Source organism: Grampus griseus, assembly GCF_964374135.1.
Source record: "Grampus griseus genome assembly, chromosome: 7".
NCBI lineage: Eukaryota > Metazoa > Chordata > Mammalia > Artiodactyla > Delphinidae > Grampus > Grampus griseus.
In genome coordinates, this window is record NC_139001.1 from 52,045,006 (window position 1) to 52,189,184 (window position 144,179).

General features: G+C 37.5%; 1 protein-coding gene across 3 annotated transcripts; it reads right to left on the minus strand.

Moving 5' to 3' along the window:
• Positions 1 to 26,533: 26,533 nt before the first annotated feature.
• On the minus strand, positions 26,534 to 115,365 carry UBE2E3 (ubiquitin conjugating enzyme E2 E3). 3 transcript variants are annotated; one of them, XM_082658144.1, is made up of 6 exons: positions 115,193 to 115,365; positions 112,784 to 113,002; positions 110,965 to 111,015; positions 32,851 to 32,983; positions 28,809 to 28,956; positions 26,534 to 27,172 (listed from the first exon to the last, which is right to left on the minus strand). In XM_082658144.1, exons 2-6 carry the CDS (start codon positions 112,975 to 112,977, stop codon positions 27,075 to 27,077), a joined length of 624 nt encoding a protein of 207 aa, XP_082514270.1. In that variant the 5' UTR covers positions 112,978 to 113,002; positions 115,193 to 115,365; the 3' UTR covers positions 26,534 to 27,074. The 3 variants fall into 3 exon arrangements, with proteins under 3 accessions (XP_082514270.1, XP_082514268.1, XP_082514269.1); XM_082658142.1 differs by lacking the exon at positions 115,193 to 115,365 and adding an exon at positions 114,043 to 114,386; XM_082658143.1 differs by lacking the exon at positions 115,193 to 115,365 and adding an exon at positions 113,634 to 113,834.
• Positions 115,366 to 144,179: the final 28,814 nt, after the last annotated feature.

The following is a 144,179-nucleotide window of genomic DNA, read 5'->3' on the forward strand; positions in this document are numbered from 1 at the left end:
AGGTTGGAACTGCTTGGGTCCACTTATATGCCGATTTTTTTCAAAAAATGCTCCAATACCTCATGATTCATTGTTGGTTGAATCCATGAATGCGGAACCATGGATATGGAGGGCTAACTACTGGACTTGAGCATCTGTGGATTTTGGTATCCATGACAGTCTTGGAACCAATCCCTCAGGGATACCAAGGGACGACTGTATACGTAACAGTGATCACAATGCACTCTGAAAAAAATTTAAGCAATATAGAGTGGTCCGACCAAAAAAGTAAATTTCTCCCCCTTTCCCACTGCCCAAGGTGATGTATCCTCTCTAGTTGTAAAGTGTGTATACTTCAGGGCATTTTTTTCTGCACATGCAAATGTGCACCTAGGTAAAAGAAATGGCTTGGGGGTAAGTAGTTTTTATGCTTAATTTTGTGTCAACTTGGTTAGGTCATGGTACCCAGATATTTGGTTAAACAGTATTATAGATGTTTCAGTGGACAAATTTTTTCGATGGGATTAATATTAAATCATTAGACTTTGAGTTAAGCAGATAATGCTCCATAAGGTGGGTGGGCCACATCTAATCAGTTGAAGACATTAAGAGAAAACAGACTGAAAGCCCCAAGGGAAGAAGAAATTTTGCCTCTGAGCCCATCTTTGAACACAAATTGCAATTCTTTCCAGGGTATCCAGCCTGCCAGCCTACTTTGCAAATTTTGCCTTTGCTTCCATAGTCATTTGGACCTGTTCCTTAAAATAAGTCTCTCGTTTGATCAATCTTTCTAATTGTGTGTGTATATGCACACGTCCTATTGGTTCTGTTTCTCTGGAGAACCTGACTAGTATAGGAGTGTTTTTAACGATATATTGAGAATAGACTTGAAAGCTGAGAGGAATGAGTCTGAACTAAGTAATACAGGATATGAGCTAAAGAAATCTTCAGACAGAAAACAGAAAAGCAGAGATAAACTGATTAGGTGTTTTGTGTGATTGCAGTACCGAGAAATGCAGAAAGAGGATCGTTAATATGAAGCACATTTGTAATTTTGATAGTAATTTAAGAGATGACATGCTGGTGGTTATGTTCACATTAATACAGCTGCAATTCTTCTTTCAGTCAAGACAAAAACGGAAGAAAACTTTGGAAGAGAAGCTGAAATAGTAGAAAGTAGTAAGGAGTCAAACTAACTTACTCTCAAATCCCAAGACAGAGCTGGTTTCAAATCCTATTCTGTCTTGAATTTTCTGTATTGTCTTGGACAGGTTATTTCATTTCTCAAATATTGTGCTCCCACACGTATAAAAATGGGCATAATTATACTTCTCTCACAAAGTTATGGAGATAATTAAATAGGAGAAGGTATGTGAATGTAAAACCCACATTATGTTGGGCAAGACGTCAGTAACGAGTAATGAATATTAGTTGCTTCCAGGGAGCATTGTAAAGCACACCAGGTCTGAAGTGACTTCTCCTGGCAGGAGGAGTTTTATTCCTCTCTCATCACCACAGGGGAGAGAGGGGAGAAAAGCAGGGAGGGGAGGAGAGGGGAGGTGAGAGGGAGGATCCTGATCACCAGGAAATAAACCAGCTGCCATTTACAAAGCGAATGTAGGTGGAGTGTCCAAGTTAGTGAGACAGAGAGTTTGAGCTATAGGGGCAAGCTAAGAGGACCTGGAGAGAATTCTTTTTGTTCTAGTCCTTGTTCGTCATTGTACGTTCAGTGAAGTTAATTTTTTCTTAGGACTTTCACAGCTGGCACCAGAATTTCTCTTAGGGAAGGAACTGCCTTTGTTCAGGAAGATGTCATGTTTGTGTGCTCTTTCTTTCCCCCTTAGTGCAGAGTATCGTGGAAAGCAAGATGTCAGAGGACCGGGAAGCCGCTCAGCATGGGATGAAGAAAGGGATTTCTCATTTGTCTTTTCCCCTGTAAATAAAAGGAGCAAAGATGGGTAAAGGTCAGAGAGAAGAAGGGAGGAGAGCCAGCAAGATGGAAAGAAACTGGGAAGAGGTGAGAGGAATCAATGAAACCTTCGGTGGTAGAGGGGCCGAGGAAGGACTATCTGATGTGACTGGGCTTTTTAAGGTATTTGCTTTGCAGTGATGCAAATTTGTATCTCCATTGTCTCCCCATTGGACTTTTGTGTGAGGTGATTGCTAAGAGGGGCTTTCATCTGTATGTTGGTACTTTTGCTCTCAGGAGCATATATTTTGAAGACCCCAGGGCAGAGATTTTGCATGTGCCCCATCATCCTCAAGGAAACTGTTTTCAGTGAATTCACTTTTTCAACCTTATTTTTCACTCCTTTTCAAAGCAAGTATTCTCCTACACCTATTTCTCAGCAAACCATCTACCAAACGTACTTTTTTCATTATCATCAGAGGTATTTCCACACTCTTCTGCCACCTTCTGCTCCCTATTTAATTCCTATCAAAGTTCAGCCCAATAGCCCTTCTTCCAGGAAGTCTTCCTGATTAGTCCATCCCAGATTCAGTCTCCTCTCCACCACTGCCCCCAACATTAATGGCCCCCAACATTAGGATATATGTATGTGTCATTAATGTGATGATTAATCCCTATCTTTTCATATTTATATACCTTAGTCTCTAGACCAGTTCAGGGAAGGGGCCAGTAAACTCAGTAAAAGTAACCAGGAACATCAGAGCGTGTCACTGTTTAATGTTGTAGAGACAGATGACAAGGAAGTTGTCTGAGTCTCTCAAATTTTCAGCTCTACGTTTTAAGCAGAATTATTCATGATAACAAAATCTGGTTAATTATCATTTCTTTGGGATTTTATACTAACTCTGTGTCACAATGCTTTGGCTGAAACTCCCAAATTAATCTTCATCATCATCACAAGCTACAAAACATGTCACTTGGGGAGGGTAGGACTCGGGCTCCACCAGTGAGCAGAACGGATCTAGTGTGCTTATTTATCAAATGCTCGTCGAGGTACCTCTCAAAAAGCACCTCCCTTTTAGCCCTAAGTGTAGTTTTCTGGGCACAACACATTTTTGGCTGCGGGTCTTCAATCAATACCTCTCACACTTAACAACACGGACGCGTGCATCCATCAAATTATTTTATCGATCGCTCTATCAATATAAAAATAATGGCATTTTGGAGCCAAAAAGCTGTGCACAGAAACACTCTGCTTTTTCTTGGTCACTTTTGGTTTCATATGATACTGTTAAAAAAAATCAGTGATGATATGCTGTGCTCCCTATGGGAAACAGTTTTGCTTCCAGTTTCACTGAGCATTGTTTTGGGGTACCCCTGCACAGCAGTTTACTAGTGCATTACTTGGGAGAAAAATATTCTTGGCCAACTCCAACAAAAATTGCAGACAACTACAGAAATTCAAAAAGGACGCCATGAAAATCAAACACTAGTGTTTTGTAGCATGTGAAATACCTCTCTTAACAAAGCACATATACTTTTAACCAGCAAGAGGAGAGGCAACTTTTTAGAAAGCCATTGCTATCATCTGTGTATCTTGACTGTAGCAATATCACAGGTAAGTAAAAATGACTTCCTTTGTGCTCTTATGAAACCGAGCAGGACCCTATGGGGCTCCTAGGCATGGAAGCCTTTCAAACATTTGGTAATCAGGGAAGGGAGAGGATGCAGAGACAAGGGAGAAGCAGTCAAGAAACAATTGTGCAGCCTTGGGGGAGGGTCCTGGTTCTGCCTCGAGGGATACACATAACAATCTTCTACAGAACTAAACCCCCCAACAAATGGAAGATGTTAGCATTCTTCATTCCAGAGAAGATCACAGTTTGATAGCATCCAGAAGCTCATCAGGGGACCACCTGAGGTCAGATTAAAGGACTGCAGGCTCTGCACACACCTTGATCCTTATCGACAACCCCGCCCTTGAACCATTGCTGTAAAACTCCTCACCAAATCCTCCTGGGTTGGGACACACAGCTTTTCAGGGCACAAGCCTGCTGTGTCCCCCTATGCCTGGCAAACCAATAAAGCAATTCTTTTCTACTTCACCCAAAACTGTCTCTCACAGATGTAGAGAACATATGGACACCAAGGGGGAAAAGCGGTGGCGGGTGGTGGTGGTGGTGTGATGAACTGGGAGATTGGGATTGACATATACACACTAATATGTAATATGTATAAAATAGATAATAAGAACCTGCTGTATAAAATAATTAAATTAAAAAAAACCCAAATCTGATATTCGATTCAGCACTGGTACACAGAGGCTGAGTTTTCAGCATCACTTATAGAAGGCAAAAGACCAATAGACGGTTGTAGAAAAAACATTTCTAAGGAGTCTGTTCTTGCCTGTTCCCCTGGGAGGAATCCCTCTGCCGTCACCAACACAATTGTAACAGTGGCCTGTCTACACACATCTTGACCAGCTGTTTCAAACAGCATACGTGAAAATCATATGGGACGTTTATTAAAATGCAGATTCTTGGATCACTCTGCAATAATTTCTGTGAATACATCTGGAGTGGGGCCCAAGCACTTGTATATTAGCTTCAGTCCAAACGCAGAGCTGTGGAACCACACTTTAAGAAACACTGCTTTGGATCTTGGACAACATGGGGCCTATGTTCTCAATAGTGAGAAATAGAAATAATGTTGATGGGTCTCCCGCCAATATTGCTCAAAACCTGAGCCAATCTGGGCTCCGAGGTCGTGAATCGTGTCTGCAACAGCATGCTGCGCTAGGGAAGGATGGGCTCTAATTATGAAGACTTCCAGTAAGGGAGGTTTGCTATAACAAGGTCATAGAACTGGCAGTCGATTTGGTACAGAACGTTTGATGCTCAGTGTCAAGGCTCCCGTGCAAACTTGTAATTATCAAAACAGCAAAACACTTCAGTGCTGCATTTTTGGTGGTTCAACTGTGTGGATAACTTTCTCTTTAATTAAATAAATAGCATTTGATGTAAATTGAGAAAGTCTGACTGGGCAGGTCGTTGCAGACATTCAGTCCTCACAATAATGATTAATTTGGGGGGCATTTCAATACATAGGATCATCTTTAGAATTGGGGCACAGTGCTAGCAGCATAAGAAGCATCCTAAGATAGTGTGCCTTATGGTCTATTCTCCTTGGTGTAACGAAAGGTCATTGGCTTTGTAGTTGCAGGGTCCTGAGTTTGAATCTTGGTTCTGTCACTTTAGCTTTGCAACCTTCGGCAAGTACTTAGTCTCAATAAAATCTCCTATATTGAGGTTTTTTAAAAAGGAATCAAAGAAATCCCATATGGAGATGACAAGGCATAGCTGTAGTGAGTTCTCACCCTCTCTTACTCTTACTCTCTTCTTTAGTAATACATTTCCTTTCCTGACTGACTGCATGACTATGTAGCAAGTCATCCAAACTAGAAGGTTCAGGGTCATTTTAGAACATTCACCCACTTCTTCCAGTTTTTTTATCCAATTAGTCAGCAAGTTGATCAACTCTGCCCCTAGAAACCTCACCCACACCATCCGCTCCATCAGGCCTTTATACTCGACGCCTCCTTCATCTAGATTGTTCTTCCCCTTCTATTCCTCTATAGGAGAGAGGGTGATGTCTCTTGCTTTTAGAATGTCACAAAGCCTTTGATCATTCAGTGCTGCACAGGCTTCCTGCGGGTGACAAGGCAGCTGGATGCCACACAGTGCTGTCAAAACCACAACACTGCACACCTGCATTGCGCCCTATGGCTCAGCTCCTTCTTCAGCTGGACCCAGGCTCTAGGAGTTAGAGTGACCTTCTAACACAAGCTCTAGGTGGAGTCCTGAAGATGGATACTATCCTTAAAGCATATAGTCCATACCTATCCCTGCCCTCTCTCGAGGCTCCTAAGGCCAGTGCAAAACAATGCCCACTGCCAGCTTACCCCCAGGGCTTACCCCTGAGGAAAGGGAATCACCCATTTCACAGGTATCTTAGGTCAGATAAAGTGAAGGCACTGTAAAATAAGTGATTCTCAGAAATCGATATATCTGTGATAAATGATGGGCCTAGATATTAAAGAGTACAATTATACAAAATAGAAAGTGATGACTGAAAGGAAAAAGAATTTCATTGCCTTATTCTTGTTGCTGCCAATTCCTAGAGCCAAGTTCTAAAGGTCTGAATGCCAATTATTTAGAGCACAATTATATACCTGGTGGTGGCACACTTAGAACTGGCAGGAAAAGAAAAGCAGCAGGCACGGACCCCAGGGACTGGTCCATTGTACCTAGTCAGGAAATCTGTCCTCAACTGGGTTAAACACATTTAGGACCTGACAATGGTTAAGAGATTTATTCAGACATTTGCCAAATACAAGACAGCCTCATGAAGTTACTACAAGAAAGTGTTCTGGGATTTGGGTGGAGGCGTGGATCCTTTTGCAACATCATGACAAGGAAGACTTCCACAACACAAGCTGCCTACGGATTTATCGTTCCATCTTCTTTAAGTTCATCTATGGTCAGAAATGCTGACGCTAAGTAAAGAAATAAGACCCCTATGAGAGGCTGGAGTAGGTGCAGTTAATCATGCAATTAGAGCTAGAAAAAGAACTAGATTGTCTAGGAAATAGAGTTCCTTTTCTGAAAATAAAGGTTATGAGGAGCTGTTTGCTGTTGTACATTCGAAAAACACAGCAACTGACACTGATGGAGCACCTAACTGTGCCAGGCTCGTGTAGAGTTACACTACACTCCTGATGAAACCAAGCGGGACCCTGTGGGATTCCTGGGCATGAAAGCCTTTTTGTACCCTGTTCCTTGTTTGTAGGGAACAGACTCTAGCCTTCATGACCTTCCCTGAGTCCCAAAGGGCAGATTCAAACAGTTGCTGATCAGGGAAGGGAGGGGATGCAGAGACAAGGGAGGGGCAGTCAAGAAACAATAGTGCAGCCTTGGGGCAGGGTCCTGGTTCCACCTCAAGGGAGACACACAACAATATCTTTGACCTCTTTATGATCGTGAAACCCCCAACAAATGGAGTTAGCATTCTTCATTCCAGAGACCACCTGAGGCCAGATTAAAGAAACCAGAGAAGCTCATCGAGAGATTGCCTGAGACCAGATGAAAGGAGTGCAGGCCCTGCACATACCCTAATCCTATCAGCAACCCCACCATTGAACCATTGCTATAAAACTCCTTACCAAATTCCCCTGGGTTGGGACACACAGTTTTCAAGGGAAGGAGCTCGCTGTGTCCCCCTTTGCCTGGCAAAGCAATAAAGCGATTCTTTTCTACTTCACCGAAAAATCTGTCTCTGAGATTCGATTCGGCACTGGTGCACAGAGGCTGAGTTTTCAGCAGCACTGACAACCTGTATCTCATTATAGCAACCCTAAAAAATACATACTATTGTGATGTACATCTTACAGATGAAAAATGTAAACCACAGAGAGGTTAAGTAATTTACCCAAGGTTAAACAGCTAACATGGGGTAAAGAGACCATGTGGTTAACTGCCACACTATATGCACCATCTTACTGTGTGATACTGACAAATTTAACTAATCAAATTTTGTCTGCTTCTCATAAACTGGAAAAACAAACTCTTGTTAAAAGCTTTAAGGTAATGATCAAATCATACTTCCTCTCTACTGAGCATAAAACTGTAACTGAGTAGGACACTATGGGGCCTTCCAGGGACAGACCTCTCCCCAATATCCTGTGCTTTAGCTTCTCTCTGAAGTACCTAGATAATAGTATCTGATACACAGATGCTAAAACCCACACCATGTAGCCCTCCAGACTACTGGAGCCTAAGGATTGATAATGTTAATCCGTTACCTCACTATCAACTGATCAGAGAATTGCCCAGAAGCTGATCACGAACCCTGGGATGTCCCTCTGTCACCCTGTCTTTAAAAGTGCTTTGCTGAAACCCTTCAGGGAGTTCGGGGGTTTTGAGCACTAGCTGTCCTGGACTCCTTGCTTGGCGCCCTGCAGTAAATGCTACACTTTGCTTCACCACAACCCGGTTTCAGTATATTGGTTTTACTGCACGCAGGCGAGTGGACCAAAGTTTGGTTCCGTAACAAAACTAAAGATTTAATTAATCCAGATAACAAGATTATACTGTAAAAACATATACCATAAGAAAAGAGGAAAGGGAGGTACTATCTTGATGAAAACCAGGGTGGGGAAAAGCCAAAGTTTTCCTATTAAAAACAGAAATTGAAATGGTACAGATGGCCCAAGGTTTTTTAATTTTAAACTCATAAAACTTGTAAAACGTTTTATATCTACAACCCCCTCCCCCAAGTAGCAATAATGCTAAACGTAGAAATAAACTTGATGCAAAACATTTGTTTCTGTATATTTCCTTCATGTCACATTTTAAGATAGGAATGTACATTTTCCTAGTCAAAATCCCCCTTGCCCTCTCTCACAGGAAATTGTGCCAGGGAGTGGGAGAAGTGCTTGGCGGGGCAAAGAGGATCTGGAACGTAGGTAGGTAGGACCCAGCCTGGTTGATGAGCACACATCTCCCTGCCAGAGCTAGGAGAGAATGCTCAGGCTGGGTTGGGTTGAGAATGTAAGAGACAACTCAAAACAATTTCAGAAGCATTAGAAAGAGTGTGCCTGGCTGGCTAACTCCTTTGATGATGGGCTCCAGTGGAGGGGTTGTGGGCAGGGGTTGGGATGGTGGTTCACCTTTACCAGGAGAAGGAACACAATGGAAGCTTCAAGTCCCTAACACAGTAGTAGAAAACTAACCTCTCAACTATGAAAAATCTTTCGTAGCAGATAACTGCTAATCAAAAGTAGTTTGAGCTGCTACCCCAATGCTGGCCCGGGGCTTGCAATGAAGCGTAAGGCATGGTCCTTGTGCACGTGCGCTCAGAAGTCCAGGTGAGGACGATGTATAGTCAAATAGACACACAAATAAGAAAATACCTTAGTTACAGACTAAAGTGATTTCTGCTAAGAAAAAAGCCTGCTTATGGAGAGCATATAACAAAGGAAAGTGGCCTGTGTTGGTGGGATATTGAAGTTTTCCCATTTGAAAATCTTTTATAGTGATAGAACAGTTGGTAATGTAACTGAACTACTAACACTGAAAGCTACCTAAGAAATCCATCCATTATAGTAGATGACATAGAGGTTTCTGTAAATATGAAAGGAAAAGAAATGAGCTCTTGATAGATTTATTGAGATTAGCACTGCTAAGTAGACCAGACTCTAACAAGCAACATTTGACAAATCTTATTCTTGTCGTTTCATTGAGTCCATGTTCTCATGTTGTTATGAAACCAAAGTTTCTTAGCTGTTTCCAATTGTAATACCCAGCCGTGGCATGGGGTACTTTATTATTTATCAGTTCTCACAAGTCTCCAACGAGGTAAGCTAATGTTCTTAAATGCATGCCCGCTGAGAGAAATTTTACAAATCACAACACTCTATAGCTCACAGAGAGCTGCATATTAATAAAAGTAAAACTGATTTAAAAATGAAAGAAAACTCTATATTTAATGTATTTTAAAAATATATTTTAAAATAATATTTAGCATAGTTAATCTTTGAGACAAATTTTGATAACCCTTAATTATTAAATACTGCTATATGAAGGTCGAGGAACTGTAACCATATTTTCTCATAATAAAGATAACACTCAAAGATACCGAAGAAAGGAACTGATTAAAATGGAAAGGGAACTGCTAGTTGCAAATAATAATCTGTTCTGTACTTTAAGCTGTTTCAGTAATAGTTAAGACTGAAATTTCTTTCAAGTTAACTTAAAATACTTTTGTACTTAGCCCCATCTTTATCCTTCAGCTTAACCAGAATATAATAAGCATCATTCTAAGGAGACAAGAACGTGAAGAAATTTTTTCCAGTACTCTACGGATGTTTTTTTTCATTTTCAATGTGTTGAATTCTTAAATTCCAAAAACAAAAAACAAACCAAGAAAAACCCCTAAGAATTTCCAAGTTCTTAAAATATTTCTATTTTTTTAAGAGATTTTGCCAGGAAATGTCTGCCATATTTAAAACAGTATCAGGGCTTCCCTGGTGACGCAGTGGTTAAGAGTCCGCCTGACGATGCAGGGGACGTGGGTTCGTGCTCCGGTCCGAGAAGATCCCACATGCCGCGGAGCGTCTGGTCCCGTGAGCCATGGCCGCTGAGCCTGCGCGTCCGGAGCCTGTGCTCCGCAACGGGAGAGGCCACAACGGTGAGAGGCCCGCGTACCGCAAAACAAACAAACAAAAAAAACAGTATCATTTCTAACTCCTGCTGTGCATCCATAAGCAGGTTGTGGGTTTCAACCAATTCAACCCACCAAGGCCAGGAAACTGATCAAAATGACTTTGAAGTCCCATGCCTACTGAATTTTATTCTTTATCCTCCTGATATATTAGTATGCAAGACATAATACAAAATCTTGATCCACCTGCGTGTGACTAAGTTTGCAAAGACAAGAAACACAACATCACGAGAGCCTGAATGCGAGAGCTCCTAGATGATACGTTTTGGCAAATATGAGGATGCTGGGCTCACCTTTGCAGCACGTCAGGAAGCGCCCACGACTTAGAACTTCGGCATATGTTGGGGTATCGGGTGCTCTGCCAGGGTTGCAGACGCGGCTCGGAGATGTGCTGTCTAAAGCATTGCTACTCAGTCCCAGGCATCAGCAACTGGAAAGGCAAACTCGCGGCCCTCACCAACTGAATCAGACTCTCTGACGAAGGGCCCAGGACTTTGCTTTAACAAGCTCTCCAGGTGATTCTCAGTGTCACAGAAGAGCAATAACAAGAACTTCTGGGCCCCTGCGTGCTGGGTGTAGGACTTGCTAGAGACAATAGGTGAAGGAGATGAAGCTCCTCCACACGAGCAGCAGGGGCCTCACTTAGGAGCTTGCAATGCAGACTCTCCTGCCCACAACTCCAATCAGAGCCTGCATTTTAGTTAATTGATTTCCTCTGTGAGCCCGGAGGGTACTCCCTTGGGCAATCAGCCCCTGCCCCCTTCTGCCTGTCCTCTCAAGTAGTAGCTAGAATGCTCTAGGCTTCTTTTCCCTCTTTCCCTTATCAAAATCCCCATTTACCCAACAATTTGCTTCAGCCAGGTGTCAGGGGTGAGAAGTGATTTTTCTGAGCTAATGAGCTTTAGTGTAGAGTTCCTGATAAAACTAATAAAACTCAATGTGTTACTGATTCCTGTAATGTTAGCGTTAAAAAGTTAAGATTTCTGGAGATGCCTATATTTTAAGCCCAAGAATGAATCTAATGGTGGGATTCTAAGCACAGTGAGAAACTGGTAGAGAAAATAAAGGTTCTGTGGGAGCTGGAGTATTTGATATGCTACAAATCAGGCATGAGGGAGGCTGAGCTGGTCCTGGTCTTCCCCCTGGATTCCTTACCTTCCTATTTAACAGGAACTGATTGAACAAAGAATTCACCTCCAAATGGGAGCCTATCAACTCCATTCAGCTATCCCCTAGGTTTGTTACAACTACTGAATCACTCTAGCCAACTGTGAGTCCAGTATTCAAGGCGTTTTAGCGGCTCCAGGAGCCCAGGAATTAACTCAAACTGAGGGCACACCTGGGGTGGGAGTGACTTTGAAGGCCCCATCGGCACCAGTACTTTGCAGCACCTTGTAAAGTCCTGGAACCGCACACTCTTGCGTTCTCCACCCACCCACCCCAGCGCCAAATCTGGAAATCTGTGATCACAGGATGGGAAGGTGGCAGGGAAACATGGGTTTAAAAAAGTTTTCTAGGCAATTCCGATACACATGCCTGACTTCTCCAACGGATAATCACTGATCAGTTGTATAAGTTTTATTATTGCCCATGAAGCTTTTATACACAATTCAAGGGTGGCTACACTGTTATTACTGAAATGAGACATATCATAAAAGTACAAGTTTTCTTTCACATATGTGAAATGTTATTTTATACCTCAATTTGATCCATGCATGATTTGAGAAATACAAGTTCTCAACCAAAACATAGGTCCAAGCATGCAAAATCAACAGCTATTCTAATTTTTAATTTTGAAAATCTCTTGAACTTTACTGGCGACTCTTTTAACCCTGCACCGTTTCAAAGGAAAACACAAATTGAAGACAGCTACATTTATTAAACATTTCTTCATCAGTATGAACATCGACAATGCACTGAACATTGCCAGCAAACAGCCTGCTGGGATTGGGGCAATCATTTATTATCGCTCAAAATTCCCAGTAGGGTTTGAAAATATGTACTTCTGCCAGTTTAACCTTGGTTTCTGTGAGTAAACTAGAACAACTGAAGTAAATAAACCAAACCAAATCTTTTGAATTTCAGTTGTTTACAAGGTACCTCATTGACAGGAAACAAGCCTTTCTGAAGTGGAGATTGTGGCAAATTTTTACAAGACAATAAAAACCATTTTCCCCTTTATATTATAAAAACAATGTTACCACATAGAGAGGGGAAGATTAAATTCACCCATAATCTCATCACCCTAATGTGTCATCTTTTAATCTCTATCCACAAACATGATTTCTACATAGTTGTAACTTGTGTATTTACACAATTTTGATAAAATCACTATTTAAATTCTCATATACAGGACTGTATGTATACTCCTCTTTAAGAAAATTATACAGTGTAAAACCTACAAAATGCAATATGTCCATCAATCCCAAAATACCCAAGAGCTTCAACCTTCCAGACCAAACTACAACTGCATTTCTTTCCTTCTGCACTGGAGCATATGAACTATGACAAGGCTAACATTGGTCTGAGTTCACCATCTGTAAAATAGCATAGGTAAAACACTGCTACAAATTTTTAAAGTTATCTACATCGTTTAGCACATTTTCTTTGTGCAATCTTTATAAAACCTTAAAATTACATCTTAATTATCTCCATACTAATTGAATCAATAATCTTCAATCATTCTTAATTATCATTCCACTTTTCTTGACCTTGTTTTTTAGGCAAAGTGGTTAATACACATGAGAAATAAAGGGCATCTGCACCCAAGTACACTTTCCATGCCAAAGGAGCAAGCAGCACTATTTAGGTAGAGTAGGTTCTGTGATGGCAGAAATACCAGCCTGGGTTTAGCAGATGTCGTCTGTGTGATCTTGAGCCAATCATTTTGTCCCCTTGCACTTCAGGTACTTTACTGTAAAATGTAAAATGAATACTTGCATTCTATCTCTTTGGGGATATCATTGCAAAAACTAGAATATAAGTAAAGCATTTTAAAATCCTCAGATGAAAGGTACAACATGTTTTAAAGATTTCATTTTTATTAGGATTGATTGACAAATATAACTTATTATTAACCTGTATACTAAAAGTTCTCTGTATCATTCTGGTTAAAAAGTAGCAGATGAGTTCCCATTTTCAATGTTTCAAGAACAGGTCTGGAGAGCGCGCTGAACTGGTTTCATTTGGTGACACACTGACATCTAGTGGAGATCTATGGTGTGCTATGGAATACCATACATCCCACAATAACTCCACAGTTCTGGTGGGGGCAAAGAGAAGCAAAAGCACCTTTTGGTCTTTATGCGAAGCATCAAGAAAATATACAAATGAATTAAAAAACAAAGGTACACTTCCTGTATATTTACGTTTTCCCGTGTTCAATTAAAAATACCGGCCAATTCTCAAGACATTTAATCAGAAGTTGTGGGATGATGTGCGGTGGGTAGCAACAAGCTCCTCAGCACTGTAGCTTTGGGAGATGCCAGAAAACCTCCCTCTGATTCAGAGTTTAAAGGAACAACGTAACTATGTGCTCAGCTGCTCTGCTTTTCCTACAACCATGGCGAGCAAAGCTGGAGGGGGGGGGGCGATGGGGGAGAAGACAAGGCAGGGGAAGGGAGGGAAGGGAAGGAGAATGTGTGGGAAATAAGTTTTCTAAGTTTTTCATTACATCCCGTGAGTTAAATTTTGTACCTCTTTGTGGCTAGAATTTTATTAAATCCAGAGGGAGAGTTTCTTTAAGCAAATATATGTGTAACCTTTCTGGCATATCACGAAACATTTATCTAAACCTGCTCCCGTAGTACACTGCATTTACTCTGGAATAAAAATATAAAATAAAATGTTTCTACGATTACACTTAGCTTTCACAAACGTCTAGCACCATCGTTAAAGTGTGGCTCTGTGTTTCCTCTTCATCCCTTCCAAAGACTACGAGAAGCATAGCTGAGTGGCCTTGGGAGGAAGTAAATCTGACACTCATATTTTTAACACGTGACTATTTAAATTAAGATAAACAAATATTCACTGGAAGATTGTCACAGTCACATCAGATCTGCTTCAGTACCGATTTAATTTAAATTCTGCCTCCCCACTTCCCCACCCCCTTTAGTGAAAGTGGGCAGGTCTGAGTGCAGCTGGTCTACTGGATCCACACCTGCCTGCTTCCTTGTTTTCTACCGAGCTTCAACCACTGGATGAGGCTTCTTGACACCACTGTTTAATGGCTTCGTTATTCCAGTGAACAGGAAAGTTTGAAGAGGATGAATTCTGGAGGCTGGAATAAAGAATTTGTTTTATACTGCTGTGTGCTTTTAGCCTCTGGTTCTGGCAGACCCTTCCACCACACCTCTTCTGGAGGAAAAAAAAAAAAAGAAAAAGAAAGAAGAAAAAAAAGAAAGAAAGTGAAAACATCTTACTGTTGGTCTGGAGGAAACATGGGATTAAAAGAAACCTCAAGGATTAGGAAAGTGTGATTTTTCTCTAGAGAAGAACGTGCATGAGTTTGTTCCCACCACACCCAGAATGAGTCTAAATTCTTTAATTCCTTCAGTCTTTCATTTTTGTCTGGGAATCAGAAGAATCATCTAGAAATGATTAGACCAGACCAGCTCTCAAGTGTAAAATCTAGAAGAATCTTACAGCATCTACATTGCTTAATTATAATCAAACACTCTGAAATAGATATGTATCCATTATTGGTCTGTTAAATTTAAAAAAACGAAATATACTCACTTATGTCCTTCTTGGCAATTAAGAGTAAACTCCAATCTTCAGAGCCCAGAGACAAAAACAAACAAACAAAAAACAACAAAAAAAGATGCGACACAACCTATTAGCACAAGCAAAAACAATGTTCTAACAGTGAAGCTTCATGCTGTACTCAAAAATATAATTATCCATACAATTTGCAATTGTATTGTTTTACTGCTTAAAACAAGTCTCTCCAGACACTTTACACTGCTCAGTGTTTTACTACTAAACAAAATTCTCCCATCATTTTCCCAACATTTCTGCAGTGTTCTTCATTGTTTTTTGTTCAGTTATATAATTGAGGAAAGTCAGGCCCAAGAGAAGTTAAAAAAAAAAAATCCACTGACAGAATAAGACAGTACATAAGAAATTTGAAAGCTTAGTTACTCTACCACAGGCTGGTGTTTAATTAAACTATTTTGACCCTAGAGTTCAGAATCTGAAGACCCAGGAGTTAGAATTGAAATAACTACTATTGCAGTGTTTCACTCATGAAGTAACTATTGTGGATACATCAATGACCTTTAATTACTCTAAGCGCTAATACAACTAAAATTTAAAACTTGTGATCTCTCTATTCATTTCTTTCAAGACAAAGTGTCAAAATATGTCAGGTGGCAACTCTTGGTAATTAGTTTTCATATATGTGTAATAAATACTTTATTTGAAGGTAACGTTTTATTTTGGAAATGATGATTTTAAAGATTCCTGGGCAGGACCCGGACTTAAGAGCTAAGGTTACTATCCCTACTGTGTTAAATAAGCAGATTGCAGTGATTTTCAGAGAAGCCGTGAGTCCTTTGGGTGTAAATGTGTCCTCCTAAGTCACTCTTCTAGTTCCGTTGTCCCAGGTATGCCACTACACAGTAGACAGGAACTGAGTCTTCCAGACATGTTCCAGACAAGTTGTAGATGCTAAAGAAGCGGTGACTCTGAAGTTCAGTCCTTGGGTGTGTTATATGAAATGAATCTAGAGAAGTGGCCAGAGTACCTGTGCACAATATATCACTGTCAGAAAAAGAATTTACAGTAACATTATAGAATCAATAGTAATACAGAATGCCCCAGTCTTTGTGATCTTGGCTTCTCTGGAAATGTAGAAAAAATAGAAACAGGTCTGACTTACAGAATCCGAGGAAACTTTTTATTGATCTCTTTATCCTTCCAGAATTAGGAGAGCAGGCAATACAGTATCTTTAACCCCAGCTCAAAGGAGTAAACCTTTTCCCAAAGCTTAAATGGGATGGACGTTTTCTCCACATCACAGTGCCCTGTCCTAAATCAACCATCAACATCCTCCGTCAACAAACAGAACCCACAACCAAGTGCAGAAGGACGGCGCTTTTGCTGTTTCTCTTCAGATGTCCCCACTGGAGTGTTCTCATGTTGTGGGCTTTTGGCATCCTAACACCCAGTCTTCCCCTAATGATAACCACAGAATTACATAAATCCTACTTTGAAAATACACGGAGAGAAAATACATTTCCAGCAAATCACTAGGAAAGCTCTAACAAGCTGCAAATAAGGAAGAATACAAAACGATTTCTAATTTAAGTAACAAAATACAGGGCTTTAGAGATGCTATTTATTGCAATCTTCCAGCCAGGCCTTAAATAACGAAATGGCTGTCTTAGCAAGGTGCCTGAGGAGAGGTATTAACCAGGGGAATCAAATGAAACTGAGGAGAGACAATCAACGTGAGACCTAAAAACCTCTGCTCCTTTAGACTCACTTCAACAACATTTGCAAACCCTCCCCCCCTTTGATGTCAACTCTCGTTAGCCTAACAGTTAACTTTAAACCTGGAAAGTTTTGTGCCCATGTTTAAATGTGGCCGAATACTCGTTAATCTTTCTAGAAACATATCACTATCATGAAAATAAAAACAAGTGGTACCATACGCCAAACTGATACACAGTGCTCATCCACTGATTATGTACTTGCCTACACTTGGAATGTCATTTTATGAAGGCGCTTACGTATAGTTAGTAAGTAAGCTAAAACACTTCCAAATATTCAAATCCAGCAAAAAAAAAAAAAAAAAAAGGCACAAAGTTGCCCACTCATCACTGAATTATTCTGGATTGAACAGAAGGCTAAATTTCAGCACTGCCAAATGCTATTAGGCACAGAAGCAATGCACCATCTGTCTTGAAGTAACAAGTATATCAATTCAGATATAAAATACTGGTGTGCCAAGCAAAGTATCTCAAGCAATCTATTTTCTGATGCTTGAAACTTAACACAGCCAGCAGCAAGGTTATATGCATCAATACTTGAACCGCTAGTAGTAAAAGAAATTATAAAAGTGTCAGAACATCAAAGAGTTGTAGTCAGTCCTATGAGCAGGAAGGCCTTGAAGAAGAGTCAGAAGATTAAGGAAGTTTTCTCAATGAGTCACTATTGCTATTTCTCTGAGAAAATATTTTTAAGTGATAGATAGAACGGCTGCCATTGGCCAGAATGACTTTGGTATTTTACTGAAAACCAGTGCATCTGAACCTACTACTGAAATAGATGCTGCTTCATCATATGGGGGCGTACTGATGTCATGACAGAAAGCTGGACTTCTAAGGAGTTTGGACTGGACTCTGAAAACAGTGGGCAGCCACTGAAGTCTGTGAGCGAGGAGTGTGCTTACTCTGGGAAGATTAATGTGACCTCAGCATGAAGAAAAGATTGGAGTCCTTTGTATAGACAAGAGGGTGACTTAAAAGACTCCTGCAGATAAGGGCCTGAATTAGACCTAGGACTGAAAAATCTGAGAACAGAATCCAAACATGCTATCCTTCAGAAATAAGGTGAAAAGCCAGCAACTATTAGCCTGTATAAGCGTGAGAGATAGTCTAAAGAATATTATGATGATTAATTTAGGTTAAGAAAGAAGAGTCATACCCTATTTAAGTTCAGATAATTAGTTGGGTATAAATGCAATAATCACACAGCAAAAGTACTGTTCAGCAAGACTCAATCAGGAAAAGAGCTGACTAAGTATTTCTTAATTCCTGACTCTCTAGGCAAAATTAAGTGGTTGAGCCAACTGTGATGTTTTGGGTCTGTCACTGACCAGGTTTTCACAGAAAATAAGCTAAGAAGTGCCCCATTTCTTACGTATGAACCTTGGAAGCAGGAAGTCAGGACAGGAGCAGGGAAAGAGAAACACAATAGAAGGTATGAGTCCTGGTCCTTAGCTCACTGCCCCATGGGTTCTCTGGAAATGAAACTTGCCCTTCAAATTCCCTACTTCCTGAGTAAGATAAAGGGACAGAAGGCCTGGAACTGGAAGTGTCTTCCCATGGAACCAGGGGTAGAAGTCAGGGTAATAGGAGTTGGCATCTCTGCATCCTTCTCTCACTACTACGTTACAAAGTAGACCTGGGGTAAACACTGCTCTATTTTCTAGAATCATCTGAATGGGCAAGAAAGGATTTTTGATAAGCCATTTTCCTGAGAGCTCTCTGTGCTTACCTAGCCCATCTCTTTTCCTGACTAGACTTTGATGAGCTCTTTGGGAAATGTAAGTTTCTCCCACTTCCAGCATGTAAAGCAGCATTAGTTATAAATACTTAAATCTGTTGATTTAAAAATTTAAATCTAGTTAAGTTTGGTGTCAAGGTAGATTCCTCAATGACAAGGAAAATCACTTCAAGGAAAGAAAATATTAAGGTACTCAAGATTCAAGTCAGCTAATATTTGCTAACCATACTTGATGAAGAACAGTCATTCCAGACACTAGGGGAATTTTAATTACTTGTTCATGATTAACATGTAACTATAAAATCAAAGGCCCATCTAGCTAAACAATTCACTTAACCATTCATTTATTCTCTCGACAATAAATGACCACTCTCCTGGGCACAGAGGAGTCACACAGACACATGAGGTCTGGTCCCCCCATCCTCCCTTTCGGCCAATAACCACTTCCTACTTCGTGGAGGAGTAGAAGCCACAAGAAAGCTTCCCACTACCACATCTACCCTCCAGCCTGGACCTATCCCCTTGCCCGCTGCTTGTTCTATTAACTAGGGATGGGATGAGATGTTGCATTCCCAGAAAAGGACAATCACTTCACTTGTGTCCTACATCCCATCTTCTCCTGCCTAACTAGTAGAGCTCAAGTTTCGTGAAGGTCAGTACTGCTTTAAGTGGGGATACTGTGCTTCCAAAGAACTCCTAGTCTATTCAGGAAGAGAAAGAAATGTCCAAAGGAAGTGCAGGGAGTTTTGGAAACACCCCCAGTAAAGCACAAATGATTTTCTCGAGGACATTGCTTCTCTGCCCTACTCATCCGTTTCTCCCTCTCTGTTTATCTTTCCCATCAACATACGGTATAATTCTCCCCCATCTTAAAAAAAGAAAACTACTCTCTATTGCAAAACTGTCAGAAGTCTACAGTTTCTATTACCTTTGGCACCTACTCCAACAGAGCTTTTGATCTCGCCACTCCAACAAAACGATGCTTGCCATCAGTCAGTTGCTAAATAAAATGGCCATTCCGGTCCACATCTGCACCTTACGTGGCTCATCAGTCGCATCTGAAGCTGTAGATCATTCCCACCTCCGTGAAACTTTTCACCTCCTTTTCAGGTCCCCACGCTCTCCAAGGCTTCTCCTTTTTACTTCCTGATTGCTCCTTCCTGGGTTCCTTTGCTGATTCCTCGTGTCTGTTCTCAGCTTCTTAATGTTGGAGTGCCCAGACTTCTTTCTTCTCTAGCAGCACTCATTTCCTTGATGATCTCATCCAGTCCCACAGCTGTAAATATCACCTATCCACTCATGAATCCCAAATGTTGTGCCTGGCCCAGAACTCACTCCTGAATTCCAGGTCCAGATGTCCACTGCTCTGACGCCTCCATCTGGATGCTTAACAGGCACTTCCAACTTAACCTGTCAAAAGCGAGGCTCTTCATCTGTCTCCAGTCCTGCTGAACGCCACCACCCCCCACCCGCCGCCCCCAGGTTCCTCACCTTAATTAACTACAACTCCAGGCTTCTAGTTTGCTCAGGCGCCAAACTTTGACTCCTTTTTACACCACATAGTTAGATCTATGAGCAAATCTTATTGGCTACCTTGAACCAGAATCTGATCGTTTCTTACCATCTACACTAATGCCATCCAGGTTGGAGTCATCAGTATCTCTAGCCTGGCTCCCTCTCCCCTCCCCCCCAAGTCTTTTTCCTAATGGTAATCAGAAATTCTCAAACAGGTCATAAACCTATCATTCTTTGGCTAAAAAACCCTCCGGTGGCTTCCATCTTACTTAGAGTACTACCCAAACTCCTCACAAGGCACTCCACACACTACGCGGCCCTACGTGACCTGTTCAGCTGTCATCTTCTTGACTTTGCCTCTTGCTGTTCTAGTTGCTGCTTTCTCTGCCCCACCTTCTCCGGGCCCTTGCTGGTTTCGGCAAACACTGAGCATGCCCCTGCCCCAGGTCTTTTCATTTGCTATTTCCTTTGCCTGCAATTCTCTTATCCCTCACCATCTTCAGCTCTTGACTCATCTTTTTGGTGAGGTCTTCTCTGATTACCCTTTCACAACTGCACTGCAACCTCCCCCTTCTCCCTCTCAGCACACTCCCTATTTCTCTTCCCCGTTTTGTTTCTGACATAGCACTTATCGTCATACATATACACTTTTCCCCCCTTTTTAAACTTTGTCTGTCGCCTTGAACTGGAAAGTAAACGCCCTAAGGATAGGGATTTTTGTGTGGTTTGTTCACTGCTAATCCTAAGTATCTAAACCAATGTTAGTGAAATGAATTGGATCCCTGATTTCTAGGGGCTCGTGATCAAGGGAGGTGACAATACAAATAAAATGTGTCATTAAAAAAATTACAAGGGGTAAGACAGGAATAAAGACACAGACCTACTGGAGAACGGACTTGAGGATATGCGGAGGGGGAAGGGTGAGCTGTGACAGGGCGAGAGAGAGTCATGGACATATACACACTACCAAACGTAAGGTAGATAGCTAGTGGGAAGCAGCCGCATGGAACAGGGATATCGGCTGGGTGCTTTGTGACTGCCTGGAGGGGTGGGATAGGGAGGGTGGGAGGGAGGGAGACGCAAGAGGGAAGAGATATGGGAACATATGTATAACTGATTCACTTTGTTATAAAGCAGAAACTAACACACCCTTGTAAAGCAATTATACCCCAATAAAGATGTTAAAAAAAAATTACAGAAGAAAAAACTGTCCCACATGAATACTTAAAATGACCTTTACTATTTGGGAATTGTGTGGCCAGGGAAAGAGTTCAGCAGAGGGCTAATGTGCTCCTAAAAAACGATAAAGGAATCAGGCAAGGGGTGCCAGCAATATCCCTGCAATACAGCTTTACTCCCTCACCTTGTGTTTCTTATAATTACTCTTCTTCATCACTAGGGAGATGAAGGAATGACATGCTCATATAAAGACTTGTCATAAAGCACTCCGGTCTCAGTCCTAGAGAATCTTTAACATTACTTACACACTTGCCCCGGAGTATCAGGACCTCTCTTGGTGACCAACAACGCTCAGTAACCTGTTCTCCATGGGTTTATCTCTCTCCCCTCTCAGTGTGAGATGGGCCTGGAGCAGTAAGCAGCCAACATACCTGAATTTGCTTAGCCAACTTACAAAATACTCATGTTACAATGAGAAGGCGGAATTACACTTCTGGAATTAGGGAGCTTCTACCTTGTCACCTTTCAATTACACCTATTGGCTCAGGAATAACGGGGCAATAAAGAAAAAAAGTGACCTGTTTGGTTCTTTGTCCTATTCTATCTCCCTTTCTCACAGAAGATAGAAGTGGGAAAGAAAAACCAAATGAAGAGATTTGGATAATATTTCAATGACTAACTTTCAACACTCCAGGACTGCCCCCCCGCTTTGTACTACTATACAGTACAGTATACTTGTTCCTCTTCCCTAAAATATTTCTCTTAAAAGAAATTTTTTCAAAAGCTACCACTTTTCATTTTTCCTATCAGATACCCCTAAAAGAATACTGTAAGCAGACACATATATTCCATTGTCTTCTTCCTTTTTACCAGTAAAAAGGAATAGGAGAAATATATCAATTAAGACAGTAATGATAATGGGAAATGATGTACATTTTGTAGGACAGAAAGCATTTTGGTATATTTAAGGACTTTTAAAATTACAAGATTCATTCTCCATTTAAAACAAGTAGGCATTAAGTAGGTTATGAAAATAACCCATTGCTACTTCTCACATTTCAAGTTTACAGGAATATCACCTACCAAGTATAAAGCACTGAATCAGTATGATGGGGGATTAAAGAAGACATGACTTATATGCTTTACATGGTCCCTGGATAACCTTATGGAGAAGATTACACCCATGATATAATATTCATTCTTTCAGCAAACGTATATCATGTTATATACTGGGCTAAGATACAGAGACAAGGACTATAGATATTATCCTCCAAAAGCTCACTATCCAAAAGTATGCATAAAGTGTTAAACTGAATATAATAAAGTATCAAAATGCACGCTAGAGATATTGGATATTCAGAGTAGTTTGAAAGACAGTAATTATTTTCAAAGCATCAAATAGTATTAAGAATGTTTAACATCATATAGATTAGATAAAACTTACCTAATTATTATACTAATATTTTCATAGCTAAATCAGCAGGGACATCTGTTTGATTTCTCATTCAGTAGAAAATGGATACACATTAGCAAAGATGTGTTCTCCTCTGCTAACAAGAGGGAAAAATCTATTTGGACAGGAAAAAAACTATTTAAGAATGTATTCATCTCTGCATGCATCACAGTGCCTGAAATGACCTTCAATTAGCAAACTCTTAAAATTTGTAGAATAAACTCACCATGGAGGTCAGTTAAGGTGGTATATAGTATAACCACCCTCCCCCCTCCACCCCTTCCATCCAAAAGAAAAAAGGAAAGAAAAAAGAATTCTTGCCCAGAAGGGCACCTGGCTTGTTTGATCACACTTGGAAATATGTACATGCTTGAATTGCTTCTATTATTTCCGATGTTTGTACAGATGGTGTCTCAAGAGAAACAGAGAGACTGACAGACTGAAGGTACATGATAGTAAAATGGAAAGGTTTCATTAAAAGAGCTGGACTTGAGATAAACTTTAGGAATTGGAAGATTTTGGGGAAAAACTGCTTTTAATGTTCTATGTTAAAAAGACCTGCATAATTGGCTTTAGCCTCACTGGATTTCAGCAAGGTAACCTACAGATACAAAAGATTTAAAGTCAATTTATAGTTCTCTAAATGCACTCATTGGTAATATCTAGGTTGATTCTGTCTGACAAGGTTTTAACACCACTTATCCACACCAGTCCTAGAAATTCAATTCATAACCACTTTGAAAGGACTATCATTCCACTGTGTAGAAACATCCCATTACGCACTGGAGCGGTTCACTTAAATCACTGAAGAACTTTACCAAAAAAAAGGTTAACAAACTAGTTACAAATAATTGTTATTTCAAATAATGCCTATCTACTAAAATGTAATTATGAATTATTTTTTATTATTTCGGTATTACTCGAAAAAAACTTATTAATTGAAACATGAAACAAGGGATTTATTTACATATTCTATTCATCTAATATAAGAAACACTAACTGAAATATAAGTGGATAATTATTGTAGAATCATTAGCTCAACCCCTTCAAATCATTTGCAATGGTTTTATGAAAATTATTAATGCTTCAAATCATGCCATGATTCTGTCCAAAGACCACAGTATGTCAGCTGAAGACGTGCAAATGTACTGCATTAACATGACTAGGACACAGGTTACTATGTGATGCCACAGGACTGAAACTGACTTGAGTTTTACAATGCAGTCATTCTTGTATTGCTGTAAGAACACACATGGGCAAGTAGAGGACTGACTCCAAGTACACAGCACCTCCACGTCCTTATTAGAAAGACTTAACATACACACGGGCCAAATCAAACCTACGAATTTTATCCCTGTGACACGTTAGGATATCCTAGTTTAGGAAAAAAAAAAAAAGGCAATGTCTAGATAACTAATGTATCTTATTTTGAAAAAGGTCATCATTAAATGATTGATAAATTTATCAATATATATCTTCTGATGTGGTCATGTGATGCACGGTTAAATAAATTTAAAATAACATCGTTTATCTCATTTTCCAAATTAAAAAAGGGAAGCCAGTGATATTAAAAGTATTATGATCAATGTCTGAGACAGAATATAAATAAACATACCTCGTATTCATTGGAATCAATTAGTAAAGGCTTATTTTGTAAGGTTCCATTTGAGACTAAAATAGAAGATTAAAATAAGGATTGACTAAAATGCAAAATTGTACTTTATCTTATAGATTACCTTTCAGAAGGTTTCTAATTTATGTATACCCGCTTTTACATATAAACATATATATATTAAATACTAACCGTAATGCTATAAACAAAAACTCTTAGCCTAGTGGTAAAGAATGGGGGCTGTACTTCCGCATCATACTGGTTGTGTAATCTGCATCCAGCTCTTTAACCTGTCCGTGAATCAGTTCTATTCTGTCAACTGAGGATCATCAGAGTGTCTCTCTCCTGAAGCTTTCTGAGGGATATTAAACAAGATGAGGCACCTCAGTAACTAAGTGGGGCCTGGCATGCAGTGGTTTGTGCACTGCATGGCCCCTCTGAGGGCACACGATCATAATTAGAACACTCCAGGCTCAACAGGGTACATGGTGCTATGGCCATTCTTGAGTACTTACAACATTACATTTGGACTTGTAAAATTTGCTCTTAATGAATAAGAAAAGGTCTAGGTTTTAAAATATCACAATTTACATCTAGAACAAAGTTCCATGGGGAAAAAAAAACCTATTTGTAGTACACATGGATGGACATCTACGTAAATGGGAAGTGGATCAAAAAGAGAAAAGATTTTTTAAAATTCAGAATTTTAAAAGAACCTAATAGTAGGAACCGAAATGATGACTTATTACTCAGTCCATTTGAAACTGTGGCCTGATCCCGGCAAGAGAAAGTGGAACAAGCATAACAAATTTTGTAAGATTTAGGATGACTGAGTTTGAGGACTAAGGACTAGTAGAGAACAGGGAAATAATGAAATTAACTTCTTTGAGTTTTACATAAGAGATGAAAGTGTCTTATTTAAGGCCACAAAGGTAGTTTGTGGAAGAGCCACAAATATTTTTATGTCACCAGTTCTCTCCACTCTGTCCCAGGTGAGTATGGGACACAGCCTACAAGTAAACAGTTTGGTGGTAGTAATTAGGCTGATAGCAAGTGAAGGAAGTCAAAGGATAGCATCTCCAAATATCCTGATATTCAGTATGATGAATGCTTTTCTAGGACTAAGAAGTTTATTAACCTAGGATGCAGAATGTACAATATTGGAAGTGGATAAAAACTACTTTCTACAGCTCATCTACATAGAAATCCTTAGAGCTTACATAAAAGATGCCCATTCTCATCACATTAACTTGAACTCAAAATAGTAAAGGCTCAGAGGTTTTCATAAGCCTAAGCCTGTTTGGTGTACCTCTGTAACGTGGAGAGATTCTTTTTGGGTTTTTTTTTGGCGGGGGGGCGGAGAGGCGGGTGTGCGTTAAGTGAAAGACAGATATAGAAGTGTTTATTTTTACCCTGATTTAAGACTTCTACTAACAAATACTCAAGTAGGAATCCATTATTCTTTGTGAGGGTATATACAACTAGAAATGTTTTACTTTATTATCCTGGAGCAATGTATTTTTATGCTAATAATTCCAGCCTATAAATTTTAGGGTGGTATTTTATTTCCATATTTAGGACTGGAGAAGACATTTGCCCATATTCCACAACCTTGGTTACATGACCAGAGAATTACCTCAATAACTATCTCAGTCATAAAAAAACCATTTATACTCTGTTGACCAATCTGAATATTGAAAAATAAACTCCTATAAGAAATCTAATATTTAATAATTGTAACTAGAAAGAAGGAATTCATATAACCTATTAAACCCTTAAAATTCCCTATTCTTTCAACTGAGAAATAATGCCACAACTGCACAGTAATCCAGAGTTCTAGTCTACCTTCAGGGCAGACAAGGGTTTCTATGTTCATCTCTGTCTCTGCCTATATCTGTTGGACAAGTGCATAGTAAGAATGGTAACGCACACCAAAAATACCATGAAAATTCAAGAACAGGATTAGAAGTCAAAAATGCATGAAAGACACAGAAGGGCTACCAGATTAAAGTTATTTGACAATGCTGCCCAATGGTGGACAGAAGTCATCATTCTGGAAACAAAATCTTGTAAGCCAGGATTTCATGTTATTTTTGGCTCAAATATCATATTATCAAAGTAGAGCTTTATGTTTTTTTGAGACCAATGGTTAAAAAATGCAGTTTTGTATATTTAAACTCATGTATTCTCTCATTAGGACTTAAAGGAAAAAAATTCTACACATTTATACGATTTCAAATGTTTTCAATTTAATAAATGATTTATTTATACTAGTCCTCTGTAGTTAATCTTCATATTCACATTTTTATCTCATCAACAATCATCTCAGACACACCTTCTAACAAGACTGACTTAAAATATTACGACAGGAAACTATGCCTTCAGGAGCATGTTTATTGTGTTTGAGATGATACATCAGGTGCTCTCTGAGCTACAAAGGGTAAAAGGAAATCCTCTCGATACAAACTGACAAAGGTAAAAGGTAAAACATTTTTCACAACAGCATGAACCACATACTCAGAGATAGATCTGGGTTTAATACAAATGACGTAATTCCTAGTCATCTACGGCTACTATTATAACTTCATACAGATAATGAATTAGGCTAAAATGCACTATAATATTTGGTAGACTTCAGGACCAGTATCCTTAGTACATCACAAAATACACTTTGATATCCCAAAGAAGCAAGACTTGCAAGTAGGCGTTTTAAACGTAACTAATCTACAGCTACAAAGTTCTACTCTTGATAGCATTTACCTTTTTGGGGAGTCTCCCAGTCTCCAAAGGATAAAAGCAGAGAGTAGAATCAGTATAACATATACACAGAAGTCCGTATTGTAAAGGCTATAAAGATTTGCAGCACAGTGAGAAGATGCCTTCTGCTCCTTCACACTGCATACAAATTATGTGAATTATGTTGCATATCGCTTGGTCCACTGTCTGGCTATCCTGTCATGTTCTGCTCTGTTGGTCAAATACTGAGTGGCTATGCTTCCAACCAGAGGATCCGCTGGAAAAGTGGAAAGAACATTAAAAGATATTATATGGTGTCTTAAAGGTTCAGTTCTAATAGTCTACTGAACTGAAATGCTGATATTTCAGCAGCAACTTGATATATAATGGCTAATTTCTCAGAAGAAAAATGTTTAAAGTAACATAATCATCTTTATATTTTAATATTAAATTAGAAAAACCTCTTTAAAAAATAAATGTTGAGTTAATAAATCTGATTTTTAAAAATGTGTATGCCTTTAATATACAAAAACTATTTTTCACTCAGCATTTTATTGAACAATAAAAGTGTGCTAGATGATTGTATTTGTTTTTCTACAGATATTTAAAAATTAATTTTTCCAAACTCAGATTCAGAATGAAATATTTCCTTCATTCTGTACAATAACACGACTTAAATCATTACCCTTACCTCCATTTGAAAGCTTACTTGCCATTTTGCTTTAAACAGTACTGAGTGAGAAATTGAATCTGAGATGTAAATTTTATTTTGAATTTATTTTTCAAAAAAGGTGTACTATGTACTATGTACAACATTTGAAGTACACCAAACAACAGCCAGTAAAACGTAAAGCTTTCTTCCCTCCTGACTCCAACTACTCAGAAGTTTCTCTTCCTGGCAAATAATTTATACCTGTTCACAGCATTTCTACCCAGAGACATTATACACATTTATAAGCATTTAGAATATTGTTACGCATGTGTGTTTTTTTTTCAGTGCCTTGCTTTTTTACTTAATATATCTTAGAGAGTTTTCTCTATCCATTCACATAGAGCTACCTCGTTAAGCTACATCCTCTATTAATGGATATGTAGGTTATTTACAATCTTTTGCTTTAATAAAAGATGCCACAATGAATATCCTTCTATATATCATTCTATCTATCTACCTACCTATCTATCTATCTATCAATCTGTATTTTGGGTATATGTATAACTGCTAGGCCTAATATAACAGTAATAACCTTTGGTGATTGATTAAATATTTAGGAAAAATAAGCCAACTTCTTTAAAAAAATGACCACTTAGTAAGAGAGCATATGTGAAATCCCAGGTGTAAACATTATTTTTTCAAGTCAGCTACCCACATTAAAGATCATGTGTGGCTGTTAGGCATTTCTTACAGATTATGCACTAATGACTTTACCTCTGAGTTCTTATAATCATAATCTAGTCTAACTCTCTCATCGGCTGTCATTTTAATATCGACTATTACCACATTTAATACAACCAACCATAATCCGAAAAGGAAGGGAGAACAAGAAGCCCTTCATTACTGAGAGGCTGCGTTAAAGCACATGGCAGCATGGAGGAGCAAGAGAAGGTGGCAGTGGTGTAAGAAACATTACTTTACTCGCGTCAAAAGTGGTTTGTACAACTCCATTAATTTAGAAAACAGAGAGTCACCAATGACAGGCAGAAAATAATTATAGGGTAGTATGCCATTAACAAATTAAAGGAAGTTATGGTGAAACTTCTGGTCTATTCTAATTGAAATGGCATTGATAATTTCCTCAAAAAGTGTTTTATGCTGATCTTTCTACCAACAGCATTTACTTCTCAAATTCACTTTAAACTGAAAAAAAATGCAGTTTTTGTAGCCTCACTGTATGTGTTAATAAAAATCTGCTTACCAGGGTTGCAGTCTGTCAAAAGAGAACAAATTGACAGCAAAACCTTTGAAATAGTCAAAGCAGGACTCCAGTTGTCTTTAAGGATGTCCAGGCAGATGACTCCCTGACTATTGATGTTGCAGTGATAGATTCTGGTGCGGAAAGTAACCTAAGGGCAGTGACATTAAAGACAGAAAGAAAATAAAAAGCTTTATTACCAACTAAAACTCTCACTAGCAAAAATGAAGTGGAACATATCACAGATCATAGCAAACAGCATATAATTTCATCGAAGAGCTAACAAACACTAGGTTTAAGTAATAGCAAAATTAAATGGTTTTATTTAATTCAGTTCAAAGAAATTGTTTTTACCCAGTATAGCTGGAACTATATTGCTTTTAAACCAAATGAGTCGCTGAATTGTTTAAACAAATGATACGGTAATTCTATGAATGTATGTGTGGGCATGCACTCATACACCACTATTTAAAGACAGGAAGTGAGGGAGAACAGAAACGTTTTGGTGCCAAAGGTAAGAGAAACTAGTGAAGAATTTTTTTAAACATAAAACTAAAGTTACGTTAGTTTCTTAGTAGAAAAAGGTCACCAACTTAGCTAATCTCTTGCCATGTGTCAGAAAATACTGGAGAAGGTTGGTGAAATCACCAGCCTTTCTATTTCTCAGACTTTCATTTCCACAAATGGCTCACTGTCTTGTTAGACTGAGACAGTAAAATGAAACAAGTAAGGTCTTAAGCTACTGAATAAAGGAAACTATTAGATCCTTGAGATATGTGAAAAAAGAGAATAAACCATAGAAACAAACACCAGTTTCAAACAAACACAAACACAAATTGGGTGGTTAATTCTTAATTTGGAGTTGCAAAGAAAAAAGACAGTTCCTGATCCCTTGGAACTAGCAATGTACTGTGACCTCCCAAGTGGAGTCTGGGAAGAAAATGTTTAAAGCACTCAAAAGTGTATTTCTGATAAGGACGCATAATTAAAAACAAGAAAGAAACCACTGGTGTAGTGGGGAAGGAGGAGAAAGAGACCACAGTAGTACTCATTTTATCCAACTTTTGCTTTCCATGGTTTCAGTTTTGGACCCCTGAGGTCAACTGGGGTCCAAAAATATTAAATGGAAAATTCCAGAAATAAACAATTCATAAGTTTAAAATTTTGTGCTATTTTGAGTAGCATGATGAAATCTTGCACTGTCCTGATCTACCCTGCCTGGGTGTCCAGCATAATCCTGCCCAGTCAGTCTACTAAGTAGCATCTTGGCTATCAGTTCAACTGCTGCAGTATCGCAGGGCTTGTGTTCAAGTCACCCTACTTTATTTGATAATGGCCCCAAAGCTCAAGAGTAGTGATGCTGGCAACTGAGATCTGCCAAAGAGAAGCTCTAAAATTCTTGCTTTAAGTGAAAAGGTGAAAGTTTTTGACTTAATAAGGGAAGGAAAAAAAATTCTACACTGAGGTTGCTAAGATCTGTGGTAAGAATGAGTCTTCTATCCATGAAATTGTAAAAGGATAAAAACACTTGTGCTAGTTTTGCTGTTGTACCTCAAGCTGAAAACGCTACAGGCATAAGTGCTTAGTTACGATGGAAGAGGCATTAAGTTTGTACAAGATATTTTGAGACAGAGAGAGACCACAATCACATAACTTTTATTACAGTATATTGTTATAACCGCTCTAACTTTATTATTAGTTATTGTTAATTTCTTACTGTGCCTAATTTATAAATTAAACTTTATCATAGGCATTTATGCATCGGAAAAATAGCATCATATAGGGTTCAGTACTATCTGTGGTTTCAAGAATCCACTGAGGGTCCTGGAACATACCTCCTGAGGATAAGGAGGGACTACTGTATATAACTCTAGAACTGTTCTAACACAGTACATACTAGTTACACAGAGCTCTTAAAGTGTGGTTATAAGAATTAAGATGGGCTAAAAGTGTAAAATACATACCAGATTTCAAAGACAATATCAAACAGAATGTAAAATATGGCGTTAATGATGCTTCTATTGATTACATGTTGAAACAACGATATTTTTGGATACACTGGATTAAGTACAATATTATTAAAATTAATTTCACTGTTTCTATAAAAAATTACACATGTAGCTTGCATTATATTTCTATTAGGCAGCCCTGCTCCAGAATATGGGAATAACGTATGTTCATATCATTGACAGCTGACTACTCAATAGATACGCATGGCTTACAAACACAATTAATACTCTGATTCCTTTCAGCTTCTAACAATCAATGAACAGAAGAGAATTAAATTTCTATTATTCTTCAAGAAGTTCAACACCTTATCTGAACTTCAAAAATAAGCAGAACTGTAGAGAAATAATTATACCTAAACCAAGATAACAGCAGAAGTCTTATTTCTTTTTCACTTGTCCAACTATAGATCTGAAGAATGCTTCATAATACTGCATAAGATATCTTAGGGAAGAGGAAGGAATCAACATTAAAGGGTTAGAAAATAAAAATATTGAGACTTTAGCAAAAAAATTAACATGCTAAATTAATAGCCATATTAACCAAAATAATTATGACAAATCATATACAGAAGTATGCTAGTCAATCTCTATTTTCCATTAAAAGATTCTAAGAAAAATGTCTCTTCCTTTAACAAAGTTTCCCTCATGTATAAAAATTTCATAAAAACTAAAATCTTGCAAACTTTTTTCTAATTTTGCTACCACGTTAAAACCAATTTCCAATATGAAAAATGATGTAAGTAGAAATAAGCCTCACTATAAATACAGTCATGTGCTATTTTGCTAAGGTTTTGTTTGCTGTAATACAGAAAACTTAAGCACTGAAGGCAAACTGAATAGTTAATGATATATTGGCTTTTAACATGTGTCATTTTGAATGTGAATACAATCTGCAGTATTGTTAACATGAGGGTTTTGTCCCTTTCTTTGATTGATCTAGCAAGAGATACTCGACATACCCGAGAACATTAAATAAGACAATCATTTAAAGATCTTAGGTTCTGATGGGACCACAAAGTAAAGCACTCAAAAACTGACAGCTGTAGTTGAGAGCCAATACCTCTAGGTGATAGGGAAACTTGGTATCTGCAATTTGAGGTAAATACCACTAGGTGGAACTGTTGTTACCTCGTTAGATAAGGGAGAACCGATCTGCCTTCTTTAAAAAAAAAAATCCTTTATTTTTACACACACACACATAACAACACACGTGCACGTGAGGCAGGCATTAAATCGCTACATATATTTTAAATAGTGAAGGGAACATAAGGAACTAGGTTGACAGTTAAGGGCTTGATAACACTTCTCCCTGACATGTCAGAAGTCTTCCTAACTACAGCATAATTATTCTCAGGCTTAATACTGATGGTAAAAACTGCTGGCTTGACTATTTTATTGGGAGAAGTCAGAGGTGGAAGCTAATCAAATAACTGTTATGTTTAAGACTTGAAAAATAATTGCCAGTGATCACAAGACACAACTCAACCCTTCTCGCTGTTATCCACCTAATTCACATTCAGAGACAACAGGAGGCCTACGTCACCCAGCCGCCCTCACTCCCATTAATGCATCATACTTACAGAGAGCACAAAATAAGTCTATTAAATAGTACTAGTTCTCTCTTCTTTGCTATAGGTTTCTAGTCTTTGCTCATCTATAAAGATAGGGTATTTAACACAAGATTCAAGTTACTTAACTCTTCTTTCCGGAAGCTGTCAGACAAATTTACTTTTTATCCCAACAGGTTTCTTAAGCAAGGTTCATAAGATACTTTTTCTCATATCATAAATCTAAAATTTATGTGCTTACTGATGGGCAAAGTGGCATACTTTTATTTACAATTAACAAACTCTCTGCTGATTACAAAGTTATTTGTAAAAGACACAAATCAATTACTTCTAGTTTTAAAATCCTTGGTTACATGAGAGTTTGTGTATAATCCATGAAAAACAAATAAAAATAACTGCATCCATCCCCTAGAATAAACTGACTGTGGAAAAGGATAAGTATTAAAGAATGCAATTCTAGGTTCTTACCTTTGGTGGCTTAAATGGATAATCAGATGAAAATGTGATATCCAGAAAAAACACACCACCTTCATATACAGAACCTGGTGGACCAAGTATAGTCGATCTCCATTCATAAATGTTATCTCCTTTAGGCCCAGCACTATTTAAAAGAAATTAAAAATCAATGTGTATATCTGTGATCAATGAACTTAACATCTTAAACCAATTAAGTATCAAAGGTAAATTAGCAACCTAGAACAATAAGAGATAAGTATAAAAGAAATAAGTCTCAACCAACTTGTGCATGCATGTGTGTATAAACATATTTGGAAATATTTCTAACTTACAGAAAAATCACAAAAACAAAGAACACCTGTATAACTTTATCCAGAATCTCATTTTGCTCATTTGCTTTATCAACTCCCTCTCTCTCCCTCTGCATCTCCTCCTCCTAAAAAAAAAAACCACACACACATACACAACACACACACACAAAGTGCTTTTTTTCTGAACCATTTGAGAGTAAGTTGAATGTATCATGGCCCTTTCCCCATAAATATTTCAGTGTGCATTTTCTAATACAACTGCAATATAGCTACAATTTCAGTAAAAGTAAAATCTATACAATACCTACAATCTGCAAAATAATGTTGTCAACTGAACCAATTACGCCTTAGAAAAGAATCTTAATTTTCCTCCAGATACAAGATCCCAGTCTTGGGATCAACCATCTATATATCCTGTGCCTTTAGTTTCCTTTAATATAGAGCCTTTTAGCCTTCCTTTGCCTTCTATAATATTAATATTTTTGAAGAATACAGTTTTTCTTTTAATAGAATGCTCATCATTTGGAACTCGTCTGATGTTTCCTTGTGATTAGATGCAGGTATTTCAGTCCTGGCTAGAAGAGAATGTAAGTGATGCCGTGTTCTCCTCAGGGTGTCACATCCAGAGGCACACTGGTGATGTTAATTTTCACTATCCAGATCAAGTGCTGTCCAATTTTCCTACTGCAACCAATAAGCAACCTTTGCAAATACCCACACTCTTCATCAGAATTTCTCCCCTAGATTTAACATCGACTTGTGATTCTTGGCTAAACTACACCTTACTATGATAGTGATAAAATCATAATTTTCCAACGTCAGCATTTCCTCCACATTTACCAGCTGGCCCCTGAGCCCTCTCTTCTCCTGATTCTATGAATATGTATGTGTATTATTGGTGAGGTCTCATGGATTCCTATCTTTTTTCCTAATGATTTAGAATTCTTACTGAATTTAATTATTTTGACACTCAAATCACCCCAGATTTGGCCACTGGGAACACCTTCAAAATGACCCTGTATCCTTGTGATAGGCCACCATCATTTTTTTGAACACTTCCTTACTTTCTGGCCTAACGATATGTTCCAGGCTCCCATCCTTGGAATCTGCCATTTCTTCAAGGAGTCCTGGTTCCTTTTAGTGGGAATGTTGTTCAAGGTCTGTCTGAGTGCTTGGTGCTACTAAACCCCAAGTACATTACATTGTGTTCAACACCATCATTTCATTTATAAACTACAATGAGAGATAATTCAAATAAAGTCTAAACTCACAGTTATTTGTTAGGAAGACACTCCAATACCCCTTAAACCCTTTTCAAATTTACCTTACAGACTTCCATTTTTCTCTAACCTTTACACTATAGACTAACTTGACTTTCTGCACTGTTATGTATAAAGCTTTTCTTCTTTTAAAATGACCATCAGTTTATAAATGATCTGCATGTTTGATTTAAAATAAGTGCAAACCAGCACTGATAAAGCAACCACACTAACTACAATAGGACATTCAGGTATACATTAAATGATTTAACTATAGCTTATTAATTCTGTAAAACATACACTGCAGACTGTAAACATTAAGTAGGCGATGCTATCAATAATCACTCTGACAACAGTTCATACAGAAAGGGTGGAGAAAACTTGACGATATAATCAAAATGTTTACAGGATGTTTCAAAAACCTGTTTTTAAGGCAGATATATATGAACTATAAAATCTTACTTTTATGGCCTATTTAGGGAAAATACACTTTTGAAAAATACTATTTTCTAAGTTTTAAGTATACACAGCAACTGGAACTAATTACAGTAATGGCTCATTGTTCTGTCATCATCTGAGAATCAGGTATATTCCTCAAGGGAATTTTCACTGTAACTAAAAGCATACAAAATGAAGTATGAATTTTGTTTAAAAAAAGAAGTTTAAACTGATTCAATGGCATTTCCTTTTCTAAGTTAATTTTTCCCTTGATGACTCAACGTAATCGTTATAAAACTAAATTATAGTATGAGACTTTTATAGTACAGCTGCTATACTAAAATGTTTTAAACTACACATGTCACACACTGATGATAATAAAGATGATGACGATGGTAACAGCAGCAGCTAAGGTTTACTCCATAATAAGCCAAGCATTTGTCAAAGCACCACAGTGTATATCTCATTTAATTCTCCTTACAAATCTATGGAGTAGGTACTATTATTACATTCCTATTTTTAGATGAGGAAACTAAAGTTGAGAGTTAAATAACTTTCTGTATGTCCCACAGCTACAAAATACTCAGAGAATTTGGACAAAGTCTGAATAAATCTCTATTGACTTCAATAGTTTTGCTATATTTGTATTTCCTCTTATAATTTCAGTGCTACTATGTGTAATTTAATCTCCAGTCAAGTTTTGCAAACACTTACTTGGGTAGGAACCCAAGGAGAGCAATTCTCCAAAGAAACCAAATTTCCTCGGTGATATTCTTTGGTTCTTGGCAGAAGAACTATGTTATGCTTCAGATGGCTGGGGATTACTATATTTTAATGAATCACGGAATTTCAGCATGAAAAGGATCTGGTTGAAGCCAAACCCCTCCTTTTACACTTGAAGAAACCAATTCACAGAAAGTAAGCGATCCATTTTAACTCTGCTCTGCCAGTTGGTAGAAGAGCTGGAATTCCCACACCAAGTTCTTGGTTCTTAAATTTGCTGTCTTCTCAGTTATGCTATTCTGCTACAAGACACTAAGGATATGGTTATTGCAGCAGGATACGAAATGTGACTTTCCCTACTGTTTTGGAGTAGACCTAGTAGGGTTGCAGCTTCTGGCTGTGTTCTAAGGAACCCAGCCTAAGGTGAGTTAGGGCTAAAAATCCAGCTCTTGCTGGCTGCCTTGTCTGGAATAAGAGCCCCCATTTTCCTTCTCACAAATCAAGATGGGGGGCTGGGGGCAGTAAGGAGGGGGTGTGTGGGTGTGCTGGAGGCACGACTGACTCCACCCTAATTCAAACGTAACATTTTATAGGCTAGTAATTGACCTGCCACTGAGGCTTCACAGCTGAGTAGAAAATGGGTGCTAAATGCTGACAATCTCAAGATAGGTGCTAGCCACACCTTTTCACTAGTTCTCAATCTTCTCTCTTTTTCTTTTCCAAAAGGACAACACTCCAGCAATTCTACACTCCATCCTGGATCATCTATTTTTCCCTCTCTGGTGAATCATGCCCACAAGAATGCTACAAGCGCCACTTCCCCAATCTTTATTTAAAAACTAACCACGATTCCTTTACCCCTTCCAGCTCTCATTTCAATTACCTCTAACAGGCTCTTAACTCCCGCCGCCACTCCACTGAAACAGCCCTCATCCAAGGTCACCAGTGACCTCATCACTAGACTCGACGCTCATTTCTCAATCTTCATCTTATTTGACTGGCCCAGCAACATTTGACACAGTTGGTCACTTCTTCCTCCTTGATACACTTTCTCTGCTTTGTTGCTAGAATAACATACTTACTGGTTTTCCTCCTAACTTTCTTGGCTTCTCCTTCTCAATCACTATTGCCGTTCCTTATCTCCCTAACCTCTAAATATTGCCAATCCTCCAGAGCTCAGTCCTTAAACCTCTTCTCCTTTCTAACTACATCTACTCTTTCGTTGATCTCCTGCAGTTTTACGGCTTCCAATAGCATCAGTAAGCTCTGAAACTACAAACCTGTATCTCTAGCCTACATTTCTATACTAAATTCCAGAGCTATACATCTAAATGCCTACTAAACACTCTTTATTTTGAAATCTAATATTTTGTATCCAGTAATTTTGAAAAGTTTAACATGCCCCAAACTGAATCCCAGATATTACAATTCCTCTTACAAGCTTCCCTAATTCAGCTAATGGCAACTCTTTATTATTTTAGTTCCTCCGGGCAAACACCTAGACCTCACCCTTGACAACACTCTTTCTATCCCACCTCCTGTAAATTCCACTGGTTTTATCTTCAAAACATACCTCAAATTCTACTACTTCTCCCTACTCCTACCACCTCAACCATAATTGAAAACACCAGCATTCTCTGTCTGGTTAATTATAACAGCCTCCTTGCTTCCACTTGAGACCCTAAGCCCCACCACAGTATTCTATTCTCAATGACAACCAGGCAGAGCGATAAGTAAATCAGATCACGGGACTCTGGTCAAAACCCTCCAACGGCTTACCTCCTTATTCTGTGTTAAAGTCAAAGTCTTCTGACCTATAAGGCCCATCACCACCACCATCCTTCTTATCTGCTCCTCCTTTCCTCGCTCAACTGGCTACAGCAACCTGTTTCTCCAACTAAAATGTACATTTCCACCTCAGGGTCTCCGCACCAGTGTCTCTGCCTGGAATGCTCTTCCTCAAGATACCCACATGGTTTGCGCCACTACCTTCTACAGGTCTTTCTTGGCTCAAAAGCCACCTTCTCAGTGAGGCCTTTCTTGGCCACTCTGTCTAAAATGTCACAGTCTCCACACATTTCACCCGCCTTTCTATTTTTTCTCCATAGCATCTATCACTCTCTAACATATATTTTATCTATTTATCTTGCTTATTACTGTCCGTCTCCCACTAGAAATGGAAGCTCCATGAGGCTGCAAGATGTGGACCAGGCTCTTCAACTTACGGTGAAATGGGCTTTTTATGCCCTGAAAATCAGATGTATTTTAATAACTCAAAGTGACTAAAGAGTTGTGGGATCTGCCCAAGGGGAGAGGAAAGAGAGATCTCATGGAGCAGTGGGCCCCAACCTTTTTGGCACCAGGGACCGTTTGCGTGGAAGACGATTTTTCCAAGGACCAGGGGTAGGGGGGATGGTTTCAGGATGATTCAAGCACATTACATTTATTGTGCACTTTACATCTACTATTATTACATTAGTTCCACCTCAGTTCATCAGGCATTAGATCCCGGGGGTTGGGGACCCCTGTCATAGAGCATGTTTAATGGCAGAGGAAAGGGGGAAGCAGAAAGGGAACTTTTCCTTAAATGGGTATCCCCTGCTTTTAAAAAATTCCCTTTATGCTCTTTGCTCTTACGAAAGACTTACATTAGTACCTGTTTTCACCAACCAAAAGAGATCCAAAGAAGATTTTCGCTTTTACAAAAACAGGTGAAAAGCAAAAACAGCGTTCAGTCTGTTCTGCAGTGAACATTTTAGAGACAGGGAGAGCGGCACCACCAAGCTCCTTCCCCTGGAACTACACTCAGCATCTCAGCATCAAGCCTCCATAGCTTTGAACTGTGTCTGTAAGCATCTGTGCTTTATCTCGATTTATTTTGTGCAGCCATTAGCAAGATGTGTCCTAAGGTAACTGCTTCTTCCTTTACATCATTTAGGCTTACAAAAGGTTTTATAGGGACACTCTACTTTCAGATAGTGGGGTAAACATGTACTAATTTCATAAGAAAGGGTTCATTTACTTAGTAATTTACTTCACTGATACAGCAGAAGTAACATTCATTCCAGTTCTGAGTCAAATTAGAAAAAAGCAGAGACAAAGTTAACAGGGACTTTGTTTACTGCAACCTCAATATTTTGCTAATGCCAAATAGAAAGATCAATTGTTAAATTTCAGAATTGAGGACGTAAATTTTTGTTTAAATACCACTAAGAAAAAGAGTAGTATTTTATTTTACTGTTTTTCCCCTGCAAACATTACTTTCCTCCCTTTAAATACCATGTTTCCCATAAGCTATTATATCTTCTGCACAAAACAAACAAAAGTAAAAGGCAGGCAGAAAGTTTAGATAGAGTGACAAACTTGCACCTGGGAATTTTCTGTTACTAGCTGCTCTTATTGTTAATGAGTAACAATATTTTAAACATTAGCAGCAAGAGGACTGATCTTAGCAAAATCCATTTTCTCATCACTTGAATATTCGTTCAGCAATTACTGTTACTGCAAGGGTCATAAACACTAGCCTTTTACAGCACTGGAGTGATTCCCCACAAGAACTCTCAAATGCTTATTTAATTTAATAACAGATTCCCTTTTACAAATATCCTTTTCTTAACACAATGCTTTTTTATACAATTTTTAAATCTCATACTAAGCCAAATGCAAAGATTTACACTAAAATCTGTATGGTTTTTATCCCTATGGCGATCTTAAGAAGAGCTGAATTAAATTCAAGGAGAAAAGAATATAACAGATGTCTGACTTAAGACGGACATAACTATGAAAAGTGGTGTACTGGTGAGTGTTCCGTCCTAAACCATTAAATTGTTAAAATAAATATACCCGTGTGTGTAGTGTGCATTTAAAAAAAAAGTACTAATACAAAGTTCTTATTTAAGCGTGGGTTTAATTTTACAGCTACAGAAATGAAAGAGCTTGAACTAAGATGCCATATTGGTATAACTTCAACAGACCTTATCCACCATGACTAAATTTTAAAATACTATATATTAGTATAGAATCTGTTAAAATACAAATAAAATCAAAGAAGAACTAAATAAATGGAGAATACTATATGTTCATGGGTAAGAAAACTCAATACTGTCAAGATGTCAGTTCTTCCCATCTACAGATTCAATGCAAACGCATCAAAATCCCAGCCAATTATTTTGTGGATATCAACAAACTGATTAGAAAGTTTATATGGAGAGAAAAAGATCCAGAATAGCCAACTCAATATTGAAGGAGAACAAAGTCAGAGGACTGCCAGTATCCAACTCAAGACTTACTATACAGCAACAGTAATCAAGACAGTGTGGTACTGGCAAAAGAATAGACGAATAGATCAATGGGACAAAACAGAGAGGCCAGAAATAGACCCACATAAATAAAGTCAAGTGATCTTTGACAAAGGAGCAAAGGCAATACAATAGAGCAAAGACAGTCTTTTCAAAAAATGGTGCTACAACAACTGGACACCCATATGTTAAAAAAATGAAATTTAGACACAGACTTTACACCCTTCACGAACATAAACTGAAGCTGGATCACAGGCCTAATATAAAATGTAAAACTACAAAACTCCTAGAAGATAATATAGGAGAAAACTTAGTTGCCCTTGGGTATGGTGACGCCTTTCAGATACAGTACCAAAGACACAATACAGGAAAGAAATAATCGATAAGCTGGACTTCACTAAAATTAAAATATTCTGCTCTGCAAAAGACAACATCAACAGAATGAGAAGACAAGTCACAGACTAGGAGAAAATATCTGCAAACAACACATCTGATTAGGACTGTTATCCAAGATACACAAAGAACCCTTAGAACGCAAAGAAAAAATGAATGACCTAATTAAAAAATGGACAAAAGACATGAACAAAGATACTGCACCAAAGAAGATACACAGATGGCAAAAGAACATATTAATAGATGTCCAACATCACATTTTGGTGCGGACTGAGTGTTTGTGAGTTGTCTCCCATCCACCCCCAAAGTTCATGTTGAAATTCCAACCTCCGACGTGGTGGTATGTGTGTGGGGGGGGGGGCGGTGGCTATGCGAGGGAATTAGGTCCTGAGAATGCAGCCCCCAGGAACGGCGTTAGTGAGTGCCCTTATAAAAGGGACCCCCAGAGTTCCCTTGCTCCTCCTGCTATGGAAGGACACAGTGAGAAGACAGCCATCCACGAGTCATGAAGCAGATCCTCATCAGGCACCAAATCTGGAACTTCCCAGCTTCCAGAACTGTGAGAAATACATTTCTGTTGTTTACCAGTCACTCAGTCCATAGTATTCTTGTGAGAGCAGTCCAAAGGGACTAAAACATCATTAGGGAACTCCAAATTAAAACAGCAAGATGTCACTACACACCTATATGAATGGCCAAAATCCAAAACACTGACAACACCAAATACTGGTGAGAATGTGGAGCAACAAAACTCTCATTCATTGTTGGTGGGAATGCAAAATGGCAGAGCTGCTCTGGAAGATAGTTTGACGGCTTCTTACAAAACTAAACATACTCCTACCATACAATCCAGCAACTGTGCACCTAGGTACTTAATGAATTGAAAACTTATGTCTATACAAAAACCTACTCACAAATGCTTATAGTAGCTTTATCCATAATGGTCCAAACTTTGAAGCAAACAAGATCTCCTTCAGTAAGCGAATGGATAAAATGGTACATTCAGATGGTGGAACATTATTCAGCCCTTCAAATAAATAAGCTACCAAGGCATTAAAAGACATGGAGGAAACGTAAATGCATATTACTAGAAGCCAATCTGAATCATACATACTGTATGATTCCAACTATATGACATTCTTGGAAGTCAAAACTACAGAGATTGTAGAAAGATGAATGGTGGCTAGGGTTTAATGGGGAGGATGGGATGAACAGGCAGAACATACAGGATCTCTAGGACAGTGTAACTATTCTGTATGATACTACCATGGTGGATACATGTCATTATACATTCATCCAAACCCACAGGACGCAGAATACCAAGAGTGAACCCTAATGTAAACTAAAGACACTGAGTGATAACAGCGTGTCAAATGCAGGTTCATCAATGGTAGCAGATGTACTGGTGTGGTGTGAGATGTTGGTAGAGAAGAGGCTGTGCATGTGGGACAGCAGGTACATGGGTACTCTGTACTTTCTGCTCAATTTTGCTGTGAAGCTAAAACTGCTCTAAAAATAACGTTTATTAATTTAAAAAAATACAAATGAAGTTTAGAACAAGTAAATGTTTCCATATTAAAGCAAAAAGTACTGTTTCTTTAAGTGCTGGTTTATAGAAAGAGTTTGAAACACAATAATGTGTTTTAAAATCAGGTAATTTGGAACTCCGGATCACATTTTAACCACAGTAATATAAATGGTGGTTTCAATGCTGGCTCACAAGTCAATTTAAACCATTTCCCCCATAACTTTAAGTGAGGTACCATGTATGTGAAGATCCAGACTTTTCTTTTACTAATGGAGACATCAGGAGTACCTATCCTCCCCTCCAAATCGCTAATGCAGACACCCACCACCCTTTCTCCTCCTAGTGCCTTCTACTGTCTCTTGGCTGAAGCCTATAGAGTCCTACCTTCCCTGTGACACAGGAAGGTGGAGTGGGGGGAGAAGGTATGTGTGAACTAGACTAAACCACCTTTGTACTGGGAAAATGTGTCCCAACAAGAACAGCAGCTGCAGCAACAGCAGCAACCATGTGCACTGACTGAGCATTTGTACGTTGCCAGGAGTCACTACATTAAATGCTGTATATCTCATTTAATCCTCACAGTAATACTATGAGATAGATACTGTAACCTACCAGCTTCCCAGATGAGAAAACCAAGGCTCACAGCAGTTAAATAGCTTCCCCTAAATTCTCATGGCTAATAGGTAGGCAGACACAGTCAGCCTATCTAGAGAGAATACAATCTTAACCATATCTTTATTCTTTCTTTCCAAACTTCAATTGTTTTATAAGTGAACAGGTCTATTCCTGACTGCTTTGGGAAAAGTTTTATTTCTCTAGGTTGAAAGTAATTAGGAGATCACCATTTATTAGGGAAATATAAGACAATGGGAGAGGGGAAATGGCTTAGGAAACAATACAGGCAAATAATTCCACTAACTACAAAATAGACCTAGAAATCTGCTAGCAGTTCACAATTATCTTCCCATTCCACGCCCTCAGAGTGACCTCTTTCTGGTACACTTAAGGCCTTAGGAAGTCTGTGGTACATGTTGCTTATTAAGCCATACTGTGCCTTGTTGAGCATATGGATTCACTTTGAACCTGAAATATGTATTTGAGCCTTTGCAAAATTTTGCATACTTTCCACAAGACGAGTCAATGGAGAAAACAGAAACAAATTCATTCATTTATTCATTAAAGATATGAGTGTCTACTATTTTGTGCTGAGCACCTGTGCAGGAAACTAAAGATATAAAGGCCACTGCCTTCAGGGAGCTTACTGCCTACCTGGGTAGATAGTGATTAGTCAAATGCTAGCACACACACAAATGCAGCAGAAAATGTGCTACAGAGGAGAGGTATACGTACTTTGCTGAGTGACAGGAAGATGTGACCTAGTCAGGAAGTTCAGGGAGGATTCACAGAGTTCACCAATGTTTGAGATGATATTTGAAACTCTAAGTGGGAGTTAACTAGGAGAAGGTAGAAGGGAAGAGCTGGGGAAGACTGAACAGCATATGAAAATGCCCTGAGGCAGTAAGGAGCAAGGTGAATGGCAGCGCCTGGAAGCTAAGTCTAGTGTGGTAGAGACTCAAAGAGAACTGGGGGGTGGGGTGCGGTAAGAGATGAACTGAAGAGGGAATTAGTAACAAATACCCGTGCAGGACCCTGTTAGGCTATATTAAATAAACATCTTGTCTTTATCCTAAAAGCAACAGGGAGACATCAAAATATCTTAAGCAGGGAAGGGGGTCACACTAATATTTACATTTTGAAAACATTCCTTATATTGCTGTGTGGAAAATGGTCTGGAAGAGGACCAGAGAGGCTATGTCAGTGGACTACTGTGATAATTCAGGTAAAGATTATGGCAGACTGGACTAAGGTAATATCAGAGATAAAGGGAAGAGGATGGATTTGAGAGGGATTTAGGAAGTAAAAAATCAACGAAACTTACGTTTTTGGAATATGGGAGGTGAGGGAGAAGGAAATATCAAGAATAGTTCATAGTTTTCCAGACTGTACAACTGAGATGGATACAGATACCTTTTACTAAGATACAGACAATGAAAAGGGAGCTGGTTTTGGACACACTAGGATTAAGCTGCCTTTGAGATACACAAGAAATAAATATGTCAATGACGTGTGTGTGTGGTGGGGGAGGGGGGCTGTAAATATAAATTTGGGAGATCTTGGTACACAGGTGGTAACTAAAGTCCTGCAGATGGGATGAGCCAGACTGTGGAAAGAATACAGAGTGAGATGAGGAGATGACACCTGGGATGAGAGAACCACACGTAAGTCATGATAATATATGGCAGACCTGTGACAGGTGTGTAATAGAGGGACAAAAAAAAAAATAAATGGGAGCAAAGCAGAGGAGAGATTAATTACATGAAGAGATATGGGGGAAAGCTGGGTTTGAAAAGGATGTTATAGACTAAGGAAGACTTCATCTGGTAAGGACATGGGGATCATACCAGTTCACTGTGAGGAAAATAAAAAAGTAATTTGGAAAGATCTCTAAGACATATGTTAAATGGGGTTGGTGGGGGAACAAAAAAGAAGAAACAGAAAGAAAAAGGAAGGTACAGAACAGTGGATATGAAAAGCTATCTGCATGTGTATGCTGGCAATATAAACAGACTCTTTCTGGAAAGATACACAAGAAAATGGTAATAGTGGTTTCCTCTAAGAATAGTTCTCTACAGTAGAAAGAAAACCTACTTTTCACTGTATACTCTCTTCTATTCTATTCTGAATTGTTCATTATGTATAAAAAAAGTATTTTTTTTACTTGTTTCTTAATTTAAAAAGTAAGGGGGGGGTGGGTGGGAAAAAAACAACTGAAAACCCAGTGAGTAAAGCAGTAAGGCCACAGGAGAAAATCTAAACCATAAAGGTTTTTAAATAGGCAGAGTGAATTTGTATGATATGCTATGTTATCCTCAATGCTAGCACTCTGGCACTAGAGATTTCCTAATTCTGGAATAACAAAGATTTAATAACAGCTTTTAGATATCTTAGGTAGCACCCTTTCCCCCATTCTTTGCACATTATAAAGTCTAGAGCTCATCCAAAATTTAAGCCATTTTGCCAATGCATTGTAAATCTGTCTCACAAGTCAACCATATTTGACAGGATCATGTCATTTTAATTTACCACCTTCTACTTTAAGACAGAGTATGACTGGGTAAAATACAACTAACAAGCTGATAAATGTACCAAGCTCTAGTCTAGTTTATCATGAAGCGTAAACTAAGCACAAACTCTAAAAGTACCTGTTGTTTTTTTTAGTTTTTCTATATGTTTTGTTTTGAAGTTTGATTTGAGAGCCAAGTATGAATTGTGTTGTGTGCCGCATCTTTGTTCAAAACTTAATAATCCACGCTGAATCCCTGACCCGCAAAAACCTTTCAAAATTAAATAAATCTATTTCCTGTTTATGTTCTGTTTTATGGAAGATCTTTTTCCTTAGCAGATAATGTAATTATAAAGCTTTATAATATAGATAGTACATATAGATATAAAACTGTAAGTGACATACTCCCAAAAGTCAGGGCTAATGATTCATTTTTGTAACATTTACTGAGTAACCACTATATGCTGGGCACTGTTAGGTACTGAAAATAGTGATGAACAGAATAGACATGACCTCTGCCCTCACAGAGATTATACAAATACTAAACAAACACCACAAAATTATTAACATGAAATAATACTGGATAAATGCAAAGTTACTTACATAAGCGGAACATCTCCCAAAAAGGGTATAGGAAAAAGAGTACTTAACAAACTGATCCTTTGTTTTTTTTGTCCTAACACATCTAAGGAGTGGGTTATACTCCTGTCAGTTGACACTGGTTCACTCCAGTAATAGGGGGAGAGGGAGGGAAGGAACAGTGTGGAGAAAAACTCCCAGGTGATTTTAATAAGCAACCCTCTTAAGAACTACTAAGTTGCCGCAACTAAAGATCCCGTATGCCGCAACTAAGACCCGGCACAGTCAAATAAATAAATATTAAAAAAAAAAAGATAACTACTAAGTTCACTGATGGTATTACTACAGCTGAAACCAGGGGTTGCAACTCTGGCTTCCAAGTGGAATCACCCACGGAGCTCTAAAAATTACTGATTCCTAGGCTGTAGCCCTGAGAGATTCTGATTTTATCAGTGTGGGAGTGTGCTGTGTGATCTGAGCTTAGAGAGATTTAAAAACTCATCAGGTGATATAAAGTGCAGCCAAGATTCAAAACAACTTGGGGGAGTAGGAGATCTGACATGCAGAAGAATGGGAAATGACAGAATAGAAACACAAGAAAATATTCTAATTCTCAGATATGAAATAATTATCTAGGCTGTGTAACTGTTACTCTTATTGTACAGACAGATGTTAACAGGCTACGATAACTTCTTGCCAAAATTCATTATCATCTTTGGATTATAGTGAATTTATGAAGGTAATGCTACTCTGGTTGGGCTCAGCCAGGGGGATACCAGCCTCCCTGGACAACTTCCCTATCACCACCTCAAAAAGCTACAATGATAAGCAGCAGAATACAACAACTTGAAAAAAAAAATTTGTCAAATGAGAAAATGTCTCAAAAATATTCTTACTCATATAAGGCACAAATAATTTTGCCTATACATTTGTCTCTAAAAAGTAAAATGTTTTATGATAGTTTAAGATCCTTGCTCTTGCTGTTCTCTGCTTTCTTGCCTTTTCCCTCCCTCTCTGATTATAAACAGAAGCAGACTTAAAATCATAAATACCGAGTAGAGCAATTAGAGATGGGCAAAATACTATTTAAAATAGTATATTTTGCATTTAACATGTATCATTAAGTCTAGAACATTAATCAGTAACATCACTAGATATTATTATGACCACCGTGCTATAAAATACTTTTAAAACAGACCTGAACAGTTTCAGACCTGCAACTACCATTTGAGGTCTTTAGTAATACCATCTAAAAGAATATAAAACAGCAATAAGGTTCACTAAGAAGATCAAAAATATATTAATCTATGTGCCATAAAACAGTTCTATTGGCATAACACTGGAATATTGAAACCAGGTTAGAAATGTGAAATTAGAAAAGCAGTTGCTGCACTGTAAGCTAAAATACTCCTTAGGGTAAGACCTTAACACAACCTCCTACTGATGTTAACCCTGCATTCTCTATCACCTTGAAAGACCCTTTTTTTCCCCACTTCCATCTCTTACTATCTGGGTTTGCCCTAAAGTTCATCAGTCTTTAACTACCCTACTTTTTGTTATATATACCACAGATATCATTACACACACTATATATATTTATTGCTTAGAGATAACTTATTTCACATGAACTACATATAGATGGTTTCTAAATCTTTAATTGTAGTATGCATATTTTGCATTTATCACTCTGCTTCTTCAAGCACTACTTACTGAATGTTATACTTATCTGTCCAACTGTCACCTCAAACTCAACAAGGTCAAAATAATCTTCAAAATAAAACCCGGCCCTTCTAAAGACCAAAATTATAGTACTTGATAGCGAAAGTGTGGGAGGAACAGTCATGCTCACACATTACTGATGGGAGGAGAGAGGAGTATAACTTTTTAAAGGTTAGCTACATGTCTCAAGAGCCATTTGATCAAGTAATCCCACTTCCAAGAAGCTGTCCTAAGAGAATAAACAGAGATGTGGATAAAGATTTTTGTACAAGGAGGCTCAAAGTAAATTAACAATGAGACTCAAATGTCCAACAAAATGGTAATAGTTAAATGACGTGGTTTTCAATGAACTAGAATGTAGTCACTAAAAATCAAGATTCTGAAGATTTACTGACACTGGAAAATGCTGATACCAGATTAATGTGCAAAAAGGTCACAACACTGTATTAGTAGTAATCAAAGTGTAAAAAATATGTATATATATCATACTTTAAAGAGGATAGATGGAAACATTAACAGTGGTTATGTCTATACTGAAATCATAGTTGATTTTTATTATGTATATTTTTTGCTTTTGATTCCTATCAAATATTCTATAATAATTATACTTTTATAATCAGAAAATAAATGTTATTAAAAAAATAGCACTTTCACTTATTGTTCAAGTTATACAGACTTGAGTTTTAAGCTTCCTTCTTCTCCCGGCCCCATATCCAATCATTCAACAAGCCCTTTTAAGCAATCGTTCTTATGACACAAGAATGGAAGTAGCAAACTAACTGTATTGGGAAGGCTTAGAAATCCTCTGGAATCCTTGGAAAAATTCCTCATGTTTTTGCTCATGCCATTTCTCCCACCTCCATGATCATCACTGTCTCTTTCAATATACTTTATTGGAATTAATTAATAAATAGAAAGCCCTCCCTAATACTAAAGTGACTTCTCCCTCCTTCTGAACTAATTTAATACACACTGCTGTTTGGTTTTTTAGTTAGGTTACACAGATGGAGGGGCAACCAGAAGAAGAGCACAGCAGCTTGAGGTCAAGGCAGAAAACATGAAACATGTAAACAACCCCTGAAGGCACCGAATAGTAACATGTTACACAATAACAGCCTTGAGTTAACAGGACAAGACTGAGTGATGCTCAGTACATATTCTGTTTCCCAAGACAAGTCAAACATTAATTTTCAAACATCTGGAAAACTTAAAATGTTCTTGAAAACTGATGTGTTAGACCAAAGATACATGACAACTAAATGCAATATGGTATCCTGGAATGGATCCTGGAACCAAAAAGAGAATATTAGTGAAAAAAACAATAAAATCTGAATAAAGCCTGCAGTTCAGTTAGTAGTAATTTACCAGTATTAATTTCTTAGTTTTGACAGATATTAACAGAAGGTTTCACAAATATTTTCTCATTTCCAATTGCTTTCTATTGCCTAAGGCATAGGCACCATTACAGTACTAAGTCAATAGTGCTAAGGTCTGCCCAGATGAGAGAGGAAGTCTGCTTCACACTCCAATGCTCTTCTAGACTACGTTGCCTCGTGTCCAAGTCTTGGTTGTCATTCAATCCACCGAGTGAAAGCACCAGCCATGGAATGAATATAGTTCTATTTGACAAAACCTTATCACAATTTGCAGTATTAAGAATCCTTTTGTTTCACGGCACTCACAGAAAACCCTGACATCCATTTTAGCCATTAGTACATAAAATATATTTCATACTAAGCTTGCATTACTGTTCAGTGCCCCTGTGAGGAGAGGTAAAGGGCTTTGTCTCAAGTGCTATTAAACACTCTAAAATCTACTTTAAAAAGGAAAAAAAAAATGTCAGTGAATCTTTGAAGCACTACTCTTCACTGAACTTCTTTAGAGAAAAGGAAATGTGCTGAAGCACCCGAGGAAACACGAAGAGGCTGCTCGTGAAAATTCGAGTCTCCCGTTCTTCCAAGGTAAAGCCTATTTCATCTACTGCACAGTCCAACTCTTTGGATCAACCTAACAATACGACAGTAAGGAGAACACTTTTATAAAAATCCCAGGAACTGTTTTGTTAAATGACATTTAAACTATGATTACTTTGAATATTATAGGTGCTGAAAAGTGATCTCCTTTGTCATCAGGCTAAACAGTTTTTCCAGTATTTTAACTTATGATACACCTGAAAGCTCTAGTGATTACTCACCCTCATCCTTTATATTATACTTTACACTAAATAGAGATTACAATTTCTTCTAACCTTAGAAGTTTAGATGTTATAGCATTTTTATATGTCCCAAAGCAGCTAGTATAATGCTTTCCACATAACATTTAATAAAATGCTTGTTGAGTAAATGTCAAGCATGATAAAAGGCATCATGGCACAAGACTGATTCTTTATAAAAATATTTTTTGTCCTATCCACCAATTTTTTATTTTAGGTACATCAGAAATCAGGCACTGTAGACCGTGGTATGGATAAAAAAGATAAATAAAATGCCACATAACTAAATTTACAGAATGGTTGCAACACAGTGTAGCATGTGCAGAACTATAGACAGTTCAATGTCCCATGGAAGGATGAAGGAGGATGTATGAACTCTGCTTAACTGTGTAGAACAGAAGGCTCTATGCATGCCTGAATATAAGGCAATCCACCATTTTCCCAGTACAAAGAGAAAAAAAAGTTTTTTCCCTCCAATCTAATTACATCAATTTTTAGGAATCTCAAGCAAACAGTCAGCCATTTAAAATATTCACTAGTTTTGAGATATTTAAAATCACCCAATAAAATAAGAAATTAACTTGCAAATAATGCTTTTCTCTACTCATGTTTCATTAAAATTTTATTCAGCTCCTTGACATCAGTGTCCTCACCATCACCAGAATCCTTTTCTAGAGTACACAATTCTTCACTCCTAAGTTATCGAAATACAGCATTTTTTGATTCTACAATTGACACCATTATCACAAATTTTATGGTGGCCAAAAGTACGACTCGTACAATCTTTAAATGTTTTTTCGTTCAACCTAAAAGCATATTCATTATAAACTCAATGCGACCACTTATTACATTCCTTTTTACATGTTTTAATCAGCTTTGTTGAGTTATAATTTATAATAAAATTCACCATTTTGAAGCGGACAACTGGTTAAGTTGCAACAAGTATATATAGTTCTGTAACATCACCACAATCATCATACAGAACATTTCCACTACCCCAAGAGTTTCCTCATGTCCCTTGCAGTTAATCTCCTCTCCCCACCCCTATCCCCTAAGAACTACTGATCTGCTTTCTGCCATCACAGTTTTTCCTCTTCTAGAATGTCATATCAGTAGAGTAAGCAGAGTAAGCATATAGAGTAAGCAGAACTTTGAGACTGGGTTCATTCATTTAGCCTAATCCCTTTAGACTCATTCATGTGATGGCATGTATCAGTAGTTCATTCTACTACACAGATATATCACAATTTTTATTCACTCATCCAGTCTGTAGACACTGGATTATTTTCAGCTTTTGACTATTAGGACTACAACTGCTGTAAATATTCAAAGTACATCTCTGTAAAAACATGTTTTCATTTCCCTTAAGTAAATGCCTGTAAGTGGTATTGGCGGGTGTATTCGTTTCCTAGAGCTGCCATAACAAAGAATCACAAACTGAGTGGCTTAAACAACAGAAATTTATTCTCTTCCAGTTCTGGAGGCTAGAAGTATGAAATCAAGGTATTGGTAGGGCCATGCTCTCTTGAAGCTTCTAGGAAAGAACCTGCTCCATGTCTTTTTCTTAGTTGATGTTAGTGCCTGTAATCCTCAGCAGTCCATCTCTCCCCTCTGTATCCTCCTTGTCTCTCTCCTCTTCTTGGGAGAACACAGGTCATACTGGATTAAGAAATCCCTACTCAAGTAAGACCTTATATTAAGCTACAATGACCCTATTTCTAAATGAGGTCACATTCTGAGGTACTGAGGGTTAGGACTTAAACATACCTTTGGCGGGGGGTGGGGGGCGCGGGCACAATTGAAACTGAACAATGAGTCATACGGTAAGTGTACGTTTATAACAACAAATTGCCAAACTATTAGTCAAAGTGGATACACCATTTTGCCTTTTCAACCGCAAATGTATGACAGCTCCAACCACTCCACATCCTCCCCAACACTTAGTATGATTTTTTTTTTTAATTTTAACCATTCTAGTCTGTGTGTAGTTGTACCTCACTGTGATTTTAAATACATTTCCTTCATGACTAATAATGTTACGCATCACTGGAATTTATACAGTTTTGTAGGTGGCATGTACATTCAATCTTTTGCCCATTCTGAACTGGTTTGTTTTTCTTATACTTAAGATATAAGAGTTCTTTATAGGTTCTGGATACAAGTCTTTTATCAGACACAGGTTTTGCAAATACTTTCTCCCTGTTTGTGGTTTGACTTTTCATTTTCTCAATAGTTTTCTATTTTGATGAAGTCCAATTTACCCGTTTTTGTTCTTTTATTTCATGCTGTTTGAGGCCTAAGAAATCGTTGCTTAATCCAAGGTCATAAAAACTGTCTCATATGTTATGTTCTTGACGTTTTATTACATTAGCCTCTACATTAAGACATGACCCATTTTGAGTTAATTTTTATACATGACGCAAGGCAAAGGTCAAGGCTCACTGTTTTGCACGTGGATATGCAGTTATTCTAGCACCATCTGTTGAAATCCTTTCCCTAATGAATTGCCTTGGCACATCTGTCAAAAATCAACTGACCATTTTTGTGTTGATCTATTTTGGGGCTCTCAAGTCTGTTCCACTGATCTATATGTCTATCCTTATGCCAATACCACACTATCTTGATTACTATAGCTTTATACAGTATGTCTTGGAATCAAGTAGTCCGAGTCCTCCAACTTTGTTCTTCATTTCCAAAAATTATAATGTCCAAGGTGGTACCAGTTGTATCCAGCCAGTACTTCCATCCTGTTCATTTCAATTAAAAATTTGGTATTTCAATGATACTACTCAAGAAAATGAGGATTATGTCTCTGCTGTTTAAAAAATGTACTGTATTGATATTACCTACCACACTGGAGACTTAAATATATAGATAAGTATAAATACGTACTTCGAGTGTGTGTTATGTGGATATATATACACACTTACTTAAGTATGTGTGTATATACTTACTTTAATATATACCTCTAGAGTTCAATATCACATAAAATAAATCTTGAATCCAAAGACAGCTGACTACTGAAGGATTAAAAAAATTCGTTATAAGCATATATTGCCCATTATGTGACCCTCCTCTTGTCCCCATACTGCCATTGCCAAGAACCCTGGGAACATATAAAGTAAAACTTGTATTAACAATAATAATTATTTTAAAGTGAACTCATACTCTTTAGGAACATATTTAAAAATCAATAGAATGATGAAAATTCTTGCGCATAAAAAAAAGAAAAATTACTAGTTATAAGGACTAGTTGTTCTTACAACTAGTAATTGTGGCAGCAAAAAGAATACCCCAGGAAAAGGAATATTTTATGAGTGTGTGTATAACAAATACAAATATTCTTATAAGGATATTTTATATATATCATTATATATCCATCCTTATATACCTTATATATCTATGTCCGTCTATCTCCATATATATACTTTCATATATATCTTTGCATCATACAAATCATCAAACAGCAGGTACCTTAGAAATTTTTCACTTGGAGTATTAAATTTTCATTGCTGAAAATGGTTTTGTCCCTTAAAGAGGATGCACACAAATACTGCAACAAAATAGTTCTTTTGCTATATATACACAAAAATTAAAGGTTATGAATACTAAGCCAGAATTTTGTCATTTACCTACATAGAATTTATTTACCTGGAATTATATAAAATACTAGTATCTTACCTTACCCCTTTCTCTACCTTTCATAAATTACAAGTCTCAAACCAATTCCTCCCTGAAGATATTATTATATATCCTTTAACTTTAGAAAAATTTCCATGACAATGATAAAGTTGTGTTTTCTATTACTAAAACCATTTCACCTGTCCTTCATATTTTGTCCTCCTCAGTACCTGCTTTGAAACTTCAATATAAATAGAAATGAAATACAATTCAAAAACATACTAAAATTTGAGTAGGGCATAAACTAATATTACATCATGCTAGCTCCAAGAAATTTCAGATAGTGTTACATAATCCTAAAATTACAAGAAACATTTGCCCATAAATTTCAGTGATTCTGAATCATAGTTGGGAATAAGGAAGCACACTTGAAAATTATATTTTTTCAATCTCATTTCCTTTGCATGTCCAAATTATGGTGATACACTTAAAATTTTCTCTTTTACATTCAGAGACTGTCAATTTTTCTTATTCAGAAAAAAAAAGAAATACCTGGTAAAAAGATTGAGAGAGTTAACTATAAAGAAATGCACACAAATGAGAAAGTTCTAAGATGCAAAGAACATATGCAAAAACAGTGAATGAGTCACTGTAATATTTTTTGAAACTTCATTATCCTATCCATACTATCTATGTTACAGAGGTTCCCTTTGATAGGGGTTATTTGAATAAGTTAGTTAAATGATTTTTCTGTAGTCTATATATATGAAAGAATAATATACATTTTTATCAGTGGAAGCTGACTCTACAGAGAAATAAATGTCACCAATTAAAAATTAATGTTGAATATGTTATTTCATACAATTACTACCAGATGAATAAGTAGGGCTGTGTTCTATTTTTCCCTCCCTTTGAAATAATGAGGTTCACTTTAGCTTTCATAAGATATTACTTCAATATGAAAGTTCAGAGATGTCTCCCAAGGAAAACTGAACACAGAATCTGCTTAAAGTAGCACTAGAAGATTCTGCTTCTTCAGAGAAGAAAAACCTCAGAAGAGTGATTATCAGTAGGTTTTGGTTTCCAGGTTTTGCTATTGGAGTCCTTCCCTGATGTAGGTTTCCCATTGCAGAAAATAACTCTTGGATGATAAACACAGGTTACATGGAATTTCCAAAGTGGCATTTGTGAGCCTGGCAAACTCTGAGTTAGACAGAAACAATGGCATTTAAAAAATTGTTAGTCTGGAACCATTTCAAATCAGGAAAGGAGCTAATTGGAGTTAAAATGTTCCAAAGTCTTTGTGTTACTTGAGAGGCTGTTAAGATATTAACTTAGAACTTCTTTAAGTACTTAGAACTTCTTTAAGTAGGCATGGTAAAATTTCAAGGGAACCGTAAGAAAACAAAAAGTGTGTATCTTCTAAAAATAAAGAGGAAAAAAAATGAAAAAAATAAAAAGAAACTAATAAACATGTGAAAAACCTACAATAAATTTAAAAAGGGAGAAAGAAGAAGTGCAAGAAGGTAATAGTGAGACAGGGACAGGAAAAGACAGAAAAATAGGAAGTACTAAGTAGATAGTAGAAACAAGCCCCAGTCCAATAAATATAAATGGATCACTTTTCAAAGATTGTCAAAGTGAATTCTCTCTGTCCCACACACACATACACACAAAGAGTAATAAGGTATTTTTAAAAGACAAAACCCCAAAGCTATAAAGATAAATGTTTCAGGGAATTCCCTGGCTGTCCAGAGGTTGGTACTCGGTGCTTTCACTGCCATGGCCTGGGTTCAATCCCTGGTTGGGGAACTAAGATCCGCAAGCCAAAAAAAAAAAAAAAAGATAAACATTTCAATTTACTGAGGCATATGATTTCAAACTTGCTTTAGCTAATAAAACAGCCTCAAGATACACTGCTATGGGAGAGATTAAACAAATGCACACATTTTCATGCTTGTTTTTGATAAGTAGGAAAAAAAAAGAAGATATAAAATATCTGAACACACAATTACTGAGCTTTATATAAATGGAGACAAACAGAACCCTAAACCTAACAATCAGAGAAGACACATTTTTTGAAACATACTGAAAATACTTACAAAACCTAACAATGTATTAGGCCCAAAAGCATATCTCAACAAATTTTTAGAAGCACAGTATCAGAGGAACCACAAAAACAGTACTTAGAGGTAAATTTACAGTTCACAGGCTTACATTACAGAAGAAAAGTTGATGATTAGTGAGCTAAATACTCAAACTAAAAAAAACTACAAAGAGAACAACAGAATAAGCTACAATAAGTAAGAAAGGATTACAAAGTTAAAAGTATAAATTAGTGAAATAGAATACAAACACAAAATAGAGAATCAACAAAGATTAAAAGTTTTTTATTTATTTTGGCCAAGACTAATGAAATATACAAACCTGTGACAAGACTGACTGAAAAAAGGCACAAACAACAGACAAGAAAAAAATCTTAGACAAATGGTCCTACTCCTAGAAAAATATTAATATAACTTACCAAGAGAAACAGACTATGAGAATATTGCTATGATCAATTAAGAAGTGGACTAGCAGATAATCTCTACCTTTTCTTTATGCCAAGCCACTCCAAATATAAAATTACCAGGTCCAAATATTGTTTTACAGAAGAGTTCTATTAAATTTTAAGTAGATTTTAAGTAGAAGATCATTCCAATCTTAAAACTCTTTGAAGAACCAAAAAATTTCTTCTGAGACCAATATAACCTTGATATTAAAAACAGGCTAATAAAGCAGAATTTTTTAAAAAGAGTTAAAAGCTAATCACACTAACGAACATAGACGGAAAACTCTTAATAATAAACCACATCCAAAAGTGTTTATATTAAAAAGGATGATACATCATGACCAAATTGGGAATGCAAAGTTAGTTTGACATTAGAAAAATTATACAAATGCAATTTCTCATATTAATAGACTAGAGAAAAAAACACTATTTCTTTCAATAGCAGATAAGCATTTGATGAAAATTTTAATACCCAATGAAGAGTTTCCATAAGAACAACACAAACAACAAAAATACCGTCTTAGAAAAATAGAAAAAAGGACTTCATTAACTGATAAACAGTAATCTTTCAAACATACACATCAAACATCACTTTTAAAGACAAAAATTTGTACCACTCTGTTTAAAATCTCAAACAAGACAGGAAACCCACTTATGACCTAGTGGATATTACAGTAAGATAAAGAACTAAATGGAAAAGGGATTAAAAAGGAAGAAAGAAAACTGTCATTTGGAGATAATAAAATTGTCTACATAGAAAGCACAAAAAATGTTTAAGTAAATTATTAGATTTGATAAAAGTGTTGAGGCAAGGTTGCTAAATACAAGGACAGAAAAAAAAGTCAACCTAATTTATAAATAGAAGAACAGGAACAAACTGAAATTTTTAGATGATGTAATTTACAATACATATCATCAAAATTCTGAATACTTAGGAAAAAATCTAGTAAAAGATGTACAATACTTACATAGAACAAGTTATAAAACATAACTGTAATCAAAGAAGTCCTAAATTAATGCGGTAATGTATATATTCATGGACAAAGAGATTCAACATTTTTAAGAATTTCACTTCTCTAATTTGATAAACAAGTTCAATAAAATTCCAATCAAGACCACAAAAAGAATTTTTCAAGAATTTGATAAGCTGATTCTCAAATTATATGGATCAGTCAAGCAGCTCCTGATGAAGGAGGCATGGATTCTTGCCCTAACAGATATCAAGACCCAATAGAATTTTAGTAATTAAAACAGTACCATGTAGTATCTGTGAAGAGATAGAAAATCTGATCAATAAAACAGAAGAGCCCAGCATGGAACCATGCACAGAATCATGAAATGATAGAAATGGTACTTTAGTCAACAGAGAGACTATTTAATAAATCATACTAGAACAGTTATCCATACGGGGAAAAATGCAACTGGACCATGAACTTACACTATCCAAAGAACCAATTCCAAATAGATTTAAAATAAATATGAAGGACAAGACTTTAAAAATAAAATATTGATAGTATCTTCAAGACCTTAGAGCAGGTGAAGAGTTCTTAACCATGACCTAAAAAAGTTCTAACCATGTAAGAGAATGATACACATGGGCTAGGGGAAAAAAATCAAGAAGTCTGCAGAGTGTCAGTATTGATAAGCATATATAGCAAAGAGAATTACTGCACTCTGCTGATGAGACTATATAATGGTGCATGACCAATTTAGTGTTATCTTGCACGGATGAACACGCACATACCCTGTGACCCTAATTCCACTCCTAGATATACACGTAAAGAATTTACTCACATATACCAGAACACATGTTAAATAATCATCACATTAAATGTGTTCATGACAAAATAAACATTGAACACTTGATATTCCCTACTATAGAATATATCAAGGTATTTTCACATAATGAAATATTTAGTATGCAACAGTGAAATTTAATGAACTACAGCTACATGCCATGGCTCAAATAAATCTTGAAACACAATTTAAGAGAAAAAGGAGTTTCACTTCCCAAAGATGGCAACACTTAAGACCTGTACCTAAGAGAAAGGCCCCCAAAATATCAGCTCTGAAAGGCAATGGGACATATGTCCTTGAGACCCACAAGGCTATAATGAAATGAAAAACAGGTCTTAAAGGGCACAAAGAGACTCACCAAGGCTATCCCACAGAGCCCAGCACAGAGCAGCTGACTGAAATACCCTATCTTTGCATAAAAGAGGTCATCTGCTTATCTTGAAAGCTTCTACCTGAGGGCAGGCCTCTAATTTAATACACATCTAGGGGCCTACAGAAATTCTCCCCAAAGAACAGGAAGCCAACGGGTATCATCTTCACTCTCTCCTACTTGACTCCAGGTTGTTGGTATCTCCAATCTCCAAGGAACTTGTGCAGAAGTCTGGCTCCGCCCTCATACCCTGGATCTGATGGCCAGCAGGGCTTGTGATCAACAGATGGTAGCAAACAAACAATTCTTAATTGGCTATCACCCCAGGGCTCAGGGCAGAGAAAGCACACAGAAACACTCATCTCCCAGTCCTCCCCAGAAAGAGGTATATCTGAACACTTTAAAAGATACTACCTGAGAATTTAGCTTCCAATTTGCCTGAATCTAGGTGCTGATTAAGAGCCTTCCCCTTGGGACACTGACACACCCTGAATTACTGGGAGCAACTAAGAACAAAGTAGGCTGGCTTGTACTATTTCAAGGTTTCAAAGACAACTAAGAGCTAGGGCAAAGTTAAACAATAAAGTTCATCTACTACACTAGGGCACTACTCCTTTAAGAGATGGCTGAATTATCTAATGCATAGAAACCAACACAGAGTCAAGGAAAATGAAGAATCAGAGGAATATATTCCAAACAAAAGAATAAGATAAAATGTCAGAAAAAGACCTTAATGAAACAGAGATAAGTCATTTACCTGATAGAGAGTTCAAAATAGCTGGCATAAAGATTCTCACTAAAAAAAAAAAAAAAAAAAAAAGATTCTCACTGAGGTCAGAACAATGTATAAAGTGAGAATTTCAACACAGATAGAAAATATTAGAAAATACCGTGCAGAAATCACAGAGCTGAAGAATACAACAACTGAACTGAAAAATAGAATAGAGGGGTTTCAACAACAGACTAAATGAGGAAGAAAAAAGGATGAGTAAACTCAAACAGAAGGCAGTGAAACTTGGGACTTCCCTGGCGGTGCCGTGGTTAAGGCTCTGCATTCCCAATGCAGGGGGCGCAGGTTTGATCCCTGGTCACGGAACTAAGATCCCGCATGCTGCACAGCATGGCCACAAAAAAAAAAAAAAGGGGGGGAAAAAAAAAGGCAGCAAAACTCATCCAATCAGAGCAGCAAAAAGAATGTAAAAGAGTGAGGATAGCATAAGGGACTTATGGAAGATGGTCAAGAGGACCAATATTAGCATCACAGGGCTCCTAGAAGGAGAAGTGAGAATCAACTGGACAAAAATTTAAAAATATACAGAAATCTGTTTCATTTCTATACACTAATAATGAACTATCAGCAGGAGAAAATTTTTAAAAATTCAATTTAAAATTGCATCAAAAAGAATAAAATACCTAGAAACAAGATAGAAAACCCATATATAAAGCCACACACACATGGTCACCTTATCTTTGATAAAGGAGGCAAGAATATACAATGGAGAAAAGACAGCCTCTTCAATAAGTGGTGCTGGGAAAACTGGACAGCTACATGTAAAAGAATGAAATTAGAACACAAAAATAAACTCAAAATGGACTAAAGACCTAAATGTAAGGCCAGACACTACAAAACTCTTAGAGAAAAACATAGGCAGAACACTCTATGATATAAATCACAGCAAGATCGTTTTTGACCCGCCTCCTAGAGAAATGGAAGTAAAAACAAAAATAAACAAACGGGACCTAATGAAACTTTAAAGCTTTTGCACAGCAAAGAAAACCATAAACAAGACGAAAAGACAACCCTCAGAATGGGAGAAAAGATTTGCAAACGAAGCAACTGACAAAGGATTAATCTCCAAACATACAAGCAACTCATGCAGCTCAACACCAGAAAAACAAACAACCCAATCCAAAAATGGGCAGAAGACCTAAATAGACATTTCTCCAAAGAAGATATACAGATTGTCAACAAACACATGAAAAGATGCTCAACATCACTAATCATTAGAGAAATGCAAATCAAAACCACAATGAGATATCACACCACACAAGTCAGAATGGCCATTATCAAAAAATCTACAAACAATAAATGCTAGAGAGGGTGTGGAGAAAAGAGAACCCTCTTGCACTGTTGGTGAGAGAACAGTATGGAGGTTCCTTAAAAATCTAAAAATAGAACCACTATATGACCCAGCAATACCACTACTGGGCGTGTAACTTGAGAAAACCATAATTCAAAAAGAGTCACGTTACCGCAATGTTTATTGCAGCACTACTTACAACAGCCAGGACATGGAAGCAACCTAAGTGTCCATCGACAGATGAATGGATAAAAAAGATGTGACACACACACACACAAAAAAAACAGATGTGACACATATATACGTGGAATATTACTCAGCCATAAAAAGAAACGAAATTGAGTTATTTGTAGTGAGGCGGATGGACCTAGAGTCTGTCATACAGAGTGAAGTAAGTCAGAAAGAGAAAAACAAATACCGTATGCTAACACATATATATGGAATCTAAAAAACAAAACAAAGAGGTTCTGAAGAACCTAGGGGGCAGGACAGGAATGAAGACACAGACGTAGAGAATGGACTTGAGGACATGGGAAGGGGGAAGGTTAAGCTGGGACAAAGTGAGAGTGGCATGGACATATATACACTACCAAATGTAAAATAGATAGCTAGTGGGAAGCAGCTGCACAGCACAGGGAGATCAGCTCGGTGCTTTGTGACCACCTAGAGGGGTGGGATAGGGAGGGTGGGAGGGAGACGCAAGAGGAAGGGAATATGGCGATATATGTATACATATAGCTGATTCACTCTGTTATACAGCAGCAACTAACATACCATTGTAAAGCAATTATACTCCAATAAAGGTGTTAAAAAAATAAAAATAATTTATTAAAAAAAAGAATAAAATACCTAGGAATAAATTTAACTAAGGAGGTGAAAGCCCTGTACAATGACACTGATGAAACCAACTGAAGAAACAAATAAATAGAAAGGTATTCTGTGCTCATGGATTGGAAAATTTAATATTATTTAAAAGTCCATACTGTAAAAAAGCAATCTAAAGATTCCACGAAATCCCTTTCAAAATGCCAGTGACATTTTTTCACAGAAATAGAACAATCCTAAAATTTGTATGTAACCAAAAAAGACCCTGAATAGCCAAAACACTCTTGAGAAAGAAGAAGAAAGCTGGAGACATGACACTTCCTGATTTCAAACTTTATTACTAAACTATAGTCATCAAACCAGTACAGTACTGGCATAAAAACAGACATACAAAATAAATGGAACAGAATAGGGAGCCAGAAATAAACCTATACATATACGGTCAATTAATATGCAACACGGGAGCCATGGGGAAAGGACAGTCTCTACAAAATGGTGATGGGAAAACTGGCAGTCACATGCAAAAGAATCAAATTGGACCACTATCTTACACCAAATACAAAACTCAACTCAAAATGGATTAAAGACTTAAACATAAGACCTCAAACCATAAAAAGCCTAGAAGAAAACACAGGCAGTAAGCGGCCTGACATGGATCACCAAAAGCAAAAATAAACATGTGGACCTACATCAAAAGTAAAAGTAAACAAGTGGGACGACATTAAATTGAAAAGCGGTTCTGCACAGCAAAAGAAACCATCAACAAAATGAAAAGGCAGGGACTTCCCTGGTGGCAGCAGTGGTTGGGAGTCCGCCTGCCAATGCAGGGGACACGGTCAAGCCCTGGTCTGGGAAGATCCCACGTGCCGCGGAGCAGCTAGGCCCGTGCACCACAACTGCTGGGCCTGCGTTCTGGAGCCTGCGGGCTGTAACTACTGCTGAGACCCACGCGCCTGGAGCCTGTACTCCACAACAAAGACAAGCCAGCACAATGAGCTACAGAAAGCCCGCGGGAGGCAACAAAAAAACCCAACATAGCCAAAAATAAATAAATTATTTTTTTAAAAAAAGGCAACCTACAGAATGGGAGAAAATATTTGCATATCATGTATCTGACAAGAGGTTAATATCCAAAATATATTTTAAAACAAATACAACTCAATAGCAACAAAACAAAACAAAAACGAAAGCAAACAAAACAAAACAAAAACATAACAAAACAAAAAAAAATACCAGAATCTGACTTTAAAATGGGCAGAAGATCTAAATAAACATCTTTCCAGAGAAGACATACATGGCCAACAGGGTACACAAAAAGGTGCTCCACATCACCAATCATCAGAGAAATGCAATTCAAAACCACAATGAGCTATCACCTCTTACCTGTTAGAATGGCTACTGTCAAAAAGACAAGAGATAACAATTGTTGGCACGGATGTGAAGAAAAGGGAAGACTTGACACCACTGATGGCAAAGTAAATTGGTGCAGCCACTATGGAAAACAGTATGGAAGTTCCTCAAAAATTTAAAAATAGAACTACCATATGATCCAGCATTTCTACTTTTGGGTACATATCTGAAGGAAGTGAAAACACCAACTCAAAAAGATATATGCACCCACACGTTCACTGCAGCATTGTTTACAAGAGCCAAGATATGGAAGCAGCCTAAATGTTCACTGATGGATAAATGCATTAAAAAAACATGGCGTATATATAATGGAATATTACTCAGCCATAAAAAAGAATGAAATCTTGTCATCTGTGACTACATGGAGGGAACTTGAAAGTATTAAGCTAAGTGAAATCAGTGAGACAGAAAGACACATACCATATGATCTCACCTACAGGTGGAATTTTTAAAAAAATGATACGGAGACCAGATGGCTGTTGCTGGAGGCAGAGGGATGGAGAGCAGGCTAAATGGGTGAAGGTGGTTAACAGGCTCAAACGTTCAGTTATAAAATAAGCAAGTCCTGGGGATGTAATGTACAGCCTGTTGACTATAGAGAATAATACTGTGTTTTCTATTTCAAAGTTGCTGAGACAGTAAATCTTAAAAGTTCTCATCAGAAGAAAAAAATTTTAAGTATGTGTGGTTACAGATGTTAACTAGACTTATTGTAGTGATCATTTCCCAATAAATACATAAATCGAATCACTGTTATACACCTAAAACTAATATAATGTTAAACCTCAATTATACCTCATTAAAAATTTTTTTCAGTTTTAACAAAAGAGAAAAAGAAGATTGTAGGAGTCTAATTACATTATGATACCAAGTATATAGTGCTCAAAAATAAGCAAAAGATACACTGTTTAGGAATATACAGAGAACCTATATTTTTAAAGTAGCAAGGGAATAATTTTTAAAATCTCATCTGGGTGAGGGGAAACAGAGGAGTGGATATGGATGGACAATATAGGTTCAATGATGTATTCTAGTCCCTTAGGTAGGTGAGAGGTCATCAGTGTTTATTTTATTACTATGCTTTATAGCATGTTACATCTATTTTTTTCTATGCATTATGTAGTGCACAGATAATAATAGTATACTTACAAACAAAATAATAGAGTATAACTTTTCTGCAGAATCAAATGACTAGGAAAGTAGTTACAGCAATGTTAAGAGTGCGAGATAGCAAACAAAACCTAGCTGAACTACATTCAGCTTCAATACTTTATTTAAAAAGTGATACTAGGAGAGAATTTGGGCTTTTCTATCACTCTAAAAGCCTTTAAAAGACACAATATGCTACAATTCTCTTGCATCTCATAATTATATAACACTTTCCCCCCAGACCTTCAAATAATTTTTAAAAAACCCAAAATGTCTAGCCTCCATAATGCTCCAATGACAAAACTTTTAAGAAGTCTACCCATAAATGAATTGTTTAAGTTAAATCTCAGAATTAAATGGCTTTACACCTAGGAATTCCTGCTAAGATTTTTTCATTTAATGGGTCAAATAGTTCTACTTTCAAATTTATTGGGTATTTTAAATCATGGTTAACCATGCCTATCATTTCAAACAAGAGGTTTGGCTGGCCATGATGCAGTTACTAACTTCTTAGCCAGAAAAGCAAAAAGCAGGATACTGTTACTATAAAACTTGCCTACACTTTTTGTTACAGTCCATCTTATATTCTAAGATTTAATTTGTACACGCATGCACATACATATACATACACGCGTATTTGTTATAAATTTGAAATTAACATGAGTTATAAAATATATGACCTTTAATTTTAAAAGTTGCAGGTAACATTTTAAAGGAGTACAGATTACCTAATAAATTTTGAATAAAGTTTCACTAAACATGCTGATAACATTCATAAATGTAGTTTAAATTAGGAAAGAATAGATAAAATTAAGTTTGGATATGCTGCACAATGCTGGTTCACAAATCTTTTTACTAACAAATAATTAGCTTCATAGAGAGATATTTCTGACTGATTAGATAAATCCAAATCAAAACATCTAAAATACAATTCCCTAGGTAACTGGCTATCAGTTTTATGTTTCCAATAACCACAGAAATTATACAAAATGTCACATGGTCAACAGACTCAAACTGGACATGAATTTCAATCAATATCAAATAAATACAAGATTACTGACAATTTATGTATAACGGATCCAATACTGGCATTGCCACAGATTTAATTAAACATAACCATATTGACTGACACAACAGAAGTATAGGCAGCCCAGTCAAGGAAATGTAATCTACTTGAAGTGATGGTCGAACAAATCTCATACCCCAAATTAAAATTAATGGCATTGCTGCAACTTGAAGAACACTAATTTATCCTGCTTAATTCCTTTGAAACGCAGCTTTCCCCCCATCTCTTTCTCTTTTTCTCAGCCTCTGGAGGGCATTTTTCCAGGATTATCAAAAAATGGTTTAAAGATCTAATAACTCCCTGACAGAAAATATACCCACAAAGAGAGGCCTCTTTCTTACCTGCAGACAAACAAGACATAGAAGGCACGAGAAATAAAAATTCTCTATGAGCCCACAGGTGTCTTTTCAGGGAATTTAACTGAGGGAGTTACCTAGGTTTATTCAATGTCTTCTTAAATTAAAAAAATCAGATTACAAGAAAATGCCAAAACAATCTATAGAATATGTAAGCTATTGATACGTTTACCTGTTTTTCTGTTTCTATGAAAACGTCTAAAGTATTAGGCTCAAATCATTACTTTCAAAATTTATGACTAAATCTCCCAAAGGATTTGAGTTTGCTGTTTCAATTTTTTCTGCTGTTTTAATTCAAACTATTTATTCATTATCCCAACACACTTGATCCTAGAGCAAAAGTCTCTTCAGTTCTATCATCACTTTATTAACTACTCTGTTGACCCTCTAAATGAAGTAAAATTGCTTCCTGGTATTATTCAAATGTTAACATTATTGAACATTAAAAATAATTTTTATACATTTTAGATAAAATGTGAGTACAAGTTTACTGCACAACTTTCCTTAAGTCCATTTCCTGCTCTCTTGAAAACTGTTTTCATATAAAGTTTAATTATCTTAGAGAGTTTTAAAAATAAAAAAGGACTGTACACTTACGTTAGAATTATTCTTATAGAAGACAAAATGTGAACTTAACACTTTTTCTTTTTTTTTCTCTTTTATTAAGTCTTTACCACTAACATATGTAGATGTAGATGTGACTCTGGAAGATCATTAATAGCCGATAATATGATCCAAATCCAGAATTAATTTAATGACCCAGTATTTCTATCATTTCTGAGACAAGTTCAATAACACAGCCACTTAAAACCAAAAAAAAAGTGACAAGTGGTATTTAACAACTATGATTAAAGGTACCTCTTAGATAACTGTTCTAAAAGAATATCTTTAAATGCATATATTATAGCAATTATACCTGTTTTCACAATAAATACTGAAGGAAACTACTGAAGTTATCTTGGCCAACAATGCTATTCACATTTTAACATTAACTACCAGGAAAAAATAGGTAACATCCTCAGTGACAAAAATCAACACAATGACCCTGTGCAAATTATATTTATTTGTAAATAAAATACTAATAAAAATGAAAACATTTTCAAAAAGTAAACTTACTGCACTGTGTTATATGCTATTAAGAGCAGGGTTTCTGATTTACGTAGGAGAGTGTTTAGGCTAGTGAATACATTTAGTAATTCAAGCATATTGAGCAAAGTGGTCTGCTCTCTGGACAAATGCGTAGACCCACGCTAAATCCGAAACTGCGCCTCAAATCACTGCTGACCCTAAAAATTACTTGATATTATGAACAGTGTTTTACAGTTGGCTGTACTGTCAATGGAATCATGAGAATTATTTTGCTATTTTTCTACTTTTATTAGTGGAGCTGATATGAAACAGTATGGTAACACACATCAGAAAGCCCTACTTTAGAAGCTACTCCATCTGAATTACTACAATTTAAGCAAATTACTCCAAGTAAAAAACAAAAGACACCTTTATTTAATTTCTATTAAAGACTTCGGGGGAAAGACATATTTGTTTCTTAAAGTGTACAGCTTTGTTTATGAAACTGTGACATAAAATTACCTTTATAGAAATAAATTTCTCAGTGACAGATGCCAGGTGGTGGGCACACAAGTAGTCACTAAAATTTTTAGCTTTGAGTAATAGGGGAGACCCTTCCTCCCCCAAAATACATCAGAAATATATCTACATGTAGAACAGCTCCTACAGAACACCTACTGAAGGCTGGCAGAAGACCTCCAACCTCCCAAAAGGCAAGAAACTCTCCACGTACCTGGGTAGGCCAAAAGAAAAAAAGAAAAAACAGAGACAAAAGAATAGGGACGGGACCTGCACCAGTGGGAGGGAGCTGTGCAGGAGGAAAGGTTTCCACACACACTAGAAGCCCCTTTGCGGGGCGGAGACTGTGGGTGGCGGAGGGGGGAAGCTTCAGAGCCACTGAGGAGAGAGCAGTAACAGTGGTGCGGAGGGCAAAGCAGAGAGATTCCCGCACAGAGGATCGGTGCTGACCAGCACTCAGCAGCCTGAGAGGCTTGTCTGCTCACCCGCCAGGGCAGGCGGGGGCTGAGAGCTGAGGCTCGGGCTTCAGAGGTCAGATCCCAGGGAGAGGACCAGGGTTGGCTGCAGGAACACAGCCTGAAGGGGGCTAGTGTGCCACAGCTAGTCGGGAAGGAGTCTGGGAAAAACTCTAGAACTGCCTAAGAGGCAAGAGACCATCGTTTGGGGTGCGCAAGGAGAGGGGATTCAGAGCACCGCCTAAATGAGCTCCAGACAAGGGCGTGAGCCGCGGCTATAAGCTAGGACACCAGAGATGGGCATGAAATGCTAAGGCTGCTGCTGCAGCCACCAAAAAGCCTGTGTACAAGCACAGGTCACTATCCACACCTCCCCTCCCGGAAGCCTGTGCAGCCCGCCACTGCCAGCGTCCCGTGACCCAGGGACAACTTCCCTGGGAGAATACACAGTGCGCCTCAGGCTGTTGCAACTTCACTCTGGCCTCTGCCTCTGCAGGCTCACCCCACATTCCATACCCTGCCCAAGTGAGCCAGAGCCCCCTAATGAGCTGCTGCTTTAACCCTGTCCTGTCTGGGCAAAGAACAGAAGCCCTCAGGCAACCTACATGCAGACGTGGGGCCAAATCCAAAGCTGAATCCCAGGAGCTGTGCAAACAAAGAGAAAGGGAAATTTCTCCCAGCAGTTTCAGGAGCAGCAGATTAAATCTCCACAATCAACTTCATGTATCCTGCATCTGTGGAATGCCTGAATAGACAAAGAATCATCCCAAAATTGAGGCGGTGGACTTTGGAGCAACTGTAGACTTGGGGTTTGCTTTCTACATCTAATTTGTTTCTGGTTTTATGTTTATCTTAGTTTAGTATTTAGAGTTTATTATCAATGGTAGATGTGTTTACTGATTTGATTGCTCTCTTCCTTTTTTTTAATATATAGATACATATTTTTTCCTTTTTCTCTTTCTGTGAGTGTGTATGTGTATGCTTCTTTGTGTGATATTGTCTGTATAGCTTTACTTTTACTATTTATCTTAGGGTTCTGTCTGTCTGTTTTATTGTTTTTTCTTTTTTTTTTTAGTATAGTCTTTAGCACTTGTTATCATTGGTGGATTTGTTTTTTGGTTTGGTTGCTCTGTTCTTTCTTCTTTCTAATTTTTTACCTCTTAATTATTTTTTATTTTAATAACTTTATTTTATTTTATTTTACCCCTCCCTCCCTCCCTCCCTCCCTTTTTTCTACCTTTTCCCCTGAGCTGTGTGGCTGAAAGGCTCTTGGTGCTCCGGCTGGGTGTCAAGCCTGTGCCTCTGAGGTGGGAGACCCGAGTTTAGGACACTGGTCCACCAGAGACCTCCCAGCTCCATGAAATATCAAACGGCAAAAGCTCTCCCAAAGATCTCCATCTCAACACTAAGACCCAGCTCCACTCAACGACCAGCAAGCCACAGTGCTGTACACTCTATGCCAAACAACTAGCAAGACAGGAACATAACCCAACCCATTAGCAGACAGGCTGCCTAAAATCATAATAAGGTCACAGACACCCCAAAAAAACCCCACCAGACAGACAAGATCCAGCCTCATCCACCAGAAAACAGGCACTAGACTCCTCCACCAGGAAGTCTACACAATCCACTGAACCAACTTTACTCACTGGGGGCAGACACCAAATACAACAGGAACTACGAACCTGCAGCCTGCAAAAAGGAGACCCCAAACACAGTAAGTTAAGAAAAATGAGAAGGCAGACAAACACACAGCACATGAAGGAGCAAGGTAAAAACCCACCAGACCAAACAAATGAGGAAACAGGCAGTCTACCTGAAAAAGAATTCAGAGTAATGACAGTAAAGATGATCCAAACTCTTGGAAACAGAATGGAGAAAATATAAGAATTGTTTCACAAGGACCTAGAAGAACTAAAGAGCAAACAAACAATGATGAACAACACAATAAATGAAATTAAAAATTCTCTAGAAGGAATCAATAGCAGATTAACTGAGGCAAAAGAAAGGGTAAGTGACCTGGAAGATAAAATAGTGGAAATAACTACCACAGAGCAGAATAAAGAAAAAAGAATGAAAAGAATTGAGGAGAGTCTTAGAGACCTCTGGGACAACAGTAAACGCACCAACATTCGAAATAAAGGGGTCGCAGAACAAGAAGAGAAAAAGAAAGGGACTGAGAAAATTATAGTTGAAAACATCCCTAATATGGAAAAGGAAATAGTTAATCAAGTCCAGGAAGTACAGAGAGTCCCATACAGGATAAATCCAAGGAGAAACACACCAAGACACATATTAATCAAACTATCAAAAATTAAATACAAAGAAAAAATATTAAAAGCAGCAAGGGAAGAGCAATAAATAACATACAAGGAAATCCCCATAAGGTTAAAAGCTGATCTTTCAGCAGAAACTCTGCAAGCCAGAAAGGAGTGGCAGGACATATTTAAAGTGGTGAAAGGGAAAAACCTGCAACCAAGATTACTCCACCCAGCAAGGATCTCATTCAGATTTGATGGAGAAATCAAAAGCTTTACAGACAAGCAAAAGCTAAGAGAATTCAGCACCACCAAACCAGCTTTACAACAAATGCTAAAGGAACTTCTCTAGGCAGGAAACACAACAGAAGGAAAAGACCTATAATAACAAACCCAAAACAATTAAGAAAATGGTAATAGGAACATACATATCGATAATTACCTTAATAGTAAGTGGATAAATGCTGCCACCAAAAGACAGAGACTGGCTAATAGATATTAAAAACAAAACCCATATATATGCTGTCTACTAGAGACCCACTTCAGATCTAGGGACACATACAGACTGAAAGTGAGGGGATGGAAAAAGATATTCCATGTAAATGGAAATCAAAAGAAAGCTGGAGTAGCAATTCTCATATCAGAACAAACAGACTTTAAAATAAAGACTATTACAAGAGACAAAGAAGGACACTACATAATGATCAAGGGATCAATCCAAGAAGAAGATATAACAACTGTAAATATTTATGCTCCCAACATAGGAGCATCTCAATACATGAGGCAAATGCTAACAGCCATAAAAGGGGAAATCAACAGCAACACATTCATAGTAGGGGACTTTAACACCCCACTTTCACCAATGGACAGATCATCCAAAAGGAAATACATAAGGAAACAGAAGCTTTAAATGATACATTAAACAAGATGGACTTAACGGATATTTATAGGACATTCCATCCACAAACAACAGAACACACTTTCTTCTCAAGTGCTCATGGAACATTCTCCAGGATAGATCATATCTCGGGTCACAAACCAAGCCTTGGTAAATTTAAGAAAATTGAAATCGTTATCAAGTATCTTTTCCGACCACAACGCTATGAGACTAGATACAAATGACAGGAAAGGATGTGTAAATAATACAAACACATAGAGGCTAAACAATACACTACTTAATAACCAAGAGATCACTAAAGAAATCAAACAGGAAATCAGAAAATACCTAGAAACAAATGACAATGAAAAGACGATGACCCAAAACCTATGGGATGCAGCAAAAGCAGCAGTTCTAAGAGGGAACTTTATAGCCATACAATCCTACCTCAAGAAACAAGAAACATCTCAAACAAACAACCTAACCTTATACTTAAAGCAATTAGAGAAAGTAGAACAAAAAACCCCCTAAGTTAGCAGAAGGCAAGAAATCATAAAGATCAGAGCAGAAATAAATGAAATAGAAACAAAGAAAACAATAGCAAACATCAATAAAACTAAAAGCTGGTTCTTTGAGAAGATAAACAAAATTGATAAACCATTAGCCAGACTCATCAAGAAAAAAGGGGAGAAGACTCAAATCAATAGAATTAGAAATAAAAAAGAAGTAACAACTGACACTGCAAACATACAAAGCATCTTAAGAGACTACTACAAGCAACTATATGCCTTAAAATGGACAACCTGGAAGACATGGACAAATTCTTAGAAAAGCACAACCTTCTGAGACTGAACCAGGAAGAAATAGAAAATATAAACAGCCAATCACAAGCACTGAAATTGAGACTGTGATTAAAAATCTCCCAACAAACAAAAGCCCAGGACCAGATGGCTTCACAGGTGAATTCTATCGAACATTTAGAGAAGGGGTAACACCTATCCTTCTCAAACTCTTCCAAATTAAAGCAGAGGGAGGAACACTCCCAAACTCATGCTGGAGGCCACCATCACCCTGATACCAAAACCAGACAACAATGTCACAAAGAAAGAAAACTACAGGCCAATATCGCTGATGAACATAGATGTAAACATCCTCAACAAAATACTAGCAAACAGAATCTAACAGCACATTAAAAGGATCATACACCATGATCAAGTGGGGTTTATCCAAGGAATGCAAGGATTCTTCAATATACGCAAATCAATCAATGTGATACACCATATTAGCAAATTGAAGGAGAAAAACCATATGATTCCAATAGATGCAGAAAAAGCTTTCGACAAAATTCAGCACCCATTTATGATAAAAACCCTCCAGAAAGTAGGCATAGAAGGAACTTACCTGAACATAATAAAGGCCATATATGACAAACCCACAGCCAACATCATTCTCAATGGTGAAAAACTGAAACCATTTATTTCCACTAAGATCAGGAACAAGACAAGGTTGCCCACTGTCACCACTATTATTCAACATAGTTTTGGAAGTTTTAGCCACAGCAATCAGAGAATAAAAAGAAATAAAAGGAATCCAAACTGGAAAAGAAGTAAAGCTGTCACTGTTTGCAGATGACATGATACTATACATAGAGAATCCTAAAGACGCTACCAGAAAACTACTTGAGCTAATCAATGAATTTGGTAAAGTAGCAGCATACAAAATTAATGCACAGAAATCTCTTGCATTCCTATACATTAATAATGAAAAATCTGAAAGTGAAATTAAGAAAACACTCCCATTTACCACTGCAACAAAAAGAATAAAATACCTAGGAATAAACCTAACTAAGGAGACAAAAGATCTGTATGCAGAAAACTATAAGACGCTGATGAAAGAAATTAAAGATGACACAAACAGATGGAGAGATATACCATGTTCTTGGATAGGACAAATCAACATTGTGAAAATAACTCTACTACCCAAAGCAATCTACAGATTCAATGCAATCCCTATCAAACTATCAATGGCATTTTTCACAGAACTAGAACAAAAAATTTCACAATTAGTATAGAGACACAACAGACCCTGAATAGCCAAAGCAGTCTTGAAGGAAAAAAATGGGGCTGGAGGAATCAGACTCCCTGACTTCAGACTATACTACAGAGCTACAGTAATCAAGACAGTATGGTACTGGCACAAAAACAGAAATATAGATCAATGGAACACGGTAGAAAGCCCAGAGAAAACCCACTCACATATGGTCACCTTATTTTTGATAAAGGAGGCAAGAATATACAATGGAGAAAAGACAGCCTCTTCAGTAAGTGGTGCTGGGAAAACTGGACAGCTACATGTAAAAGAATGAAATTAGAACACTTCCTAACACCACACACAAAAACTAACTCAAAATGGACTAAAGATCTAAATGTAAGGCAGACACTATAAAACTCTTAGAGAAAAACACAGGCAGAACACTCCATGACATAAATCACAGCAAGATCCTTTCTGACACACCTCCTAGAGAAATGGAAATAAAAACAAAAATAAACAAATGGGACCTAATGAGACTTAAAAGCTTTTGCACAGCAAAGGAAACCATAAACAAGATGAAAAGACAACCCTCAGAATGGAAGAAAATATTTGCAAACGAAGCAATGGACAAGGGATTAATCTCCAAAATATACAAGCAGCTCATGCAGCTCAGTATCAAAAAAACAAACAACCCAATCCAAAAATGGGCAGAAGACCTAAACAGACATTTCTCCAAAGAAGATATACAGATGGCCAACAAACACATGAAAGGATGCTCAACATCACTAATCATTAGAGAAATGCAAATCAAAACTACAATGAGGTATCACCTCACACCTGTCAGAATGGCCATCATCAAAAAATCTACAAACAATAAATGCTGGAGAAGCTGTGGTGAAAAAGGAACCCTGTTGCACTGTTGGTGGGAATGTCAATTGATACAGCCACTATGGAGAACAGTATGGAGGTTCCTTAAAAAACTAAAAATAGAACTACCGTATGACCCAGCAATCCCACCACTGGGTATATACCCTGAGAAAACGATAATTCAGAAAGAGTCATCTACCACAATGTTCACTGCAGCTCTATTTAAAACAGCTAGAACGTGGAAGCAACCTAAGTGTCCATCGACAGGTGAATGGATAAAGATGTGGTACATATATACAATGGAATATTAGCCATAAGAAGAAACGAAATTGAGTTATTTGTAGTGAGGTGGATGGACCTAGAGTCTGTCATAGAGAGTGAAGTTAGTCAGAAAGAGAAAAACAAATACTGTATGCTAACACATATATATGGAATCTAAAAACACACACAAAAAGGTTCTGAAAAACCTAGGGGCAGGACAGGAATAAAGATGCAGATGTAGAGAATGGACTTGAGGACACGGGGCAGGGGAAGGGTAAACTGGGAGGAAGTGAGAGAGTGGCATGGACATATACTACCAAATGTAAAATGGATAGCCAGTAGGAAGCAGCCACATAGCACAGGGAGATCAGCTCGATGCTTTGTGACCACCTAGAGGGGTGGGATAGGACGGGTGGGAGGGAGACCCAAGAAGAAGGGGATATGGGGATATATGTATACATATAGCTGATTCACTTTGTTTTAAAGCAGAAACTAACACACCATTGTAAAGCAATTATACTCCAATAAAGATGTTTAAAAAAATTTTTTTTAGCTTTGCTGCATGTTTAAACATTTTCATTAACAAAATGTTGAGAAAAAAATTGGAAAAAACACTGACTCATATCTACACAGCAGCACATCACAATTACATCTTTACTATATTTTATATACAAGGATATTGTGTGCATAAATGTGTGTGCATATATATAGGTATAATGTGAAGTTTGAAAATAAATTGAGGAAAAGTATTAAAGTATAATTTATAGTTCCACAATTCTATTTTATTGGAGCTTTACCTAATCTTGTTATTGCTTGTTCATTTCATGATGACTGAAACTCAGTTCCCCAAATACTTCATTAAATGTTCCCTCCTTTTTGAAAACTTTTCTGGATTATTTTTCATGCAGTCATTCATGCTCAATGACTGCAAAATGGTAGGATAGTAGGATGGAGTCTCACTTTTCCCTGATCAAGTCTTAACATAATCCATAATGCACTTTTAAGAGTCAATCTTATATACACTGTCAACCATTTTCTAAGAAAAAGTCAGTCAAAAGACTATTCTTGGGGGAAGAAAGATGAAGATATTAATAAATATTAAAAAAAATAATCCTTTGGTGACTCACTGCTCAAGTCCCCATATCAACTTTTGGCTCATAATGGAGGACTGAACGTACATGTTTCTCTCTTCCCCTTCCTGACTTCTTACAACGATAGTAAAAGGGTGGGGAGTGACTAATTACATCGATGATAAACAGGAATGCTGGGAGATGTTACAAACATGAAAACTATAAAGCACGGGGTTTTCAATTGCTCTATCACTCATGACAGTAAGGGGCAGGGAAGAATAAAATGGGTCTGCTTAAACAAAGGATGGTAACAATAGTAATAATGATGACAGCTAACATTTTCTGAGCAGTAAGTTAAGTGGTGGGCACTATTTTATGTATGTTACATGTATTAGTTAATTTAATTCTCTCACCAAAATCATGATTGTATTATTATTTTCCTCATTGTAAAAAAGAAACTGAGGCACAAAAAACTTAACAGAACTAAAGTCACACATCTAGTAATTGATCTTACCAAGATAGACAAGAGTCCATACTCAACCCCTTTGCTATACTGGATGTCCCTGATTTACACCCAGAATTACCCAGAGGTTGTCAGAGTGCAGTTGCTTAGCTACTGCTGAGTCAGGTAGTATAAGGGATGCCGCACATTGGCCACACTGGCCAAAGTCCTCTGTCATCTTTCTGACGCCACACAGCATTTCGTGATTCCTTGAATAGCAGATTTCTTATCATCAAATGAAAGGGCAAGGTATTACATTATATTTACTTATTTGTTACAAATATCATGGATAATGGAGATTTTTGTGGTTATATTGTTTGATAAATCTAAAGATAGAGCTTATTTACTGTAAACATAAATTTAAGAAATTAAGATGAAAAGTCTCTGAATCCAACTTTAGCAATTTAATAACAACCCAACTCATTCTTTCACTGTTCAGTAGGCAGTTGATCCTCATTTATTCATGGATTTTATATTTGAATTCACCTACTCCTCAAAATACATTTATAAACCCCAAATCAATACTAGCAGTGCTTCTGCAGTCATACAAGGCATGTGTACAGTGGCAAAAATTTTTAGTTTCAGCTAAGGTAGAACAAGACAAAACTTGCTTCAAGACTTCCCTGGTGGCACAGTGGTTAAGAATCCGCCATGCCCATGCAAACCCTAGTCCGGGAAGATCCGACGCGCTGCGGAGCAACTAAGCTTGTGCGCCACAACTACTGAAGCCCGCAGGCCTAGAGCCCGCGCTCTGCAACAAGAGAAGCCACCACAAAGAGAAACATGCGCACCGTGACAAACAGTAGCCCCCGCTCGCCTCAACTAGAGAAAGTCCGTGCGCAGCAACGAAGACCCAACACAGCCGTAAATAAATAAATAAATAAATAAATAATAAAAACTCTGCCTTCTTGTTTCAGCTCTCATACTGTAAACAAGTCCTCTTTTCATGGTCTATTTAGTACCACGTTTTTCCCATTTTTTGTGCTTTTTGTGGGTGACTTGCTGTTTGGAATGGCCCCTGAAGCATAGTGCTGAAGTGCTGTCTAGTGTCTGTCCCAAAATGCAAGAAGGCTCTGATGTGCCCTAAGAAAATATATGTGTTACATAAGCTCTCTCCAGTCCTGAGTTATAGTGCTGTTGGCCACCGGTTCAATGTTAATAAATTAACAGTATATATTAGATAAGGTATCTTTAAACAAAAACATAAAGTTATGCCTTCATCTGTTGACGAAAAGGTAACCAGAGGCTCGCAGGCAACTAATCCTGTATTTCCTTTAGACACAATGGTCCAATATTCACTAATTCAGTCTTTGTGGCAACACTAAAGAACATAACCACTGCAAATAGTGAGAACTGACTGAATTTTTTTCCTACCACCTGATAAGTCTTCTTGAAATGGATCGAGCTAGCAAAATTAATCTTATTTTCAAGACAATCTTAATGAAAAGGTTAAATTTCATAACCATCAGATAACTATTAAATATTCATTTAAAAAGTACTCCATAATTCCTAGATTTATAGTATATTTACCATAACAAACATTAATCAGAGGATATCACATTCCCACTTAAGTTCTAATATTATTAAGACATCTTACTGTGTTTTACAACTGTACATGTTTTACAATTTCCAAAATGATACACACATTATTTTATTTTTACAGAAGTTGTGAGTGAGACAGGGCAGTTTTTTCCCTTAACAAAACAACTGATCAAAAGAGAAAAACTAGTGGTTTCATTTATAAGGAAGACCTAGGTCATGGATTCTCAGGACCGTTACTCTGAACCTGCAGGTATACTTAGAAATCATTTAAGTTAAAAAAACAAAATCCAAAAACATTTTCCAACCTACATATGATCCTTGAAAAAGATGAAGTACAAACTAACAGAAACAGAGAGTCTACAAGAATATTAAGAAATCCATCGCTTCAAAACACTCCTAAATTTAAAACAAAACAAACAAAAAACCACTACTAAATTACTTTACTTGGTTCCATGACCACAGCTGTTAATGGATAAGCACATCTAAAAAGAAAAATTGTTAACTAGGGGGTGGTAGGGGTTTGCAATTATGTGAATAATTAATTTTTAAAACCTGAATAAGGACAGAAAAATGTAATTTAAATGAATACATAATTTCAAGAGGGAGAACAATACTCCACTGGGATTAATATTTTGTTTGCCAGTAAATACCACAATCTCAACTAATCTCATGTTTTTTAATTCCAACTATATTATTATATATGCAAGTCCACAGAGTGGTATATTGCTGTAGCAATGATCTACTCCATTATTTTTGTACCTGTTAAACCATCTTTCCTGAAATTACTGCTTTTTATGCACAGTAGTCTATAAAATTATTGACAAAGTATACAATAACCCTTTTATTAGTTTCAAATGCTTATACATTAAAATACTGAGACATTTCCAAATAAAACCTTATGAAACAGGAAGGATAAAATTCCCCCTTTCTTTTCCATCTTTTATCAATCTCTGAATCTAAAAATTTAATTAGAATTGTAATCTACCCAGTCAGCTACAACCACATCATTGGATTTTATACTCACATCAAGGAGTTCCTGGATATGTTAAGGTGAATTTAAAGTTTTCTACTTCCTATGACTACCTAATATTTTTTTCTTGTGCATTACATATGTAACCTACTTCTAACTGTTCACCTTCTTTCTCTTAGCGTTATATGAAAACTGGTTTCAACATTTCTCTGAATCTACTGTAAGGCTTTTATTTGATCTTAGATAACAGAAACAAACAGAATTCAGTAACGTTTGCTCAGCAGATGGAAAGGTGGTAGTGGCAGTGTTGAAAGATTTATGAAATAAGGAGTAAGAGGACAATAATCTGGTTTTAGTACATGAGGACTTACGATCATAATCTTATCAACAATTAAGGGTTGAACTGTGTTTCCCCCCAACCCCTGGCAAAAGATATGCTGAAGTCCTAACCTACAGTACTTCAAAATGTGACCATATTTAGAAACAGAGTCATTGCAGAAGTAATTAGTTAAGGTGAAGTCATATTGGAGAAAGGTGGATCCTTAATCCAAATGGCTTCTATCATTTTAAGAAAAGAGATACAGAGACACTCAAGGAGAAGCTGGCCATGTGATAGTGGAAGCAGAAACTGGAATGATGCATCTACAAAGCCAAGGAATGCCAAGGACTGCCTGAAAACACTAGAGACTAGATGAAACAAGGAAAGAGTCTCTCCTACAGGTTTCAGAGGGGACCATGGTCCTGCCTACATCTTGTTTTCAAGAATTTCTAGTCTCTACAACTGTTAGATAATAAATTTGTGTTTAAAGCCACCACAGTTTGTGGTACTTTGTTACAGCAGTCCAAAGAAACTAATATATCAACCTTTCGAAAAAAACTACCAGTAAATAGACTTAAAAAAAAGTCACTGTACATTGTGCCCTCCAATGAAAATAAATGTTGATATAATTACAAATGAAGCCCCCCACTCCTGAAAGTTCTGTAGTTACTATTATTCCTTCAAAATGTGAAATGAAAATAAAATCCATGTTGTGCTTTCCAAAGTAACAAACTGAAACAAGAAGCTAAAAAGGCCACTGTGGGACTTCCCTCGTGGTACAGTAGATAAGAATCTGCCTGCCAATGCAGGAGACATGGGTTCAATCCCTGGTGTGGAAAGATCCCACATGCTGCGGAGCAACTAAGCCCATGTGCCACAACTACTGAAGCCCGAGTGCCTAGAGCTCGTGCTCTGCAACAAGAGAGGCCACCAAAATGAGAAGCCCACACACCTCAACGAAAAGCAGCCCCCGCTCGCCACAACTAGAGAAAGCCTGCATGCAGCAACGAAGACCCAACACAGCCAAAATTAAATAAAATTAAACCTTTAAAAAAATAAAAAACAAAATAAAAAAACAAAAAAATAAAAAACAAAATAAAATGCACAGTGCATTTTGAAAGTTTGAAAGTATATATATAATGTAGGGAGGAAAAAGAGATTAATGCAAAGTTAATATGTTTCTGAGTGACATTTATGGGCAGCAAATTTTGAGCACTATCTGAACATGCTCCAATGATTTAATGTCTGTCAACTAAGAATTTCACGAACCCACATTCTCATAAATTTTAGAGCTGGAAAGAAACTTCAGAGTTTTAGTATTTTCAACTTCCTCATTTTACAATGAAAAATCTGAGTCCTGAGAACGTAGATCTCTCCTGCTCTTAGCCCAGATAATCAATTATCAGGAAAATGATTCTCCCCTACACAAAAAGCATGAGCTTTTCTAGATCCTCCAGATACTGGGGAAAAAAAAATTATATATGTCATACTACTACCCTACGTCCATTTATTGATATTACTATTGTATCAAATCAAAGATGAAGAATCCTAGCAGAAGGGAAAACCAGAATGAAAAAGCCCTAACTCCTGCAATTAAAATCATTTCCTTCTTCAAGCTCTTCAGAACCTGCTTATTAAAAGGTCTAATAAAAGAACGAACATAAGAAATTGAAACAAAATACAGAGCTGTCAGCAAGTAAGAAGGACACACAGTTTTTAACTACCTACACTCCCCTGGGTCCTCCGGCACAAAAGCTAATAATGAATAGATCATCTACACTGAAATATGTATATGTGTATATAGGTATACACACATGCACACACACACACACCACCCCAATAGATATATAGTACAAAAACTGTGTCTTCCTATAGGTCAAACATATATATGTATACGTAAAAATATTAACCACATGTGTAAACATGGGTGCTTGTGTGTTTATGTATGCATGTACATTACCAGTATATAGTCCTCCAAGAGGGACAGAATCTTTAAATATAAACACTGTTCTTTAGGTTTTACTGGCATAAAGTACTACTGTAATATAACCTTTTTTATTAGTTATTTAAGAATATTCATTTTAGAAGAGATAGCCAACCAAGTACCAAAAGCAAAGCAAATGAAAGTCCAACAGGCATGAATGAAACCAAAGCAAAGCCACTTTGGCAGTCTCATTATAAACAAAATTAACTAGGGTGATCTTTGAGGTAGAAAGAGAAAACAGAAAGTAAAGATACTGTTGAAAGGAAATGGAGAAAAAAAGTAAACCAAGCTCGCAAGCTGGAAGATGATGACTGACAACACGAGGGATGGGATTTCTGTAACCAAGAAAATCTGCCGTCAGTAGGACTCAGTCCCTCAGGTCAATAGCTCTCTTTAGAAAGGCAGCCTAAATCCCCTATTCTCTGGCTATCAAAGCCCTCTTTTTAGTTGGGAGTTGAAAGATAAGGCAGGCTGAAGGAGCATTCTGGATCTAAGTATTATTTAAACAAGAGATTTTTTTAAAACCTTTTATTTACCACTTTTCAAATAAGCAACATATGAAAGGAGTACTTCTACACAAATTAGATCAGGGAAGAACCCAGAACTATGACAGATTAATCAAATTTAGAATCAGTCACATTTATCAAAATGGTAGTATACATACAAACTATCTCCCCTTGGAGAAAACTGCCCAAGCTGCAGAATTTATGGTCTTGTCTTAGAAGAAAAACTGTTGTCTTAGTACAAGAGAGACTCATACTTGGTCCCCAACCCTATGCCCCCAACTCATCCTCCAGGGTCCCAACCTCAGATGTACCCAACTCTAAACTTTCATTTCTGAGCTCGCCTCACTGGCCCTGCCCTTGTCCTAGTGGCCCCTCTTAGGCCTCAGACTTTACCTGCACACTTTTGTAATCTCTGGAGAGTCCTGGCCACTGTCCTGCTTTAATCTGGGCTCCCAGTCCTATGCTTCGTCCAGATTTCCCAAACCCTTTGGCCCTCCTTCAGGCTTTACACTCTTTTTCCCTGTCCCATCCTCAGCTCCAGGCTTTCCTATAATCCAGGTTCCATCTCTGGTCCAATTCTGTCCTCTACCCTTGAGCTCTCTTTTAAATCAGACCCAGGTGCTGCTTACCCTCTCCCCTCATCTTCTTGTTAACTAGGGTGATACAGTCCTCAGATGGGATCCAAACTGCTAGTCCCAAACACACCTATTCTCTGAACTGTTCTGGCATTTCCAGGCCTCTAACACAAAGAAACTTCTTTCTCTCTGGGTCCCTGATTCTTCCAACCTTTTATAAATCTCTCTAAATTATTAAATAAACATTTCAAGTGTCAAGCCCTTTCCATTTAAAAAAGAAAACAGTTTTTAAAAAATCTCTTTACTTCATTTTCCTCTGCAGCTACTGGCCTCAGTCCCCCTCCTCTCCTCCTTAACCACACTTCTTAAAAGAGTTGACTCATCAGGCATCTCCATTCCTCCCTTCCCAGTCACTTTTCACACCACTCCAATTTGTCTTCACTTCCACTCATCTACAAAAACAATTTTGTTAACGTCACCTCCAAGAGGCCAAATCCACAAAATATTATTAAACCTTCAACTTACTTGACTTTTATGCACTCTTGAAATACTATCTTCCTTAGGTTCCCTTGACATACTTATATTCTTCTTGTTTTCTTCCTACCTCTCAGGCCAGTCCTTTTCAGTCCTATGTGCTAATGTAGTCTCCTCTAATCAATCATTTAAAGATGACATTCCTCAGAACCTTTCCCCCCCTTTTAATCTTCTCAGTTTACATTCACCTAAGTGAACCTACCCATACCAATTGCAATCTATATACCTAAAATTCTCAAATAATTATTTCCAGCCCAGACTGCTTCTCTGAACTAGACTAGCAGCATTCCATTCCCATTGAATGTCCCTCATATAACTCAAACTCAGTATGTTCAGAAATAAACTTAGAATATTCCCAACTCAGCCCACCATAGCCACTGAAAACAAAAACCATTGAAAACAAAAACAAAATCTCCTTCCCCACTTTGGTCTTTATACAAAATTTCCCATCCCAGGATATGACACCACATCCACTTGACTGCTTACGTCTGGAAGATGGGAGTCTTCTCTAACATCCCATCTTCTTTACCATCCACATCTTTTCAATCACTAGATTCTGTCCATCCTTCTGGCCTATCTCTTACATGTATCCTCTTCTTTCCACTCCCACCACCACCACCACCATCATCTCCCTCCTGGACTACGGGAAGTTCACTGATCTCTCAGCATCCTCTCTTCCTCTCCCTTCTGCAACAGACTGTATTTTCCAAAAATGACCACATCAATTCTGTGGTCCAAATGCTTTTTCCAGAACCTTGCCATTCCCCATTAAGAGGTATGGTTTCTTCCTCTTTTCTTGAATTTGGGTGGGATTTTGAGACCACCTTGATGAGCAGAATGCAGAAGTAATGCTGTATGACTTCCAAGACTAGGTCAGAAAAGGCAATGTAGTTTCTATCTAGTTCTCTCTCTCCCTGTCTTTCTCTCTCTGAGAATGCTTGCCCTTGAAACTCAGCCATTATGTTTTAAGGAAACCCAGGCCACATGGAGAAGCCACACTCCAACACCCTCCGCCCATCGCTTACTCTGCAGGCAGTTAGCTGCTACGTTATACGGAAATTTAAGCAGCCTATGGAGAGGCCTATGTGGTGAAGAACTAAGGCCTCCTGCCAACAGCTATATGAGTGAGCCATCTTGAAAATGGATCCTCCAATCTAATCAAGCCTGCAGATAACTTCAGCCTGCTGATACCCTGACTGCAACTTCATGGAAGATCTTTAACCAGAATCACTCAGCTAATCCTCTCCAAATTCCTGACTCACAGAAAGTATAATAATGTTTGCTATTTTAACCACTGAGTTGTGGGGTAATTTATTAAGCAGCAATAGATAGCTAACAAAACCTCTATGGCATCTATCATAACAGTTAGTATTTTTCCTTTGTTGCACTTAATATATTTGCAATTAAAAAAATTAATATATATGTCTTCCTGACTAAAAAAGGAAGAAGCATATGGACAAAGGCTGACTTGTTCACTATTATATTCTCAACACCAAGTAATGTCTGATACATAGTAGGGACGCCAGAAACATTCAATGTGAGAAATGTCAATGTTTACCAATATCTCTAAATTCATGACTACAAATGTGTTATTAGATAATAATAAAACTTTAGTCTAAAGTATGACATCATCAAATGGCTTAACACCTTAATTCAAAACATAGATGTTCATTACATATATATGTATATAAAATGACAGATATAGGGGTATGTATGTGTGTTCAACAAATTGTTAGTGTTCATGGAATATACTGCATTTTTTTACTAATCAGATCTTCCAAACTGGCTTCAGGCATAACAAAGAGAGTACTTCGTTGTTAAATGTTAAACCTCTGTGCGCTTACCTGACGATGTGCAGTTGTGTAGATAAACGACTTAAAATCAGTTACACACACATAAACATGAATCCATGAGAGTGCACGCACTTGTGCGTGTGTATGTATACAGACACACACACCTCCCCCCACCCCAACCATGTTTGTTTGTTTTTAAAAAGCTAGTAAAGTACCTAATTATACAGCAAACTACCTAGGAAATAATGTTAATCATCAGAGAACACTGATTCAAATGATAACTATAACTGACAAACATCTTGGCTCTCTATCAACTCAATAAGACAAAATAAAATATTTGCCTGGCATGTTTGAAAATTCCTAGCATACCCTATATATGTAATAGATTTGTTAAAAACCAATCTAACTGGTGTTGTTAATCTAATAAGGATTGCCAGACAACAAAGGAATACACATACTATTAAAAATTATCATTCTTGGCAAGGGACAAAACGAATCTGTAGCTAGTGACCAATCACACTGCTTTCTCTCAAAAGAAGACAATAATTAATTTTCCCCCTCCCACCTAATAACTGAGTCCGCTACCTCACAGTGGAACAAAACAGATCTGCCCTTACACATAAAATGAAAGTCTAATTCTGAAAACACTAAAGTGACAGGAAAACATGATGTATTCTATGGAGTCCACTTTGCCTAATAAGCCTCACTCAGGGAATTTAAGAACAAATAAATACAAACCATTGTTCATAATGTGCAATTAAATAATTGGAAAAAATGTTACAGTCAATCTTTACCATTTGTTCTTCCTAAAAGCAGCTAAAAGGAAGATACACGGCTCATTCGCTTCAAAAGCTAAAATAAAACAATAAATAATGTTATGATCCAATTTTTATAACACTACTTGCCAAAGGATCTCAGTGATTAAACTGTTACAGATCACACAAAGCTGGCATTAAGATGAAAGCTGAAGAATGGAAGAACATTACCTGGCAACTAATATAATTAGAAATGATGATTCTATATCATGGTTCCTTTGCAGCTACTGGGTTATCTTTCTAAAAGAAAATTTTGCTTGAGGAGCACTAGAAAGAACAATGGACTGGAGCCTGGCGATCTGGACTTCTGTTCTGGCTCTGATCAAAAATGAGTCAATACCTCATGGCCAAGTCACCAAATCACTCTTTGATTTTACTAACAACATTAGGGGCTAACAGTAAATAAGTCCACAAAGGCCCTGTGTTTTATGATGTGCAGTTGAAGTAATAAGTTTTCAGTAGTAAGTTTTAACACAGGGCACTCACTAATAAAGAAATCAGTAGGTTCATTTTTGCAGAGGCACCCAAGGCACACATAAAAGTCTGAGACAGATTTGAATACTGCCAATAAGCACATCCATGTAAGAGTAAAATGCAAAAATAAGAGAATATAACAAAAACTACAAGCAGGAGGTACATGTTCTTCTATAACATCGTACTTCTTTTTATCAGAAAGAGTTTCTTTTCCCCTAAACAGGTTTTAAGAGTCACAGGCTGTTTCAGCTGTTCTTAACTCCCACTAGAAAACACTATTTATCCAAACGGAGAAAAAGGAAAAGTATAACATGATATTGAGAAAAATTCTACTAGCTACTGTTTTCCTTTTATATCTAACTGTGAAAATCAAGTTCACATGTAACTTCTGAATCCATTCTTGGGAACCACGAAACAATTATCAAAATCTAACTAAACACCAATCCTAACAGAATTTTTACACCATAGTGAGGAAAATTTTCAATCTGACAGGAATAGTAAAAACCTGCATAGTTCCTGCACATGATCTCCCTTTTAGTAGTAATAGCAGGAACCTACTATAACTGAGGAGCACACAAAAAGATTTAGGGCAGGCAGGCACACCTGGAAATACATGAACATTCCTTTGAATTCTTCTACAACCAATAATATCAACCACTACTCTTATTTTAAAAAGAAATCAGCTAAAAGCAACCACCTCAAAAACTAACCCTTCAATGTTATAAAGGATAGGACAAACAAGAAACAGTACAATAACATGTTAGTAACCAGCTCTAAGACACCGGAAATTGACCCTACTACTGATTTCTTTGAAAATAAGAACTACATAGGACTTCCCTGGTGGCGTAGTGGTTAAGAATCTGCCTGCCAATGCAGGGGACACGGGTTCGATCCCTGGTCCGGGAAGATCCCACATGCCGTGGAGCAACTAAGCCCGTGCACCACAACTACTGAGCCTGTGCTCTAGAGCCCGCAAGCCACAACTACTGAGCCCACATGCCACAACTACTGAAGCCCGCGCACCTAGAGCCTGAGCTCTGCAACAAGAGAAGCCACCGCAATGAGAAGCCTGCACACCACAATGAAGAGTAGTCCCCTGCTCACCACAACTAGAGAAAGCCCACACGCAGCAACGAAGACCCAATGCAGCCAAAACTAAATAAACAAATTTATTTAAAAAAAGGAAAGAAGAACTACATAGAGAAACACAATAATACAAAAGAATACAGTCTACCACAAATATATATCCTCTAATTGTTGTACCAGTACCATACCAGAAGTAATACTTCGGTAGACTTTCATCTTACTCTGTTTCTGGTAAAACATTACCATGATCCAGAAAGGGTAAAAAAATGGATGTAACTAGAATCCCATTACAACCACATATCTGGCTAGATTAGGACAGAACAGAAATAGTATTTATGATATCAAAATACAAATACATTAAGAGGACAATTGATGAAGAATAAAAAATGTATTAAAGAAACTGGAAAAGTTAGTTTATTAAAAAATCATAAATTGTAATTTTATGATAAAAAAAAGCATTTATAAAGTAGCTAAGTGCCAATGTCCTTATTAATACCACCCTGCAAATCTAGATATCAACATATCCTTAAAACAGTGTTTCTTACATTTCCTAAATAAATGAGGGCTAGCACATACTTTAGAGTACAAGAATCCAAAGACATGTTCACAATCAACACTTCAGTAGAACAGAAATACTGAAAGGAAGAAATTTATATTTGTTCATGACTTCAGGCAGGTGTATATACTACAACAGACTAAAGCCATATGATAACTTAATAACTCATAGTATCTCTGAAGATAAATGGTAGAAAAGATAATTTATTTTTTAGTCACTTATTTTGTAATGTGCCCAATCTGTCAACATTAAAAATAGTACATGCCTAGGAAAAATAACACATTAGCATTAATTACTGAGGAAAATCAGGATTAGATAGGACATTCTTTCAAAAGGAGCAGGCAGGTGACAAAATGTCAAGAGTTGGCTAAAAGGGAATTCCCTGGTGGTCCAGTGCTTAGGACTCTGTGCTTTCATTGTTGATGGTGCGGGTTCAATCCCTGGTCGGGGAACTAAGATCCCACAAGGCACTTGGAAGCCGCGTGGTGCGGCAAAAAAAAAAAAAAAAAAAAAAGAGTTGGCTAAAAGAAGTAACTACTTCCTTCACCTTATACAAACAGTATAAAATACGCTGTTTTAGAACAACTGTCTTTAGCACTGCCATAGTATTTTTAGCATTGCCATAGTATTTAATGCATCAAGACCCGGTGTTATTCTATTCAACTAATTTTATATTTCCATTGGAAAATGAAACAAATTATAGCCTGGTCTGATGAGGAACAAGTATTGTTAGACTGAATGACTCTGTCAAACTATATGGTCATAATGTATCAAATTATTATTTCGAATTTAGCTTTCAAGAGATTAATCTATCACCTCTCAGTAACTGTTTAATGTTTGCTTGTAAGAAGCTGACCTGCCTTAGCCATGCCCAGTGCTCTTGATCTGCTTTAAGTACGCCCTTTTTCCAACCCAAAGCCACTGAGGATTTCCCTTCCCACTCCACTATCCTCAGCACATGAGCCAGGCCCAAGCTATCGCTCAGCTAGAACCCAGAGCTGACCCCAGCACTCCCCTTAATGGCTTAGAACCGGGATACTTTTCCTTATACAATCAGGGCTGCAGTATACATCCCTGGACCTCAACTGGAACTAAGAACACATTTTCCACCAGTACTCAGCTTGTAGGCATACAAACAAAATGTCTATGGCCACTTTAACAACAACTTAACAAGATCAGTGCAGTACAGAAGTTAAGAGCATGAACTCTGGAGCCAGTATGCCTGAGTTCAAATCTTGGTTCCACCTTTTACGAACTGTGTGATCCTAGGCAATTATTTTCTGTCTCTGTGCCTCAGTTTTCTCTTCTTAAGTGAGAATAACATCCATAAAGCTGCTGTGAGACTTGGAATAATGCCCGGCAATAGTGATTGTTCAAGAAATATCAGAATTATTTACTTGCAAAGCATTCAGCCAAGTCTCATGTAGAAAAACAAAACCCTCATACAAAATAACTGCCTGACTGGTACAGCAATCATATTTGTCTATACTGTAGAGACTCATGGTGTCACAACTGGTGATTTTATCATTAAGGCCAAAGCTTAAATGATTAGATCTTGACACCTGTCAAGCCCTACTTTAAAAAGCCAGGCTATAGACTATTCAAAATACTATATTTGTTTGGTTTCATTTTCAGTGTATGCTTGGGGAACAAACGCAAATTGACCTGTCTATTCCTGAAGAAGCTTGGATAAAGATTTAAGACTCCATTCACTATGGCAGCCACTAGCCACATATGGTTATTAAAATTTAAAATAAGTAAAATTAGGGAGGGACAAATTGGGAATCTGGATTTAACAGATACACACTACCTTATATAAAAAAAGATAAACAAGGCCCTACTGTATAGCACAGGGAACTATATTCAATATCTTGTAATAACCTATAATGGAAAAGAATCTGAAAAAAATGGGTATAATAACTGAATCACTTTGCTGTACACCTGAAACATTGTAAATCAACTATACTTCAATAAAAAATAAAATAAGATTAAATTACAAATTCAGTTCCTCATTTGCACCTTTTAAGTGCTCAGTTCCCACATGTGGCAGATCAAACATTATAACCACTGCAGAAATTTCTTTGGACAAGGCTGTTATAATCGGAGCCCTGCAGCAGCACCACTGCCGAAAAGGCCTCCACGCACTGTCTTGCCTCCCAGGGAGTGGTGACACGAAGAGCATATCGAGGCACTGCCCCTCCAGAGGAGGTAAAGCTGGAGACCAGAGCTGACCCAAGGGAAGGTCCAGTGGACTAATTAATTCCAGCTCCAATTTTCATCTCCTCATTAGAGAACAATGTTCTAGAGCTATTTACCCAACTATTTCCAAGCATAAAGGAAAAAGAGAGATGATCAATTTTTACTGTTTTACTTAGTACACAGTTTTACTTCACAGTTCTACTTCCTCTCCTTTCCCCCAGTTCAGTCTATTCTAAAATAAAAGTACTAATGAGGTTTGTTTACCAATGAAGAGTAACAGCTGGGATTGACTAAGTAGCTGTGTGGGAAACAAGCTGGTCATGTTTCTCCCCATGCTATCCTGTCAAGATGAGGAAAAAAGACAAATTGAAACAAGCTAGCTGATTCAATTTGACGCAAGAACTCTGAAAACTGGAAGCATCCGGTCTTTTCTGTTTCCCATCTTATTCAAAGGTGTGGTAGGCAAATTATAATTCCACAGTTCTGAAATCACCACAAACTGCTAGAAAAGACAGAACTATAAACCCTCTTGCCAAATCTGGGTCAAAGGAGTTGTAACAACTTTAAAGGACTGGGCGATGAAAGAGATCTGAGACTATCTGCCTCAAAATATTACCTGTTCAGAGATGTCTCAAGCTAAATTAGTTCATTGTTTCCTAACATTTCCAATGCAGTATCCTGCACAGCTTTTCAAGTAATTTTATTCTGCAATTTTGAAAATGTTGAAGTACTTTTAGTAGTATCTTACCTCAAACATTACTCTTTCAAAAATCAGTCTTCTCTGAAGTATTAGAGGGTCTCCAAAAGGTTTCCAACTAATATTTATTATTGGCAAAACACAACTGCTTTGAGGTTGGGTTGCCTTATGATGAAAAGACCCAGAGAGCATTGCCAAATATAGCAAATAAAAATATAGGGTGGTCTCTCAGAATTATTTTTCACAACTGCGTATGAATCTACAATTATCTCAAAATAAGAAGTTTATTTGAAGAAAACCCAGGACACCCAGTTAAAACTGAATTTCATATGAACAAGAAATATTGTATAAGCATATCCCATGTGTATTTGGGACAAGTTATTTTCTGTGTAACTGAAATTCAGATTTAATTAGGTGTTCTGTATTTTATCCCGCCACCCTAGACTCAAAAGGATTAAAGGCAAAGAGTGGAAGTGACAAAATTGGAAATCACCATCAATATAGAGAGTAAATATAGACAATGGGTGGAGAGGTGTGTCTTTAAAACATGCAAAGACATGCCTGAGAGCAAACCCTAAGGCTCTGAATCTAATGCCAGTGCAAGAGAATCCTGTCGGAAGAGGTTTTTTCCTACATTAGTTGTTCTCAATTCTAGATCCCACTCAATTTTAACCTGTTGACACAAATCCCAAATAGTGCCACAGACTTGTGCCTCTCTACCCCATCCAGTTCTGGCTTGCTCTGAGTCAGGGACTCTAGAAATGCCTCTGATTCTGTTCCTACAGAAGGGCTAGGCTTGGAACCTCTTCCTTCCAACTACAGCAGCCCATCCACTGGTGTTTAGATGAGTAGCTCCTGGTCTAGTTGTAACTATACATACATGCCGAAACCTTGGCTACAGGTCTTCTAAAAAACTGCCAGATGCAGTTCAAGACATCTGGCTGAGGTTTAACCAAGAAATAAACTTGTTTTGGTAAAGTCATTTAAAAAATAACCCAACCCGGGCTTCCCTGGTGGCGCAGTGGTTGAGAGTCCGCCTGCCGATGCAGGGGACACAGGTTCGTGCCGCGGTCTGGGAAGATCCCACATGCCGCGGAGCGGCTGGGCCCGTGAGCCATGGCCGCTGAGCCTGCGCGTCCGGAGCCTGTGCTCCGCAACGGGAGAGGCCACAACAGTGAGAGGCCCGCGTACCGAAAAAAACAAGTACTCTAAAGTACCAAGCAGGTAATGTAAATTACTTAAATAAGCCAGCACGCTTGAAAGAGTCGGACTATGGTGAAATAAAGAATACCTGCCACCCCAAAAGAAATGCACATTGGATTTGCTACTCTGCCCCACTCACCTGACTTGCCACTTCACAGTTGCAGCCCTTCTCATAACCTATACGCCTACCCCAATATCAGGGATAGGCATAAACCATAAGTGCATAACATTTCACCCTTACTCCACTCATCCCATTGTGACTGATTCAATGATGAACCCAATTAGAGTTATGGAGATGCAACTGGACTTCTGACAGAAATACTGGGGCCAGTAATCTCACACTATTTCATACTGCAACTGAACCTAAAGGATGTAACTGGGAGGTACTAGCAGTTATTCTATAACCACAACGACAAAGCCTGTACAATATTGGAGTCAACTAAAAGGAAACAGACCTGGCAGATGGAGAGGTAAGTCAAGACATTGAGGACATGCCTAAGGCCAACTCTACCCTGAACTTTCCAGTTACGTGAGACAACTTATTCAGCTGTGCCATTATTCAGTTAATGCGAACAAATTAATGCTTTTCTCAAACCAGTTTGGTTTGAATTTTCTACTACTTCAACCAAGTGACTCTCGATACAGGCATTCAAAATCAGTTTTTTAAAACAGTTCACACAAACACACAATGCTACGTTTGGCTTACAGGCTGCCGGTACGCAAGTATATGCAAATATAAACTCTTGGGTTTTATTTAAATTTTTTTCAAAATATTTTCTTTGTAAAATATAGTATACCTTAAGATTTCACATACCAGTACTAGCCTTCAAAACTACATCTGGCAAAAGGCCAAGAAGCAACAGCAGCCTTGATCATCACTACATAATATATATTACTTTCTTACAAGTATAGTAGACTATAATGCCTAGGTCTCTTTAAAAAGAAACAAGCCCTAAGCACGTGCACACAACACAAGCATAAACTGACAAGTATTCACGGAGTACTGTGCTAAAATGATTATGATCATCTCTTCACGGCCACCCCACATACACATTCTCACACACACAAATACACACAGTCGTGCACTAAGGCACATGCCCACACACACACACACACACTCACACCTGATGCCGTCAGAATATCTAAGGCATTGTGATGAACAGCATGGCTTTTGGGATCAGACAGACTTGAGCTTGAAGCTTGCTTCCACAATTAATTAGCATGTTTTTAGACTAGTTACATAATCTTTCAAAGATTTATTTACTCTTCTCACTTTTAAAAAGATGATTATAATATCTCCCTGAGAGAACTGAGAAAAAAGATAAATACATGTACATTACCTAACAAAGTACCTAGCACAGTCAATAAGTAATAGCTATTGCATCAAATGGGCATGCATACCTGCAATTAAGTGACACCTGTCATAATTCAACACATAAGAAAAAATGGTATAAAAATATAAAAGATTAGAAGCCTTGGAAAACAGTCTGGTTCTACCGTGTACCATAAGCAAATTTTGTTTCATGAAGTTTTTAATATTCAAATTAAGTGTTCAAAAACAGCAAAATGACTATGGCATTAGGGTAGTAAATAAAAATCACAATCCAGAAAAACAGAGAACTAACTATCTTATTTAAAGTTTACATCAAATAAGGTCCAACTGTAATTAGATTAAGTCAACTTTACATCTTGAGATAATATTATCCCTCCAGGAATTAAGTTCTTAGAAAATAAGACACAAATAATTTGAATTAAGGTAGTACTTCTAAAAATGCCCAGAGTGAGAACACCATATTTGCTCATTAGAGACTGTCTAAAACATGAGTGCTAATGGCAAGATTATCCGTAACAAGGTAAAAGAGTTACAAATACATAAGCTTACATTTGCTTAAAAGGTGTTAATATAAAAAATTAAACTCACAACAAATGACATTTCAGCTTAGAAAACCAATAATAATACATTTAAGTCCAATGTAACCTCCTTACTAAATAAACTCCTCCATCTAGGAATCCTAATTAAGCCAAATATACTTCCTGTCACAAAAGTGATGTTCAAGACATACTCTCCATTCACAAAAAGGAAAGATTCTTTCTCAAGTAAAAAGGATGCACATACTACCCTAAGACAGCAATAATGAAGAATCATGGGCAGAGAAATATATTTCAAAACAGAATCCCTTGGAAAACAGCTTGCATTTCTACACTGGGTGCTGAGCTTTCTTTTAGACCTTTCACATCTAATTACCTCCAGCCATGAAAGGTTATTAATCTTACTTTTACAAACTGGGGTGTGCCCCAGTTCTTAAAATCTGTGCACAATAAAAAGTGGTAAGAGGGAGTAAAAGACAAGTTAACCCATGACAGAAAGACACGGCAAACATTCCAAATCCATGCTGTCCAATACAGTAGCCACTAGCTACCTATGGCTATTAAGCACTTACAAAGTGGCTAGTCTGAAATGAATTATGTTTTAAGCGTAAAATACAGACCAAATTTCAAAGATTCTGTATATATTGTTTACATGTCAAAATAATAATTTTGGATATCTGCATTAATAAAAACTTTAAAATTAATTTCACATTTTTTTATATTTTTAATGTTACTAGAAAACTGAAAATTACGTATGTGACTTGCATTATATTTTTATTGGACAGCACTGTTCTAAGTCATAGCATCTAAATCTATTAGTTTAGAGGACTTTCTTCATTTGTAATCATTCCTAAGTTTGTCTTTAACAACAAAAAAGAGATAAGCATCTGTCAATTTACACAATCTACATTTCCTGTCCCACCTCCGCACTTTTCATACAACCTCTTAGGACTTGTTAACAGCAGTGAACACTACAAATACAGGATAAATGTAATATATAATATAGATTATATACTTGAACATTATGCTGTTACTAATGTACTAGTGCTTTTGTCATGCAGCCAACAACTGATACACATTTTCATCAAAACAGAAATCCATTAAAACAAATCCATTTCAAGAGGTGGTTAGTAGGCCAATCATAAAGTCAACCTAATTCCCAGAATTTTATTTGCCAGCTAGGCGTGGAAGGCCACATGTAGTTCCTACTAATGACAACTGGGCTTCTGTGATAATGTAATTAATGCCTGTTGCTTGTGATACTCAAGTCCTTGAATCCCCAATGTGCAACAGCTAGAAAAGTACAACTTCCTTGTAAACTTCCATTATTAAAACACAAAGACATATATAAACGTCACTTTTTTTAGTCACCGAGTATTTAAAAGTGAGAATAGCACTGTCTTATAAAAGGTTTAAAAAGGTAAAATTATAAAATTTCCTCATTCTTATTTGAAAATAATATATTAATTGATTTGAACAATGAACTGCATCCAGATCCATTTCCCCCTAGGAGCATCCAGTGTCAATTAGTTACCTAAGTCTCTAACCACTACAACTCACGTTACAGCCTCATCTGTTATGCCTCTAAATCCCAACTCCTCTTTTCAGTACTCTGCAGAGATTTCCTATTGCCCTTCCATGTCAGGATCCTTATCTTCAATTTTGAGTTTCATTAGGCTAATCTCTATTTTTTCTCTACTCTTCCGCCTATTCCTTCCATTGTGCTTGAACAAACCTACTGATCTGGTGCTCCATTAACCCACCCCTTCTCCAAATCTTCTCTTTTGTTATATTTCCACTTCTTGTTCCCCCACACATTCGTAAGGGGGAAAGTCAAGGCAAAACATAATTTTATTTTTCTTTTCACCAGCTATTTAAGAAGCTCTTTTAATTCTACTTTCAACATGCAAGCTCTCAACTTTCTAAAGGTTATAAAGTTATTTCTCTCCCAAGTATCTTTCCTGAATAAGTGACAAATTTTAATTTGTTTCTTCATACTAATTTACAGTAAATGTAATAATCCATTTATAAAACTAGAGCTTGGAAGAAAATTTGTGGTCCCCAAACCTCCTGAAATGTTACACATAAGTATCTGACTTTTTACAGTATATTTAAGATTTTCATCCATATGGAGATTATATTGTAAAAGTTGTGATTAACAATTTTTATTTATTTATTATTTATTTATTTATTTTTGGCTGTATTGGGTCTTTGTTGCTACGCACGGGCTTTCTCTAGTTGCGGTGAGCGGAAGCTACTCTTCGTTGTGGTGCACGGGCTTCTCACTGTGATGGCTTCTCTTGTTGCGGAGCACGGGCTCTAGACGCACAGGCTTCAGCAGTTGCAGCATGCAGGCTCAGCAGTTGTGGCACGTGGGCTCTAGAGCACAAGCTCAGTAGTTGTGGTGCACGGGCTTAGTTGCTCTGCGGCATGTGGGATCTTCCCGGACCAGGGCTCGAACCCATGTCCCCTGCACTGGCAGGTGGATTCTTAACCTCTGTGCCACCAGGGAAGGCCGATTAACAATTTTTAAAATCACTATTCATTTACCTCAACTTGATTTAATAAGTACTCTTAATTCCACGTTTTGGAAAGTTACTTTAACAGATTTTTTTAAGGTATTTGTTTAATATACTCTCTGTCAATCTGAACCTGTATTCAACAAAACTTAAAAAAATACATATGTATCTTCCACGTGCTAGAAACTGGGCTAAATGCTGATAATGAAAAATGCAAAAGATGGCTGCTGAACACAAAAATTTAACTCTTATCAGAGAAATAAATCAATTACCATGCTGTATAATATTTTCTTATTCTGTCCCACTCATCACTGCTATTTGTGGACTAGAATTATTTTCTTGTACAATTATTGGTTCTAATACCTCATTTTTTCAAAATGTTCTTCCATAAACATGCCTGTTTATTTTTCCATATAACTGCTATTTACCATTACATGTAACATATACAAGGTATGTAATATCTAACTCACTAAAAAAAACAGATGAAATAGGATTATTATCCGCATTTCTGAGAGAAGAGTTAAATAACTTGCTCAAAAGCTCACAGTTAATTTGTTGGAGCTGGGACTTGAACTTGTATTTGTCTAGCTCCAGAGCCCTTTATCTGGGTCAGCTGGACTTCCTGGATGTACAAAAGGACAGTTTTTGCTCGTCTGTTTGTTTTGCAGGCAGGGCGGGGCGGTGGGGGGGGGAATCTTGTCTCTGCTTTCCCAATAGTTGGGAATTTTATAGTCACAGTTATTACCTAACTATAATGGTGGCACCTTTGGTTTCCCCCCACCCCTAAATTTAAAAGAACTGTTCGCAAGTATTTTCAACAAATAGAATATTGGCTTTTTGTTAAAGCGAAGCATATTTTATTATTTTAAGGAAAAATTCTCTTCTACTTCACTGTTTAACATTTGAGAGTCAGTTAAAATATACCAAATGGCGCTCAACATCAGGAGCGTTTAGGAAAATGCAAATCCAAACCACAATGAGATGCCACTTCACACCCACCAGAATGGCTATAATGAACAAACAAACAAATAAACAACAGAAAATAAGTATGGCAAGCACGTGGAGAAATTCGAACCCTCATACATTATTGGTGAGACAGTAAAGTAGCACAGACTTTGTGAAAAACAGTTTGGCAAGTATATGACCACAATTCCACTCCTAGGAATGTACCCTAAAGAACTCAAAACAGGTATTCAAACAAATGCCTGTACACACAAGTTCACAGCAGCACTATTCACAACAGCTCAAAGGTGGAAACAATCAAAATGTCCATAACTTATGAGTGGATAAAATATACCAAATGCTTTTATTTCATATTGTGTTTCTTTTTTAAAAAAAAAAATTGAAGTACAGTTGATATACAATATTATATAAATTACAGGTGTACAATATAGTGACTGGTAATTTTTAAAGGTTATACTCCATGTATAGTTATTATAAAATATTGGCTATATTCCCTGTGTTGCACAATATATCCTTGTAGCTTATTTTATACATAATAGTTTGTTCCTCTTAATCCCTTACCCCTATGTTGCCCCTCCCCCCAATAACCACTAATTTGTTCTCTGTATCTGTAAGTCCGTTTCTTTTCTTTTTTTTAGTTATATCATATTACGTATTTCTTGAAACGCTCAATAACTTTTCTTCTTTAGCCTACTGTTGTGATATGTCAGAGGACTGGGAACTGCCATTCTTCAGTCTTGCAACAAACTCCCTTTGTTTGAAGAGTATTCTATTTTTACAATTTTTTTTTTTAAAGAAGATGTTGGGGGTAGGAGTTTATTAATTAATTTATTTTTGCTGTGTTGGGTCTTCGTTTCTGTGCGAGGGCTATCTCTAGTTGTGGCAAGTGGGGGCCACTCTTCATCGCGGTGCACGGGCCTCTCACCGTCGCGGCCCCTCTTGTTGCGGAGCATCAGGCTCCAGACGCGCAGGCTCAGTAGTTGTGGCTCACGGGCCCAGTTGCTCCGCGGCATGTGGGATCCTCCCAGACCAGGGCTCGAACCCGTGTCCCCTGCATTGGCAGGCAGATTCTCAACCACTGCGCCACCAGGGAAGCCCCTGTTTTTACAATTTTAATGCAGGGAAGCCCCTGTTTTTACAATTTTAATGCTCTTTGTTCATCAATGAAATTAGACCATTGTCATTTTGGCAGTACTAGTATCATGCTTGGGGACTTAGGTCATATTTGCCTCAAAACATGTTTAAGGTAGTTTGTCATCTTTTCCTATGCTCTAGAATAAAAGATAACATGGGAAAGAGCTACCACTTGGAAGTTTAAAACATCTTAATTGTAAATCTATAGAGAAAAGTATTTAATAAAAGTATTAAGCATAAATTTTTAAAAGTTATTTTACAAATAATCTAATTCATGTTTTCAAATGAATCATCCTCTGTTGATTATCGTTAAGAGACTGCTGTTGAAGTTTGTTTGTTTTAAATTTTCTTCTTTTTTTTTTTTTAAATAAAAACATCTAGTAAGATTTCGGGATGTCTCTGGTGCTTTTAGCTAATGCCATCTTCCTCCAAAGTTGCACCTTATTAAGTTCTGATTTACTTTTATTTTCAGCTGTTCGCACTAAAATTTCATGCCCTCATTAAGTCATTAGCTACACACACATACATATACATATACACATGGCGCTAATGATTCTCACACTCCTCCCACTTTTACCAATCTTTTGCATTATGACACAGGCATAAGAGAGTGCACTCTCATAACGTAAGAGAGTGCTTACGTTAAGAAACAGCTAGCCATTAAAAACCAAGTAAGAAACACAACCTTAACTGTTCTCTAGCTTCATAGAGAATAAATGGTATTTCATTATCTCCCCTGTCCCTTCCCAACTCTCCTCATCTCAACAATGACCCTAAACCTCAGAGCACTATTTCTCAAAAAACTGATTACAGTGTAGCTAGTACGTGAATCCTAGGACATGCTTCTCAAAATGCACATTCTCAGGCCACCCTTGGACTATGAAATTAGAATCTCTGCTTTGGACAATGCTTGATTACAAGAATGTTTTGCTTCACCAAGCCTAACCAGAACACTGCCCACATATAGCATTAGGGTAAGGTAACCCTACAACTTATCATACTAACTGGGATATTTCTGAAAGTGAAAGGAAATGCTATTAACAATTACACCAAGACAAAAGATATAAACCAGGATGTATGGTCAAAGTAGGGTTCCTGTGGTATGCCACACCTTTGAGAATTTGGCTAGTTTCAGAACTACTTTCAACTTAGGAGTTCATTAACATTATCCTAAAATGTAGTGCAAGAGTATTATACTAAGAGGTGAAAATATAAAGAAACATAAGATCCACACCCAGTTCTGGTGCCCAGTTCAGTTAGAAAGAAAGGGCATGTGACAAGAGGCGATAAGTAGCAGAGAATAAATAAGTAAGTCTCTCAAAAGAGAGATATGCAGGAAAGGCTTCACAAGATGTAGGATTTGAAATGGGCCTTAAAGGAGCACTACGGTTTGGTGGATGAAAGCCATTCTATGCAGTGAGAGAAGGTAAACAGAGATGCAGAACCTAGAAACCCATGTTATGCCCAGGGGGTGGGAAACAGACCACTTTTGCCACAGCATAGCTTTTATACATAACAGAAATTAAAAATAAAGATAAGTTAAGAACCAAATGCAGAACATTTTGATGGACACCCACTAAAATTCCTGAGGGAATTCCATAATCAAAAAGCAGCTGTGACACAATGTGGCATGAGTGCCCAGGGGAAATGAGAAGGGATAAAAGATACAAGAGTGAAAAAAAAGAATAATACCCCACATAAGAGGGAATACTAAATACTTAAAGAAGAGTAATTACGAGAAAGAAGCGACATTTCAGGGACATCAAAAAGAAGTTGAAAGTAAAAACATATAAGAAGGCAGGCAGTTAAAACAAAAAAGAAATTAAAAATAAGTCATATGAAGAAAACACTGACAGCTAGATTACCAAATAGCTTTTTCAAATAAAACAGAAGAGGAAAAGCCAGATTACAAAAAGATGAAAGAAATACAAGACAGAAAAGTGGAGATGTGGCTACATATATGGCTCAGTAAACTAAAAGATAAATGGGCAGAAGAGAAAAGATGACAATTAAATGGGCTTAAAAAAAAACCAAAACTCTCAGAAACAGGATAAGGTTAATAATTGGAAAGAGACTGGAGATAAATGAAAAGTAAAGGTTCAGTTTCAGGCAATGGGCTAGCAGAAAAATCCTGTTAAGAGCAAAGATTTTCCTGTAAATAAAATCAAATTCACTCACAATAAAAAGATCAAAGGAATATACAAAGATACATATTTGCCAGAGAGTGTGTATATGTACACGTTAAGGTCATACAAAAAGCTTAAATTTAATGAAAGATTTCAGAGTTTGGGGGAGGTGTAAAAAAAGTAAAATGCTAGAGGAAGAAAATATCTATTTTTTGCATAGAAGACAATTTCATATGCAGTAAAATCATACACACTTGGTCATGATAGATTTTACATAAGAAGTCTATTACAAATTATACATTACTTAAAGCAATGCTATACAAAAATATTTTTATTACAGCATTATGATTTGCTATCATTATAATGTGGAATCTAGACCAGTAATTTGCAACTGGAAATGATAACGCTTCTTCCCCCCTAGACATTTGGAAATGGGAGGAGGAGTTGGTTTCTGGTGGCCACAATACTGGGAGAGGCCCTTCTAGCACTATGTCAGCGAAGTCCAAGGATGCTCAGTGTCTTCTAAGGCAAAGCACAACCCAGTCCAAAATGCCAAAGTGGACACCAATAAGAAACACTGTAAACAGACAAAGAAGGTCGCTTTTCTTGTGCATTCTTCTTGTATATTCAGATAAAAATGAACAACAAAGTTCATTTTTAAATTTAATTCTTGTGATAATTTGATTCTGATAAAGGTCTTTGCATTCCACCTTAATCAATTTTAATTCAGAACTTAAGAACAGACATAGAGTTCTAATAAAGGAATTTTGGTGATTCTAATGCTAAGACATTGATTATCCCTTGACAAATGAAGACGTGGCCAGGAAAATATGTTATGTTTAAAGCAATAGTTTCAGTAAGTATTCAGTTTTAAAAATAACACCCAGGGCATTGGTTAAGTTGAATAACATGCATTTGCATTTTTTTTTACCACCAAATATGTCCATGCAACTTTTACACATCCAAAGTTTCCTAAGGCAAAGCAATTTAAGTTGAAGTTTATTTAAAATTAAGAAGGTCTGTAAGGACTACAGCAGCAATATACTGAAGTACTGCAATGGAATGAAACACAACAAATACAAGTTCACAATGAGTCTGAAAAGGATAACAGGAAACCAACTCATTATTCTGAAAAGGAAGAAAAAAATAAATCTGATAAACAAGGGGAAGAATTAACCACTTATTCTGCCTTCACTATGTAACTCACCGGATTGGTAACCAAATGGAAGATGTGGGTAAATTTCTCTTAAGAGATGTATTCCAATGGCTACCAGCATCACAAAAAGACAATCAGATCTTAAGTGTTTCCTGATAGAAAAGCTCACTACAACCTATAAAGCAGTTTTGTCAAAAGAAAAAACGGAGGGGGGCTATCAATCCTGAATATGAACAAGCCTCTTGACCTAACTCCCAAATTTACAGGAAACACTGAACACAAAGAAAGATATTATACTATGACTAAGAATGCAATAAGCAAATCCAGACTTAGAAACTCAGCCCTATTTCATTAAATAAATTGCAAAAACGAAAAAGAGAAAGACAAAAACAAAAAAAGAGAGAACTTATAGATTGGAAGATACATAAAAAACATCGACCAATCACAGTGTCTCTACTTTATTTGGATACTGATTCAAATTAGTTGCGAGGAAGGAAGGCAGACATCCCTGAGACATTTGTAAATTTGAACAATGACTGATTCAAGAATTTTGATATTTTTAGATGTGTTAATGACATTGTGGTTAAATTAAAAGAAGTCCTTACCTTTTGAAAATGCACACTGAAATAGCTGTTCTTTAAAAATGCAGATGAAATGATGTCTGAGATTTGCTTCAGTGTAATATGGGAGGGTGAAATGGTTTGGTGTTATAAATGAAACAAAATTGGTCAAACGTTGGTAACTATTGAAACTGGGTGAAGGCTACAAGGGTATTTATCACACTAGTCTGTTTACTTCTGTATATGTTTCAAGTTCTCCATAATAAGTTAATTTAAAAAAATTAAGAAACCTCAGCAGGAGGGAAAAGCAATCATTTGCAACATATTTATTTTCGGGCTTATAAAAGAACAAAATGAATACTTGGCATAGTCCTCTAATGGATATGGGGATATTAAGCATCTGGGAGGATATAACAGAAATGTCTTTAAAAATTTTAAACAGACACTAATGTAAATAAAATAAAGAAAATCTAAAGGTGCACTAGTTAAAACCATCACTGAATTCCACACGGGTCACAAGCATTTAAGTTTGTGTTTAAACCCTTCAAATGCCAGATTTCCCCTCTTTGTGATAGCAGGTAAATTTACTACAAGTATTTACAAATCCAACAAATATTACCAATACCCTTAGAAACAAGTGTGAAACAAAAATAAAACCATAAAGCCAAGGCTTTATGATGCCCTCTATATTTTGTTGTTGCTACTGTTTAAATTGAGAAGACTACAGAAAGCAGTAGGAAGCCATAAAAAATGTGCAGCCACAATCTTCTGAGATTGATTCTCTTGGGGACCCTAAATAAATGGATTCTTGACTTACTAAAATTTAATGTAAAAAAATGATCCATTTGTAAAGGACCTATAAGATGGTAAATGGCAAAACAAACTACAAATAACCACCCTCAGAAAGGGAACGAATGGTGTTTATAAAAAGCGAGTCCCATGGATATAAAGGGAGAATCATCATGATGATTTATAAGTAAAGGAAAATAAAATAAAAAGGTAACAAAATTCATGTTTCCCTAGGCCTTTCACTCAGACCAAAACATGTGGAGCTATACTCCCAAAAGCAATTTCAGACTAGAGATGTCTTTATTTTTCCCCAGACAAGCTAGAAGTTAAACAGAATGACAAAGTATATTTACTCTGGGACAGTGAAGCGGCAAAGAAACTTCAGAATGGCAAAACTGGTCCAAATCCCTCCAAAACAGACAGACTAAACCTTGGACAATGAATGAACAAGGCAATATTGCAACTCCTTTCAAAGTTTTATCTGTTGCAAATAACCATAAAATTAAAACAATTATTATTTACAACAAGGACCAAACAGGAGGCTGGGATTTTAAAAATTTAATAACTCTAGAAATTTGACCCTCCTGCTATTACTTAAGGTTAATCACATCTAACTGACCATCACATCGAAAACAGGTGCTAAAAACAAGCTTACACTATTTCCTTTTATACCCTTATAAAACTGATGAAATGTCAACAGAAAGAAAAACCTGAAAGCTTTAAATTTTAATTTTAATACAGCATTTAGACAAGATGCAAGACACAGATTTGATTCATAAAATTCATTTAGTTTTATCAATCTAAAATGAACTATATCAACCTAGAAGGTCACACTGAAAACATTAGGTCTGTTTTGCTAAGTGGAACAGTTCCTCTTCCAGAGAGACTCCTAAGAAAAAAGCAAATCTCCATACTATTATCTGGAAATATTTTTGTATAAATTCACAAGTTTAGGAAAAATAGTGTTTAAATAAACTATGAAACGATATAAAACAAGACAAAATTAAGAGGGATCTAATATAAAGCCAAATTTCTATAAAAAGTCAGATCTAGTACCAGTATTAAAAAATAACAAGTGCACATGTTGCTGAGAAATCAGCATTAAAATACTCCTAAAATCCTATGTGATTAGGACTTTTCTCCATAAAGCTAGAAATTCTCATCCATAGATTTTTTTTCCAACTTCAAAGCAATTCATAAACATAGACCGCTTCACAATACCCCAGACAAAAAAGTAGAGGCAGATTTAAAGTCTCATTGCTTTGCCCAAAGAAAAGCCTTACACAAGGAACTACAAGCCAGAGAACAAAGATTTGCCTTTTCCATTACGATCGTATTCAATCCCTGACCTTCTTCCTTACAAGGCAAGAGAATAACCAAGAAAGCTGGCAACTTGGGGAATTCTCCTTGAAAAGAAAATGCTTCTGAATGATTTAAAAAGAAGAAGAAGAAAAAAAAAAAACTCAAGGTGAGCCTAGCACCCTCAAGCCAAAGAAGGCAACTCTTCTTTCTCCAACTCACCATCTGGACCTCACTTGCCAGATTCTAAAACCATACAGTATTTTGGATCCTTCAAGAGACTATAAGCAAACAAATGGGATGTACTTATACTACACATGCACCTACAAACCCTTAAACAACTCTGAATGCTTTTATCCAATTTCTCAAGCAGCAGTGTACAAAAGCAAAAGTGCTTACCTTCACGTAAAAAGTAAGCCTAAAGGGCTTCCCTGGTGGCGCAGTGGTTAAGAATCTGCCTGCCAATGCAGGGGACACGGGTTCAAGCCCTGGTCCGGGAAGATCCCACATGCTGCGGATCCCACATCCCACTTGTTGTGGAGCAACTAAACCCGTGCGCCAGAACTATAGAGCCTGCGCTCTAGAGCCCATGAGCCACAACTACTGAGCCCATGTGCTGCATCTACTGAAGCCTGCACACCCGTGTTCTGCAACAAGAGAAGCCGCCGCAATGAGAAGCCCGTGCACCACAACGAAGAGCAGCCCCTGCTCCCCTCAACTGCGAGTAGCAATGAAGACCCAACACAGTCAAAAATAATAAATAAATAAATGTATTTAAAAAAAAAAAGTAAGCCTAAATTTTTGCCCTGGAGCTGTTATGTATATGCACTACATGTGTGACAACTCTCAGATTAGCTTTTGAAATCTTAACAAGAATGATACTTCAAAGGATTGTTTTGGGAATTAAATAAAATAGCATATTAATAGGCACTATACTATGGAATCCAGTAGTGTCAGGCTGGGTGCTCACTTATTCATGAAGTATATATCCTTTGTATATAGAGAGAGAAATCGATTTCTCACTGAATATCCATATGCTCCCTGACATTTTCCAGCCACCTTGCAGTTGGTCGAGGCCATGTGATTAATTCATGCCTTACTTCCAGACCAAAGCACGTAACAGTCAGCCAGCACATGACCCTCTAGCTATCTTGCCTGGACACATGTTCCAAATGGCAGGGCTACAAGATGTAAGCTGCACAGATCTGAGCCAACACGTGGAAGAGCTAACCAGGAGAGTCCCTGGACCCGAAGAGGACTTCATATAAGTGAGACAAACGTTTATATGTTCATGTTATAAGCTTTCTAGGTTTGTTTGTTAACGCAACACAGCTTAGCAAAATTCAACGTCTCCTTTTACAGCCTAACTGCACTCAAATGCTAGACAAAATGCATACATAAAAATGGCAAGTCCTGAGCTTAGGTATTAAAGGATATCTTCCTTTCTGTGTAATTTTGTATACCCAGAATGAACAGAATGGTTAAAAGAGAATTCTGATAGCAAAGTAGAAAAGTAATCCAATGTACACAGAATAACTTAAAAAGAAACTGATACTTATAGTTTCATCTTAAGGAGAAAAAATTCTAAAATCAAGAGTCTAAACTTTTTTCTAGTTAAGCACACAATTTATACAAAAAAAACAAAAAGCAACAGTACAAAAATAACAACTGAGAAACTAAAAACAGCTATCAGGAAACAGGTAAAAGAAAGAAAAGCTGAACAAGACTTTAAACGCCCTTTCACCATGAGTAAAATAGCTGAAGTCACTTGTGATTGTAACAGAAGTATTATAGAGCCACAATTGCTTACCCGCAATTCTGGAATATCCCAAAAGCTCTAAAAACCAAAGATTAAAAAAAAGTAAGTTTGGAGAAAAATAATTTGGCAGCAACACCAAACATGAACTAACCAAAAACTATCTGTAGTGTCTATTTATCCCCTTAATATGAACATTCATACAATTTGACTGTAGAAATATGAATGTGTTTGATTATGGAGTGCTTCTCCAGATCCCACTGGCGGTGTTACATAAAACACAACAAATGTATCACATTCCCTTTCTACAATCTTAAAATTTCCAAATTCTCAAACATTACTGGCCTCAAGAGTTTGAAATAAAGGACTGTGGACTTGTAACAATAATAGAAGTAAATAATCTCTGTATTGTCTTAATGATCAAAATCAAAATCAAATGAAGAGCATGGCTTTCTAACCTGTTTGTAGTTCAATCAACGTACTGAATCCAATTGAATTTTGATGACTTTCCAATGGTATTTCTACTTGACGATACTTCAATATTCCCAGTAGCACACAGATACAACCAGCCTAAAGCTAAATCATGAGAGGGTATAATTAACTAGAAGGAGACTAGTTAATTAAAAATACTGCTGTAAGCATTTCTGGCCTCAATAGACCATAATTTAGCAGGTACTCAAGGTAGCCATTCCTGTAGGTTCACATAAAAAAAACAGACATGTATCAGATAACATAAGATAAACTACAGCACAAGAGTAGTGGGAGACGGGGACACCAACTCTGAGGAAGGTACAGGAGAATGTATTCAGTAGGCATCACTAGTAAGATAGGAAAACAGTAAAAAAAAAAAAAAAAAAAAAAAACTATGTAAAAATTAAAGAGGCAAGGCACTGGAATAAACATCTACAGCAGGATTTCTCAACCTCAGCACTACTGACATTTTATAGCCCAGATAAATCTTTGTTGGAGGGAGCTGACCTAGGCATTACAAGGTATTTAGCAGCATCCTTAACCTCTACTCGCTAAATTATCAGTAGCAGCCCCTCTTCCCCCAGTTGTGAAAAGTCTCTAGGCATTGCCAATTGCCCCCTAGGCCAGGGTGGGGTGAGGGAATAAGAAGGCAAAAACTGCCCCCAGTTGAGAACTGAGGCAAGAGAAATATTAAAAGTTTAAAGATGTTTATTCTTCTAGATTCTAAAATGCCAAATATACTTCCTGTTAAAAGCAGTATGGGAAGGGAAAAAAACCATTTTCTATTTCTCTAGATCTACAGTGGTTTTATTCTGTTTTTAATCTTAATTTTGTAGGAAAGACCAGAATGGCAGATCAAGTTCTCTGTTATCAATCGGAGCGCCCGGCACTCTAAGGAACAATGACTTGTTGACTTTCTTATAACTAAACATATCCATCTGCTGTTACAGCAACTTATTCAAGGAGAGAAGAATAAGGTACCAGTTGGTTATGTATAGAAAGGAACAAAACAATTTGAGTCTTGCATGCAGCAGCAAAGCAACCATGCAACTTTTTAAATGCACAGTTTTCACACACTTTCTAATTACATTATCTGCACTGAAATTAACAGATCCCTAATAAAAATGTGACCTTTAGATGGGGAAGAATATTATTTTCAATCACATCATTCTTTTGGAAAAAATTTTTAGTCACAACAGATCTGAGTCCTTCTGCTACACTGGCATATATGAGGGAAATAATTAGCTTTACTGTGAATCAATTTCCTTTTATAATAAAAATGGTAACAAAATACCTCTGAATAATCATATTAAAAATTACAATTATGAAAAAGTAAAGAATATATGGGATATATAATAGATTTTCTCCAATCCAAACTCATTGTTTTGCCTGGAATTTCTATTCCTGTCAATCTGACAGACTTCAACTTATTTATTAACTTAATAAATCTTCACATGAAAAGCACTGTGTGAAGACAGAAAAATGTTCAAGACAATCCTTTCAAAGGACTACTAACTCTTGCAGAAGGTAGACAAACAAGTAAATAATTATAGTATATAGTATTAACATACCGGATTCATGTATTGATATTACAGCTGTGCTGAACCAACTATTAGCTTATTGAAAAATAAAACATTTAAAATTATCAGGAATGTCCAAGTACCAAGAAAAATCCTCATGATTTTTGAGGTCTATGCTGATGTCAAAATGTAATTAATTAATAATAAAATAAGAACTACCCTTGGTAGATGACCACAGTAGAGTGAGATGGAAAACACCTTCAGTCAGAGTAGTTCTATACTTATCTGTTTCACAAATTGAGCGTCCAACTGAGATTTAATTTTTATAAAAAGGCAATTGCAGGATTTTTTTTCAACAGTTGAAAACAAAAGGACTAGATGATTAATGGCACAATTTTGTTTTATAAAATAGGGTACCTTCACATAGCACACACTGGCTAATATAAACTGGCTAATATTGTTGGCTAATAACAATCAAATGTATAAGTAAAAAAAAAAAAAAAGCAATCTATCCATATGTGTGGGAGGGTTTAAAACCAAGTATTGTATAAGCAACCAACAAAGCTATGTAGATATCACATTATTTTGATCATGACCTGCCTTCATACACCAATTAGAGAAAGCTTCCAAAATCTCTCCCTAGATCAGAGAGAAGGAAAGAATGCTATGTTTAGGTAACGAGTAAACTGTATCAATTCAGAATCTAAATTTTACAAAAACATTGATATAATCTCATTCTCAATACAGTAAAACTACAAATTCCTACAATGGAACATTTAAAAGGGAAAACATACCTATCACCATTATTTTAAAATTTTTTATTATAATTTATTGGACAGTCAGAGCATTCTCTACTGAATTAAGTATCATTAACCTTATGCATATTCCTTTAAAGAGGATATACTATTTGTTCAGCTTTACCCAATGTTCTTAGGTTTATTTTCTTTTTTACTCAAGTTCCAAGGAACTGCTTTTACTAACATCAAAAAAACAGCTGCCTGACATAGTCTCAATAAATAGGTGCGGAGCTGATTAAGATGAAATTATTCCTACAGTCGGATGCTGATGCACTGGAGAAAACGCCAGCAAGAGTGAAGGCATACTGCTATAAACTAGCTCTTTAACCATGCTACGGCCGTTTTATTGACCAAGTTTACATTGTTAAAAAAATTTTAAACATATTAATTCATCTAATCCTCACAACAAACTTATAAAGAAGGATATCATTTTAATCTTCATTATACAGATAAGAGACTGAAAGACAGAAATATTCCATACCTTATCTAAGTTAACATAGCTATTAAGTGCCAGAGCAGGGATCTGAACCCAGACAGTCCAGTCCAGTGAAGTTCTATCTTCCCTAGAAATGGTGCAAAGTGGTGGTAATCCTCAAAGGGAGATGGAGCTCATCCAGTTAGACAATTAGGCTTACAAATAAATCAGGGCTTGCCAACTTCTGGTTTAGAACTTAACTGCTTCTCTTAATTTTTTTTTTTAGAAAGAAGGAAATGAGCAAAACTTGCAAGCATTAGTACCTACTTTCAGGTTTCGCATATTAATACTATAACTTGATACCGTCACACCTCCCTCCCAATAAGGTCTTTCCCACACTCAAAAACTATTTACAAATGTCCCTGAATACCTACTTTAACACAGATTCAATCTGAACATATTAAAGAATATTTTTGGAGAGTATTTTTCTACTTTCTCAGATACAGAAAGAATTAGAGGCTAAGTTCAAAATCCAGCACCTTTCTAAACTTCCGCCACCTGTCAAGTCCTGAGAGGACAAGGACACTCTTTGGATGGAACATAAATGTCTTAATAGCACATACAATTTCCCTTCATTCTCACTGGTGTATCAGCTGTTTATACCCTAATCTGGAATACAGTAAAGAGTATGAATTGAAGGCACTAAATGTCATATCCCTATGTTTAGAATGCTTTGGCCTAAAGCACTCCAATACCTAAATATTGAAATGCCATCAAATCATTGGAAATAACATTTTATCAAACTTTTATACTATTGGGAGAAGAAATATCAATACTATCAAAATGTATTCAAACATGTTTAAAGCCACACACTTAATTCAGTAATTAAGGCTATCCTATGATCACCCTGGGTGTATACATATTTGACACAGCTATATAATAACTAAAGAATATTTTATTAATTAAACATAGGAAGGAATTTAAGAAAAATCTTAATCAAGTCTGAGTAAGTTTGCTTTTGTTGAGTTTTCTTGTATTCCATTCTACTTTTTCCTGAATGTACACAGACATACTTTACATTTCTTCCCTGAGGAAGAATTAAATGTGTCACGTACTTTGATAAGCTTATAAAAATCATATTCAAAACCATAATGGAATTCTGATTAACTACACATTAAAGTCAAAAGAATTAGGTTTCATAGATTTCAGGCAATATTAATTCACATACTCTAGAATTTATTAATATAGAGTCCCATTTTTAATTAAGACAAAAATTAACAAATTTAAACTGTACAATCATCATAAAGCTAAAATTCTCACCAATGCACCTGTGAATTACAAGAACACGACAAGTATGACACAAGGTAAAAATACAATACAAATTTTAAATTAGCTGTCAAATTCCTAAAATGCCTCCACTAAACACTCACTATTCCAAATTCCTGCTCAAGAACAAGGACTAGATGTTCTTCCACCCAAAAGAATCTGAAGACTTATAGAAAAACACACGAAACTATGTGGGTATTTTACTTGTCCAGCATATGAAGGAAGGCTGTCCCCAAACTAATAAAAAAAACTTCTCCAGTCTCCTACTAAGACTCATATTTTCTGTTTTTTTTCTTTAATCACTCACACAGTCTCAAAGAAACTCATACATAACAAGAAGCAGAGAACTGAAAGATGTCATTTGCAAGAGTTGACAGTGATCACAAGTTGTGACAAGGGAAAGCACAGATGCTGTTTCCAAGTTACTGCACATGGGCAAGCCCAAAGGTTCACTATTTCACTAGCCTAATCACTAAATGTAAAGCATTATTTCATGGACTGAAAGGAAATCTGGTAGATAAAGAGAAAAATAATAACAAGTTAAACTTTCTATCTCCAAGAAAGACTCTACTTCCTCTAAAATAATCGTCAGTGACCTTGTGGAAACATTCCTGGGCTAAACATGTAGAGCACATTTCTTCAGCAACTGCAACACTAAGCTACTCCTCTGAGGGCATCTCACACATCTCTACTGGGTTCGCTAGATTTACACAAGAACACTAGTTTGTGCCATTTGCAGAAAATCAACAAAAACCTTTAAAGAATGTTTGACCTTACATGCAATTTTAAAACATTTAAGACCTTTGAACTGATAGATCTTTACGTCTTTTACAATGAGAAATACCAGAATACACTCTGCCAAGTTAAGTGATTCTTCCAGAGAGCAAATTTAACTTGACCTCCCTAAATGGCTACAGATTTGACATACCATTTAGAAGCCTGAAAGGAAATACTTTGATTTATTTATTCTCTAAAGCAGTGCTGTTCAACAGAAATATAATGCGAGCCACAAATGTAATTTTAAATTGTCTAACTGTATTAAAATGGCAAATAAAGAAATTAATTTTAAAACATTTTATGTAACCCAACATATCAAAAATATTAATATTTCAACATGCAATAAATATTTTTCAGAAAATCAGTAAGATATTTTACAAAAGTTCTTTTCTTCATACTAAGTTTTCAAAATCTGATGTGTATTCTACACTTACAGAACATCTCATTTTTGGACTACAACTGAAATGGTCAATAACCACAAGTGGTTAGTGGCTACATTACTGGACAGTGCAGCTCGTAAGCGCTACTTTGAGATCTGACATACCACTATGTTTAAAATTAGTCTACATTCATGTTTCCTTTTTGAACTGCAATGTCTGATTACAAGTATGAGCAAATAAGGATCAGATCACCTTATTGGAGGACCCACTTAACACACATGATAAGAAGCAGTTGGATTATATCCTATTATATCTCAAGTAGACTTCAGAAATAGGTCTGATCATCACAAGTGAACACAACTTGTAGCAAAAATATAGGTAAAACAAGAAAACATTTTCATATCAAACCACAACACTTCCTTATTTCTAGCAGCCACTCTTGTTCTTGAGTAGGTATCTCCATGCAAATCATCTAAAGACTGGTTTTCTAAGTTTGATGAATTTTGGAAGCCATAAAGTCACTGTTGAAAAACTGAGCACTAAGTAAGAGGAATTTAAAAAAAATTTTCAGGAAAAAAATTACCAACCAGTTACTATTAATACACCTATACCAACCAACAATCTTAAATTATTCTACATGAGTTTCACTGAAATGACTTCTTCCCACAAATTCCAACTCATTCACTGCTTTTTATACACGAATTTCAAGTACTAAAATTACTAAGAATTTTCCCAAGTAATTAGGCCATTTAATTAAAATGTAAATAATTCCAGCAATGCATTCTCTAGAAAACAGCAACTAAAACCATTAGCTTAGCACGTAAAAAATTTGTCCTTAAGGCAAATTACTGAATAAATCAAACAGAAACAACTATACTCTTGTTTACTGCATTTACATTTTGTAACACCACATTCAGCAATTTCTAAATTTGGAAGGTCAGTTCAGATTGCACACAAGCAGTAACTTTAAAGCTTAGCAAAATTTTAGAAGTTTCTGCAATATACTTCTGAATAAACACAGTATAGAACTATTACAGCAGAACAAAAATCAGCACTATTCATACTAATCCCAGCAAGAAGCACAAAATCATATTCTTAAGTCCAAATTGTATGATACACGCTAAAAAGGTTTTTTTCCACCCAAATTTAATTCACCCAAGACAATTTTTGTTTAATCCACTTGCAAAGCTGAAAAGAAACAAATGTAGCCTCTTCTGCAGCACACATATTCAAGGACAATACATGAATCTCTTGATATTTTTCCACAATTTGAAATTAAAACAAAATTTGTTTCTTACCTGCAGTTAGGAGGAGGATCAAGGGTTATTTCAGCTAGCTCCTTCTGAATTCTGTTAGTGAAATGAGAACAGACAAAAAGGATTTGAGAGAGTCTACAGAATAACCGGGGAATTACACTGCCCTCTACCACCATGCAGTTAAATGCAAGGCTGGCTTCGCCTTCAGTAATGCTAACATGGCTGCTTCCTCTTTGTTCTCAGAGGCATAACCCAAATCCCTTAACAGAAACTTTGCAGCTTTTTTTCTCACTTGCTACTATAAATAAGTAAGACATTTACACCTGATTTGAGAACTAGCCCTCCACTAGTACTCAGTAAAGGATATAAAATGTATTTTAAAACACTTTTTACCAAAGAAATTCTCTTTTCAAGCTTATATGCAAATGAGACAAGAAGGGAGGAGGGAAAGCACTAGAATATTTGACAATGACTTCAAGTCACTTTTACCAAGGTAAGAGTTAACAAGCTACTGCAAGTGCACATTAATAATTCTGACAATATTTTATCTGTAAAAAAAAAAAAAAAACTTTGAAATTTACAAATATTTTTACCAGTGAAAAACTTCCAAAGGATCCTGGCAATCTTATTTAACTGAATCTGTTTTCCCTGACCTTAAGTACAGCACTTAAATTAAATAAATTTGGGAGAAGAGATAATGACATCCCTGAGGTAAGAGGAAAAAACGCAGTCCTTATTTTATTCAAATTTAAAATGCTTTCAAAACTTAAGATGTGTCTAATATGTTCATCAACAAGATTACAACAAATTGAGAATTTTAAATTATCTCAAAGACTGCTGTTATTTCATAAATATTCTCGCTATTAATACTTTGATGTAATAGAGGCGAAAATCCACAGAATATCACTACAGAATGCCAACATTTTATCAGCTTTTATATTATTTTTCTTTTGGTTGTGATCAACAAAAATCAATAAAATGTCGATATTGGTTAATGCTATAGAAGCATTTGATGTATAATTACTAGAAATCATGGGTATTCCACTACTACCACCACTGATGGAGTCCCATTGACAGTCTTTTTTTCACCATTACAGATAACATAAATCAACAAGAAACAAATGATCTTTCACTTATATCCAACAAAATATGTTTCTCCTGCTGTTGAGTATTAACGTGACAAGCATATCCACAAGTTTTAGAGTGAAGAGGAAAAATGACAAAGTTGTCACTCACCAAGTGCCACCTAAAACGTAAATGGCTACTTTTCAGTTTTATTTGCCCTCACAAGGACACAGAGCTATATAACCATAGCTTAATTACAAAAAGTAATACCTGGGATGCATGACTTAAAGTAATGTTTGTAAAACTGAAAGGAGATTTGGAGCACAATTTTAAAATCTGCTTTCAAATACAGCCAAGGCCTTGAATTTACAAATTTTCTAGCAAACATGACCATTTCTGATCATTAAGTTTCATGAAGAGACACTGCTGATCTAAGTGTCAATTTCAAGGAAGCCGAATATGACTCATAAAAAGGAAACATCCTCAATGTACCAGCTAATTTGGGTTCACCAAATTTTCCTTGCCAACTCCTTAAACAATCTGTCAGATGTTAGTCCAATCTCTGCTCAAGGACACTCTCACTGAAGTCACCAAAGTACAGAACGAGTTTGCTTAAAAGTCTAATTCTAGGGAGGTGGATTATATGCCACCTAAAGAATGACAACTCATTCAAGTCCAAATAAAACTGAGCGCAAAGGAAATGTTTTCGAACTATTGCTGATATAAAACCAACAAAAGCGTCCGGCCATTTGGAAGACAACCTGACAACGTGCTTAATCCTTTTTTTACACATTACCTTTTAGCACTAGTGGATAACTTAGCAGTGGTTTTGCTAGAGAGTTTGGTGTTTTTCTTCTGCTGGGTGGCAGAAGGTTTTCTTTCTTCTTGTTCTTCAGGCTCTGGAGCGGCTGGGTCTCGCTGGTCCGCATCTGAACTACCACTGCTGGTGCTGGGGCTCTCATCATCGGACCTTTGCCGATCACTGGACATCTTGGTGAAGTTATTTCTTGGAAAACTTTTAAAGAGAAAAGGGGGAAAGAAAGGAAATGTAAGTCTAAGAAATAAGCCAACAGCATTTTCCTCTCTTAATCTTCACCTAAAATCATATTTTAATGAAAACGCTTCAAAAGTGTTCACACATCTCATCGTACAGGAAGGTTACAGGGGAGGTGATGTGTCTCACAACGGCAGCGTTCAGGGCTTTACCGAACTCAAGTTAGAAAACCCACTCACATTTTTTTCCATCCCTTGGACAATCTATCAATTGTCTACTTTCTCAGAAGGCAAGAAACAGATTTGCCAGGGAACTTAGGCAACGAGCATTAATAACATATGACACACTGTAAATAACAGATCTCGCTGAAAAATGTTAAAAAGTCACTAATAACGTCTAAATATTTACACACTGACATTGGTCAAAGCTACCAAATTCCCTTTCCGAGAGGAAAACATACCCTATTAATAGCCCATATGCTTATTTAAGGTGGCGATTCCTCCTCTGAGCCCGTAAGCCTTTAAATACAACACTTAACGAATTTTAAAAAATCAACTAACAAGCTGCTCTGGCCGTTTTCACGGCCAGCAGAGAAGATTCATCCGGCCAAGACCGAGCTGCCACCCTGGGAAAAGCAGAATTCAAACTGCACCTTCTGCAAAGCTCCCCGTGCCATCAAGGTTCCTCGCTCAATTTTTACATCACGGACCGACATTTTGTCCAAAATAACGAAAAAAAAAATTTCAGAGGGAAAACAAACAAACAAACAAAGCCCCAAGAAGTGCAACAAATTTCCGTGCCCGCCGAGGCGAGCCGCGGCCGGCGACGGCGGCCACGCAGCTCCGCGGCCCTTTGTGGGGAGGGCCGCGCGGGGGCCGCGGGCAGCGCTCACCGCGCCGGGCGCCAAGTGATGCGAGCAGCCCGGCCGGCCCCGCCGCGGCTCGCGGACACCGGCGGCGCGGGCTCCCGGCGCGAACAAAGCTGCCCGCCCCCGCCCCCTCCCCCACCGCCGCCGCCGCCCCGGCCGCCCCCCACGCGGCCCCCCGGCCCCGCCGCCTTACCTCGGCCGCCCGCCCGGCCCGCTCGCGCGCCGCTACGATGTGGGGGAGGGAGAGAGAAAAAAACCCTTCCTTAAGGAAATGGAGGCAGCTGGGGGGGGGAAAGGGGGGGGAGGGAAAAAAAGAAGCCGAGGAGGCTCTGGCCGGGGAGTGTGGAACATTGAAAGTCGGAGGGGGTTGTGCAGTGCCGGGCTCCGGCCGGAGGGTGGCGCCGCCCAGCGCCTTCGGAAAAAAGGGGGGGGGGTGGGAGCTCGGCTGGGCGAGGGCGCGAGCTCCCGGCGAGGCGTAGGGGACGCGGGAGACCCCCGCGCACTGTGGCCTCCCGCTGCCGCCGCCCGGCTCGGCTCCTCCCGGCCGCGCAGTCAGCAAGTTCCGAGGCGAGCGCGGGGGGAGGGGAGGGCGCGGCGGCGGCGCGCGTGCTCGCTCGCTGCTTGCCTGGCGGAGGGGCGCGCGCCGCCGGCGCCTAGCGGGCGCGAGCTGTTCCCGCGCGCTCCCGCGCGCTCTCTCCGCGCCTCCTTCACCCGGGGGGCGCACGCGTCCGCCCGCGCGCGGCCAGGACAAAGAGCGCGGCGGGGACCCGGCGGGCTGGCCCCTGACGCCCTTGGCCGCGGAGCCGGTACCGGAGAAGGCAGGGGCGCGGGCGCCGTCTCGCGGGGCCGCTGTGCCGCGGGGTGGCTTCCGGCCTGAGCCCGCCTCCGGAGCGAGGCTGCCCATTGGACTACCCGCCCCCGCAGGCTGGGGCCAGGGTCATCCCCGGGGCTGGCCGCATCTCCTCTCCCTACACACGGGCCAGCGTGGTCCACGGGGCCCCCACGCCTGGGCAGGGGCCCGGGTCGCGTGGACGGGAGTCCCCCGCTGCCCTGGAAGACTGGAGACTAATGGGTGTCGTTGACGAAGCCAGGCACGCAGGCGGAGGAAAGCTGCCTCTTGCCCCCCGTGTGAGCTAAAGGGGCAAGAGGGGGTCTTGGGCATGGAAGGAGGAAAAAAGGATTTCGAGACTAGGTGATTAGCCTCTGCTTCTCCTTGGCCCTCAGCCTTCCAAAGAGGAAGGTCCTTCGGATGCTTTGAAAACTTAAAAATTCAGAACAATTATTGAGATGTCCCACTCAAGATTTTTTTAAGTGAAGAGGGACCTTGTAAGGAGGGTTCATACCTGATGCTTTGCTGGATGCCCTTCTGATGTGCCTGCTAGACGCCAGTTCTGGAAAGAGAAGCCCTAAGTGATACTGGGTCAGAATGTCTACACAGAAAAGCTTCAGATGGGGTTAAGGGAAGGTTAGTTTTGTTCTGTCATTCTCTCTTGCAATCTCCAGGTGGACTCTGCAGTTTTTGCCCCAGGCACAAAGTGGCCAGAAGTACAAAAACTTCCTGTTTGCAGCCCAGACCTTCTGCTACTGAGAACTTGCTCCAGTGATGGAGCCCCTAAGGAATTTGGGAATTCCTCTCCCACAAGTGTCAGGGGCAGGTGTGCTGGGAGAATGTGGAGTTCACAGAGGGAGTGACAATAGTAGAGTCATAACATCTGAACTAGAATGAAAGAAAAAAGGAGAAAAAAAGGCTGAGTGAGCCAATATATTTACTTATTTTTCCTCCAAATAGAAAAGTTTTGGTAAATTGTTGCTTACAGTTCTGACGAGTAAGTTACATTTCTGTGATTTTCCAAAGACAACAGTCATTCAGCGAACCTTTCAGAGGACTATGCCCTAGGTGCTGGACACACAAAATTCACTCATTCAATTACTGTGTGACTCAAGCCAGGTCTCTACTCTGTGCTAGAAGCAACCAGTCCAGAAGGGGAACAGGTCATTAAAGTGTACCAGGTCGATTAGGAGGAAGGACACTCTAGTCAGAAAGAATAGGAAGTCTCAGACAGAGCATGGTGTGTGTGTTGACAAGAAGTTTCACTGGGCTGGATCAAAGTGTACCTGTGGAAAGAGCTTGTTAGTGAAAATACAGGCAGAAGTTTCCCCCAACTTTTACACTGTGCTGCTACAGCAAAAGCCAACCAATTTGGAGTTTGGATTTTGCTCTATTTGGAATGGGAAGTTGTGAAAGGAAAGCTATATATTAAAAAGTGGGATATTTTAGGAAATTTAATATTACATAAGTAGACTGAAGGCCCAATGGCAATTTGCTGATAGGATTAGGGTGGGGCTAGGAGATTGGTAGATAAAGATATTTAGTTGTGTTTGGTAGCATTTTCCATGAAAAAAGAAACAACAGTGGACTGAAAAGCAAGGGAACTGGATTCTAATCTTATTCTATCAAATTCATGTGACCTCAGGCAAGTTACTTTTTTTAAAAAAATAAATTGTATTTATTTATGTACATATGTATGTATGTATGTATTGGCTGCTTCGGGTCTTCCTTGCTGCGCGCTGGCTTTCTCTAGTTGCAGCGAGCAGGGGCTACTGGGGCTACTCTTCGTTGTGGTGCGCAGGCTTCTCATTGCAGTGGCTTCTTTTGTTGTGGAGCACGCGCTCTAGGTGCGCAGGCTTCAGTAGTTGTGGCGTGTGGGCTCAGTAGTTGTGGCTCATGGGATCTAAAGCACAGGCTCAGTAGTTGTGGCACACGGGCTTCGTTGCTCCGCGGCATGTGGGATCTTCCCAGACCAGGGCTCGAACCCGTGTCTCCTGCATTGGCAGGCGGATTCTTAACCACTGCGCCATCAGGGAAGCCCAGGCAAGTTACTCTTTCCAGTTAAATCTTTCTCGTATGTAGCAGAAGTGTAAATCCTTGCTCAAAAATTTCATGATTCTTCAATGAGTTTGAAGTCATGGAGTTCCACTCAATATTCACGCAACAGATTACTTAGGAACTACCAAATGCTAAGAAATTGGAGTGAAATATGGGTGCTGCTCTTATTGAGCTCAGTGGGTAGTGGAACAACCAGAAATGTAGACTACACGATGAGAAGTGCTGCATTCAAGGAGTGGACAGAATGAGTGGAGTGTTATTAATTATGAATTAAAAATTAGTAGTGGAATTATTAATTCAGCTTGGGGTTATGCACCATGGAGTGTGAGTCAAAAGAAGTTGCAATGAACTGGGCCTGGAGGGATCAATAAGTGATAATATAGATAATGCTCTGGGCAAAGTACCTGGGACATAATAGGTGTTCAATAAATAGTACTTACCAAATTGTTAAAGTCACCATAAAAAAATGAATGGCTCCATAAGGTGAGGGACATTAGTGGCCTGCCCTCACAGTATTAGGTACTCAGCTACCATTATTCACTTGACTAAAGGGGTTTGTTCAAGAAATTCTTTCCAGCTCACAGCTCTCCTCCAAGGTCATCTGACATCACTATCCTGACCAGAAGCAACTTGTAAGTTATGAATTGTTATCTAACTTGAAGTTCTTCTTCACAGGACACCTGTTTTGTAATTGTTTTATCTTTCTCTTTTTTTTTTTTTGCCGTGTCTACCCTTGGAAACAGGGATCATGTCTTATAGGCATTCCTGAGCACATACATATTTCATCTAGTGCAAATTATTCTATAAAGTATGTAATAAAATTTTTTTCCCATATGACCCCTCAAAATAGTACCACAAAGTAGACATCAGCTATCACAAGAAGATTGTTCCCTCTTGGTTTCCTCTTTTTCTCTTCTTGGTATGGGATCCTTCCAGCTTCTCACTCACAACTCTGAAAAAGGCAGAAGTAAGAGGAAAGATAAAAAATTCAATTGCAGCAGATATTGCCACAAAGACCTCTTCTCTCTTTCCCCCCCCCCACCAAATGCTGGGACCAAAAGGAACTGGTCATTACAAGGGCAGACAAGGCAGGACCCAGAATCCTTTAGACTTACCTGGTTTGGGAGTTGCTTTCTCCCATGCCTTTCAATGGGTCTCAATGTTATATAGGTACATGAGTTTGTGTGTGTGTAACCAAGAATTCTACAGGAATATACATCTGATTTGCTTAATAAGTTTCTGAATTGAGTGATTATATAAGCTACAGTAGGGCCACAAATCTTTTAAAATCACCCACCATGGCCAACAACATACCTTACACATAATGGATATAGAATACTTATTAATTTGTTTTGTTGATTTCAGAGTGCTTTTGTTTGTTTCCTTCCACACAATAACCTTTCTCAACATCCCTTCCTTTTACCCTTCTTTCTTTCAGGCTGTTTCAGATGCTATCCAGTTACTTGTATCCTTTTGTCATCTGGCTATAAAACTCTCTTTCTATCCATTCAAAAAAAAAAAAAGAGTTTGGTTTATTAGGAAGTCATTTCCTGGCCCAGGCTTAGTTTAAGAAGCCATGATTGCCATTGTTAGTCTCAGTGTCTCTGGACCTCCAGAGTCCAATGTACTGATTGACATCTAGTGTTCCTCCATTGTGTCATGTGTACAAAACTTTCTGTGTGCCAGACCCTGGGCTGGGGCATGGAAATGGAAAGGTGCATTAAGCCTCTGTTTGACTTCAGGGACTTCAAGGCACAAAACTCAGTGATCATTTCCCGCTTTTCTCCTTTGAGATAACTCTGAGGGAGAGTATATACCAAAAAGGGCTTCTGTCTTTATTCCATAAAGAGCTTGTACACATGAAATGAAAACATAAGCACCTTAATAAGATGAAAGTCATGAACAGATACATTTTTTTTTGGCCACACCGTGCAGCTTTCAGAATCCTAGTTCCCTGACCAGGGATGGAACCTGGGCCCCCTGCAGTGTAAGTGAAGAGTCCTAACCACTGGACTGCCAAGGAATTCCCTGAATAGATACATTTTAAAAGAAATACATTTATTTAAACTTATTTTAACAAAACAAAACAAAACCCTCAACCTTGCTAGGTATCAAAAAAAGGAAAATTAAAATGAGATACATATGAAAATAACAAAAACAATTTTTAGTGATTATAATCATTGCTGGCAAATTAGTAAAAAAATTTCCCTTTGTCCATTTCCAGTGGCAATGAAAGCTGGTACTAGCTGTTTGAAAAGCAGTTTGTAAGTCTGTGTCAGGAATCTTAAATGTGTTCATAGCCTTTAACCAAATTTCTCCATTTCAAGAAATGTATCTTAAGAAAGTATTCTAAATGTGGAAAAAATAGCATTGAAAAATTGGAAGTGTCCAACTATAGGAAAATTATTACACAAACTGATTCACCCACACAATAAAATTTGCAGTTATTAAAGTAATACATATGAGGAATATGCAAAAATACAAAATTGGATTATGATAAAATGTTAATGAGGGCAGGATTTGTCCATTTTGTGAAACCAGAGCTTGACTCAATGCCTAGGAAGGTATCTGGCACAAAGTAAGTGCTCAATAAATATCTGTCAAATGAATATGCACTATATCTGTACAGCTAGCAAGACAAAAATATCTGAAAGGAATATACTCTAAAAGGTTAACTAGGGACTTCCCTGGCGATCCAGTGGTTTGGGCTTCACCTTCCAATGCAGGGGCTGCAGGTTAGATCCCTGGTCAGGGAGCTAGGATCCCACATGCCTCAAGGCTAAGAAACCAAAAACGTAAAACAGAAGCAATTATGTAACAAATTCAATAAAGACTGTAAAAATGGTCCACATCAAAAAAAACTTTAAAGAAAAATAATAAAATAAAAGGTTAACTATGCTTATACTTTAGAGCAACTATGAATAACCTTTTTAATTCTTTCTATATTCAGCATTTTTTTTTAATGAGCTGGCTACTACTATTATAATGAGGAAAAAATGGTGTGAATAAATACAGAGGTGTACATTTGGTGAAAATAAATACTGTTTTAACTTTTTTAAATTATTATTTTTATAAATTAAAAGAAATGTAAATACAAGTAGACTTTCAGAATTTGTCAAAGTTTTAAGGTTGATATAAGAAAAAATAAAGACCATTTTTAAAATCCATAAAAAGCTGTGTGAAGGGGCTCTTCATTAAATAAAACAGTAAGCTCTGGCTCAAGGACAGATAGATCACTGAAACAGAAGAAGTAAATAAGAATTAGGTGATTTAATATATAACAAATGAGACTTCATCTAAAACATAGAAAAATGAAGGCTTATTCAATTAATGATATTGAGGTAACTAGTTCCCAATATGGAAAACATAACTTAGAACCATACCTTATACATCAACATAAATTACAGATGAATTCAAGAGTTAAGTTTTTTAAAAATCGCTCCTTGGGAAAGTTAGAATAATTTGATTACTTATTATAGATAGAGATGAGTTATGATAAGCTATGCTAAAAACCAACAGAAAAAGAAAAATCACAGAAGAAAATATGTATTTGACCAGGTACAAAAATTGAATCCTCAGTATGCTTCCTGACGCACATACACGTGCAGTCACCAAGCTGAAACATCAAAATAGAGCAGTTTGTACTATGAAAAAAGATTAATATACATCACATATAATTCTAAATAGACTTATAAAAATATCAAATCATCATAGACAGTTAAAGGACAGATTAGCAATTGGAGGTTATTGAACTACATGTTGTCTTAAAAATCTAAGATAGATATATATATATATATATATTCCACAAAATTTACAAATCTAAAAGCTGTATGATGCCAAATACTTGTGAGAATATTATGAGAAGGGCACTTTCCTGTATTGCTGGTGGCATTGTAAATTGATAGAACCTTTTTTTGGAAAGCAATTTGGCAATGTGTTTCGGGAGTCATAAAAATGTTCATACCCTTTAACCTAGTAATTCTACTTCTGGGAATCTATCCTAAGGAAATAATCCAAAATATTAAAAAATGCCATATGCTTGACAATGTTTACCCCAGTGTAATTTATACTATATAAAAATGGAAACCACTCAAACTGTCCCACATAAAGGCTATGCTTTAGTAAATCATGGTCCATTCACTCAATGGACTGTACGTGAATATAAAATAGTGAGTATTATAACTATCATTTGTACTTCTCATGGTAAATCCTTTTCTGTGAGATCAGCTCATGTCCTACTTACTTAATAAAACTAACAAAGATGTCATGCATCATCTTTTTAACTGTTGTTTTTACTTAACGTTATGTCACTTAAATTTTTCCAAGATGCTTTACAGTATGTCATGTGTAAAATCAGGTTAAGTGTATACTTTCTGCTTCAGAAAACAAACTTGTATGCACAGTATGATTGCCTGGAAAATGTATACAAGAGATTTTGAAGAAATATGCAAACAATCATTTTGGGTTAAGGGACAGTTTATTTGTGATTCTGGCCATCTTTTCCATATTGCACAAGTGGTTATCTAATTGGAAGAGATTCAATAAGAAACAATATGTTTTAATTTGGGGCTGCAAAGAAAGTAGTTTAATTTGCAATGATAAACAAGTTTCCATTTTACTTGAATGTCTTTATATCAAAGAAGTAAAACAATATATTTTTAAATGGGGATATTAATTAAATATGTTGAGTTATATTTTAGTTTTATTCAGGTCTAGATTCTACAGGCTTGTCATTTATAAAAGATCTCAAAGATGTGCCTAGTAAAATGTCAGAATGCATATGATTTTAACTTCTCTGAATTATAACATCCCAAAATAGCTCAGATAAAGTAAATATCACAGAGTGATGTGAGTGGGTTAAAAAAAAGTGATAGTTTTCAATAAGACTATATACTCAGTGTGTGGTAAGGGTAAGGAGAAACTTGGACTCATATTAAGGAATGACTGCTTAGTAGCAGTACTTATAATCCAAGAAGAGGATATTGAAGTGCTAGACTTTTAACCAAGGAAACAGTCTCAGAGATACCAAATCACTTTCCTCAAGTCTGCATTCGGCCCCCATTTCACTATGCTGTCATATCCACCAGGGCATATAGACCACTTTTCCAAGTCACTAGCTCCTGTAGAAATGTCAAAAGGATATCATCAGAAAGTTCTTAAAAGTGTAACAGCCTTTTCTCACCCATGTTCATAAGCATGAGAAAGAGCTCCGATACGCTGTTATAAATTTGGTAATCTGGTAATAATCACTCATAATATCCTATATATATTGTATAATACTTATCATGGTTTGTAAACAAATATTTTGTGTTTATTTCTTCGATATTTTTATCCCCCTCCTAGAATGAGGGCAGGGACCATATCAGTGTTTTGTGCCTAATACAGTGCCTGGCATATAATATTTAGTAAATAATACCTGAATGAATGAGTGGATGGCCAAATTACCTTCACACTCAAAGTCAGTTGAAGGGACTGTTATAGAATAACAGCAACAACAAGAAGAAAGATCTTTTCCCACTGTCTGACATATTTATGGACATGAAAAGTAGCACAGGCTAAGCACATGGGAGTCCAAAATTATTTAGAGAAATTAAAGGCCAATAGGTTCATACATTCAAATAAATTAAGGGTGTTTGGTATGTGACCCTAAGCTCTGAAATACGTGTCAGGAGAACAATGACCAAACTTCTTATAGAACCATAGTCAGAAAATGAATATTGGCTTATGTTCCTTTCTAAAAATACAGTAGGGCAGCAAAACCTTTTCTAATCTGCTTTATATAGTGTCTATATAGAAGAGGTGGAGTTACGTGTTCTATAAAGCTAAATGCTGGCGACTAAGATTAAAATTAATCAACCTCAATCAATCTCAGACTCATTGGCAGAGGCATTTAAAAGGACCAATGGAAAAATAAAACTGTTATATATTTGGTCCAACTTTCTCTAGCTCTTAATCAGAACATCATGGTCACTGACCCAGAAACCTGGCATCTTGGGTTCTAGTTCCCATTACATTGTTCATCCTTCTAGATGCCAGGTTCCTCATCAGCAAAATAAGTCTGGAGGTTGTTTCTGATTCTGGAATCTATGATTTATGCTATTGTATAAGTAAGTGCTGTTGAGCAAACTGAATTAACTAGTATGGCTGGTAATGCTTTTTTAAATTCTAGCATTGCTTAATGGCAAGATAATGCCAGCAATGATTTTTTTTAACATCTTTATTGGAGTATAATTGCTTTACAATGGTGTGTTAGTTTCTGCTTTATAACAAAGTGAATCAGTTATACATATACATATATCCCCATATCCACTCCTTCTTGCATCTCCCTCCCTCCCACCCTCCCTATCCCACTCCTCTAGGTGGTCACAGAGCACCGAGCTGATCTCCCTGTGCTATGAGGCTGCTTCCCACTAGCAATCGGGTTTACATTTGGTAGTGTATATATGTCCATGCCACTCTCTCACTTTGTCCCAGCTTACCCTTCCTCCTCCCCATGTCCTCAAGTCCATTCTCTAGTAGGTCTGCGTCTTTATTCCTGTCCTGCCCCTAGGTTCTTCAAGACCATTTTTTTTTTTTGGATTCCATATATATATGTTAGCATACGGTATTTGTTTTTCTCTTTCTGACTTACTTCACTCTGTATGACAGACTCTAGGTCCATCCACCTCACTACAAATAAGTCAGTTTCGTTTCTTTTTTATGGCTGAGTAATATTCCATTGCATATATGTGCCACATCTTCTTTATCCATTCATCTGTCGATGGACACTTAGGTTGCTTCCACGTCCTGGCTATTGTAAATAGAGCTGCAATGAACATTGTGGTACATGACTCTTTTTGAATTATGGTTTTCTCAGGGTATATGCCCAGTAGTGGGATTGCTGGGTTGTACTGGCCAACAATGATTTAAGGCCATATGTAACCACACAAGTTGATTATCCATTAAAATTCAGTTTGGCTTGAAAAAATTTGAATGTGCTTCTTACATAAAGGCTACCATAACCAGCTATCCCTCCCCACCCCACCCTCAGTTATTTTGGCTATATGAATATACCAAACCAGTTGTCAAGTTAAGTGGAAAATATATATACCAGTAATTCTAGTTGTTTGAAATTTTCCAAAGAAAATAATGTCATTTCTAATAAGGTTGTTTACATCAGGTGAAATTTCCACTTCTTGGTTAGATTAATTCTAAATTTAAGTTTTTTCCTTGTCCCTGGAGAAATTTCTTAGGGAAAAAAAAGTCCATAACTTACCTATGGCCATTTTTGCCACCCACACAAAAACCCCCACTTGAACTTAGGAAATATAATTATTTGCATATCTGAGCCTTTATTTACTCGTTTAACAAACATAACAAATGCCTTTTCAAGGACAAAGCACAGCGCTAGAAGATGTGTGTCAAACAAGACGTGATACTGTCTCTTCTCTAAAGGGTTTATAATCTAGCAGGATGGTTTAAGAGGGAGGACTTCAAAATCCAAGAACAGGAGTTTCCTGCCTAAAAAACAATAGCAGAATTTCACTCACCTCCTCTTCTTATAATAAGCAGCCCCTTAGAATTGTGCTTTTACTACCTTCAAATACATTAGAGGAGAAGCCAGAGGATGTAAAAGAGGGATTTTATATGCTTATTCAACAAACAAACATGGAGTACCTACTGAACAACTGGGAAAACTATAGTTTTGAATGTAGATGACGTCTTTCAAAACACACACATACACACACACACACACACACACAGCAGGCTCTGAAGAAGTAAGCACTGGTTGAGTAGATGGAAAACAAGTTCTATCTTAGGATAATTATATGGTTAAAAAAGCAGCAGTTGAATTATTTTTGCATCGTAGCAAGTTATCCAGTTTTTTCTTTTCTTTTCTTTTCTTTTTAAGGAGAACAGAGTTCAGAGTTCAACCTTCCAGCTAGGATACTTCAGATACTGGTCTCTTTCACTCACTCCCTGCCATCACAACTGTATCCCCTGTGCCTAGCATGTTGTTGGAGCTCAAGAAATATTTGCTGGATAATAGCAAACACTTCTGTAACACTTAATTGTCTTTTATGCTGTATTTTATATGCACTGGCTCATTTAATTCTCTCAATAGCCCCCATAAGGCAGGTACTGTTATATATTAATGTTACAGATGAGAAAACCAAGGCACAGAGAGGTAAAGCAACTTGCCCAAGGTCACGTGACAAGTGAATGGTGGACTCTGGCTGGGAAGCCTACGCTCTTGACTGCTATGCTATGCCACTTCTAGAAAGTAAGTGGCATTCCGAGTGAGGGGATGGGAGGGAAGAGAAGGAACTAGCATCACTGGCCCCATAGCCAGAAGGGAAATAATTGGGACCCTTGGGACAGGCTGGAGATGTTGACAGCCAGCGAAGAATGAGGAAGTTTTAGGCATCCCATCAGGGTTACTTTTGGACTGTCTTTGGTTGCTGGGGTTGACAGACTGTTCAATGAGAAAGAGACATGTAAGGAAGCTCTTATAAAAATCAGAAATGATCTGTGGTCCGTTTGGGCAATTTTTCTTCTGCTAATCTCTCTCTAGTTCATTCTTTTTTTAATGCCATTCTCTTCCTTTGTCCCTTTCCTTTACTATCCCTTTTAGCCTGTTATAATCTTGACCTAAATTTTAAATTATTGTATTTATTAAATCAAATGTATATATCATCCCACTTTTCTCTGCACTTCCATTAAAAAAAACAACAAAAGTTATTTCGAAATTGTTCCTTATTAATGCTGTACATGCAGGTCAGTGATTCTTAATAGAAAAAAAAGTCTCCCAAAGTGGACTAACCCTTAAAAAGTGAGAGATTATGAAACTAAATCTTGGTACTCTATCACTTCAATATTAGTAGAAGAGATGGCCAATCTTAAATACAAAGCAGTTCATGCTGAAATTTAACATTTTCTTTCAAATTTTAAAAATATCTCCAAGTTTAGACTAAAGAACATTTTAACATTGATTAGCCTCTTCACTTTATGATAGGATCAAGAGTTCATTTGTGCCTAATGTCAGCTAAGGGATAGTTTATAGAATGCTGAAATTTCTGGGTTTCTGAAAAGAACACTAAAAGATTAAGAAATTATATTTGTTCATTTAACTATGTGAGAATATAAAAATAATAGTCATTTACAGGAGTTGTCTAGAGAAAATCCTCAGGATAACTAGGCAATTTGTGCCTAGCCTGGTACAGTATACAGATTAGTGACTTAATCTGAGTAAATTTAGTCTAATTAGTAAAAAAGTGCAAATGCTTATACATATATGAGCGTATGTGTGTGTGTGCACAGATAGTCAATTTGCTACAAGAACAACCACTTGTTTGTTAAAGACTGAAAATAAGGATCAACATTGCAGCATTCACAACCACATAACTGGATAAACCACATGACGTAGGTGCTGCAAATAAGGAATAAGTAAAAACGAGTATTGGGCTGACATCAGGAGCATAGGCATAGGCTCTAAATTGCAGAAGCTAAGTAGCTACAACGTGGTTTAGTGTGGGATGTGGAATGTAAAATCCTAATAAAAGGGATCCCATTTTAAAGAGATTGATTTGGGACGAGTGAAGGTGATATGATATTTATCTCTGTATAGCTTTTTAAAACTGATTTAGTACGGTGGCTTATGGAAGTTAACAGATGTTAATTTGAATGAATATTCATTCGCTGATATCAAGTCCCAGTAGATGACACTTTCCTCTTAAGAGGTCATATTTTCCTCTCACGGAGTGTTTGCTGTTGCGGTTGCCAGTTGTCTATTTAGAAGACATAACACTAAGGAGCTATGTAAAGTGCAGTATTCATGTATAATGATGTAGAGTCTGAACCAGAGGTAAATATGCTAATTAGAAACAGCAATAATGCCAGATATAAACATCATAGTGACTTACCTTATCTTTGTTGACAGCATCATGATAGCTTCTCATCAACCAGTCACGAATTTTCTTTTAAATTACCTTATTAGTATACCACTTGAGCTGAAAAAAAAACATTTATTTAAGAAAGAACATTACCGAGAAGTGAGGTGACTTTAAATCACCATAGGAACCAAATAAAGAACTTTATTGTGAAAAAGCTAAAAAAATTATAAAATTCTATATGAATAGAAATTATTATTATTGGGGGCCTAGCTGTATCTCTACCATTTGCTATACAAAATCTTGCTTTCTTCTACGTGTATTTTTAGAGAAAACAGCAACATCAAAAGTACGGATAGACTTACAATTGTTTTGTTTCATAGATTCATGCATTGGGCCCAGTTTATCGTACCTAAAGTTACTTTGGCTCTGCAAATGATTATTTTTGGCAGAAGTTGTTGTATTAGTGTGTCAAATTGTCTTTTAAGAAACTTGGCCAGGATTACTGCTCAAGATGGTAAGTTATAAATTTTAAACCTTATTACTACACACTCCCACTCCCTTCCCCCAAGACAGTAGTACTATCGGATTTTCTGGTGCTATGATCCAAACACAAATTTGTTACAGAATTCCAGAAACAAATAAGATAATCTTAGGAGCAGAGTTAACAAATGAGATAATGATCTGGTTATATTTCTTGATCCATGAAATACCTAGAGTATTTAGCAACACAACTATGTCTTCATTTGCTGTGGTGTTAGGAACAGATATGACATATACATGGAAATGTGTAGCTAATTCAAAAGTATCACTGTTAAGCCATTAGAATCAGCGTTCTTTCGCAAACTCACAGATGTGTTTTCTATTATCTAACCCTTTGTATTCATGGTTCGCAACTTGGGCTCCATATTAGAATCACCTGGTGACGACTGGGGAGTGGTTAAAACTCCTGGTGCATGGGCTACACTGCCAAGTAATTAAATAATAAACTCTGGGGGTGAGACCCAGACATTAGTACTTTTCTAACCCCACCCCCACCCCGGCCCGAGTGATTCCAATGTACGGTCAAGGTGGAGAACTACTTAGTAGTAGAGATGCTGAGAATCAGCGAGGTGGAGAAATAATAAGAAAAGAACGTCTATTTGCTAAGTTAAAAAGTAAACGTCAATGATTGTTCAAACTGTAGACCAATGATAATGTAGAAAGAGATTATTAGGCTATCTTTTTTTCTGATTTCTTTGAAAATCATAACTTCAGTTCCACCTATTATATGAGAGGGTAAATTTCCAGATTATACAAGTGTTTATACCTATTTTATTTTTTTATTTTTAAAATTTATTTATTTGATTTATTTTTATTTTTGGCTGCGTTGGGTCTTCGTTGCTGTGCGTGGGCTTTCTCTAGTTGCGGCGAGCGGGGGCTGCTCTTTGTTGCGGTGCGCTGGCTCCTCATTGCGGTGGCTTCTCTTGTTGTGGAGCATGGACTCTAGGCACGCGGGCTTCAATAGATGTGGCACGCAGGCTCAGTAGTTGTGGCACACAAGCTTAGTTGCTCCGTGGCATGTGAGATCTTCCTGGACCAGGGCTCGAACCCGTGTCCCTTGCATTGGCAGACGGATTCTTAACCACTGCACCACCAGGGAAGCTCTATACCTATTTATTAAGATTGAAATACGCCAGTGATATAAGTTGCCCCTCATTTCAATACATAATAATTTTTAATTTGTGGAGTTCTTTTTCAGAGAAGTAAACTTGAATACTTAGCAAAAATATATTATTAATTAAAAAACTATGCAGAATAAATAATTTTCAAATGGTAGTTGGAGGTAGCAGAGATGTCCTTGGGAGGGAAGTAGATTTTAGCCAGTCTCAATTTAGGGAAAAAATGATAAATCTATATTTTGTGCTGTTACCCCTTGAAATTTATTCATTTTCATAAAGTATGCTTTCCTGAGGTATCTTATTAGCATCATCCAGTAAGAAAGATGAATTACAGTAGAGGCAGAAAAATTCCCCCTAACTTTAATGTAAGTTGAAAGCAGTGATTTATTTGCTTAGATATAATTAATATAGAAGGTAGTATGTACTATGATTAGACTCAAAAAAACCATGGTTCAAAACCTAGCTCTGCCCCTCCTAGCCAGGTTTCCTGGAACATATTATTTACCTAGTCCAGGACGCGCTTTTTACATCTACAAAAGGGGCATATTTATGTCTTCTGTGCAAGGTTGTTAGTTATGGGAGATTAAGTGAGGAAATGTTGACACAGCCCTTAGTATAATGGCTGACACACAGTAAGCTCTAAATAAATGACAGTTATTTTTTAATTATTCAAGCACATTGTTTGAAACTCTTCTTCCCCCAGGGTAATATGTGCTGTTTTTTATAACTGTCCACCATAGACTCGGCATTCATGAGAGTTACAGGAAATTTTTGCATATTCTTAAATTTAGGCATGGAGTGGCAAGCCGTGTGTGAGTTGCTGCACAGGTGTATTCAAGGCCATGTGAGGCAAGTGCATAACCCACCACGTTCATTCACCAAGTGAGGTACCCTGTTCTGTGACCAGACGGGAAACAAGCAATATGTGTCACAGCGAAGTTGAAATCACCCCCCGTCACGGACCGTCTCAGGTACTAGTGAAGAGTGGGAATCAAGAACGTTAAATCATCATATTCTAAGGGTCTCTATATATCACATTTCATTGATTCTAATGTGCACATTTTAACATCTCCAAAATCAAAATGTACCATCTAATCGATGAGGTCTTAAATCACTCTCCGCCAGGCAGCACTTCTGATGTAGCTGGCACTGCCTGTGAATGCACGAACATGGCCATAGTTCTTCATATTGTTGTGATGCAAGATAAAAACCTAAGGCCAAGTAAGTTTAAGAAAATTCTTTAAATAACTATAAAATAAAAGGTCTAAGTGATAAAAAAAAGTGTCATAGTTTAATTGGAAGTCATTTTTCTTCCTTAACGGCACATGAAATGACAATGCATCTTAGAATCTAATCTTTAATTTGATGTAATAGTTTGCAATGGTTTTTGCAAAGCAATTTGACAATATGATTGAAAAACCTTTACAATACATATATCCACCAATTTCAATGCTCATAACTCATCCTAAGGAAATAACCAAAATTAAACCACGTTAATGCTTCTGCCTCAGTTGTTAATTTGTTGTAAATTTGTTAATGTGGTAGACAGAATAATTCGCCCTCCCCCCCCAAAAAGAGATGTCCATATATTTATCCCTGGAACCTGTGCATATGTAAGGTTACGGGGCGGGGGGTGGGGGGTGGGGGCAAAGGGAAATTAAGGCTGCAGATGAAGTAAGGCAGCTAATCAGCTGATCTTAAAAGAGGGACATTAGCCTGGATTATCCAGGTGGGGCCAATGTAATCACAAGGATGATTAAAAGTGACAGAGGGAGGCAGAAGGAAGAGGAGATGTAATGAGGCAAGAGGTTGGAGTAATATGATGCAGTGTGAGATGGAGTCATTCTCTTGTTGGTGACTTTGGAGATGGAGGGAAGAGCTACAAACCAAGGTGTGCTGGAGGCTTCTAGGAGCAAAGCCAAGAAAAAGGCAAGGAGATGCTTTCTCCCCTAGAGCCTCCAGAGGAAAATGTGGCCCTCCCACCACCTTGATGATAGCCCAGTGAGGCCGGGGTCAGATTTCTAACCTACACAACAGGAGCAGTATAATAAATTCTTGTTGTTGAAGACACTGTTTGTAGTACTTTGTCACATCAGCAATAAGTAACTAGTCCAGTTTTCAGACAAAAGAATTTTTATGATTGATTGCTTGCATTAGGTAAATAGTTACTAGACTGGTGACTTTAATAGACCAGTAGAAGTTCTAAAACATGTTAGGGCCAACTGACAGCTTTTAATTTTGCTGCCTTATTCTAAACTTCTTAAAATTATAACATAACACCAGCATATTATAACATGGTCTTACAAAGGAATAATAATGTAAATATAACATATAAGAGCAAATATTTAAATAAATTTAATTGGGAAAAAAACTCATTACATTGTCATTATTTTCCTCACTTCATCCAAAAACCAGTAAAAATATCCCATACCAGTACTATTCTATGATCAAGCATTTGGGAATTACTGTGTGAGATGCATTTTGTTTTTTATTGTTGTTGTTGTTGTTTTAAAATTTTTTTAATTTAATTTTTTTAACATCTTCATTGGAGTATAATTGCTTTACAATGATGTGTTAGTTTCTGCTGTATAACAAAGTGAATCAGTTATACATATACATATATCCCCATATTTCCTCCCTCTTGTTTCTCCATCCCACCCCTCTAGGTGGTCACAAAGCACTGAGCTGATCTCCCTGTACTATGTGGCTGCTTCCCACTAGCTATCTATTTTGGTAGTATATATAAGTCCAGGCCACTCTCTAACTTTGTCCCAGCTTAACCTTCCGCCTCCCCAAGTCCTCAAGCCCATTCTCTACATCTGTGTCTTTATTCCTCTCATGCCCCTAGTTTCTTCATAAGCATTTTTCTTTTCTTTAGATTCCATATATATGTGTTAGCATACGGTATTTGTTTTTCTTTTCTGACTTACTTCACTCTGTATGACAGACTCTAGGTCCATCCACCTCACTAGAAATAACTCAACTTCATTTCTTTTTATGGCTGAGTAATATTCCATTGTATATATGTACCACATCTCCTTTATCCATTTATCTGTCGATGGACACCTAGGTTGCTTCCATGTCCTGGCTATTGTAAACAGAGCTGCAACGAACATTGTGGTACATTGACTCTTTTTGAATTATGGTTTTCTCAGGGTATATGCCCAGTAGTGGGATTGCTCGGTCGTATGGTAGTTCTACTTTTAGTTTTTTAAGGAACCTCCATACTGTTCTCCATAGTGGCTGTATCAATTGACATTCCCACCAACAGTGCAACAGGGTTCCCTTTTCTCCGCACTTTCTCCAGCATTTATTGTTTGTAGATTTTTTGATGATGGCCATTCTGACGGGTGTGAGGTGATAACCTCGTTGTAGTTTTGATTTGCATTTCTCTAATGATTAGTGATGTTGAGCATCCTTTCATGAGTTTGTTGGCAATCTGTATATCTTTTTTGAAGATATGTCTATTTAGGTCTTCTGCCCATTTTTGGATTGGGTTGTTTGTTTTTTTGATACTGAGCTGCATGAGCTGCTTGTAAATTTTGGAGATTAGTCCTTTGTCAGTTGCTTCATTTGCAAATATTTTCTCCCATTCTGAGGGCTGTCTTTTCATCTTGTTTATGGATTCCTTTGCTGTGCAAAAGCTTTTAAGTTTCATTAGGTCCCACTTGTTTATTTTTGTTTTTATTTCCATTTCTCTAGGAGGTGGGTCAAAAAGGATCTTGCAGTGATTTATGTCATGGAGTATTCCAACTATGTTTTCCTCTAAGAGTTTTATACTGTCTGGCCTTACATTTAGGTCTTTAATCCACTTTGAGTTTATTTTTGTGTGGTGTTAAGGAGTGTTCTAATTTCATTATTTTACATGTAGCTGTCCAGTTTTCCCAGCACCACATATTGAAGAGGCTGTCTTTTCTCCATAGTATATTCTTGCCTCCTTTATCAAAAATAAGGTGACCATATGTGAGTGGGTTTATCAATGAGCTTTCTATCCTGTTCCATTGATCTATATTTCTGTTTTTGCACCAGTACCATACTGTCTTGATTACTGTAGCCTTGTAGTATAGTCCAAAGTCTGGGAGCCTGATTCCTCCAGCTCCATTTTTCTTTCTCAAGATTGTTTTGGCTATTCGGGGTCTTCTGTGTTTCCATACAAATCATGACATTTTTGCTCTAGTTCTGTGAAAAATGCCAGTGGTAGTTTAATAGGGATTGCATTGAACCTGTAGATTGCTTTGGGTAGTATAATCATTTTCACAGTGTTTATTCTTCTAATCCAAGAACATGGTATATCTCTCCATCTATTTGTATCATCTTTAATTTCTTTCATCAATGTCTTATAGTTTTCTGCATACAGGTCTTTTGTCTCCTTAGGTAGGTTTACTCCTAGGTATTTTATTCTTTTTGTTGCAATGGTAAATGGGAGTGTTTCCTTAATTTCCCTTTCACATTTTTCATCATCAGTATATAAGATTGCAAGAGATTTCTGTGCATTAATTTTGTATGCTCCTACTTTACCAAATTCATTGATTAGGTCTAGTAGTTTTCTGGTAGACTCTTTAGGATTCTCTATGTATAGTGTCATAGAGTGCAAACAATGACTGTTTTATTACTTCTCTTTTCTGATTTGGATTCCTTTTATTTATTTTTCTTCTCTGATTGCTGTGGCTAAAACTTCCAAAACTATGTTGAATAATAGTGGTGAGAGTGGGGAACCTTGTCTTGTTCCTGATCTTAGAGAAAATGGTTTCAGTTGTTCACTATTGAGAACGATGTTGGCTGTGGGTTTGTTATATATGGCCTTTATTATGTTGAGGTAAGTTCCCTCTGTGCCTACTTTCTGGAGGGTTTTTATCATAAATGGATGTTGAATTTTGTCAAAAGCTTTTTCTGCATCTATTGAGATGATCATACGGTTGTTTTCCTTCAATTTGTTAATATGTTGTATCACATTGATTGATTTGCATATACTGAAGAATGCTTGCATTCCTGGAATAAACCCACTTGATCACAGTGTATGATCCTTTTAATGTGCTGTTGGATTCTGTCTGCCTGTAGTTTGTTGAGAATTTTTGCATATATGTTCATCAGTGATACTGGCTGGTAGTTTTCTTTCTTTGTGACATCTTTGTCTGGTTTTGGTATCAGGGTGATGGTGGCCTCGTAGAATGAGTTTGGGAGTGTTCCTCCCTCTGCTATATTTTGGAAGAGTTTGAGAAGGATAGGTGTTAGCTCTTCTCTAAATGTTTGATAGAATTCGCCTGTGAAGCCATCTGGTCCTGGGCTTTTGTTTGTTGGAAGATTTTTAATGACAGTTTCAATTTCAGTGCTTGTGATTGGTCTGTTCATATTTTCTACTTCTTCCTGGTTCAGTCTCGGGACGTTGTGCATTTCTAAGAATTTGTCCATTTCTTCCAGGTTGTCCATTTTTTTTGGCATACAGTTGCTTGTAATAATCTCTCATGATCCTTTGTATTTCTGCAGTGTCTGTTGTTACTTCTTTTTCATTTCTATTTCTATTGATTTGAGTCTTCTCCCCTTTTTTCTTGATTAGTCTGGCTAATGGTTTATCAATTTTGTTTATCTTTTCAAAGAAACAGCTTTTAGTTTTATTGAACTTTGCTATTGTTTCCTTCATTTCTTTTTGATTTATTTCTGATCTGACCTTTATGATTTCTTTCCTTCTGCTAACTTTGGAGTTTTTTGTTCTTCTTTCTCTAATTACTTTAGGTGTAAGGTTAGGTTGTTTATTTGAGATGTTTCTTGTTTCTTGAGGTAGGCTAGTATTGCTATAAACTTCCCTCTTAGAACTGCTTTTGCTGTATCCCATAGGTTTTGCATCATCGTGTTTTCATTGTCATTTGTTTCTAGGTATTTGTTGATTTTATCTTTGATTTCTTCAGTGATCTCTTGGTTGTTAAGTAGTGTATTGTTTAGCCTCCACATATTTTTATTTTTTACATATTTTTCCTGTAATTGATATCTAGTCTCATAGCGTTGTGGTTGGAAAAGATACTTGATACGATTTCAATTTTCTTAAATTTACCAAGGCTTGATTTGTGACCCAAGATATGATCTATCCTGGAGAATGTTCCATGAGCACTTGAGAAGATAGTGTATTCTGTTGTTTTTGGATGGAATGTCCTATAAATATCAATTAAGTTCATCTTCTTTAATGTATCATTTAAAGCTTGTGTTTCCTTATTTATTTTCATTTTGGATGATCTGTGCATTGGTGAAAGTGGGCTGTTAGAGTCAGCCCACTTGCTATGGGCTGACTGTGCTATGATTGTGTTATGCTATGATTGTGTTACCGTCAATTTCCCCTCTTATGGCTGTTAGCATTTGCCTCATGTATTGAGGTGCTCCTATGTTGGTTGCATAAATATTTACAATTGTTATACCTTCTTCTTGGATTGATTCCCTTGATCATTATGTAGTGTCCTTCTTTGTCTTTCATAATAGACTTTATTTTAAACTCTATTTTGTCTGATATGAGAACTGCTACTCCAGCTTTCTTTTGATTTCCATTTGCATGGAATATCTTTTTCCATCCTCTCACTTTCAGTCTGTATGTGTCCCTAGGTCTGAAGTGGGTCTCTTGTAGACAGCATATATATGGGTCTTGTTTTTGTATCCATTCAGCCAGTCTATGTCTCTTGGTGAGAGCATTTAATCTATTTACATTTAAGGTAATTATTGATATGTATGTTCCTATTACCATTTTCTTAATTGTTTTGGGTTTGATATTGTAGGTCTTTTCCTTCTGTTGTGTTTCCTGCCTAGAGAAGTTCCTTTAGCATTTGTTGTAAAGCTGGTCTGGTGGTGCTGAATTCTCTTAGCTTTTGCTTGTCTGTAAAGGTTTTAACTTCTCCATCAAATCTGAATGAGATCCTTGCTGGGTAGAGTAATCTTGGTTGTAGGTTTTTCCCTTTCATCACTTTAAATATGTCCTGCCACTTCCTTCTGGCTTGCAGAGTTTCTACTGAAGAAACAGCTGTTAACCTTATGGGGACTCCCTTGTATGTTATTTCTTGTTTTTCCCTTGCTGCTTTTAATATTTTTTCTTTGTATTTAATTTTTGATAGTTTGATTAATATGTGTCTTGGTGTGTTTCTCCTTGGATTTATCCTGTATGGACTCTCTGTGCTTCCTGGACTTGATTAACTATTTCCTTTTCCATATTAGGGAAGTTTTCAACTATAATCTCTTCACTATTTTCTCGTCCCTTTCTTTTTCTCTTCTTCTTCTGGGACCCCTATAATTCGAATGTTGGTGCATTTAATGTTGTCCCAGAAGTCTCTGAGACTGTCCTCAATTCTTTTCATTCTTTTTTCTTTATTCTGCTCTGCAGTAGTTATTTCCACCATTTGTTTCTTCCAGGTCACTTATCCGTTCTTCTGCCTCAGTTATTCTGCTATTGATTCCTTCTAGAGAATTTTTAATTTCACTTATTGTGTTGTTTATCATTGTTTATTTTCTCTTTAGTTCTTCTAGGTCCTTGTTAAATGTTTCTTGTACTTTCTCCATTCTGTTTCCAAGATTTTGGATAATCTTTACTACCATTACTCTGAGTTCTTCTTCAAGTAGACTGAGTATTTCCTCCTCATTTGTTTGGTCTGGTAGGTGTTTACCTTGCTCCTTCATGTGCTGTGTGTTTGTCTGCCTTCTCATTTTGCTTAACCCAGCTGTGTTTGGGGTCTCCTTTTTTCAGGCTGCAGGTTCGTAGTTCCCGTTGTTTTTGCTGTCTGCTCCCAGTGGTTGAGGTTGGTTCAGTGGGTTGTGTAGGCTTCCTGTTGGAGGGGACTGGTGCCTGTGTTCTGGTGGATGAGGCTGGATCTTGTCTTTCTGCTGGGCAGGACCGCGTCCAGTGGTGTGTTTTGGGTTGTCTGTGACCTTATTTATGATTTTAGGCAGCCTCTCTGCTAATGGGTGGCGATGTGCTCCTGTCTTGCCAGTTGTTTGGCATAGGGTGTGCAGCACTGTAGCTTGCTGGTCATTGAGTGGAGCTGGGTCTTGGCATTGAGATGGAGATCTGTGGGAGAGCTTTCGCCATTTGATATTACATGGAGCTGGGAGGTCTCTGGTGGCGCAATGTCCTGAACTCGGCTCTCCCACCTCAGAGGCACAGGCCTGACACCCGGCCAGAGTACCAAGACACTGTCAGCCACACGGCTCTCTCTGGGCTTCTATTTTGACAGCAACAATGTACTCTGGACGGTGTGGGCCACTTTTTTGGCCAATTGGCCGAGGAGAAGTGTGAGGGCACCCAGTGTCTCTTGAAAATGCAAAACCAGTCGAGCTGCATTTTGTTGATTTTTGTTTGTGGATTTTAGAGTCCGTTAAAAAGAAAGATTGGCATAACAACAACAAAAATCCTTAGATTATAAATTCTTAGTTCAGATTCTCAGAGTTTGGAGTTAGGACATCTTGATTACTTTTACTGTGATTTTTCTTTTTTTTTTTTTCCAATTCCCTTCCCATATATCCAGACCATGTTATGTTAGTTTCCTATGGCTGCTATAATTACCACAAACTTGGTTCTTACAACAATAAACATTTATTCTCTTACAGTTTTGGAGGTCAGAAGTCTGAAGTCAGTTTCACTGAGCTGAATTCAAGGTGTTGGCTGGGCTATGCTCCCTCCTGAGGCTCCGGGGCAGGGGAAAACCTGTTTTTTTGCCTTCTCCAGCTTCTAGAGCTGCACTCCTCATCTCATAGCCCCTTCTTGCTTCATCAGAGCCAGCAGCAGTGCATCTCCAAATCTCTCTGCTGAGGTCACATGGCTTTCTCTCTTCTATGTCAAGTCTCCCCATGCCTCCCCCTTCTAAGGATATTTGTGATGACATTTAGACCCACCCAGATACCCAGAATAATCCTCTATTCTCAAGATCCTTAGTCACATCTTCAAAGTCTCTTTTGACGTATAGTAACATTCACAGGTTCTAGGGATTAAAATTTGGATATATTTGGGGCCATTATTCAGCCTGCCACATATGCTTAGTTTATACACGTACCGCATAGCTGTTATATTTTTTAAATTTAAATAGGAAAATTTTCTTTGTAAGAATCTATTAAATTATCCGTTAAAGTTGTGACATATTCTAAGATGTCTAGGTCTTAGAAAGCCATGTATATGACTACCAAAGAAAAGGGTCATAACACAATTAAGCAGTTTTGATTAATATTATAACTTATTTCTTATTACAATGTCTTCTACAGAAAGTCCTCTCCGTGGTAGAAAAGTATAAACTGAATATTCCACATTAATTTTGGAACATCCTCTGAAACTCCTGGTGCACAAACAACACTCAGACTGCTGGTGCAGACAGCCCACTGAGCACCTCTCAACAGACGCTCAGGCACCCGCCTTTTTAGCAGCACATTCCTGAGATCAGCTGGTGCTAAGGCATATAAAAATGTAATTTAAGAGAGCTCTGACCACCTCTCCTCCCCTTCTATTGAATGCTATCAGACAACTGGAGGATCAGTTGTACTGTCAGAAAAAATAACAAGACAAGCTGGCAAACCCAATCCTGGACTTGACAACAGCTGTCCTGTTCTGGCTGTTGCTGCTGAGGTTCAGTAAACAGTATCTGAGTAACTCCCACCCACGCAATGGCCAGCTAACCACCAAGGTACTTGGGTACAGGGAGGATTTGTCTCTGTGTCACTTCATAATAAATAAAACAAATATCTTCTTGTATGCCTGGAAAAGGAGAGACACTCTATATCAGTGGTCAGATTCAGTTCCAGGTATTATAGGATTTCACAGGTATCTTGAATAGGACCGTGAGGGTAGATGGAGCAGACGGAACAGATTCAGCTCTGGGTTATCTACCCTAGGTTTATCACTTTTATCTGTTTTACTTATTGGGATTCTATGTAGGTTTTTCTGTTGAAAAATAATTCAGCTACGTTTTAAAAAGTAAAAAGCAATTCTAAAGAAACACTGTCTTAGTCTGTTCTGGCTGCTATAATAAAAATAACAAAAATCTATTGCTTACTGTTCTGGGGGTTGGGAAATCCAAGGTCAAGGAGCCAGCAGATTTAGTGTCTGGTGAGAGCCAGCCTTCTGGTTCTTAGATGGCTGTCTTCTTGCTGTGTCCTCACATGGGGAAGAACAAGGGAGCTCTCTTGGAGTCTCTTTTGTAAAAGCACTAATCCCATTCACGAGGGCTCTACCCTCATGACCTAATTACCTCCCAAAGGCCCTGCCTCCTAATACCATTACATTAGGAGGCAGGATTTCAACATATGAATTGTAAAATATATATGAAAATAATGGGCAAGGATCTGAATAGACATGTCTTAAAAGAAGACATTCAAATGGCCAACAGGTACATGAAAAGGTGCTCAAAATCATTAATCATCAGGGAAATGCAAATCAAAACCACAATGAGATATCACCTCATACCTGTTAGGATGGCTATTATCGAAAAGACAAAAGCGTTGGTGAGACTGTAGACAAAAGAAAACTCTTGTACGCTGTTGGTAGGAATATAAATTGGTAGAGCCATTATGGAAAACAGTATGGAGATTCCTAAAAAATTAAAAATAGAACCACCATACGATCCAGCAATCCCACTTCTGGGTATACAGCCAAAGAAAATGAAGTCTGGATCTTGAAGAGATGTGCACTCCCATGTTCACTGCAGGATTATTCACAATAGCCAAGATATGGAAACAAGCTAAATGTCCATTGATGGATGAATGAATAAAGAGGATGTGAAAAAAAAATCACTCACCCACATGCACAAATACACTGGAATATTATCCAACCTTAAAAAGAATGAAATCCTGCCATTTGTGACAACATGGATGAATTTGGGGGACATCACACTAAGTGAAATAAGCCAGACACAGAAAGACAAATACTGAATGATATCAGCTATGTGTGAAATCTAAAATAGTCAGACTCATAGAAGGAGAGAGTAGAATGGTGGTTACCAGGGCCTGGAAGCAGGGTGATATGGGGAGATCTTGCTTAAAGGATACAAAGTATCAGTTATGCAAGACAAATAAGTTCTGAAGATCTAATGTACAGCATGGTGGCTATGTTAACAATACTGTATTGTATACTTGAAATTTGCTAAAAGGGTAGATCTTAAAGCATCCTCACCACAAGAGAAAGAAAAAGAAAGAAAGAAGTAACTATATGCGGTTATGGATATGTTAGTTAGCTTGATCATGGTGATTATTGCATAATGTATGAATATATCAAAATATCAAGTTGTACACTTTAAATATACACAATTTCTACCTGTCAATTATACCTTAATAAAGCTGAAAAAATATGTATGAAAAAGCAAAGGCCTGGAAATAGCCAAGACAATTTTGAAGATGAACCTATTGAAAAGATGTGCTCTACCAAATATAGAGACAAAGTTACATTAGGACAATGTGCTGTCAGCATTGGGATAGTCAAATAGGCCATAGAGGACATAAATAGAGGAAAGTGTGAACAAGCCAACAGTTCACATCAGTGGGAAGAAGACAAACTTCAATAAATAGATCCAAATCCCATTCAGTACATAGGCCTAGGCCTTAAGGACAACAGCCAAACAGACTCCTGTATTGCACAGTTGCAGTTCCCAACTTTGGTATTTCATATGGGAAAAACTGGATTCCCCCTCATTTATGCACAAAATCAAGCTGGTAGAGGGATGGAAATTAAAGACCTGAGTACGAAAAGCAAAACTTTAAAACTATTTGAAGAAACTCAGAGTTAAAATGAAAAAAAATTTAAATCAAAAGACAGCATAAAAATTGAACAGGTAACCCACCATTATTTAGAAGATATTTGTAACACCTCTAATTAAAAAATGATTAATATCTATACTATCTAGAACTCTCTACAATCGACAAGAAAATGACTCAATAGAAAAAAATGGACAAAAGTGATGAGCAGGCAATTCACAAAGGATGAAACACAACTAAATAATAATTGAAACATCTGCCATCTCTCTAATAATTATGCCCAATGTTATGCAGCTGGAAAATGGAACTATGAACTCTGAAGCTTATGCTTCTTTACATGACAAAATATCTTGTATAAGAAGACATTTAACACACCATTAGAAAGTGGTCTGATAGATACAGTCTTCCTATTTTGCCTGTTTCACAGCGTGATTCAGAAGAGAGAATGAGATAACAGATGTGAAAACATTGAAAAGACTTGAAAGTGCTATACAAATCACTTATTACAACCTATATCACAGCAGAACTGAAATTCCTGCTTGGCTCCAGCCTTAAAGGAGCATATCTCGCAGTAAATTCAGAAGTTCCTGGACTCATGGCTGGAAGTTCCAAAGAAAGACACTCTTTTTTTTTTTTTTTTGTGGTACGCGGGCCTCCCACTGCTGTGGCCTCTCCCGCTGCGGAGCACAGGCTCTGGACGCGCAGGCTCAGCGGCCATGGCCCACGGGCCCAGCCGCTGCGCGGCATGTGGGATCCTCCAGGACCGGGGCACGAACCCGTGTCCCCTGCATCGGCAGGCGGACTCTCAACCACTGCGCCACCAGGGAAGCCCAAGAAAGACACTCTTAAAGGAAGACACTGAAACTCTGTTCTGGTCAGGCTTCTTGCCTTGACTGCTGTTCCTGGGAATAACCTATTTCAAAGTGAAATAGTTCACAAAGAGCTAGGTAAGTCTAACACCTAGAAATAATATTAGCATTAGACTAGACTTAAAAACACTTTACTCCAATAAAAAAAAGTATGGGGAGGGGAGGATACTACCTATATTTCTAATCAGATAATATTTCTAGAATTTTACAAGAGTCATGTGTTGTCATAGTATAATCTAAATTATTTTGTTTGTTTCATAGCTTTATTGTGTAGCTTAAATTTTTCAAAATAACTATTTTATTATTTTTTTAATTTTATTTTATTTACTTTTTTATATAGCAGGTTCTTATTAGTTACCTATTTTATACATATTAGTGTACATATGTCAATCCCAATCTCCCAATTCATCCCACTACCACCAACCCCCCTGCCACTTTCCACCCTTGGTGTCCATACATTTGTTCTCTACATCTGTGTGTCTATTTCTGCCCAGAAAACCAGTTCATCTGTAACATTTTTCTAGGTTCCACACATATGCGTTAATATACGATATTTGTTTCTCTCTTTCTGACTTACTTCACTCTGTATGACAGCCTCTAGATCCATCCACGTCCCTACAAATGACCCAATTTCATTCCTTTTTATGACTGAGTAATATTCCATTGCATATATGTACCACATCTTCTTTACCCATTCGTCTGTCGATGGGCATTTAGGTTGCTTCCATGACCTGGCTATTGTAAATAGTGCTGCAATGAACATTGGGGTGCATGTGTCTTTTTGAATTATGGTTTTCTCTGGGTATATGCCCAGTAGTGGGATTGCTGGGTCATATGGTAATTCTATTTTCAGTTTTTTAAGGAACCTCCATACTGTTCTCCATAGTGGCTGTATCAATTTCCATTGCCACCAACAGTGCAAGAAGGTTCCCTTTTCGGCACACCCTCTCCAGCATTTGTTGTTTGTAGATTTTCTGATGATGCCCATTCTAACTGGTATGAAATGACACCTCATTGTAGTTTTGATTTGCATCTCTCTAATAATGAGTGATGTTGAGCAGATTTGCATGTGCTTCTTGGACACCTGTATGTCTTTTTTTTTTTTTTTTTTTTGCGATACACAGGCCTCTCACTGCTGTGGCCTTTCCCATTGTGGAGCACAGGCTCCAGACGCGCAGGCTCAGTGACCATGGCTCACGGGCCCAGCCGCTCCCCGGCATGTGGAATCCTCCCGGACCAGGGCACGAACCCGCGTCCCCTGCATCAGCAGGCGGACTCCCAACCACTGCACCACCAGGGAAGCCCATCTGTATGTCTTCTTTGCAGAAATGTCTATTTAGGTCTTCTGCCCATTTTTGGATTGGGTTGTTTGTTTCTTTGATATTGAGCTGCATGAGCTGCTTGTAAATTTTGGAGATTAATCCTTTGTCAGTTGCTTCATTTGCAAATATTTTCTCCCATTCTGAGGGTTGGCTTTTGGTCTTGTTTATGGTTCCCTTTGCTGTGCAAAAGCTTTCAAGTTTCATTAGGTCCCATTTGTTTATTTTTGTTTTTATTTCCATTTCTCTAGGAGGTGGATCAAAAAGGATCTTGCTGTGATTTATGTCATAGAGTGTTCTGCCTATGTTTTCCTCTAAGAGTTTTATACTCTCTGGCCTTACATTTAGGTCTTTAATCCATTTTGAGTTTATTTTTGTGTATGGTGTCAGGGAGTGTTCTAATGTCATACTTTTACATGTAGCTGTACTGTTTTCCCAGCACCATTTATTGAAGAGACTGTCTTTTCTCCACTGTATATTCTTGACTCCTTTATCCAAGACAAGATGACCATATGTGTGTGGGATTATCTCTGGGCTTTCTATCCTGTTCCATTGATCTATATTTCTGTTTTTGTGCCAGTACCATACTGTTTTGATTACTGTAGCTTTGTAGTATAGTCTGAAGTCAGGAAGCCCGATTCCTCCAGCTCCGTTTTTCTTTCTCAAGATTGCTTTGGCTATTTGGGGTCTTCTGCATTTCCATACAAATTGTGAAATTTTTTGTTCTAGTTCTGTGAAATTTGCCAGAGGTAGTGTGATAGGGATTGCATTGAATCTGTAGACTGCTTTGGGTAGTACAGTCATTTTCACAATGTAGATTCTTCCAATCCAAGAACATGGTATATCTCTCCATCTATTTGTATCATCTTTAATTTCTTTCATCAGTGTCTTATAGTTTTCTGCATACAGGTCGTTTGTCTCCCTAGGTAGGTTTATTCCTAGGTATTTTATTCTTTTTGTTGCAATGGTAAGTGGGAGTGTTTCCTTAATTTCACTTTCAGATTATTCATCATTAGTGTATAGGAATACTAGAGATTTCTGTGCATTAATTTTGTATCCTGCTACTTTACCTAATTCATTGATTACCTCTAGTAGTTTTCTGGTAGCATCTTTAGGATTCTCTATGTATAGTATCATGTCATGTGCAAACAGTGACAGCTTTACTTCTTTTCTGACTTGGATTCCTTTTATTTCTTTTTCTTCTCTGACTGCTGTGGCTAAAACTTCCAAAACTATGCTGAATAATAGTGGTGAGAGTGGGCAACCTTGTCTTGTTCCTGATCTTAGTGGAAATGATTTCAGTTTTTCACCATTAAGGACGATATTGGCTGTGGGTTTGTCATATATGGCCTTTATTATGTTGAGGAAAGTTCCCTCTATGCCTACTTTCTGCAGGGTTTTTTTCATAAATGGGTGTTGAATTTTGTTGAAAGCTTTCTCTGCATCTATTGAGATGATCATATGGTGTTTCTCCTTCAATTTTTTTAATATGGTGTATCACATTGATTGATTTGTGTATATTGAAGAATCCTTGCATTCCTGGAATAAACCCCACTTGATCATGGTGTATGATCCTTCTAATGTGCTGTTGGATTCTGTTTGCTAGTAGTTTGTTGCGGATTTTTGCATCTATGTACATCAGTGATATTGGCCGGTAGTTTTCTTTCTTTGTGACATCTTTGTCTGGTTTTGGTATCAGGGTGATGGTGGCCTCGTAGAATGAGTTTGGGAGTGTTCCTCCCTCTGCTATATTTTGTAAGAGTGTGAGAAGGATAGGTGTTAGCTCTTCTCTAAATGTTTGCTAGAATTCGCCTGTGAAGCCATCTGGTCCTGGGTTTTTGTTTGTTGGAAGATTTTTAATGACATTTTCAATTGCAGTGCTTGTGATTGGTCTGTTCATATTTTCTATTTCTTCCTGGTTCAGTCTTGGAAGATTGTGCATTTCTAAGAATTTGTCCATTTCTTCCAGGTTGTCCATTTTATTGGCATATAGTTGCTTGTAATAATCTGTCATGATCCTCTGTA

Excerpts from the sequence above, each read along its gene's own strand:
- UBE2E3 (XM_082658144.1), bottom strand. The coding sequence starts at position 112,977 with ATGTCCAGTGATCGGCAAAGGTCCGATGATGAGAGCCCCAGCACCAGC. Across the intron at positions 111,016-112,783 it reads TTATCCACTAGTGCTAAAAG|AATTCAGAAGGAGCTAGCTG; the intron begins GTAATGTGTAAA and ends TTTCACTAACAG. Across the intron at positions 32,984-110,964 it reads GATCCTCCTCCTAACTGCAG|TGCTGGGCCTAAAGGAGATA; the intron begins GTAAGAAACAAA and ends TCTTTTAAATAG.